This window comes from Rhynchophorus ferrugineus, unplaced genomic scaffold (genome assembly GCF_030347505.1).
Source record: "Rhynchophorus ferrugineus isolate W39M unplaced genomic scaffold, kcgeb_rfMv2 rfM5, whole genome shotgun sequence".
In the NCBI taxonomy this organism is placed as follows: Eukaryota; Metazoa; Arthropoda; class Insecta; order Coleoptera; family Curculionidae; genus Rhynchophorus; species Rhynchophorus ferrugineus.
In genome coordinates, this window is record NW_027472584.1 from 20,907,100 (window position 1) to 21,028,995 (window position 121,896).

General features: G+C 30.5%; 3 protein-coding genes across 5 annotated transcripts in view; 1 reads left to right on the plus strand and 2 right to left on the minus strand.

The window, feature by feature from the left end:
• The window catches only part of LOC143197263 (zwei Ig domain protein zig-8), a 689,161-nt gene extending 688,497 nt beyond the window's left edge, over positions 1-664 (minus strand). For both annotated transcript variants that reach the window (XM_076405572.1, XM_076405568.1), the window contains exon 1: positions 292-664. In XM_076405572.1, coding sequence (XP_076261687.1) covers positions 292-346 — 55 coding nt within the window. In that variant the 5' untranslated portion in view covers positions 347-664. The remainder of the gene's footprint in view (positions 1-291) is intronic.
• A 34,700-nt stretch (positions 665-35,364) lies between these two features.
• Positions 35,365-53,315, plus strand: LOC143197264 (uncharacterized). Of its 2 annotated transcripts, none has more exons than XM_076405574.1 (2): positions 35,365-35,444; positions 52,653-53,315. In XM_076405574.1, the coding sequence occupies exon 2, from the start codon at positions 52,657-52,659 to the stop codon at positions 53,206-53,208; it is 552 nt and encodes a 183-aa protein (XP_076261689.1). In that variant the 5' UTR covers positions 35,365-35,444; positions 52,653-52,656; the 3' UTR covers positions 53,209-53,315. The 2 variants fall into 2 exon arrangements, with proteins under 2 accessions (XP_076261689.1, XP_076261688.1); XM_076405573.1 differs by lacking the exon at positions 35,365-35,444 and adding an exon at positions 51,085-51,220.
• On the minus strand, positions 51,158-120,415 carry LOC143197507 (ras-specific guanine nucleotide-releasing factor 2). Its single transcript, XM_076406043.1, is given in 21 exon segments — positions 51,158-52,281; positions 53,311-53,508; positions 53,592-53,874; positions 53,929-54,025; positions 54,028-54,284; positions 54,337-54,665; positions 54,722-55,407; positions 55,472-55,618; positions 58,769-59,110; positions 61,450-61,717; positions 62,913-63,019; positions 63,079-63,176; positions 63,234-63,472; positions 63,531-63,656; positions 63,711-63,904; positions 65,848-66,328; positions 67,907-68,054; positions 74,028-74,134; positions 84,383-84,553; positions 104,421-104,644; positions 120,385-120,415. Coding segments are annotated over 21 exon segments (4,725 nt in total). The 3' UTR covers positions 51,158-52,089.
• Positions 120,416-121,896: the final 1,481 nt, after the last annotated feature.

Below are 121,896 nucleotides of genomic sequence, written 5' to 3' on the forward strand. Positions count from 1 at the left end.
GAAAAAATAAAATATAATTTTAGTTACAAATTCAAGTTCGGAAGGTTTCGAAGTACTTTACAGGAGAGGAAACTTTGACTTGACTTTTAAGTATCTTTTAGTTTTTGAAACTTTTTTCGGTATTAGTCCCCAGACAGGCCAATAACTTTTTTTTGGTTTACTCATTGTATAAACACCGATAAGTATAGTTTCTATTCTCAAAGAAATCAGTGAAAGTGTAAGGCTAAGTTATTGTTATCTTACACAATGTTAATAAAGCACTTATAAAAAAAGTTCTTTATTATCGCCTACCTGTGTTAAACAACGTAACAGATGCAACCCATGCATACAAAATTTCCCGCCACATTTTTCACCACAACCAATCAAAAAATCACTATGTCACAATTTATTTAATCAATCACAGATTTCGGATTTTTTTTATTTATACGGAGTTCTGGGCACTAAAACTTGCAGGATTTGCGAGAAATTGACGCCGATTAAAATTAGAAACGGTTCCAGATTACGAAATCGGTCATGTTCCCGTGAAAATTCGCGATATTCTGTGCAGAAAAATTAATTTTCCCCGATTTTTAGGTTACGACATGAAATCGCGTGTTCGGAGATTCGCCAGCTAAACTCCAGGATTGTGTGAAAATGTGTACGGCGCGAGATGCCTCGTGTGACTAAAGGCGTCGGCAGCGTATAACAGCGTCTCTATTTCGACGCTTTCCACGATTCAGGCGTCGCTTACTCCCTCTAGCGACCCAACCCTTAAGTCACTGTATTTTCCCCCCTATATCGACTTTCATTCGCCATTCCCTGACCATTCACAATAATTTCATCTCCAATACCTAATCTCTAATCCTTCTAAATGTTTCTTCATTAATATTTCTCCTTCTTACTACCGATACTTAATTAAACACGTATATTGTTTCTTTAGAAAGTAATGAATTAAGTTTTTCTATGTTTCCAAAGAAATTGTTTAGTACCTTTTTACGTCCAATACTTCAATATTCACTATTTCTATACTATTTCAATACAAAATTTTATATTTTCAACCCAAAATCGCGAATAATAATTTCATTGATATAAAATAAATGTTCCTGTTGAATTTCCTAACCAATTTCAAAAATGTTTTAAAATTATGTATCACCCTGAAAGAAAAGCATAATTTTCACTTTTCAACATTAATTAGCTATGTAGACTAAGTATAATTACGGCTGCAAAGTCAAATATTAAATAATAATTAAATGCTAAATAGAAATTAGCTATTTTTCCGATTTTTCCTATCATACTATAGAAACAAAGCGGTTACAGACAGTTCATTTAAAAAAACACACTTATTTTTTAAATTAGAAGTAAATATCTTAATGATTAAACAGTCAGGAATTTATGAATCTAAACAAACCCCTCTTCCTCTATTCCCTTTAGCGAACAAACCCTTAAGTCACTGTATTTTCCACCTATACCAACTTTCATTGGCCACTATCTGACCATTCACATCAATTTCGTCTCCAATACCTAATCTCTAATCCTTCTAAATATTTCTTCAATAATATTTCTATTTCTTACTACCAATATCTAATTATACACGAATATTATTTATTTAGAAAGTAATATTTTAAATTTTTCTATGTTTTCAAAGAAATTGTTTAGTGCCGTTTCGCACCCAATACTTCAATATTCGCTATTTCAATATAAAATTCAATATTTTCAATCCAAATACCAATGTTTTTAACAAATAACAAACAATTAAAAATAGTTGCAATCATATTTGTTTCTTTTCAACATTAATTCACCATGTGGACTAAGTATAATTACAACTACAGAGTCAAACATGAGACAAGAATTAAATGCTACATAAAAAGAGAGCACTTAAGATATTAATACCTTGTTAACCAACTGAAAACATCGAATGAGAAGCTTTACCGCAAGCACCATACAGTCCAGATATTTCTCCATGAGATTTTTGCTCACTTTTATTTTAACACAATTCCTGTCAATTAAGCAATATAATTATTAAATAGAGATAAAACTGTGATTAATATTGGGGAATAGAATTGTTTGGCCTATTTGTTTGTGGACAATATTAATTAGCCTCAGAAAAATTTTCAAGATCTCTTCGTCTTCAGTTCACTGACCGCTCAACTTCTTACCTATATCCAAATAAGTTCTTCCTAATGCTCAAAAAATGTGCTGATATTCAACTTTTCGTTAATACCTCTCATCATTCAACAATGAGATGTATTCTTTGCCAGTGTACTCCAATCTGGCACACCAATATCTCTTACATCTGCAGTTACTTTATATAACCATCTTTTCATAGAGTATCTTGTTTACTGTAACGCTGCTGAAACACAAGAAGCGTTTTGCATCGAGCATTTCGCGTCTTAAAATCGAGAACGCCGAAATCCCATGGACAGAAGAAGCCGCCTATCCCGGTCTTGTCTTCGATCGCAAATTTAGGCGAAATTTCCACATTCAAAAGTTCCTCCATAAAGGTCAAGGTATTGTTAATTTGCTGTTCCCGCTTATCAACCGGGCCAGCAGGCTTCCTCTCTCTATAAAATATCTCCTCTACAAGATGCTGGTTCGATCAGTCGTTCTATACGGCTCCAGTGTCTATCTAAAATACGTCTCATCTAGCCAAGTGGAACGTCTTCAAGTCTTTCAAAACAAAATTCTCAGGAGAATCATCAATGCCCCCTGGTTCGTCAGGAACAATCAAATTCATAGAGAAACAGACATCTCCAAGTTCACGATTTTATATCCGAGGTTTACTCGAGATAATTCTCCACTCTTCGTCTCTCGGACAATAAATGTATTACCGAGCTGGACGATATTTCAGGCCAATAACTCATTCGGCTCTTCGTAGCCTTATTCTGTCACAGCCGACACTACCCCCTCGTGCTCTAACTCCAAATTGTCTCGACCTTCTCCGGCGAGCGATGTACCGCAAGCTGCGTGGTGTGATAACGACGTCACGTCCTTACCTGGCCCTTGTGCCTCTTAACGGTGTTACCGGTTACGGGCACCTTCCTTACTAACAGTATCATTCATATTGGATCAGCTGGTAGGGTGGGGTTTAGTGGGTAGCCCAGAGGCAGTCTCCACATAACCAGTCCAACTCGCTTATTCCTGCGGGTCTTCCCGACCAGGTATTCGTAACAGGATTCCCCTACCCGGTTCCAGGCCAAAAAAAATGCTGAAACCAACGCTGCTATATGCTTCCTTTATTTCTTGATTCGTTTTTCATCATCAAATTCTATACATACTTCGTTGGCCTTTACATTTAATATATTTTAAGATCACTATTGCTCAATCTTTTTTATATTTCTGCAATGTCTTCATTGTTGCTAATAGTTGTTACCACCAGGTAGTCAGTATTTCACTCCCCTAAAGTTATAGTCTACTATTTCAACCTTAATGCTATTGTTTTTTTTTCCATAATTGAAAAGTTAACTTGGTTTTCTTCCTCATCGCTAATATTTTGTTCTATTTTTATTGACAGTCGCTGCTGGAATTGGAAGTTCTGTGGCATCCGGCGTATTTTCCAGATTTAACACCTCCTGATTGCCACTTGTTCATATCGATGCAGAGTATGGCTAAGCTAGAACACAGTTTAGAAATACCTAAGAAGTGCTAAAATGAATCGATGCTTAGGCTAGTCAAACCTACATCGTTCTTTCAACACAATATCAATATTTTACCTGAGAAATAGGAAAAAGTTTTGGTTTTCTTTCTCATCACTAATATTTTGTTCAATTTTTATTGACAGTCGCCGCAGGAATTGGAAGTCCTGTGGCATCCGGCGTATTCTCCAGATTTAACACCTCCTGAGTGCCAATTGTTCACATCGATGCAGAGTGTGGCTAAGCTAGGGCATGGTTTAGAAATACCTAAGAAATGCTAAAATGAATCGATGACTAGGCTAGTCAAACCTACATCGTTCTTTCAACACAATATCAATATTTTACCAGAAAAATAGGAAAAAGTTTTGGTTTTCTTCCTCATCACTAATATTTTGTTCAATTTTTATTGACAGTCGCGGCTGGAATTGGAAGTCCTGTGGCATCCGGCGTATTCTCCAGATTTAACACCTCTTGATTGCCACTTGTTCACATCGATGCAGAGTATGGCTAAGCTAGGGCATGGTTTAGAAATACCTAAGAAATGCTAAAATGAGTGGATGCTTAGGCTAGTCAACCCTACATCGTTCTTTCAACACAATATCAATATTTTACCAGAGAAATAGGAAAAAGTTTTGGTTTTCTTCCTCATCACTAATATTTTGTTCAATTTTTATTGACAGTCGCGGCTGGAATTGGAAGTCCTGCGGCATCCGGCGTATTCTCCAGATTTAACACCTCTTGATTGCCACTTGTTCACATCGATGCAGAGTATGGCTATGCTAGGGCATGGTTTAGAAATACCTAAGAAATGCTAAAATGAATCGATGCTTAGGCTAGTCAACCCTACATCGTTCTTTCAACACAATATCAATATTTTACCAGAGAAATAGGAGAAAGTTTTGGTTTTCTTCCTCATCACTAATATTTTGTTCAATTTTTATTGACAGTCGCGGCTGGAATTGGAAGTCCTGCGGCATCCGGCGTATTCTCCAGATTTAACACCTCTTGATTGCCACTTGTTCACATCGATGCAGAGTATGGCTATGCTAGGGCATGGTTTAGAAATACCTAAGAAATGCTAAAATGAATCGATGCTTAGGCTAGTCAACCCTACATCGTTCTTTCAACACAATATCAATATTTTACCTGAGAAATAGGAAAAAGTTTTGGTTTTCTTCCTCATCACTAATATTTTGTTCAATTTTTATTGACAGTCGCGGCTGGAATTGGAAGTCCTGCGGCATCCGGCGTATTCTCCAGATTTAACACCTCTTGATTGCCACTTGTTCACATCGATGCAGAGTATGGCTATGCTAGGGCATGGTTTAGAAATACCTAAGAAATGCTAAAATGAATCGATGCTTAGGCTAGTCAACCCTACATCGTTCTTTCAACACAATATCAATATTTTACCAGAGAAATAGGAAAAAGTTTTGGTTTTCTTCCTCATCACTAATATTTTGTTCAATTTTTATTGACAGTCGCGGCTGGAATTGGAAGTCCTGCGGCATCCGGCGTATTCTCCAGATTTAACACCTCTTGATTGCCACTTGTTCACATCGATGCAGAGTATGGCTATGCTAGGGCATGGTTTAGAAATACCTAAGAAATACTAAAATGAATCGATGCTTAGGCTAATCAAACCTATATCGTTCTTTCACAATATCACCATTTTACCAAAGAAATAGGAAAAAGTTGTAAAAGAATATGGTAAATGTTTTGATTAATATATATATATATATATATATATATATATATATATATAGTGTCAATTTTTATCAAAATAGAGCTCTTGAAATTGGAAAAATCGATCAGAACACAAGCAAACACCCAATAATCCATTAGTTAAGTCACTGTCACCACAAAGTTTTACAAGTATTCGAAGTTTTCAGTTACAGTTTTTTACTAATTAAACCGGAAAACCTCAAACCTCATTGTGGGTGATCATTGTTCAAGCATTTTGACGAATAAAACTATTTTGAACTATTATTTTATGTGGTATGCTTACTCAATAAGAAGTACCAGTAAAAATGGACGTAAAGAAACAAAAGATTTGAGTAAACAATAGACCTTGGTGGCTTTTACACCGACCGATGATTTTAACGAAACTTAAAAACTAAATTCGAGTGGAATTTTTAAATATATCAATATTTATTTTTGGGTTTTTGAAAAACAGAAAGATGGGGGTGCTATGATATTTTCAAAGGCAATTTAATTGAATTCCCCGAACAATGAGGGACTCGCGAACCAGCGCATTATCTTGCAAAAAAAGGCCTTAGGATGGTTTTATTGTCATGTTCGTACAATTCTACTTCGATTTTTAGGAGGGCGAGACAGAGAATAGCTTAATATTCAAACCAAAATGCACTCCAATTTTGTATTTATGTATCGCTCATGGAATCAATCGGTTTAATTGAGTCGATATTCTTTAATTATTTACGCAATTATAATTATAATATATCTATGGAAATAACATGAAAACCAAAATAAGCTGTTTTTAATAATATCTAATTAGTTTCACAATTTTGCAATAAATTGCACTAAATATATTGCTACAAAATAAACCACTAAATATATTCTATGTCCGTTTAATTATAATGTAGCTTCTGTAATTAATAGTTACATATATAGTGTGTAATTTTATTTGCTCAACGTTGTCAAAGATTTTTATGAAAATTATTGTACTACCATTCGATTCAAGATAAAATTCTTTATAATCACCGCAATGTTCATTAAAATAAAAGAAAAAAACTTGACAATATTCATATGATACATGTATTTTTACAACTCTTACACCTTTTTGACCCTCGTATATATTCAGAATGACCTTCAAACGATAGATATTTAGTATTCGTGTTGATATTGAGGTTGATATCAATATTTAACCGAACATAACATAATATTCTTTCTGCTTGGAGTTATAAAATATACATGTTTTGTCCCATTCACAAAAGAAAAAACGAAGTTTTGTACAAAATTCCAAACCATACTAGCACCAACATCTATAAAACATTCATAAAAGCCAAAGACATCTCTTGAATATGAACCCAAGAAATTTGGACGCCCAATATGTTTATTCCACTAGAATAAAATAATAATTTGCATAAAAACATCCATTTTTAATAAATATATAACACATAAGAATCTGGAGCAATTTACGTTAAAACTATTGATGGATATAACGAATGTTCTGATATTAAATTGAGTTTAACAATATCCGAATGAAAAAAAAGCAGTTTAATCAGCAAAAAAATTGTCAGATAATTAGACATTTATCGCAAAAAAAAACGTTATTTAGGTAGATATATATTGGGTAATTAATATTTACTTATATATCCTATAATTTTATTTCCTCAATATTATTTATATTATTATAGAACAATCATTATTATATTTACCTACATAGAAAAAAACAGAAATAATATCACCAATCAAACAAAAATGTCCCTAAACACAAAATAGAATTGAGATATTTCATAAATTTTTATAAAATAATAGAACCAAGATTGCATAACTTAAAAACTAAGGTATTTATGAAAATTATTGTACTACCATTCAATTCAAGATGAAATTCTTTATAATCACCGCAATATTCATTAAAATAACAGCAAAAAACCTGACAATATTCATATGATACATGTAGTTTTACAACTCTTACACCTTTTTGACCCTCCTATATACTCAATATGACCTTCAAACCACAGATATTTAGTATTCGTGTTGATATTGAGGTTGATATCAATACTTAACCGAACATAACATAATATTCTTTCTTCTTGGAGTTATAAAATATGCATGTTTTGTCCCATTCACAAAAGAAAAAACGAAGTTTTGTACAAAATTCCAAACCATACTAGCACCAACATCTATAAAACATTCATAAAAGCCAAAGACATCTCTTGAATATGAACCCAAGAAATTTGGACGCCCAATATGTTTATTCCACTAGAATAAAATAATAATTTGCATAAAAACATCCATTTTTAATAAATATATAACACATAAGAATCTGGAGCAATTTACGTTAAAACTATTGATGGATATAACGAATGTTCTGATATTAAATTGAGTTTAACAATATCCGAATGAAAAAAAAGCAGTTTAATCAGCAAAAAAATTGTCAGATAATTAGACATTTATCGCAAAAAAAAACGTTATTTAGGTAGATATATATTGGGTAATTAATATTTACTTATATATCCTATAATTTTATTTCCTCAATATTATTTATATTATTATAGAACAATCATTATTATATTTACCTACATAGAAAAAAACAGAAATAATATCACCAATCAAACAAAAATGTCCCTAAACACAAAATAGAATTGAGATATTTCATAAATTTTTATAAAATAATAGAACCAAGATTGCATAACTTAAAAACTAAGGTATTTATGAAAATTATTGTACTACCATTCAATTCAAGATGAAATTCTTTATAATCACCGCAATATTCATTAAAATAACAGCAAAAAACCTGACAATATTCATATGATACATGTAGTTTTACAACTCTTACACCTTTTTGACCCTCCTATATACTCAATATGACCTTCAAACCACAGATATTTAGTATTCGTGTTGATATTGAGGTTGATATCAATACTTAACCGAACATAACATAATATTCTTTCTTCTTGGAGTTATAAAATATGCATGTTTTGTCCCATTCACAAAAGAAAAAACGAAGTTTTGTACAAAATTCCAAACCATACTAGCACCAACATCTATAAAACATTCATAAAAGCCAAAGACATCTCTTGAATATGAACCCAAGAAATTTGGACGCCCAATATGTTTATTCCACTAGAATAAAATAATAATTTGCATAAAAACATCCATTTTTAATAAATATATAACACATAAGAATCTGGAGCAATTTACGTTAAAACTATTGATGGATATAACGAATGTTCTGATATTAAATTGAGTTTAGCAATATCCGAATGAATAAAAGCAGTTTAATCAGCAAAAAAATTGTCAGATAATTAGACATTTATCGCAAAAAAAAACGTTGTTTAGGTAGATATATATTGGGTAATTAATATTTACTTATATATCCTATAATTTTATTTCCTCAATATTATTTATATTATTATAGAACAATCATTATTATATTTACCTACATAAAAAAAAAACAGAAATAATATCACCAATCAAACAAAAATGTCCCTAAACACAAAATAGAATTGAGATATTTCATAAATTTTTATAAAATAATAGAACCAAGATTGCATAACTTAAAAACTAAGGTTTTTATGAAAGTTATTGTACTACCATTCGATTCAAGATAAAATTCTTTATAATCGCCGCATGTTCATTAAAATAATTAGCAAAAAACTTGACAATATTCATATGATACATGTATTTTTACAACTTTTACACCTTTTTGACTCTCGTATATATTCAGAATGACCTTCAAACGATAGATATTTAGTGTTCGTGTTGATATTGAGGTTGACATCAATATTTAGCCGAAAAAACATAATATTGTTTCTTCTTGGAGTTGGAGAAAAAACGAAGTTTTGTACAAAATTCCAAACCATATTAGCACCAACATCTATAAAACATGCATAAAAGCCAAAAACATATCTTAAAAATGAACCCAGGTAATTTAGACGCCCAATATGGTTTTTTTCTACTATAATAAAACAATAATTTTCACAAAACAGCCATTTTTAATAAATATATAACATTAGAATCTGGAGCAATTTACTTTTAAAACCATTGATATATATATATATATATATATATATATATATATATATATATATATATATATATATATATATATATATATATATATATATATATAAATATATATATATAATCGATAATTAATAGTTATGTTACATATACACCCTAGAATTTAATTCGCTTAATATTGTTTATATTATTATAAAACAATCATTATTTTATTAACCTACATAGAAAATAACATATCACCAATCATACAAAAATGTCCCTAAAACACCAAATAGAACGCCAAAATATTTCATATATCTTTATTGAATAATAGAGCGAAATTCTTTTGGAACGAAAAAAACCTGAGGGCCAAAAAATCTAGCTTAAAAAATTAAAGTCTTCTTTAAATCCCAGCGACAGTTATGGTTTTAAAAGGATTTCACCCAAAGGAAGGTTATCTTAATATATTTTTTCCTTCTTTCCTTAAAAAGATCCCGAATAGATAAAGGGTGAGCAAATGTTCCAATAATATAAACAAAATGAGAGGAGAGGGAAATTACTAAAGAAGAAATTTTTGGGGTCTATATATATAGCAAACTGTAACCGTATATATCACATTACCGTAATTATATTAAGTATTATATAATATCAATTAGGATAATTAATTAATTTTGGAGAATGTTTAAAATAATATTTTTCAATATACAGTTTTAATTTATGGACACATATATAAATAGAAATATATTTAAAGATGCTTCGTTAATAATAATAGTTTAATTAGGCTAATTAATTAGGTTTAAATTGCAATTCTTGTTAATACAGAATGTTTAAATTAATATTTTTCAATATATAGTTTTAATCTATCGTTACATTAAAATATACATACGAAAGTTTTGTTTTTTATCAATATTCATCGAATCAAAGAAATTTTATGTATAAAAATAACCACACATTAAATCGTGTTGATAAATATACGAAAATCAAATGTGTACAAGAAACGAGACTTTTTTTAAATATTATCTATAATGTTAAATATGTGGAGTTTTATATCAGACCCTTTTACGAGGAATGTTAATATATTTGTTTCATTTTTAAACAATCAATTTTTACCCAACCTGGTTACTGGCGTGACTGAGATCATTTTCCTAGTTTGATATTACACTTTTGCCTAGGACAATCACAAATATTAAACAATCACAAACATAAATTTACGACCATTCCCCAGCAGGATTCGAACCCGCGACTATCGCAACAGTAGATGGACCGTCCTATCGCCTTTACCACAACGCCAACCAAGCCGGCTGATAATTCCTAATGAAATTCCTAATGTTTTTTATGCGCTTCAAAAATAATTATTTTATTGATAAAGATAAGAAAAACCCTTTTGGCTGACTGTGTCATAGTTGTATAACGATCAGTAGTATTTTATAATGTTAACACTAAATCATGTGTTGCAAAATTTGTGAAAACCTACTTGAAAACTTGAAAATAGTAAAAAAAAACGCTAATATTCACCACTATATCTCAAAAAAATGTCAAAATATTTTACCTCTCGGATAATGATGAAACTTTCAATGCATATGTACTTTGGGGTAAAAGAAATGAAAATCTATGTTAAAATGTTTTAGGGCTTACAGTTTTTAAGATACGTATAATAAAAAAATATAAATAATTATATTGAAAATAGTATCTTTATTGTAAAAGTCAAAAATCAAAGGTTTTATTAAAATCAATATACCACCATTCAATTCGACATAAAATTCTTTAAAATCCGTGATATTTTTGTTAACCTGCGATTATTTGAACAAAAATGACAACAGAAAATTTGAAAATGGTCGAGAATTGAAAATTTTCACGTATGGGAAAAGTGCCAAACATTTTTATCTCTCGGAAAAAGATCAAAATATGGGCATTTTGAGGTGAGATGAACGAAAATCTATAGTATATTACGTTAGAAAGTATAGTTTTCAAGATATGTGACATAAACAGACATTTATTATTTGATGAAAATACACTTTTCATTGTATAACTTATAATCTAAAGACTATAAAAAAACTACTACTATACCACTGGATTCAGCATAAAATGCTTTATAATCTGTGCAATTTTCATTAACCTGCGATTACTTGAACATAAGAACGACAGTAAGAAAACTTGAAAATGACAAAAATATGCAATTTTTTGGAGAAAGTACTAATATTTTAAAAACATGGATCTCAAAATCTAGTATTGTGAAGTGCAAGAAATGAAAATCTATATTAAATAACTGTATAATATATAATTTTTAAGATACCACCTATAAACAGAAATTTACTATTTTTTTTTTAAATTGCATTACATAACTTAAAAACAAAGGGTTGTATCAAAATTATTACAAAACCATTCGCTTCACCGTAAAATTCTTTATAATTGTCACAAATTTAATTACTCCGTGATAACTTGAATAGCAACGACAGCAAAAAAACTTGAAAATATTCATTTAATACATGTATTTTTACAACATTTACACCTTTTTGATCCTCCTATTTCATATTCGTATATATAGTTGTAGAGTATAGCACCAACATCTATAAAACATTCATAATAGCCAGAGACATCTCTTAAAAAGGGACCCAACTAATTTGTCCTCCAAATATTTTTTTTCATTATTAAAACAGCAATATTTAATAAATATCTACAATCACAATCTGGAGGAATTTACTTTAAAACTATTGATGCATACAACAACTGTTCTGACATTAAATTGAGTTTAACAATATCCGTCTGAATAAAAAGCGGTTAAATCAGCAGAAAAAATCATCAGATAAATAGACGGTTATCGCTGAAGAAAAAGAAAATGTTATCTAGGTAGAGCGCAAACAGAATTTTATCAGAAAATTATTTCAAGTACGGAAAAAAGACAAGAAAAAAAAAGCTGGAACGAAGTAAAACGCCGGAAACTAACTTTTATCAAGTAGAGGGTTAACTGTCAAGTTACGAGCTGAAAATAGTTTCCACATGAATGCAAGACAATAAGTGATATGAAGCTTGGAAATAAGTTCTGATTTGTATGGAAAAGTTGATGGGGGAGATATTTTAACATATTTTGGGATGACTGCGCATATACGTAGGGATATGTCTCTGATAACATTTCGGTTAGTAAACCAATTTTTAATATACCACAACTGGGACATTTATTATCACAATTAGTACCTATACTTGTTTCATGAAAATATTTCTTATCATTAAAATAGCAATCATCATACCTAACTAATTAATTTAAAGAATTATTTATAAAGAATTTTTATTGTCTTGGTGCATAATCATCTATTTTTACCTTTTCTCCTGTGTTAAGAACAAATACATATGAACCTTGAGAATAATTCTGAATTATATAGAAAAATTAATTAGACAGATACTTAATATTTATAAATTAGATAAAAATAACAGTTTTTTTTTCATTCATATAATCGCAAGTCCACGAAAATTATAAGGAATTTTGATTGAATGTAGTAGTGCAAGAAAAATGACATTTTCAAAAAATAAGTTAATCTCACATATCTTAAAAATTATAAATTACAAAGCCGTTTAACATGGATTTTCGTTTCTCTTTCATATCAAGATACATATATTTGGAGGGTTTTTATCTTAACTCCAGATAACTTTTTGCACTTTCTCTATATACGTACTTGTTTTTCGCAAGTTTTTTACTGTCAGTTTCGTTTAAATGACGACGAATAAGTTAATCAAAATTACATATGTTATAAAGAATTTTACATTCAATAGAATGTGCTATCATTTAGATGATTATGGACATTAAAATACTGTTTGTTTATAACTTAAATAAAATTCAATCCATATTTCTAAAAATTTAGCTGATTTCTGTTTATGGAACATATCTTTAAAGTTATACATTCTGAGGCAATATAACATGGATTTTCGTTTCTTTCATCTCAAGATACAAATATTTGGAGAGTTTTTATCTTTTCTCCAGATACCTTTTTACACTTTCTCTATATGCATACTTGTTTTTCGCAAGTTTTTTTACTGTCAGTTTCGTTTAAATGACGACGAATAAGTTAATCAAAATTACATATGTTATAAAGAATTTTACATTCAATAGAATGTGCTATCATTTAGATGATTATGGACATTAAAATACTGTTTGTTTATAACTTAAATAAAATGAAATCCATATTTCTAAAAGTTTAGCTGATTTCTGTTTATGCCACATATCTTTACAGTTGTACATTCTAAAGCAATATAACATGGATTTTCGTTTCTTTTATCCCTAAAATACATATATTTTGAAAGTTCCATTTATGTTCATGAGATAAAATATTTACATTTTTTCTATATATATAGTTATGATTATTTCTCATTTTTAAGTTTCTTACTCTCATTTCAGTTTAAATAGTCACAGTTCGGGGAAAATTACAGGAATTATAAAAAAATACGCTGAATTGAATAGCAATATTATAATTGTTATACAAACTTTAGTTTTTCAGTTATGCAATGAAAAGCATATTTCTAAAAATTGAGCAAATTTCTGTTTATGTCACACATATCTAAAGTTCTACATTCTAAAGTAATTTAATATAGACTTTCCTTTCTTTCACCCCAAAATACATACATTGTAAGACTCATAAAAATGTGGGATTTTTTACCATTTTGGAGATTCTTACTTTCATTTCAGTTCAAATAATCACAGATTAACGAAAATTACAAAATCCATAAAGAATTTTATGCCGAATCGGGTGGCCTTTACTTTTTTAAGTTATGCAGTGAAAAGTATTTTGAAACATTGAACATATTACTATTACCTTTAGTAAACAAAAGAATGGCGTTCAAAACTCAGCAAAATTTGTTTTTGAACAGACCTGGTATACAAAGTTCTACAAGCATATATGTATTCATTTTTAACCTACTCTCATGTAAATTTATAAATTTGAAACATAAAACCGAATTAAAAGAATTTTTATTCTCAATATTCAGGAATAACTAACCTTTTAGATCAAAATGTCTTTTTTCCGAGTATATATTAAGCGAGACAAAAAAATCATTATCTTGGTGACACATCTATCAACTTTATCTCTAAATTATTTCAACAGCCAGAAAAAAAGGAGCTAGACGTATCGCTGAAACTAACGAGATAAAAAATTTACATTTTTTCTATATATATAGTTATGATTTCTGTTTATGTCACACATCTCTAAAGTTCTACATTCTAAAGTAATTTAACATAGACTTTCATTTCTTTCACCCCAATATACATATATTGTGAGAGTCATAAAAATGTGGGATTTTTTACCATTTTGGAGATTCTTACTTTCATTTCAGCTCAAATAATCACAGATTAACGAAAATTACAGGAGCTATAAAGAACTTTATGCCAAATCGAGTGGCCTAAGTTATGAAGTGACAAGTATTTTGAAACATTGAACATATTACTATTACCTCTAGTAAACAAAAGAATGGCATTCAAAACTCAGCAAAATTTGTTTTTGAACAGACCTGGTATACAAAGTTCTACAAGCATATATGTATTCATTTTTAACCTACTCTCATGTAAATTTATGAATTTGAAACATAAAACTGAATTAAAAGAATTTTTATTCTCAATATTCAGGAATAACTAACCTTTTAGATCAAAATGTCTTTTTTCCGAGTATATATTAAGTGGGACAAAAAAATCATTATCTTGGTGACACATCTATCAACTTTATCTCTAAATTATTTCAACAGCCAGAAAAAAAGGAGCTAGACGTATCGCTGAAACTAACTTTTCATCAGATAACAGGTAAACCGTCAGGAATAAAAAATAGTTTTTGAGAATCTTTAACAATATCTACTTTTACAATAATAATTAATATAAAAACAAGCTTTACGTAAGTAATATTATGTAAGAAACTGTTCATATATAGTGAAGCAAATAATCAAAAAAGTTTCTGTAATATGAACTAAGGGAAACTAAATTTTATGGAGTGTAGATTTAACTGTCAAGTTAGGAGCAGAGAATAGTTTCCACATGAATGCAATACTATAAGTGTTGTGAAGCTTGAATTTGAATGGATGAGTTGAAGGGTAAGATATTTCTATATATTTTACGATAACTATGTTATATGGAATCTATTTTCAAATTATTCAGAACTGTTTGCTAGTGGCGGATCTATTAGATTCTAAACTTAGTTTGAGATTGTTGGGTGGAGAAAAAACCCAACCAACTTTTACGTTTTTATATACCTGACGTCCTTTTATCTATAACAAAGATCACATTTCTATTTTTCTCCAGCAAAAACGATTTTTATACATGAAAGAAATTTATGAAATAACAAATAAATGGATCTAAACATATTTCAGTTATTGTTCACGGTATAAAAAGATAGCTAGAAGATATTTATATTAAATTGAGTTGTCAAGGAAACGCCTATAGGAAAAAAACAACTATAAAAAATTATAAAACCATTAAATCGTCAGAACAATGGATAATAATTATAATAGTGCGACATTCCATTTTACTGGTGTACTAATCTAATTATTAGTATACAGGGGGGCTCTAAATGCAAATGTAAGATCAATTAATTAGTAGAGTGCACTAGTATTGATTAAAGATTTTTTAAATATATTGAAGTCTCCTTTTTACCAACAAGGATTTATTTGGACTGGGCCTACAGTTTAAAGTGGGCTCCGAACCACGGTCGGCATTAAGCCTACCGCCTGGCGAGTGACCAACTTAGATATCATCCTAGAGGACAGCCGGTCTGGGTACTGGCGTGACTGACATTGTTGGAATTTACACTCTTGCCTAGGACAATCACAAACATTTATTTATATTTACGACCATGCTCCAGCAGGATTCGAACCGGCGACTATCGCAACAGTAGGTGGACCGTCCTGTCGTCTAAAATTATTGTATTATAAAACATTTTTACACAATCATAAATCACAAATAAATAGTAAGGAATAATATACAAAATATTAGATCGAAATAAAAGTCAAACAAATTTACCATGAAAATGTTTTTGCTTTAAAATAAATATCAAACAGAAACGCAGCTGAAAATGCTTCAGTCTCTGCTCTAATATATATCTCTCTCCTTGCCTTGAGAAATGCTATTTAACTTGATGTTTGCGTGCTTCATATATATAAGGGGCTTTATTTTTAATTCACCCATAATTTTCTGAAGATTTCATCTTTCCTTATATCTAACTGAACTACGATGATCTATTATGTATAAGGTTTCTTTTGAGAAACAATGTGTATTATATTTATAGAGGATTTTTACTTTAGTAATATTGAATGACCTCTTATTTATATGATACTTAAACTTTAAGTTTCTGTTTAAAATATAAGCAATTTTAAGAATGTTTTCATCAACTGTATAAATGTAATATATAATGCAACTGTGTGTAATATATGATACAACTAATAATATATAATGCAACTGTGACTTTATGTATTCAAAAAAATTATATAAATTATCTATTAGCCATTATTTATAACTATATATTAGCAAATTATTGACAAAATATTAAAATGTAACATATTTAACATGAACTTTCGTTTATTTCTTCCAAAATTAATATCTCTCTCCGAGAGATAAAAAAAATTTTGTGTATACAATGTGAGATGTTCAGCCATTTTCATAGCTTTTGCTGCCATTTTCATTCAAATATTGACAAATGGATGAAAATTACAGCTATTATAAAGAATTTTATGCTAAATTGAATGATAATCCAATCATTCTTATAGAGCCTTCACTTTATAAGTTATATAAAAAATAATTGAATAACTGTTTCATATATAGCACATATATTTATAAATTCTAAAACAATTTTACAAAGATTTTCATTTCTTTCATACCAAAATACGTATATATATTGAGAATTTTACCTTTTTCCGAAAGATGAAAACATTTGGCATTTTTTCCATTTATATAGGCGTGAAAAGTTGCGAATTTTTGCCATTGAAGGTTTTCAGCTATAATTTTAGTTATAATAATCTCATGTTAATAATAAGCGGTAGGGGTTATAGAGAATTTTACGTACAACCGAATGGTGCTATAATCATTTATTATTATTTTCACTCTTCAAATCATATAGTGAAAAGTATATTTTCAAAAATGAGTGAATATCTATTTATGTCACATATCTTAAAAATTATAAGTTCTACTACAATTTGATATCAATTTTCGTTTCCTTCACCCCAAAATACAAATATATTGAGAGTTTTACCTTTATCTAAGAGATGAAAAAAAACGCAACCTGTAGTTATTAAGTTATACAAATAAAATTGTAATGTATTGTATAGAGACGCCATAACCTGGCCAGCCGACTGTTGCGTTATCCCACTCTTTGGAGCGGGTTCATCATGTGAAATCCACTCGGATGACTGTCGATTTGACTTCGGATGGAGCCATGTTTCATCCATTATCACATATCGAAACAAAAACTCGGGTTAATTATGCTTGATCATTCTTTAAACACTTCTCCGAACTCGTCGTTGTTTTTGGTCAAAAGTGAGCTCGTGCGGCACTCACTTTGCACATAACTTTCTCATAGCCAAATATTCGTGAATGATATGATGTACACGTTCAGTTAATATCTTTAGAGTGTTCATATCAGTGTTCATTCAATTTCAATTTACGGTCATTCAAAATTATTTCGTGGATTTTTTAAATGTTTTGTCGGTAACAACCTCTTTTGGGCGTCCACTGCGTTCACCGTCTTCGGTGCTCATTTCACCACGTCTAAACTTAGCATACCAATCCTTGATGGTTAATTTTCCTGAGGCAGTGTCCGGAAACTGGGCATCAAGCCAAGTTTTTGCTTCAGCTGTATTTTTTCCCTTCAAAAAGCAATATTTTATCGACACGCGAAATTTCTTTTTATCCATTTTTTTCACAATAAAAAGTTGCTTCACTCAAAATGTTATAATTCACAAACTAATGATCCGATAGCTCTCAAATGTATACAGGCATCTTTTAACGGTTAGAGCTAACTAAAAAATATATGGATTTAATTCTAGTAGCGCCATCTATGTGTCAGGTCGGAGAATTTTCAATTGACCTGTTATCTTATACGTTTTATATAAACATCAGTGTATATCATGGAACTTGTTTAAAGTTTTCTTGTTCAGCCCCTATGCGTTTTTCTTTTGTATTTTTACCTATGTAAGTTTTTCTATTATGCGTCCCTGTTATTAACACCTAAAATATTCTTAACATACTCTTTGTCCTTTTGGCATTAATGATTAGCGTTATATTTTCCAGAATTCGAATTATTTATAACTCGAATAAGACGCTAAGATAAGACGTATTGGTTATAGCTGTCACATATTGATGATTCCTCATATTTCATCGAGATGAAAAACTTTCCGCTAATATCAGTTAAGTTAATTAAAGTGAACGTTTTGGCAAATGCGTTCTGTGTATCGGTATGCTTAATCCCTCATAATACAAGTTTGTGACACTTACAATACCCTAAACCGTAAAGTTATTAAAGCTGATGACCCTTTTAAGGCTGAAACGCCTTGTACTTTCTATCAGGAGATATAGTGCGTCATAGAAACGCGAACATCGCACTAAATAACCTCACTTCGTCTTAATCCCATACTTATATATATAAATAATATAATTTAAATAATAAATTATATATATTCAATGATTTATCTGACATTTTATTAGCCTAGATATAACTTTATTGGTATCTTAATGATCATTAATATTCTGTCAACCTAAAAATTAACCATAATCACTTAAGCACAATGAATACATAAATGGAAACGTAAATAGATGAACAGATGAAAAGCAATCAGAAATACGTGACCTGACAAACTGACAAGACTAACCCGTTCTTACATAATTCTTAGAAAAACAATAAAAAAATATATATATAAACCCTGTAGGAATGATTGATTTCGAAACAAACAACGTGTTTTCTGAAAATAAAACAAAACAAAAATTATTTTCGATATATTTTGTATCGAAAACAATTTAAGCTGTATATCTGGTTATATATAATATAGGGGTGGTATATTGATCTTAAAGGTTTTTAGTCAAAATTTTACTTTTAAAAATACAAAATAACTTTTATTTAAAACCAAATAGGAAATAATATTTTCAACAGTACTGTGGATTATTTATTATCGTTATAATTATATTTCGATTGATATTTACAGTTATAACATATTATTAAATATATAGACAAGAAAGACCTGTCGATTTGTTATAGTTTAGTAGTTGAAATCGTTATAATGGACAAATATAGAAAGAAACTATAACAAAATAATCAAAAAACCGACCACAAAAAGAGGCTACTTTTAAATGAAACAAACTTGTTCAAATGAGTATAAGCATATCCTCTATATGAAATCACTGTTGAGGAGACCGCTGAAGACAGTAATGAAGAACATAGAAAGACAATTGCAAGGTATAAAGAAGAGAAGATACTACTCAAATCAAACAATTTTTGAACTATTGTTATAATGCCAGTTATCAGAAAACTGAGATAAACCGTTGAAAAATATGTAAAAAATAGTGTTGGGAACTATCAACTGAAATTGACTATCGACTGTTTAGTAATTGATAACTTTTTACTATCGACTGTTTCAGCCGTGGACTTTTAGTTGCTATTTTTGGGTTCTACTAGTTTCATTCGACTGATTTTTAACTTTCTGGCTCTGTCGTCCTAACCGCGACCTTGACAAAACTGTACCTAATTTATGCTTACATATATTTATATGTAATGTATGTAGTTTCATGATTTTTTTGGTAGTTTGCTAGTCAATAACAATATATTGTATATTAATATTATAGCATTTTGGTGCGATATTTTTCAAGATTGTTAATGTAATAGGGTAAAAAGATTAAAATTGGTAATGATAAATAGTAAAATATTTTGACTGCTTTTAGGGCAGTAATAGGCAATATTTCGATTACTCTCTCGATTTTTGTTAAAAAATATTTCCGTTCAATAATAAATAAAGCATTTATATCATTTCATTCAAATAATTTTTAATTATGTCATGGATTAGTATTTATCTATGACGAGGTATCTGTTTAATTTTTATATAGTATTTATGGTTATTACACATCTTTAGTTTTTAGGTTTTGTTTTAGTTCTATTGTATTGTCTATATTTATTATGGAATATTATTTAAAAATAGCAATTAACACATTAAAATACTATCAAACCATAACCACTTATAAAATCAACTACCCAAGCAATTATATCCATCCTTTCCTCTCTCACAATTTATACAGGAAAGGATTCGTACATCTTCATCTGACATCACGAATTGAAAAGAACAATCGAACCGTGCGTCAAACATAGTAATTACTATTTTCAGTCGCTAGTTTTTTGACTTTCGACTATTCAGTCGATAGTTCTCAACGCTAGTAAAAAGTTACATTATATTTGTGTTAATTGCAAAAGTAAATTTACTCAACATTAAGTCTTTAAAGTACATTGCTGGATATGAGCTGTCTTTAAACTGCGATTTCTTATACTACTCAAGATTGTTCCACAATACCTGAAAAATTATGTGATTTTTATCTATATTTTGTCATACTGGCCAGATATATTAGTCAGAAAAGGTTATTCATTTATGAATTAGAGGATTTGGTGGCATGGTTTGTCCTCAAAAAAAATGTCATCGGAATGATGAATATATCTTTCATCTCGTTAAATTATCAATTGACCCAAAAGAAATTTAATGTATTCTATATCTTGCGAGTCAATTCACAAATCGATATAATTTTCGAAACCAATAGTAACATAACCAGAAGGAACAATGTTTGGTAAATATAGCATGTGGGGTAGAAACTCTCATTAAAACTATAATATTAACATTAAATCATTACAATGAACAAATTCAGTACTAATTAAACCTAACAATTAGTGTTGCCAGCTTGTGAGGAATACCCCAATCTGCAGGGAATTGTCATTTTGATTGAAGATTTACATATATTACATATACGGGGAAAAGACGGTTTTGATATCTTATCGTAAATATAATACTTATAGCCCGGGTTGGACCACTTCTGCAGGAATTACAAATACCTACGTAATTATTTCATATTTCAATACCTCCATATTCTAACCAATATTATTGTTTTTTTTTACAGGACTCTGTCATAACGATACTCAAGATTAATTATATTAACGGATGAGTTCAGTGTTATTAAACATTTCTAGGTTTACAAGAAATATACATTATGAAAATTTTGATAAAAATGAAAATATACCTTTTAATTTTATATTACATTTACATTAAATATTACCAAGGTTTATTATATTTTATATTCACTGTAAATCCATCAGAAGTTCAACAGCTACAAATTAAATCATTGGAGCCAATGCTGAAGCCATTTCCAGTGCTTCAAAATTTGTGACTGCACAAAAATTAGATGACGAATGGCGAGCTCTTGCTATCTATGCTTTTGTAGATGTTTGTAGCAAACCAGTAAATCTTTCTCCCCAATTTAAGGAATTTGACTTGGCAAGACTGCCACCATCGACATAAAATGTATCGTACTTAAAATCTTTAAACCATTCATGAATGTTATGATAGTTATGTAATTGATAGATGTCCAGTTTTTCGTAATAATATGAAGTTTTAGATCAGTTTTAACAAAATGTATTTAAGATCATAACTTATAATAAAATACTATAATTATATTTTTTACTTGTAATCGACCAAGGTTTATTATATTGTATATGCACTGTAAATCCATCAGAAGTTCAAAAGCTACAAATTAAATTATTGGAGCTACTGCTGAAGCCATTTCCAGTGCTTCAAAATTTGTGACTGCACAAAAATTAGATGACTAGTGGCGAGCTCTTGCTATCTATGTTTTTGAAGATGTTTGTAGCAAACCAGCAAATCGTTATCCCCAATTTAGGGAATTTGACTTGGCAACCCTGCCACCATCGACATAAAATTTATCGTACTTAAAATCTTTGAACCATTCATGAATGTTATGATAGTTATGTAATTGATAGATGTTCAGTTTTTCGTAATAATATGAAGTTTTAGATCAGTTTTAACAAAATGTATTAAGGTCATAACTTCTAATAAAAAACTATAATTATATTTTTTACTTGTAATCGATAACGTTGCATAATTATACATTCTGTATTCGCTCATTCAATAATAAAATTTTATACGAAAACATTTTAAAATATCCATTTTCAATTTACGTTGTTTTTTTTCTGTTTTATACTATGTTTTGCGCTCTTTTACTGTTATAGTCTAGCAACTTGATATTCAAACATTACTATTATGGTCAGAGCATATCTAATTCAAGCGAAAAATCACTATTTTGCTATTCTGCCGTTTAGTTTTCAATAGATTTTTATGATTTAGCTATTGAAATTTCTATGGAGGTGAATACTGCTTGTAAAAATATCCGAGATTTTTTAGTATTCACTGCTAATATGTTCCCTTTTTTTAGGGGTAAAGCTATATTTTACATACAAATATACACAATAAAACGTTATTTATCGCTAAAAGGAAGGCGGTAAAATTTGATGTGGCCCAAAGAATACGGCCTTTTTGTCGAATAGATATCTATATTTATATTATTTATAAATCTAAAATTTGACATATTGATAAAACAGTTTTATTTTTGTTTCCTTTTTCATCGCCAATAAATCGTAAAATATGTATAAAATCAGATGCTTCAATCAAATAAATTCTTTATTTATTGATAAGGTTGAATAAACGTTGAATAAACAAAATCACACGAGGCATATGAATATCTCTGCATCGTCATCATCTATTACTGAAAACAATACCATATATGTTATTGTAACTTATCGCAGCCTAACACATCACTCGATAAGTCCTTGGTCTGACATATAAAACTGACAGAGAAAGAACATGGATGTTGTGATCTTTTGGGTGCAACCACTTTTGCTATTTTGCAAGAAAAAGGTAAGCGTTGGGTAAAAGGAACTTCGTGTGCTATTTAAATATTGTTGTAGTGAGGAAATATAGTGCTAAAATGAAAACGTTCGTTATACAAAATACTGATCATGATGCTCCAAAATTGGCAGTTGAAATCGTGACTCCGTATAGATATCAAAAGGTAAAATATTTACAATGTTAGACGAATAAATTTCAGTATGCATAAGTTGGTTTTATAGTGGGTAATACTGAACAAAATACCAGAATGTGTTGACTATTCTGACCACTGTCTGGAGATATTTAATACATCACTGTATGAAAATAGATTCAGGGTAACTTAAAACAAAAATGTGATGAGCCGCAGCTGCTGAAAGTCATTCAAATAGATAGAGAACTGCTGTAATTACATCACTCCTTATGGAGGATATGTAGAGGAGTAAATTTATTGGTCTTAGAGGGTAAATTTGTTCTAAAGTGATGTGTTACGTATTTAAAACATTAATGGTACATCAGTATTTCAATGTTAGTTTAATAGTGATAACAACATTGTTTGTGCTTGTTGGAGTAAATATAACAATTAATATAAATGTTTTACTCATTGGGCTATCGCCACAGAAATATGTGAAAAACATCTGTGGCTCTGAATTTGTTCCACAACTGTTCACTAATTGAATTTGCCATAAGCATCACATTTGAAAGACCTCAAATTTACAGATGTGAGACTATAACTATGTTCAAGTCTTAGAGTCATACAAAATTATAGGCAAGCGTTCAAGAGAACCGGATTTTACTTTTGATTGTAATATATCCGCTCTTCCTCACTCACCATCCTTGAGAAGCAAAAGCTGCTGCAGCTTGACCGATTCGGCTTATTATTTAAGCAGCAGAGGCCATTTCCTTCTCATATTTTAATTGGTGGCCTTTTTTTCACTTATTCTCAATCCATATGACTCTGCAGTTCGAATTACAAATATCATTAACAAAGGTAGTAGCCTCAATATCTGTATCAGTATTTTCCAGACTTTGTTCCGTTCGATTGTCGAAACAGGATATCACTTATTATAAATATCGTAGGAATAAATATACGGATTTTTATAAAATATAAATGATAAATATGGCGACAAAAAAAATTGAATGTTCATTACATTTGGTAATAAACTTATAAAATATATTTTTAATCGTAATACAATTTAAAATCAAATATATCTTTCTCAAAACCTAATAATTATTTGCTTTAATGTCAATATTAATGAGAAAAGATAAGGTGGATAAAATTCGATGCATCTATGTCTACGTCACATGGATGGTACGTATGACGTATCTTATATGCCTTTATATTAGAACCCATCACACTTACATTGGCAGTGTGTAGTGTCTGTGCAAGTAAATCCTGCATTCGGGTAAGTTAAACTTTTTTTTTTAATCTGGTTAAAGTTTTAGTTCCATTTTTTATAATTTCGATATATTCAACGTCTACAATAAATTATTTTTATGAAATAAGAATAAGTTTTAAATTAATAACGGAAATAATAGCTGGACATTTCTCGAATTATTTGTTATTGTTCGTTCATTAAAAATATTCCGTTCAATTTTAGAAACAATACTTTCCTAATTATTTTAAATACGACGACTTTTGGTTTTAATAAAACTGGACTATCAAAAGGCGATATATCTAAGAGCATAATTTGTCTGCATACACGTACAAAGTGCAAGTGTGTCTTTAATTTCGAAACCTATAAAAAGACAGTCCTACACGCAATAAATTAATGAAAATTTCGGGAGGTTTTGTTTATGAAAAACGGATGACTTCTGTTAAGGACTTTTCACTTTCAAATTCGAAATTGTATGGGGATTTTCGTACCATTCGTCACGCAAATGCCCCATTTTCCCGTAGATAACTTATTTAGTTTCTGAAGGTAATTTGGAAAATATTAATACAATTTTATTACGGAAAGTGTTTCGTATTTGATTTTATTCCAATCAGTAATATACATATATAAATTGTTTTAGTCATATAGGTAATATGATTGGAATTTCAATTTACATTATCAGTTTTTGTTGTTTATCTCAATGCTCAATATATATATATATATATATATATATATATATATATATATATATATACATATATATATATATATATATATATATATATATATATATATACATATATATATATATATATATATACATATATATATATATATATATATATATATATATATATATATATATATATATATATATAAAACTGTTACATAAAATCAGTAAATTAATTCTAAAGGATATATGTGTGGGAAGAGAACATTAAAGTTACATATAAAATAAGTTATTTAGTTATATAAATTAATAATTTAGAACCTAACGATGCCAATAAAAACCTTTTTATAAAAATGTATTCATTCTTAACTATTTAATTCATTAATAACATTAATTCATTTCATTATTTGTTATATCATGTTATTTCTAATAACTGTTAAGCTTTCGCTGTTATTTATTTTTATGTTATTTTACGTATCTAAATTTGTGTCTATCTAAATTGTTCACTATCCCAATTTAAACTATTTTTAAACAAACCGTCCTAATTTTAAACCGCTCTAAAATTAATATTTTACTTTTATTTTAGAGTGAATTAGATTATTGTTAGTTGTTCATCTTTGTCTTATCAGAAATAACAACTCAAAACTATTCAATAATTATATTTTATTCCTCTTGACGACTTCTCGACCTATCACAACAATCGGGTTGCACTCAAACGTCAAACCAACTAATAGGTGAATTAAAAAGTCCCGACCTGAAACATATATGGCGCTACTAGAATAAATCCATATATTTCTTAGTTAGCCCTCACCCTCAAAAGATGCGTGTGTAAATTTGACAGTTGTCGGATCATTAATTTGTGAATTTTGAAGCATTTTGAGTGAAGCAATTTAATATGAACAAGATAAAATATTGCTTTTTGAAGGGAAAATATACAGTTGAAGCAAAAACTGGGCTTGATGCCGAGTTTCCGGACACTGCCCCGGACACTGCCAGGAGAATCAACCATCAAGGATTGGTATGCTAAGTTTAGACGTGATGAAATAAGCACCGATTACATTAATTAATAAGAACATTAAAAAAATCCACAAAAAGATTTTGAATTACCGTAAATTCAAATTGAATGAAAAATAAGCACCGATTACATTAATTTATAAGAACATTAAAAAAATCCACAAAAAGATTTTGAATTACCGTAAATTCAAATTGAATGAAAAAGCATACTCTCAAAAGATATCAACTGAACGTGTACATCCATCATTCACGAATATTTGGGTATGAAAAAGCTATCTGTAAAGTGGATGCCACGCGAACTCACTTTTAACCAAAAACAACGACGAGTTGATGGTCAAGCGTAAGAAACCTAAGTTCTCGCATCGATATGTAACAATGGATGAAACATGGCTCCATCATTTCACTCCAAAGTCCAGTCGACAGTCATCCGACTGCACACGATGAACCCGCTCCAAAGGATGGGAAAACGCAACAGTCGGCTGGAAAGATTATGGCGTCTGTTTTTTGCGATGCGCACGGAATAATTTTCATTGATTACCTTGAAAAAGGAAGGACCATCAATAGCGACTAGTACATAGCGTTTTTTGGACCCTTTGAAGGACGAAATCGCCGATAAACGGCCGTATTTGAAGAAAAAGAAAGTGTTGCTTCACCAAGACAATGCACCGTGTCACAAGTCAGTGAAAACGATGACAAAAATCTATGAATTGGGCTCCGAATAATCAGTGTATGACACTTGAAGCGAATTATATTGAATAAAAAAAATTTTGCCAAAAAAATGTGTTTTACTATGGTAGGCCGGGGACTTTTCAATTAACCTGTCAATAATCCAACGCACCCAAAACAAAGCTTTACGATTAATTAGCAATGCTTATCGCTACGTAATCAACGAAGAACTGCACGATGAACTCGGAATCAAATGGATACAAGTATATATATATATATATATATATATATATATATATATATATATATATATATATTAGCGACCCGCCCCGGCTTCGCACGGGTGCAATGCTGATACTAAATTAAATACACTACAGAAAAAATATGAACGTTGTATATAAAAACATAGCGGCCCGCTCCGACTTTGCACGGGCATAAAATATATATGCCTATGTCACTCAATGAAAACATGATTAAAATCGATCCAGTATTTTTGGTTCATTCATTACTGCCCTTGGCCTGCACGCATTAAATTTGGAGTAAAACAATTCCTCTTCCCCTATACTTACTATGAAGATTTCCTGCTATCTTTGGAATATCTAAATTCATACAATTTTTATTACATTACACATTTTTAAACGCAAATTTTAAATCTGTAATATCTCCGAAAATATTTGTTTAATTTGCATGCTGTAAGGAACCATATTGATCTATATTAATTGCACACTGTATTTAAGGTACTTAATTCGATAAGGATTAATGCCGTATTGCTTAAAATAGCTTCGTAAATAAGCCATTTTCTCACGTAAAAAGTAAACAATAAAAATGGTTAATGTGGGTTATCCCTAAAAGATAAACATATACCATCGCGGACTTTTTTGTAGACCTTTTTATGGTGTACAATACTGTAGTACATTAATTTGATCTAACTCGTAGGGTTAGGCAGCGTTTTTGCTAATTGCTCAATAAGCCTAAAAAATAGGTTAATTTACGACATCACGTTAGAAACCTCTAAAATTAGCAATGTTGCCTTAGTATATTATGCATGTATTATACATATAAACCTTCCTCTTGAATCACTCTATCTATTGAAAAAAACCGCATCAAAATCCGTTGCGTAGTTTTAAAGATTTAAGCGCACATAGGGATATAGGGACAGAAAAGGCGACTTTGTTTTATACTATGTAGTGATGTATATATATAGAAGAAACTAATTTTTTGGTGAGACTGTATTTTAATAAAGTCAACATGACATTTGATTTAATTCTAAAGATTTTCAATTAACCTCCCTTTAACACAGTGTACATGTAGAACATTATAACATAAAGGGGCAAAGAAGGCCCTTCTAAAGGGTTTAATAATAACATTGTATTGTAGGTGAATATATTGGGATAGGCTTAAGTCAGGGCATTGTTTCATTAAGATTTGAGGGTGCCCTAATCGTAGCTATGCAAATGATACCCACTACCGAGGTCTTCAATTAATTGGCATAGAAGTCTTACCGAATAGTAAAGCCTTACATTTCTAGAATAACTTGTGTGTAAAACGGACAATAGAAACGTTGTAATTGCCAGTGGTCTGCCTCTAAATTGGCCCTTGTTGTTCTTAACTCTAGATATAAATCATACTGTAAATTGCTCCTGTTTGAATGGTTAGAAACTTGACGCAACCTTCCCCTATTTTCAGTTAAAGATTCTCATTACGCGACCAGCCGAAAATTATATTATTTTCTAGAGGCGATTCCAGAAAATTTCGCTTTAATTACTCATAAAACTTTCTAATGACACGAAATCAGCTAAAGTGTTTACGTAAATAGCCAACTTTTCAATGCCAAACTTATATTTTGCCTTTTATTTGTTCCACTAGAATATTACGAACTTAACTAACATTCCTATTGTTTAATATTCGTTATATTTTGCATCAAACCATTATTTTTCTATGATTCCTTTTTATACGAAGTTAAATCAAAATAATTTTGGGTTTCTCCTAATACACGGTTTTTAAATCCGAAGATTTATTTAAAAAAAAACGATACAATATACTTCATTCAAAGTATTATCCATCGACAGCCCGTACTTTTTCCCATTTTTTGGACAATTTACGGATTTCATCTCGAAAGAACCATGTTTCTTTTGAGGTTATCCACAAATCGACACATTTTTGTTGGTATCTAGGAATCTAGTATGGATTGAGTTGGATCTAATATGAGAAGGAGTGAAGTGCTGCTTAGACAAGTCACGACTGATATGTCGGAAGAAGTATTAATCAGAGAGGAGCAAGGTCTGGAGAATACGGCGGGTGAGGAAACATTTCCCATTTTAATGTTTTCGCCGGTTTCAATTATCGTAATCATTAGCGATCTCCATTGATGGCTTCAATAGATTTTAGCGGCTCATCGTATACGACATCAAGCTGATCATACTAAATAAAGAGCGTTGAATTATATTATTTTCTAGAGGCGATTCCAGAAAATTTCGCTTTAATTACTCATAAAACTTTCTAATGACACGAAATCAGCTAAAGTGTTTACGTAAATAGCCAACTTTTCAATGCCAAACTTATATTTTGCCTTTTATTTGTTCCACTAGAATATTACGAACTTAACTAACATTTCTATTGTTTAATATTCGTTATATTTTGCATCAAACCATTATTCTTCTATGATTCCTTTTTATTCGAGGTTAATGCAAAATAATTTTGGGTTTTTCCTAATACACGGTTCATTCAAAGTATTATCCATCGATAGCCCGTACTTTTTCCCATTTTTTGGACAATTTACGGATTCCATCTCGAAAGAATCATGTTTCTTTTGAGGTTATCCACAAATCGACACATTTTTGTTGGTATATAGGAATCTAGTATGGATTGAGTTGGATCTAGTATGAGAAGGAGTGAAGTGTTGCTTAGACAAGTCACGACTGATATGTCGGAAGAAGTATTAATCAGAGAGGAGCAAGGTCTGGAGAATACGGCGGGTGAAGAAACATTTCCCATTTTAATGTTTTCGCCGGTTTCAATTATAATCATTAGCGATCTCCATTGATGGCTTCAATGGATTTTAGCGGCTCATCGTACACGACATCAAGCTGATCATACCAAATAAAGAGCGTTGAGGCCACGGATATTCGCCTTGGATTCTCACAATCATTTTAAACGTAAGACTCAAAACTATAGACATCTTGAACTACAAACCCGAAATATAATTGAACAAATTCGGTCTGCTGCAAAAGAAGCTATGCCGACATCAAGAGAGAAATCAGAATATGAGGTAAATTACCGCCTTGACTGATGCATATTCCCGAATGCCTTAAGGTTGCTCGAATAATTATTCCCAAAGAAACTGACAAACCTGCAGAACAAGTTGCATCTTACAGGCCTATTTCGCAAATTGCTACCGAGGAATTACTGTCAGCTGCTGAAATCATATATTTTCGAAAGAAAATTTAGAGTGGCGCATGAAGGGTATTCTCAACAGTTAAACCTATTTCGACTAGAGTTCCACAGGGTGAGTGTCTCTTGGGACTACTCCTATATCTGCTATATACTACTGATATCCCAACAACAAAAGAAACAGTATTTTTTGAACATTCACCGACGACACAGTTATAATGGCGAAAGATGTATCTCTGTGCGAGGCTATAGAAAAAATCAAGAATCTGTCAACAAGATCTACAATTGTACTAGAGACTGAAAAATACAGCTAAATAGCTCCAAATATGTCCATGTTAAATTTTGCGTTACGCAGAAATGACAAAACCCTAATTATATCACTTGACGGATGCTCTATGCGCTAAATATCTCGAGATATATTCCGATGGTAGTTGGAAACATCATGTTAGACAAAGCAGAACAGCTAAAAGCTAAAATCAAAGAGGCTGGTTTATCAGTCAATCATAAAGCCATTTTTTACCTATGGGGTGCAAATATGGGGTTGCACTAAAACATCAAACCAATTAGTAATCAAACGTACTCTAAACAAAGTTCTACGATTAACTACTAATACCTATGGCTATGTAACCAGCGAAGAGCTGCACGATGACCTCGGAATCAAATGGATCCAAACGATTAAAGATTTTGCCTTAAAACATGATACAAGGTTGCTATATCACAGCAACGTGGAAGCAATTCGGAAGAATGAAGCAAACCAAACCACACGAATATGTCTAATGTATAAGTGTATTCTTAGCTTTAGCTTAAGTAGATTAGTTTTATATATGAGAGAAAAATGGAAATTTTTAATTAATTTCCCTACTAATGTATTAATCCCGTACTCGCCCTGCTTGTGTATTAGTGCAAGAACAACAGAAGAGTAGCAATAAATTAATTTCACTAAGCATATCTAATGTAAGATATAATTAATAAATAAAAAGTTATATTGATTATCCAAAACCAAATTATTACAAAGCTATTAGATATTAGATGATGTAGTATAATTTTTTTATTATCTATATATTAGATGAATTACAATAATCATATATTAAATTATTAAACCGAAATCATATTGTCGGTTCGTTATTTGATTCACAATCAGTCTGTTCATTTCAATATCCGTTCCTCTAGCGTCTGGATGAATATTAAGGGTGTGTTACAGTACTAATCGTTTAAACAATACAATAAACCAGCAGAACCACATTTGAACGCACAGTGAAATGTTGATTGCACATTTTGCGATGAGTTCTGAATAGCGATATGAAGGATTTAATCGTGACATATGTGTAAGGTTCAATAGGACATTATTCTGTTATCATACACAGCTATTTTATGGAATTATAATGGCTATATTAATCTGTCTATAATAAGAAAAGAATTTATAAAGATAAATAAATAGTTTCGAATATTCAATCATAGATATAACAGTATTAAAAATATTGAATATTAACAACAAGCTAATTATCATATTAATCATTAATATATCATCAATGTTGCGGTATTCAAACATAGTATAAGATATTTTAGCGTAATGCTCTTTATGGATAATTTTAACTGAATCATAGAATGAGTCATGATTTCTGAAAGTGAAAATTTTCTGTCATTTCCGGGTATTATGTACAATGTTTTTTAACAGATTTGAAAAAAGGAGGAGGTTCTGTGTTCGACTGTATATTCTTTTTAGGTATGTTCAGTGATTTCTCCGTCAATTGTGGATCGATTTTCAAAATTCTCTTTTTATTCGAAAGAGTGCACTTCCGAGGTGGTCCCATTGGAACCAAGTCAGGATCCGATGGCGGAATCCGAGGAAATCGAGGGAAATCCTCAAATTTACAATGACACGTACAATGTTTTCTCATATTTTTTATCAAAAATAATCCTGTATTTTTGTATAATGCTATTGCTGAGCTGATGTTATGAAAGACACAATTCCTCATTCAAAGGTTAGGAGTTAGAGGATATTTCTTTAAATATTATGGGGACGTACGGACAACTAATTGTATAATTTAAAGTAATATAGGTAAGCTGATGATGAAAGAAGGGACCGGACCTCTAGACCCTTCAGGAGATTTTAAAAAGTTTTTAGTAAAAGTTTGCTTAAAGTCGTACAGTGCAAAAGCCGTTCAGTTTGCTTTTTAAGCACCAATCATATCATATCGGAAACCGTAGAAATAATGCAGGCAAATGCCTCTATGATGTAGTGATTAAAGTGTTCAACTAACACGCGGACGTCGCGGGTTCGAATCCCAGCAGGACCAACGACTTTTTGTTGTTCTAGTTTGGTTAAAACATTTTTCAAATCTCTTAGGCTATATAGTGGACCCCGAAGGCCTGAAGCGTTCCTTATTTTCAATCATTGTTTCGTTATTCCTATATTTCCTCGTATTTATGCACTTTTACTTGGCCCACTCATTTTAATACTTAATAAAATAATTGCGTAATTTATTGAAAAAAAAGATCGACAATAGCGAGTAACAGTTTTTCATCGCAAATCTCGACCAAACGTTGGATAAGTTTTGAAAGATACTGTAATGGGAACTTCTGTCGTATCGTGTGTGTATTGACCGGATATAGCGCCTTGTGATTGCAACTTCTTCAAATTTATGCAGTATGACTTTACTTGGTAAAGGATTTTTGTATTTTAAAACTGTTTTCTCTATATTAATCGATGCTAAATTTAAAGAAGGCCCATTTTTGTTGACTCACAAATAAGAAAATTTATGTTTGTGATTGTTTCAAATTTGTGATTGTCCTAGGCAAGAGTGTAAAATCCAAGCTGGGTAAGACCGGATGTCTTCTGGGATGATTTCTAAAGTAGGACATGGTTCAGAGCCCACGTTAATATATTATATTACAATATATTATTTATAAAAAAATAAATGAGTTCGACGAAAATCTTGCCGCTAAACAGTTAGCGGCTTGGTTATCTCTAAAGAAAGTAATTCATAGAATTTAAGCAGTTTTAAAACTGATAATGCCGAGTTTTAGTAAATGACTTATTACAAAAGAGCGTTATCAAATAAGATGGAATGCTAGAATGTCAGCAAATTACTGCTAGTTTGATATGAAAGAGGCTTCTACTGTTTACAAGAGGAGAAGTTAATACTTCGTCATTTTCTTTCAGAATATATGGCTCATTTTTATTGATCACTTAAACCTGAGCTGTAATATATATTACAATTTTTTAATAAAATTAATAATATAAATAAGTAAATATGAATTAAAATTGTCATACTGTCTTCATTTATTTACAGTTCTTTTTTCAAATATATTTTAAAGTCCCCTTTTACCAACTATGGGTTTATCTGGACTGGACCTACAGTTTAACGTGGACTCTGAACCATGGTCCTACTTTAGAAATCATCCCAGAAAACATCCGGTCTTCCCAGCCTGGTTACTGGCGTGACTGGAATCATTTTCCTTGTCGGATTTGACACTCTTGCCTAGGACAATCACAAATTTTAAACAACCACAAACATAAATTTACGACCATGCCCCAGCAGGATTCCAACCCGCGGCTATCGCAACAATAGGAGGACCGTCCTATCGCCTTTACCACTGCGCCACTAAACCGTCTTTTATAGTACTTTAATTTATCATAACTTTAAAATGATTTTGAATGAGTTTTTGTGCTCAGCAGGAACAATTATACAAAAAAGCCGTTCTATTTAATGTTACAGAACAAAAAAAATTATCGCACTGTGTTATTAAGTTTATTGAGTTTATTATTGAGTTTTAGGATATAACAATTATTGATCTGAAACCAGAAATTAAAATATAATAATTATCAATATTGTATTGTATCAATATTGTATATCTTGATACAGTTAAAACCGTTTATTGATCAATGGATTCGACATATAAAAGATTAAAACTTATCGAGAACGTACAGATGACGCATGCACGAAATCCCTCTTCAGCTTCTTCCAAATATTTCAAAAGCTTTTTAACGACAGTATCACTTTCATTTATAATTAATTTTAAATTATACAAATTTAATCAATAATAATGCGTTTGTAAATACTCCAACCCCAAAATTATTAATATAAACTGTCGATTTTGTAATAATTTATTAATTAGGTTCAATGTCATTTTCTATTACATTATAACAATATTTTATAAATGCACGTAATATTATAGTTAGAAAGACATTTATTAACTGAATTAGTATTTAATTAATTGATTAATATGATTTTTGATTTATTTCAGGAATAAACATCGAGAATAAAATGTTGAATGCAGATTATACGGGTAATCGATTTAATTAATATCTGAAATACCTAAAGGCATCAATTATAACTTACACAATACAAAATTATTATATTTTTATATAGATTTCCTCCCTAAGGATATACAGGAACATTGGTCCATACGAAAGTAAGTTATTTGAATTCCCCGCTTTGATCATCTAACGATTTTGACTCATTGTCTATTCGGATCTTCCGAGTTTACCCGATCATGACCTGTCATGAGAAACTTCACTATTACAAGTTTATTTTTAATCAGAACTCGAATTATTTACATTTTTTTGTTCGGGCATTTTATTTTTTAATACATTTTTATGAATTTATTAATAATATAAGCCTTAAAATTTAAAGAAATATATCATAAGAAGGAAAACCGAAAAAGCCGAAGTTTACCGAACCTTATTGTCATGTATAAAATAAAATATTAATTTTTATTGTTTAAATATCGATGATTATTATAAAATAAAGTATTACAAATTCTTAATTCTTAATTATATGATAAATAAATCGATTTACTATTAATTAAATTATTTATTGTTTAATTTAGTTGGATTTTATTTTGACGTTATGATATTTGGCAGCACTGTAAAAGAAGTGAAGCCATTTTGTAACAAATCTGAAAGCTTCTAAAGTGTTAAAACGTAAAGTAGTGTAAATTATTAAGGTAATATGTTTATAATATGTTTTTTTAATCAAAAATTGTTTATTATTATGTGATTTATTATATAAACTATGCAATTTATAACTGTTCATGCATTTTTTTGTGATTTTCAGACCAAATATAATAGTACCGGTAGAGCCATTACCAAGACCACAAATAGACACTCGACAGCTCGTATAACTCTATAATAAATATTCAGTAAGTACGTTTTAAATACAATTTTACTTATTAAAAAGCATACGAGAGATAATTTTTTCCGTTCGCAACTTGTTTTTAGTACAAAATGTTTTAGAAAACAGTACTTGAAATTTGTATTTTAAGCAACCCACGCTAATTTATTCCACGCTTAATTAATATGGCGGTTATGGAGGTTTTTTACAATCGGTTTGTTTGCGACGCCTGGATAAGTCACTCAATCTCAACAGTACTTTAACGTTATTGAAATTATTGAACAAAAAGGTTTATTTTAATCTTGCCTTGAAAAAAGAACAACAGTTTATTAGAATATTTCAGAAAACTTATGGTAAAGGGGTTCAAGATTAAAAATATGACACAAAGCATTAAAAATAAAGAAATATTACTCTATTATCATGATATTATTTAATATCAATCAGAAATCCATTCATTCATTTGAATTTATCAATTTTAACGAAAAACTTGCAATACTGCTCTACTAAACTGCAAACTTAAACATCCAGATAGGAATAATAGTAGTAGAAAAAGATAATATAACATATTAATAATAAAAATATTGCTATATTTCGATAAAATACATTCAAAATACGGTCATAATCATTATTTCATAATCAGTTCTCTTTGCTGTGCACAATATCGAAATATATTTCAAATGGATACTTTTTCAATATTATATTCTCGATTAAATTGTACATTTTAAACAGTAAGCTGTTTTAATAAATTCGTATATGAACGAAATGATATTAACGATGTAATAAAACTCAGTTTTCTAGCAGAATAATAAGGAAACATCTATGTTGACACCGTATAAACTTTTATGAAAATCTGACCGCGAAATTTTAAGGATGGAAGAAAGTTGTGGCTTGTAAAAAAATCGTACTCGTATATTCTTCATTCTTCAAAAGTGTTGGCTTAGACAAGTTGAATTTTTTATTAGAACTTTTTTACAGCCTTGACAAATAACCAGTATATCTTGGCTTTGCGAAAGAATCATATCTTATCTGGATAAAACCTAAGCAGCATTTGTTCTACGTTGTTCCCCCGTTTTTTTTTCCGTTGTTTTGATGTATTGTTTTCTTTTGTTTAATACTATATCCGTTTCGAATTTTATGATTTTTATTGAATCTGCTTTTGATCGAACCGTTCACGACTTGTTTTTCATACAAGATATTTTAGAAAACAGTACTTGGAATTTGTATTTCAAGCAACCCACGCTAATTTATTCCACGTTTAATAAATATGCCACTGATGAAGGTTTTTTTTTACAATCGGTTTGTTTGCGACGCCTGGATAAGTCACTCAATCTCAACAGTACTTTAAAGTTATTGAAATTATTAAACAAAAAGGTTTATTTTAATCTTGCCTTGAAAAAAGAACAACAGTCTATTAGAATATTTCAGAAAACTTATGGTAAAGGGGTTCAAGATTAAAAATATGACACAAAGCATCAAAAACAAAGAAATATTACTAGATTATCATGATATTATTTAATATCAATCAGAAATCCATTCATTCATTTGAATTTATCAATTTTAACGGAAAACATGCAATACTGCTCTACTAAACTGCAGACTTAAACATCCAGATAGGAATAATAGTAGTAGAAAAGGATAATATAACATATTAATAATAAAAATATTTCTATATTTCGATAAAATACATTCAAAGTACGGTCATTATTTATTTAAAAATCATCTTTAATAACAGTGTTGTTTAATATTTTCATAACCAATTCTATTTGCTGTGCACAATATCGAAATATATTTCAAATGGATACTTTTTTAATATTATATTCTTGATTAAATTGTACATTTTAAATAGTAAGCTGTTTTAATAAATTCGTATATGAACTAAATGATATTAACGTTGTAATAAAACTCAGTTATCTAGCAGAATCTTTTGATCGGACCGTTCACGACTTGTTTTTCATACAAAATATTTTAGAAAACAGTACTTGGAATTTGTATTTTAAGCAATCCACGCTAATTTATTCCACGCTTAATTAATATGCCACTGATGAAGGTTTTTTTTTACAATCGTTTTGTTTGCGACGCCTGGATAAGTCACTCAATCTCAACAGTACTTTAAAGTCATTGAAATTATTGAACAAAAAGGTTTATTTTAAAGAAGCCTTGAAAGAAGAACAACAGTCCATTAGAATATTTCAGAAAGTATATGGTGCAGGAGCTCAAGATTCAAAATATGACACAAAGCATCAAAAACAAAGAAATATTACTAGATTATCATGATATTATTTAATATCAATGTATCAATCAAACAGTGTAGTTTAATATTTTGATAATCAATTCTCTTTGCTGTGCACAATATCGAAATATATTTCAAATGGATACTTTTTCAATATTATATTCTCGATTAAATTGTACATTTTAAACAGTAAGCTGTTTTAATAAATTCGTATATGAACGAAATGATATTAACTTTGTAATAAAACTCAGTTATCTAGCAGAATAATAAGGAAACAGCTATGTTGACACCGTATAAACTTTTATGAAAATCTGACCGCGAAATTTTAAGGATGGAAGAAAGTTGTGGCTTGTAAAAAAATCGTACTCGTATATTCTTCATTCTTCAAAAGTGTTGGCTTAGACAAGTTGAATTTTTTATTAGAACTTTTTTACAGCCTTGACAAATAACCAGTATATCTTGGCTTTGCGAAAGAATCATATCTTATCTGGATAAAACCTAAGCAGCATTTGTTCTACGTTGTTCCCCCGTTTTTTCCGTTGTTTTGATGTATTGTTTTCTTTTGTTTAATACTATATCCGTTTCGAATTTTATGATTTTTATTGAATATGCTTTTGATCGAACCGTTCACGACTTGTTTTTCATACAAGATATTTTAGAAAACAGTACTTGGAATTTGTATTTCAAGCAACCCACGCTAATTTATTCCACGCTTAATTAATATGCCACTGATGAAGGTTTTTTTTTACAATCGGTTTGTTTGCGACGCCTGGATAAGTCACTCAATCTCAACAGTACTTTAAAGTTATTGAAATTATTAAACAAAAAGGTTTATTTTAATCTTGCCTTGAAAAAAGAACAACAGTCTATTAGAATATTTCAGAAAACTTATGGTAAAGGGGTTCAAGATTAAAAATATGACACAAAGCATCAAAAACAAAGAAATATTACTAGATTATCATGATATTATTTAATATCAATCAGAAATCCATTCATTCATTTGAATTTATCAATTTTAACGGAAAACATGCAATACTGCTCTACTAAACTGCAGACTTAAACATCCAGATAGGAATAATAGTAGTAGAAAAGGATAATATAACATATTAATAATAAAAATATTTCTATATTTCGATAAAATACATTCAAAGTACGGTCATTATTTATTTAAAAATCATCTTTAATAACAGTGTTGTTTAATATTTTCATAACCAATTCTATTTGCTGTGCACAATATCGAAATATATTTCAAATGGATACTTTTTTAATATTATATTCTTGATTAAATTGTACATTTTAAATAGTAAGCTGTTTTAATAAATTCGTATATGAACTAAATGATATTAACGTTGTAATAAAACTCAGTTATCTAGCAGAATCTTTTGATCGGACCGTTCACGACTTGTTTTTCATACAAAATATTTTAGAAAACAGTACTTGGAATTTGTATTTTAAGCAATCCACGCTAATTTATTCCACGCTTAATTAATATGCCACTGATGAAGGTTTTTTTTTACAATCGTTTTGTTTGCGACGCCTGGATAAGTCACTCAATCTCAACAGTACTTTAAAGTCATTGAAATTATTGAACAAAAAGGTTTATTTTAAAGAAGCCTTGAAAGAAGAACAACAGTCCATTAGAATATTTCAGAAAGTATATGGTGCAGGAGCTCAAGATTCAAAATATGACACAAAGCATCAAAAACAAAGAAATATTACTAGATTATCATGATATTATTTAATATCAATGTATCAATCAAACAGTGTAGTTTAATATTTTGATAATCAATTCTCTTTGCTGTGCACAATATCGAAATATATTTCAAATGGATACTTTTTCAATATTATATTCTCGATTAAATTGTACATTTTAAACAGTAAGCTGTTTTAATAAATTCGTATATGAACGAAATGATATTAACTTTGTAATAAAACTCAGTTATCTAGCAGAATAATAAGGAAACAGCTATGTTGACACCGTATAAACTTTTATGAAAATCTGACCGCGAAATTTTAAGGATGGAAGAAAGTTGTGGCTTGTAAAAAAATCGTACTCGTATATTCTTCATTCTTCAAAAGTGTTGGCTTAGACAAGTTGAATTTTTTATTAGAACTTTTTTACAGCCTTGACAAATAACCAGTATATCTTGGCTTTGCGAAAGAATCATATCTTATCTGGATAAAACCTAAGCAGCATTTGTTCTACGTTGTTCCCCCGTTTTTTCCGTTGTTTTGATGTATTGTTTTCTTTTGTTTAATACTATATCCGTTTCGAATTTTATGATTTTTATTGAATATGCTTTTGATCGAACCGTTCACGACTTGTTTTTCATACAAGATATTTTAGAAAACAGTACTTGGAATTTGTATTTCAAGCAACCCACGCTAATTTATTCCACGCTTAATTAATATGCCACTGATGAAGGTTTTTTTTACAATCGGTTTGTTTGCGACGCCTGTATAAGTCACTCAATCTCAACAGTACTTTAAAGTTATTGAAATTATTGAACAAAAAGGTTTATTTTAATCTTGCCTTGAAAAAAGAACAACAGTCTATTAGAATATTTCAGAAAACCTATGGTAAAGGGGTTCAAGATTAAAAATATGACACAAAGCATCAAAAACAAAGAAATATTACTAGATTATCATGATATTATTTAATATCAATCAGAAACCCATTCATTCATTTGAATTTATCAATTTTAACGGAAAACATGCAATACTGCTCTACTAAACTGCAGACTTAAACATCCAGATAGGAATAATAGTAGCAGAAAAAGATAATATAACACATTAATAATTAAAATATCTCTATATTTCGATAAAATACATTCAAAGAACGGTCATTATTTATTTAAAAATCATTTTTAATAACAGTGTTGTTTAATATTTTCATAACTAATTCTCTTTGCTGTGCACAATATCGAAATATATTTCAAATGGATACTTTTTCAATATTTATATTCTCGATTAAATTATACATTTTAAACAGTAAGCTGTTTTAATAAATTCGTATATGAACGAAATGATATTAACGTTGTAATAAAACTCACTTATCTAGCAGAATAATAAGGAAACATCTATGTTGACCCCGTATAAACTTTAAAATAATGAAACTATTGAATAAAAACTTTTCTAAAAAGAAGAATATTTCAGAGAATGTGTGGTAAAAAAGGAGTTCAAAGTTCAAAATCTGACAAAGCGTAAGTTCTCCAGCTCACTTATGGCACGGTTAAAAAAAAGTAAACACATGTTGGAATGAAATACGAGGGTGGTGCAATATGATGGAGATAAACGCTGTGGATGATGCGCATGTATGTTTTGAAGGTCGTGGCTTGAGTATGTGATAGCTGGATCCCTTACGAACAGTGTGGCATAGTTTTCGCTGGGAGCGCATGTTTCACGCGCATACTACGACCATGAGTGAACGTCAAGTGCCGACCGCCGTAGCTCAACGTATTGTCATTCGTTTTTTAGTATGGGAAGGCGTTAAAAAGACGGAAATTTTTCTGCGTTTGCAAAATCAGTTCGGTAGTGAATGCATGAATAGGGCTGTTGTGTTTAAATGAGCCAAAACATTCAAGGATGGTCGCGAAACCGTCGAGAATGAACCGCATGATCGTCAACCGCGAACCAGAACACCAGACAACATTCACCGCATAGAACAACTCATTTTGGAGGACTGTAGGATGAATATTCGACATTTCGGCTGAACTTGGCATCAGTATTGGTAGTGTAGAGTCTATCATCCACGAACACCTTCGATATCGCAAAATAACGGCGCGATGGGATGTTCCTAAACTGTTGAACTTCGAGCAAAAATTTACGCGGTTGAAAGTTTGTCGCCGCTTGCTCACGCGTTACCAGGCAGAGTAGGACGGTTTTTTAATGCGAATCTTCACTACAGATGAGATAAGTACACTATTACACTCCTGAAAGATGTCGTCTAAAGAGTGAAGGAAGGAGGAAAGAGTGCCAGTCAAAGCAAAGACAATCAGGTCCGCGGGTAAGGTTCAGTGTACTCTAACCTTCTGAAAACACACGTGAAAGCCGCTTATCGCTCTAAACAGAGTAGTATTCCAGCACGAAGTGCGATTCTTCTCCAGGATAACGCACGCCCTCATACCGCGCCTCTCACGCTCGATGGAATAACGGAATTAGGGTGGGAGGTACAGGAACACCCCCCCCCCCTACAGTCCGGATTTATCATCTCGCGACTACCACATGTTTGGACCACTGAAAGAAGCCCTCGGAGGTTAAAGATTCAACACAGACGACAGGGTTGAGGAGTTCGTGCGCACATAGTTGTCCGAGTTGCCCAAGGAATTTTTCGATACCGGCATCAAAAAACTTCCGGAAAGATGGACAAAATGCGTAACTAGTGAGAGGAAATATCTAGAAAAACTGTACATTTTTGTAAAGTTTTTCAATAATAAATAAACGTGTCACAGTACTTGTCTCGATCATATTTGAACCACCCCCGTAGAAATAAACCACATTTATTATATTATGTCATTTGTTAAATATATTTGGGATCATTATCATATTTTTTCACACTGGCACTTGCCAATTCAAAATTATTTAAAAAGAACTTATATATACAGCACTTATAATACGGGAAGGAATTCGTACATCTCCGTCTGTTATCGCTAAATAGACAAAACAGTTAAAGTATGCATTTGACTGAATCGACTCGTTCGACTATTTTGCGACTCTCGATTGTTTCTACTATTTTCATACGATAGTTCCCAACGCTACTTATTTCTATTCAAACATCAAACATCATCGAGTTGTAAAACAGAATTCGTAAAATGATCCTATAAAATATTAGTTCAAAGTCTAACAATTCCCGGAACTTTTCGTATAATTTAAATTAATTCGACATATAACCCGTTCAACAAAAATACGAAGCTCTGTACCGAATTTGTAAATAATTAAAATAAATCCTCTTATTAACTAAATAAACAAAGTTGAAACAGAAATATGATTTTTGGGATAATGCGTTCTAACCCTTTACTCTGAATAATATATATCAATGTTTCAGTTATTCTAATGAGGGAATCGGTCTGTATTATAAAGGAAAAAAATATATTGTATGATACATAGGGTGAGCCATTTGTTGATTTAATTTTGAAAAATAAATTATGGTCATAAAACCATTTACGTCTAAAGATAACTCACCCTATATATAAGTGATGACTTGCCAGTTCGTTTAATTTATATTGCATAATTATTATGGCACATATTAACTTGTTTGCGAAATCTGTCTAAATCTAAACACATATGTCTCACGTATAAACAAATACGCTCTAAAAGCAAATATTATGCGGGGTAGGAGGCTCTTAAAATAAACTAACTCAAAGGTGGTAATTAGATACATATGTTCAATTTCACTCTGATTCAACAGAATGTTGTTACATGTAAATTTTAGATGAATATTTACTATCGGTTGTCGATAAAGCTGATATGGATTCAAACCAAGCAAATTGTAATCTTAAGGGGATTAATGTTTTACTACTGATCGTTCATTGGTCGAAATTCATGGAAGTTAATTAGGTTTTCTTTTAAATAAATTGAAAAAATGGTATTAAAATAACACCTCATTAAAAATTATTTAATTCTCAACATCGTTGACATCAAAATTAAATTACAAATATGTCAATTGATATTCATTAACATCAAAAATTAAAAGTCCTTAATGAAAATTGAACCCCTTAAATAAAAAAGAATTTTGAAAATCGGTCCACAATTGACGGAGAAATGATTGAACATACATAAAAAATATGTATAACAATGCAACATAGAACCTCCTACTTTTTTGAAGTCAGTTACTAAACTCAATGCATATTATTTGTTGACTAAAATGTCATGCCATTTTTTAAAACACTATTTTAATAATAAACAATATATCTGACATTCATATTTTCAACTATCAATATAACATCTCTAGCGTCGTCAAATTTTGCCAAGGTATTAATGAAATAAATAGTAACACTAAAAATACTTTATTAAAACAAATTTTCATTTTCACTAACGCTAACATTTTTTATTTCGTTGGTCTTATTTTATAGAAACATCCTTTTCGGTATTAATTTTACAGAAACATAAATAATATTCTTTAAAATTAAAGAAATGTAATTAATAATAGTTTCACTGACTTAGTGGAACTATCCTAGTAGGCGTGGAGTCCAATATACAGATATGTTTAGTTGTCTGTATATGGGTGCTTTTTAATTTATTTGACTTTATGAATTTTCATTGGATATTATATATAAATTTTAGCTTCATATAAACTTTTACTACCTATTTTTGTTATCACATCTTATTAAGGAGGATTTTTTTGGTTGCTTAAAATAGGACAGAAATAATCTCAACCTAATAATAACATTACATTGAAATTATAACTTACAAACAATCCTAGTTTACCAATTAGAAAATAGTTTTGATATACCAGAGGCAAATTATTGGGAAATGTCATAGGCGTATAATAAAATATCGGTAATTTCATAGTTTTGATTTATTATTTTGTCCTCTCTAGTATACAGCACGATTACAATCAAGGTAAGTTATATAACAAATCAATAACGTATATAATATCATAATCCAGATACGTAATCTAAGGGGGTAGTAATATAGTTTGGATTTTTTAAGGAACAACAAAGGAACGGTGCAAATGTTGGCGTTCTAATTACAATTTATCCTACGTAGACATGTGGGCGTGTAGATATAATTGTTGCCAGTATTTCCAGAAGTTCCCCAATATACATAGAAACTATTATATAACTTGGAAATCCGATCATTCTCACTAATTTAATTATCCAACACCATCAATATTCCTTATTATACGTACGTGTGTGACCATATGAATACGAAAATCTATCGAATTTAATAGAATTGTTGGCTTTCAGTAATTATTAGGTGTTAGAAAAGCAAAAGCTTATTATATACTGACAGGGCTGAATATCTACCCTATAACCAGTACATTTGTTTGTAGTTCAGCTTGAATTCTTCACATTTTTTGTTAACATATGGCGTTCACCTGAGTTTCAAGAGGAGTTTGAGTTTTACCTGAATCAAGGGTCATGCCAAGATATTTGGATGTAGTTCTCTAAGCGACTACTTGCTGATTTATATATACTGGCTTCAGTTGATTTTTTTGTTGGCGAAATCAATATGCATTAATTTATTTTATTTATATAGTTTTCTTCATATTGACGCGTAGCAAATTAGTATAAAAACACATAGCTTATTAATGTTAATCTAAAAGACTTTCTGAGCATCTCAGCTATATATGTTTGATTTATACATTCTCCGGAAAACTAGTACGAAGTAAAATAAGTTTATTTAAAATGGATCAAATACCAGATGGGACATTTTGGAATTAAGTAGTTTCTTTTTTGTTCATTGGTATGGGATTTTTGGGCTTCAATTGACGGAAATAGCAAAAGTGTGGCTCATTTTTTCTTCATCAGTCACTACGATAACATAAAAGTTTTAAAATTTGATATTTGATTTAAAGGTTTTCTTTCATTTAAAATCACTTAGTTCACAGGACTAGAATCACGTCTAAGAATTAAAGTACTTGTTATAAATAAGAGCTAAATTTTTCCACATATAATAAAGAAATATATTATTTGAACTTGAAACGTATAACGTCTCCTCATCTTGTGTAATCGTAAAACCTAATAATTTCGCTTCCTTGTCATCACTTCTATTCGAAATGTTACGCGAAAGGTTTAAAAGAATAAAGCAGTTAGTCGACCCCCAAGAAAATTAAAGCTACAATGACAATGTATTAAAGTTTAACAAGAGAATTAATAAGTATTTGGATATTATCTTGAGCCTGCTTCGTCCCTTCTATGTTTCTCTTGCATAACTGAGAATAAACTGATTTCCCTCGAGAGTATATATATATTATGGTTAAAGCAGACTCTCTATCATTATGTAGTGTCTGTTAATAACAAATAATGTGATTCGGTTCATTTGTCAGGTTACTAGATTTTAACTAGTTCTTCAATATTATATGCTTTTTTTAAAGATTTATCATTAAATTTTATTAGTATCATACATTATAATGATAACAGATGAGTTCTGTAATGAAAGACTTTTGGACTATTATATATAATCCAATTTTTTTGTTATATACGTTTTTATTTGCCCCAATATTCGATTTTATACCATTATTTGTTATTTATAACAAATGCCAATAATTATTAAAACCTCAAAGAACAGTATAGTAATAAAATAACTTTAACTACTGACAAAAATTTAATAAAAAAATTTCTCTTTTTAATCTGTTTCTAGCAAGACTTCCAAAATATCCAAACATTTTTACTGCTTCTTTTCTTACATTATATGTTATATATTTTCTTTGAGGGTTCACTATGAATTTACAACGAACAACAAACAACCATTCACAAAGACATGATCAAACATTAATAGCAGACATCTATTAAAATTATTTAGGAATAAAAACAACACCTACAACAAAAAATATTGTTATTACATTATATCTAATTAAAGTAGATATTTAAATACTTCTATATGACTTATTTAATTTAATTTCAAAAAATATTAGTTTTCTGAAATAACAAGAAAAAATGTATCTTCTTGGAAAGGTCAAAGACCACATTTTATAAAAACCAATCTATATTTTATTATATCTGTAAAACATTTATCCAGATAGATGGAAGAATTTCTATTGATGTAAAATTTATCTTAAGTTTTTAGACTACAAACTAAAAATATCTGAAGCTTTTTTATATAAATTTATTCATTTTTCAAGCAGGTTGTATGGAAAAATATTTTACGATTAAATGTTACACTATGTTATAAACATATTTTAAATAATTTAATTCTCTTTTAAATGTGGATTTCGAATATTGATTTACCAATTAAAATAAAGCTGTCAAATTGTTCTAAACATATTCAGCGAAAAGCATGTATTCGTAAGCAGAAATAACCTCTCTAGAGAACAGGAGATAGATACCATCGCTAAAATATGCAATCTCGGAGGAGAAATCTTAATCAACATAAAACATTCTTTCCGAAATATAATGCTCCAAAAAATGATCAGTACAAATAATTCTATCATCGATTCTACGAGTTAAAAAGCAGATTGAATCTAACCTATGCACATGAAAAATGATAATGAAAAAAATGTCTTGACGCTCTGAATCCCATCCAAGGCCGTTGTTTAATAACGAGAGTTTTTCCAGAATTAAAACAAATCAAATCGAATTAAATATGAAATTTCATTAGATAACTGCTGTATAAATAGTAAAGTTATATAAAAGTAATAAAGTTTTAGTGGTTTACTAGGTGTACCAGCTCTAACTACACATAAATCTTTATAATTAAGTACCATATCTAATATATAAATAACGTTGATTATTTTTATTCCTGAATAATAGACATGTTGTTGAAATAAATAAATAAATGATATTAATTTTAATAATGATATTTTGTAATATTCGAACTATATACACATAGACTAATTTGGTCAAATAACTAGATGAATATCAGTAATTGAATGGATAAAAAAATAATGATGGGAATATAAATAACTAAAAGCTTAGTTTGCATCTGCTCACGTATTTAAATCTATCCCAGTTATTTAAAGGATATCTCATTCTGCTACACCTAGGGCATAACAATTTAAAAATCACCAACATCTTTCTCGTTTTAGTTAATTGCACATTTCATTTTGAACGGTCACACACCGAAAAAAAAAATCGTCACGATTCTTTGCCGATGATTGTTCTCGTGCCTTTTTCATTATTTATTTGTTTCCGATATATCATCGTCTTTAAATAAATGTGCCATGTTTACACGATATTTTTTTGTTATGGGAATAAAATGGCAGAAGGCTGAGCTTCATGAAATATACATATATTGGTGTCGTATGTCTATCTCGACAGGATCCATTGGGAAATTCATTCGTTACTGATACGTTTGTCTTGTGACACTAGAACGGCATCATGATATCGTTGACGCTTACCTAAATATTATACACTAAATAATAAATTCCAAACACTTGAATTTCGATTCTAATCATAATATGCTTAATAAACATGATGACAGTAAGCAAAAATCACTAAAAGTTTATTACTTTTATATAACTTTATTATTTATACAGCCGTTATCTAGTGAAATTTTGTATTTCATTAGGTTTGTTTTGTGTCGATTCTGGAAGAACCCTTGTTATTAAACATTACAAGACATTTTTCATAATCATTTTTTATGTGCATAGGTTAGATTCAATCTGCTTTTTAACTCCTAGAATCGATGGTAGAATTATTTTTTGGAGCATTATATTTCGGAAAGAATGTTTTATTTTGATTCAGATTTCTCCTCTGAGATTGCATATTTTAGCAATGATATCTATCTTCTGTTCTCTAGAGAAGCTATTTCTGCTTCCGAATAGATGCTTTCCACTGGACTTGTTTCGAATGCACCCAGGGCCAATTTGACAGCGGATGGTATTTAGTTTCCGTAATTTTTATCATCAAATATCAACCAAAATATTTTTTTAAAAACTAAATAAATTGAGTTAAATTACGGAGGAAATCGAACAGATATGTTCTTGGTATTAAGACAATTACTGGACAAAATAAATGATCAAACAGGGATCGCCAATTTAGGGAAAAGACCGCAATGGAGAAAAACGGAGAGAATACAAATAAACGGGAGAAATCACCAAAAACACTTAGTGGGTCCGATCTAAACTAAATTAAATAAAGTATAAAGAAATCCTCGGGGTTGACGAATATATTTAGCATTAACGATTTTGTAAAATATTTTCTATCCTAGCTATTAGTTTTTCTTTTGACAGTGTGTATAGAGATTTTGAAAGAAAACCCTTTTTAAATGAAGTAGAACATCTAACGGTTTTTACTTAGATTTTCATTGAGATTGCAACATTAACTTGGTTATTTTATGTATCCGTTAAACATTAACTGAACTGTTTCAAAATAAACTGACTTACAATTATTTTAAAATGAAAAAAACTCGCAAATTTAAAATCGCTCTCATATAAAAATAAGATTCTCAATAAATATGTATTTTGCCGTAAAAGAAATTAAAATTCATGCTAAACTGGTATCGAATATAAAGTTTTTAAGATATGTCACATAAACCGATATCCATTATTTTTTTGTTGGTTTTAGTTGAAATAGTTCTTGGGACAAACTTGTTACACTTTGTTGGAAACTATCTGTAAAATATATCTTTATTTTGTAAAGACGTAGATCTATGAAATATTTTCAGAACTATAGAAGCAAAATCGATAATATCATAGTTGAGTAACGGGAAACTGTCGTGATATTAGTAGAAATCTAGTATAAATAACAATAATCAATATAAATGGTGGCTCCTTTTCACCCTTTAAAAATTAAGACTATAGTTCGGGTAATCGCCGAGAGATGTCGCTTTACAGAAATTAGATTGGATACGTGGGAGAGATCGATACCCAACGTTAGGATTTTGTTGTTGTTCGAGTATGAGAAGACATTGAAAGACTGGGCACAATGATAAATCGAACTATATTTTAAAAAATGTTTGGACAAAACACTATAAAAAGATATGTTTACATATTGTCATAGACCGTAAATATTTCTGCATAACACGATTTTTGGAAGATTTTGAATAATGCCTGAGTAATGCTCTACAAGGAGACATATATAAGAATATGGATCAGTTTTCTATTATTTTATTTGGTTGACACAGAATATTTAAAATTGGACAAAAATTCACTTACGACTATAAAGTGGATAAAGATTGCACAATAGAAAAAACGTGATAAAATTTTTCAAGAGATCATAAATGTTTAACAAGTATGCCAAATTTGTCCATGACATAAACTTTTTAACTAGACATTGTTAACAATTTGACAAATATAGTTTTTCTTTTCTAAAAATATACATTTATATAAACAGAGGGAATATAGGTAACACTTAGGTGATAAAGATTAGGCAATCAATGTATATTTTAAAGGTCTGTTTTGAGCAGGCTAACATCTTAAACATGATTATATTTATTCAATGAATAACACCTACGGATATATATATATATATATATATATATATATATATATATATATATATATATATTAATATCAAGAAGAAGTTGTATCAAATATTCCCATTTATTGCTGTTTTGATGCAAAATAAATGTCGATTCTAAGTTGCTTTTACAAACTGTTTTACAATTTATTGTCAGTAGTTTTCACAACCTACTATTTCATATTAAATACAACTCTTCTTTTTTTGGTTTTATATTTGAATGAGGTAAATAGAAATTTGAACTATTATGACAATATTCAGACAGCACATATCACTCAACAATTTTAACAGGGTCTCTTACAATACGATCAACTTTAGGTCTACCATTAATTCTGAAAATCAGAAATATTTATATTTATTTTGGAATGTAGACAAGTTTAAATTTTAAGTAACCCACACACAAAGAGGTTCTTGTACCATGTGAGAATGTGTTGGAACTTGATCTCAATGTATGTACAAATAGTATTGTGAGGCTCAAACTTGGAAAGGCAAACACCAATCTGTGAATCTGATAGAGCTAGGTTTGTTCGAAATAATCATGAAGGAACGTACATGTCATAATCCTTAGGGAAAAACTGCAGACGAAAAGTTATATTATTAGATAAGCGCTCTTCAAGCTAAATGCATATCTAGCAATGGTATCTTAGTGAACTGCTCCTTATATCGATTATTAAATCAATAATATATTATTTCGCCAGCTCTTTAACCATTTTCTTCATAAACTATGAAAGCAACTACAAAAATTCTGTGATTTTATACAATGCTAAGACCTCAACAACAAAAACTTGGGAATATCACTTGGTCTGGAGTGCCTAAAATAACATACTTCTACTACCAGAGATCCATGGTTACATTGTTCACATGATGAACAAATCACTTGGTATGAAGTGCTTACCAAACCTCCACTTCTATAGATCCATAATTGTAATTTTCTTACGACAAACTATTTGACCCATCATTTCTGATCCTTCATGTCAGTCTCTAAATTCATTACAGTCATGACCACAACTATATCAGAATTTCTCACATGATGGCAGATCGATACTGTCAAACGTAATCTAAATGATGTATCCGAAATATCTGCATTTAATGAAACGGCCTGTTCGATTTCCATTAAATGATATCATAAAATGCTGTGACATTGATAAACATCAAATATGTACTTAGAATATTGCACTAACTGTAACAATAATCATGAAATGGAACAGCAGTGAAAAACTCATGTCGCACTGACACATATCATAGATTTTTTATTATAAATTTATATATAATAAGTTTTGTAGTGTGTGGGTCGCTTTATGTGTTATATGTAATATATGAACTAATTAATATATTATTTACCATGTTATAATAATGCTCTAATAATTTGCATAGTGTAACAATGACTTTAATCATCAAACAACGGAGAGTCAATCAACAAGTTCAGTCTTAGAGATAAAACGGCTTCCATCAGCGTTAACACGATTTTATTTCAAATAACATTCAAGTTGTGTGCTGTCTACTCAAAGACGTGTATGTATGAATATATTATTTTAAGTTCTAACGTTATTATTTCTTTGACAATTAAAATCGAGATATGTTGTAAAAGTTTCAATACGTTAGCGTAAATATTCAAAAACTTTTTCAGTAATTTGTTGTGAAGTGTATCTAAAATATTAGGTACTACTAGTAAGAATATGTACAATAAAGTTTCACATTCTGACATTTCTTAACCTTATTATATTCTTACATACGTGTGCAATAACAACATAGTATTCGATTTCTCTCTACATATCACAATCTTTACAATTAAATTGCATGTAACAAATATAAAAATATATAAGTTATACGTATTTTTTTCTGTGTCGTGTCATACTGGAGAAATCAATCGAAAATAGTCAGAGATTACTTAAGAATACAAATGATTTAGGTTTAGGCCGATTTGTTAATTTTATATACAACACTACATCGAACTCAATTAATAATAACGCCTACTAGATGATTTAAAGTGTAATTGACTGTGACAGTTAGCTTGTATTGTAACAACCAACACATTCTAGGGGAAAGGGGGTTATATCTAATTGGAACAATTGGATAAATGGAAGCCTGGATAAGTTGAATAAATAAATGGATTAGTTTTATTTTTGGCACATAAATTTTGATGACGTGCCTTTAATTCACCTACATTACGTACATATATTTTCGGTATTAATTTATGATTTCTTGCTTTTAGGATTTTTGATGCTCTATACCCTGTATATTAGGTCATTTTAGTTTTTACGCGAATAACATTGAACATACCCGCGTATCATTGCAATGCAATTGTACCAACTATCATAAATATTATTTTTTATACTACTACTGATTGTCTAGTATTCTTTTTGCTTTTTTTAAAATATGATTTAATTCTTTCCTATGCTTGACTGAGATGTAAGACGACCTTGTCTGGGTTCCAGTTGTAGCGATGTTGCGTATAACAAGTCGTCATCCATCATCAACGAAGTATCCAGTAGATAATTTGATACTCGAGTCACAAGTCCGATTCGATAAGCTGTTTGTTGATAATGACGTATTTCTCTTATAATATGAGCAATCTACGGCAAAAAGGATTCACGATTATTTTGGTGATATAATCACCATTTGTGTTCTAATATAATGGTGAGTACGGGTCTGAATATTCGGTTCAAGCGGATTTGGCACATTGATTAAAAAAAGGCAGAACGTAGTCGAATTCTTTGCGCGCGCATGTGTTTTCTGTTATTGCGCCGAATCAGCTCGACCCGAATGCTCAGGTCTGTACCCACCATAATGGGCTTTTGAATAAGTTATTGCTGTTTGGCCAATCTGTTCTGTTACATATTTTTTATTATAGTTACATTATAATACGATGTATGATAAAAATATTACAAAAAATTGCAAAATTATATGATTACAAAACAATATTCATTCATTATTTTTATTACAGTATAATGGAACGTCAAGAACCTTCTCCTAATAGAACCCCAAATGTCTCCCCTAATAGAAGTCCAAATGTTTCCCCCAATAGAACTCCCAATGTTTCTCCTAACATAACCCCAAATGTTTCCCCCAATCGAACTCCCAATGTTTCACCCAACAGAACCCCAAATGTTTCCCCCAATCGAACTCCCAATGTTTCACCTAACAGATCCCCAAATGTTTCTCCCAATCGAACTCCCAATGTTTCACCTAACAGAAGCCCACATGTTTCTCCCAACCGAGCACAACGCGACTTTGGAGCAGGAGATACTGCCTCCCATGTGCCCAGAGCTAGCGGAGATAGTTCTACGGCTACATCCAGTTTTAATGATACTTTTCAAGGCGATCCGTCTATCAGATCGCCCCGCCTTAGAGAAGAGTCAGATGCCAATTCCAACACCCTTACGCCACCTAGGCCTAGATCTGCTGAAAACGCTGAACCTACTAATCCTCGAGGCCACACTTCCAGAAGTACCCGTCCAGGAAGATCCAGAGATAACAGCGACAGGCCTGGTAATAATTAGTGTGCTTGCCAAACTATGTGATGTTCGATTTTAAATTAATCTGTTCCGTTAAATAATTCCTATATAATTAGTATTAAGTTACATATTTATGACTATACATACCATTCGCATTTTGGAAAAATTCAAAAGATTGTCGTCTATAAAGTTTGGTGTTCCTTCTTCGATAAACGACAGGTCAGTTAAGTAAACCCCCAGGTACGGGATACAAGGAGGGTCACATTTATGTAGAGCATCTCTAAGAGCCCTAAACCTTCCATCAGATGATACAATCTTTTGTAATTTTTCTATTGTTTGTTTAGACTGAAAAAAAAAATGTATTCCTGTATAAGTGCCATTTTATTATAATAAAGTTATTTAAAATGTATCCAGTTTTGTTTACTTACTCCCTTGGATACTTTCTCCCATGTCCGTTTCAATCTAAATATTGATGCATTGGTGAATGCGGAACAAATCTGAAGAACGCCATTGAAATTGTGAAGACATCTAGTTATATCAGCGACGGTAGCCCATTTCTCAATAGCGGAAACTCTTGAGGCCATATTGGGTCTGCGAAGTATCTCTGAAGCAACAAGACGAGATACTTCATTGAATCGTTTAGTCATCATTACGATATGTGGAGCACGTTTATCTTTATCCTCCTTCATCCAAGCTTGTCCCATTAATTCTCTGTAAAATTAATTAAACCTATATTTCTTATATTGTTTTCGTTGGTTAACATACTCCGGAGATATTTGCATGAAGATTTGGTGATCTATATATGTTAATTGTTCAGCAATTTCTAAAGCTGATAATGTTTCAATACGTTCACGACTTGGTATCTAAAAACATTTGGAGTAAAAACATTGGATTGTTTTGAATTGTGTTTTACCATAGGGGGGCATAGAAGTTTCTCGAGATCAACAGGTTGCTTGTCTCCTTCGCCTTGTTTTTCTAAGAGCATGAGTAGTTGTGCTGCTGCTTTATGTTCAGTGGCTGTTAAATTGGGATGGTGACGAATTTCGTCCAGAAAATCCTTCGTTTGTTTTTTTAGTTCCTTATCTGTTTCAAAGTCTTTGCCTTGTTTGGAAATCCAGTGTCTAAAACATAGGGACTATATACAGATCATGGGTTTAAAATTATGGGTGTTACCTTAAAACATTGAGAACTCTCATGGTTGCTGCTGTTGAAATGATGTGTTCCAAACATTTAGTTTTATCTTCTGGTGGAGGATGCTTTTGTTGAAATTGCAGCACAGGATTATCAGCAGCACAGGTCGCTATGGCGAAAGCTGTACTTGCTTGAGACGAACTGCTCCTTCTTTTAGCTGGTCTATAGGAGGTGATCACGATCCCGGCTTTGCTAGAAGGTTTTTTCACTCCATCATGTTGGAAACTGGATCGAGCTGTTGTGGAACGACTGGATTGGGGCTCCCTTTGTTCACCTTCGCGCTGAGAACGTTTGTAGAACCCTTGGAAGAACTAAAAACCATGATCATGATAACATTTGAATAATTCTAGGTATCAGGAGGTTGTACCTCAATAACTGCTTGAGTGGAAGCATGAACTGATGCAATAGAGCTCCTAGCTTTGTCATCAACATAACTAGCAATGGCGTCATCCTCTGGATGAGTATCGCTGTCCAAAGAAATACTTCTCTGCTGCATCTTCTGTTTCATTTTTCTCTCCAATTTGGGAGAGGTGATTGTCCGGTAAACATTCTTCTTCTTCTCATCATCTCCGGATTTCCTACGTTCTTCAATGATTTTTACGACGGTGGTACTATCAACCGATGAGCGTTTTCTTTCATCCGCGGCCTTGGCTCTCCTCACCAGCATCTCCAGACGTCGCCTGTCTTCCGGTTTTATTCTTTCTTGAGCTTCAGATCTTCGACGCTCCCCTAATATTCTCCTTGCTTCCTCTGACAAAACTATTTTCTTCCTCTCAGCGGTGGCGTCCGATTTTCTTCTTATTTCCGATACATCTAGGGTGGATTGTTCCAAAGATCGTTTCGCTTTCAAATCGGTGATGTCAGACTTACGGCGCTCCTCCCGCTTTTGTTTCCGCTTCTCCTCAAACAAATCCATACGTCGTCTCTGCTCGATGGTCAGTTTGTCTCTAGAAATATCCTTACAACAAGGTTCCGGACTGGCATCAGAATTAGAACCGTTGACGGCTTGCGAAGGTTCTCTAATTAAGGTTCTTAAATGTGTTAAAGGAGCATCTAGAACACAAACTTGTTAAGTTTCGAAATCGGTGTATACCAAAGTTGGGGCTACCCGACGCACTGTTATTGCTGCCCGAGGGTCTTGGATTTGATAGGATATGTGACTCAACTTGTTCTTCATAGGAATCAACTCTGATAGCGATTGTTTTGGGGATGCTCCGTTTTCTTTCGGGAGTTTGAGATGCGGATAACCTTCCTTCTTCTTCATCTATACAACCGAACAAATATTAATCAATAACATCGTTTAGAAAATCATAAAGAAGATTCTCTATTGAAAACTAGTTTAATGAAAACTTTTGTAAAAATCAATATTCGCCAAAGTATAAAACATGAGCGCCCCATACTTTTAATGATAGATTCAGAAGAGAAGGAATCCTTAACAATGAGTATTCATTATTGGCTAGTACATTTCATTTGAGGTTATGGGAACCAGGTAAGTCATCAGGAGGGGAAATGTCTGGTGAATACAGTCAGTGGGTTAACGTTTTCACGGACTTGGTCTCCTTTGTTGTATTTTTCCTCGTATAATGGCAGTTTTTCTTTTAGTTTGAGCTTCTAGTTTATCAGCTTTGAACTTATTCGGTTGGTAGCAACTTGCTTGATAAGTTTTATCAAGATTTATAAAAATTCAGCAATATGACATATAATACAAGTAGTTGAATGATCCGTAAAGATCAGACTTATGCCCTTTTATAAAACATATCTATAGAAGCAGGGTACTTGACCTGTACTGACTTTCAAAGTACGATCACCCTCCTCAACTGCCAGAAACTTTGCAAGGTAGTAACCCTCCACTAAACCTCTTTAAATATATTAAACAGTCATTTTCAATCATTTTATAAAATCTGAATAACATATATGTTATGTTATGTTTGAAGCTTTTCCCTTTATAAGCTTCAATACTGAGTTAGATAAAGTTACTATGATTTGTGACAGATGTGATGTGTTATTAGATGTGAGGCTAGTTTTTATCAAGGTACACATTAAAAAGACACAGAAATTTTTTAAATGGATGAGGTCTTTGATCCCCCTAGTTCTTTATCTGCACCATTGATCGTAAATTATGTCAAGAAACATCGAAAAAAATGTGGAAATTTTAAAATAAGAGAAATAAACATAACGTTATATATAAAGACACTGCTTTGAGATTTTAAATTACGGAAAATATACACAGAAAATAAATCAGAATCAATATAGACAGTTATTGAAACCGAAAATATTTTACTTTTGAATACTGAAAAATAATCCTCAGCCACATCGTTTATATATGAATAGGTTCATAGAGCAATCCCATTTAGGGTCTCCATGTGTAAAACATTTACCAATACCTGATCCAATTTTAATACATTAGAAAATAGAAAAAAACATATAACTCCTTAAGAAGTTAAGGACATCTTACAAATTAACAAAACAAAGTAACAATAAGAACTCAGTTTCAGAAGTGAATACTCTTCAATACTCCATCAAACATTCACCGCCAGAGCGCAGATAAAACATGATGATACTGGAGTAATGTGTTGAATAGAATTAAAAAATACAATATTAGGTGAACAAATAACGTTCATACAAGGTGTCTCTAAAGAAAATGTATATTCAATGGATTTCGTGGCAGATATTTTCTGGCAAATTCGACAAAAAAGGTCATCGCGAAGACTCTGATTGGAATCCTGGGACTTTTTAATTCTTGCACCTATTGAATCTTGTTAAACAAAAACAAAAAGATTAATATGAAAGTGTTGTACTATTCTTGATGATTTTGGTTTCTAATTACCTGGTGTTTTCTTTCGATTGGGAGTATGGTTTAAATGGCAACAACTTAGAATACTACAGAATCTTCTAGGCTTTACAATCTCGGACATTTTTGTAGAATTATAGTACACAATTTGTCCCTCATGAATGAATAGACTGCATAGAGACTGTATTCATCAAGAGTCAGGATACCAATTGACATACGATTTTTTTAAAAATTTTAGTTTATTAGGCCTATAAATTAGTTTTAAAGGTTGACTTTTAATTTGAAGCTTTATTGTGAACGGCACCACGTATTTTATTCATTGTTATTGTATATTGTACTGATGTTTCAGACAATTTACGGATTATATCCCGAAATATATCCTGATGGTATCCACGAGTCGATTCATTTTTGGCATCTTCTTAAAATGTGAAGTTCTGCTTAGATAGGTCATATGCCGGAACAAATAGTAATCAGAAGGTATCAGGCCTGCAGCATAGGGCGGGTGGGATAGCACTTCCCATTTTAATGGTAGTCGATAGCGATGCCCACTGATGGTTTCACTGAATAATGGCTTCAAATCCTCGTTTTACCATTTTCTTGGTTGTCCAGAGCCCTTTTTTTGCAACCTTCAGATATTGCTTTTAAAAGAATACAATATTTAAAAGTATGTAATAAGATTACTTGATTTTTCTTTCTTGGGGGACTTGCTATTTCAATTTGTATACATACATAGGTTTCAAAGTGATACATTAGGCCACCCTTGGCAAGACACTAATAAAAAGAGTGTAAAGAAAACAAAAGTTGATAGAAAAACACACAAACAAGTGGTGGGCAAAGGCTGTAATTAAGGATTGGCTTGCAAAACACATTAAGTTTTGAAGATACCATTTTAAAGAGTATGTATATTAAGTATTTCAAATTGTCACTTGGTGAATATAAATAAAATATTTAATTCTGTTTTATGTAATTAATTTTTTTAGAAACAGGCCTGAAAAAAATATACACAATAGATCAGATGGCTGGATAGAGTGTTCGATCAAATCGAATTGTTATGGGATGTGACAAAGAATTAATATAATTAAATATGCAAGTTGAGAAATATATACAGGCAAGAACTGTTTAGATATGTGGATAGGATTGTCTACAATAACACCCTTCGGTTTGGATGAACTTCATCAGACACACAGATGAAGAAATTGACAAATGGTAGAATCGTGAACAAGTGTTAGATGGATTGGAAATTAACAGTTTAGTTACTGGCTCAGATGTGAATCTTTCTGGATGTGGGATTATGATTCAATGTGGTCAATACCAAAACAGGGTCATGAGAATGGAAACAACTAAAGGTATATAAGTATAAGAATAGTATTAAGAGTATATAATTAATATAGGATAACTCTAGAAAACTGTATTGTAACATGGAGTATGAAAGATTTATGTGCATAGATGTGTGTTGTTTAGAAGAGATTTCAATGTAAATATAATAAAATAGCTTTACAAACTATTGTGGCTGTTTAATTAATTGTAGTTTAAGTCCCTCGATAACTATAATGTTAAAATCAATTTCGAAAGGATGTGAGTTCAGTGCTACTCTGGATAGACTATATATGATGATATACTTACATCTAGGTGGTAAGAAGGTTCTCCAAACTCTGTGGCCCTGTGAGTCGTAGCTGTGTGATCGATCACGGTCGCTCGTCTCTGAGTAATAACCTGAAACAGAGCTAGCACCACTAGTTCTTCTAGGAGTAAATAAACTACTTCTTCTTCGATAGTCCTCGTAGGTCATCAGAGTGTTTTCGTCCCTGTACGACATATCGGATAGCACCATCGTCTTCTCCCGTTCCTTTTCGACGCTGGCGTAATAAACTCGTTTGAGAGCGGTTAGTATCTTGATACCATCAGTGAAAACTTTGTACGTGAGAAGGAACGTGTTCAGGAAATCGATGGAAAGAAATCGCAGATCTAAAATATAACATTTTAGACATGAAGGTCACTATACGCTCGTCATGTTCTAATACCTGCAACGTAACCAGAAAGGAAGGTGAATTACATGCAAATACATATAAAGGAAAATACAAAAATATCCGGATATAAATGGACTTTTGAAAATGTGCTGCGAAAAAAGAAACAATATTAGTCAGCCATAAATATCATTTGGAATGAAATTGGAACAGAATGATTGCCAGACATCGAACGGAGGAAGCAAAATCCTTAGAGAGATTTCTTTTGAAAAAGTTCATACATGCAAAAAGTGAATAACATATAAGGTCAATCAAAACTTCACAAAAAGTCTCTGATAAAAGCTCAACTCTTGAAATCAGGTAATTAAATCGTTTTACAATTCTACTTATTTTAATTTAAATAAGTTCTTACTCTAAATATATATTCCGAAGTAAAATGTATATATTAGTTAAAAATGTCTAATTACTGTAGTGGCAAAAATGAGCATACTGGACCACTCTGTTCAAAAATAAAAGCACAAAACCTAAAGTGCATGTAATTAAGAAAAGTAGAAAGCATTTTCTAAAATATTTATGTTGTTCTGACAACGAAACATCGATTTTATTACGTAATTAACACTCTTATCATGTATCAACATCGTTAGCAAAGCCAAATGTTCATAGTTCGAAGCCTCTAGTGTATTTTGTGATGTCACCTGGGTATGGTTATGGATGATCAGGTACTGCTTAAACAGACCAAAATCACAATGAGAGATTTTTAAAATAGTATTAAAAGTGATAGCAATATAATAATGTCATATGTTGCAATGCACATGAAAACCTATTTGGAAGGACTTAAATAAGAAATCTAGTCTAATAAATCTATCCCATAAAGTGAGAAGGTGAAGATTTGAAGGAAATGGTCATTATATATATATATATATATTATATATATATATATATATATATATATATATATATATATATATATATATATATATATATATATATACATATATATATATATATATATATATAAAAGTATAAGACTTATTATTTCGATATGTGTAATTAGGTGAGACACGAATATTTCAGATTTGGACCAATGTGCCTAATGGTCATTTATGTTTAAAATAGTGTTAAGATAACAAAAGTTGCTGGAGAAAAGTTATAACAATTGATTATGTTTAATTAGTCATAATATTTATTAATAATTCAAGGAATATATATTGTTTTTCATACTGGCAATAGGAAGGGTTAATAACTCTTGCAGTTTGGATAAACTCAATCAGACACATTGAAAAAGAAATTGACAAATGATGGAATCGTGACCAAATGTTAGATAGATTGGAAATTAGCTTAGTTATTCACTTGAATGAAACTTTCTGAATATAAGATTACGATTAAATGCTGACAATTTCTATATTTTCAATTTTACAGAAGATAGGGTGATGAGAGTGGTAAGAACTAAAGGTGAATATATAATTAATATATGATCAGTGTAGGAAATCTTATTCTAGGGTGTGAAAGATCCATGTGGACAGATATGTGTCTAATCGTTTAAAATATACATGAGCATTTGGTTAAAATGTGCCAGGAGAAAAATAATACTATTTTGCAGATATGGCAAATGCATTAGAGCGAATGCAGTGATAAAATCTAGTTTTATCAAGAAAGATGCAGGTAGTAACAGAACAAACTAAGGAGAAATATAGTGATACCAGAATGACTTTATAAGGAAACACAATATACCGAAGGAAACAAGAACTAAGCGTTGAAGGTAAATATTCTCTCTAATGAAAGTAAAATATACTACTTGAATATACAATTGTAATTAGGTGGATTAGCCCTCCATAGGATACCTAAAAACGCGCCTAGAACTCTAACTCATAGGTGGTATGGAAAAAAGTTCAATGTAAATACAATAAAACATATCCCTAACCGACAAACTATTATAACTGTATAATTCTTCGGTAATGTATACATGTACTAATGTTGAAATAAATTATATTTGATAACAGTATTTTTGTCATGTCATGAACTAGAATTCAGAGGTGATACGGCAACATTGCGACATTTTGATGTCATCAAACCAGATTACGTAATTCACTATTTTATTGAACGGATAACATAAAAGATAGTCACTTTTAAAAGATCTTAATTGTTCGACAGTGTTTTTAGTGTATAGGCGAAGACAGTAAGAACTTATTCGTTATTCTTATAATAATTACCTGATAACAACAAAGTTTTCATATAATAGGGATTAAATAAATGTATGAACACATATCAACATAAAGTACCGTTACTAAAATACCAAACATCTAAAAAAATGTTAGACCGACAGCACAAACAGAGCTTTACCAGTAAGCCTTTCTAGCAATCTGTCAGGCGTTGCATAACGTATTTGAGGTATCTTGCACGAATTCAATGTACGGGAGAATCTAATGTCTGGTTCGTCGTGAAATAACCGTGGATCATTCTTGATATATTGCGGCAAATTTATTGAACTAGTGTCAGCCATTTGTGGCTTGAGCAAATCGCTAAACTGAGCGTTATCAATGCATTGAGCGATATCAGAGATCCATGCCGCTTTGTCACTCACGGTTGGTGCAATTAAATGTATTACGATCTGAAAAATTACTTATATCATCCAAAACATCATTCAAACGTCTATATCTATTAGAGTTTTTTGTCGGACAAAGCTTAGCATATAATAATAGAAAAATATATAAGTGTATTAACTGAACAAACGCCCTTTCATTCCGAAATGTTCCTGGCTAAAATGAGGCTCCGCAACCATTACAATACTAAAATTTTGCAACAAAAGATGATCTATGGTCTCTGTTTTGCGCTTTCCTTCAGAGAGGAAGCTTTTTTCTGCCTTTTAATGGCTAAAATTCCTGTTGGCAATTGTGTTTACTCTGATTAATACATTTTGCCTTAAAACGGGAGTTATTTATACCTAATCTTCCGACGAGGGTTGTCTTTTATATTTCGGGATTGTGATAAACTAGTGTTTCGGTCTATTTTTTTTAAATTTTAAAGTCAGGTGGTACATATATTATAATTAGTTTCCACGCAATCTTTAATTTCCTACCTAAACATAGGTACCCTTAACTTTTTATGGATGTCTTAACTTATTATAGAGCACAATTAAGGCTTACGATCTGTTTTAGGAGCCTCAATACTGTGAGGATGATCTCTCATTCGAGCATATCACAAAAATAAATCCCCGTTAATTTAACATGTACATGACCCAATGCTTAAACTATGTTAAAATATGGAGGTTCTGTAAGTAGGTTCTATGAAATGCAAATGTTTTCAGCTAACTCATCATCTTATATCTTTCTCTCTACCAAGTATTATCACCCTACCATCACTGACATATCTATCTGATAGTTTTCTAAGAGCAAGTTCAATAAAGTATCCAGAAGCTACAATTATACTGAAGGAAAATGAATATCCTCTCATGTGGGAATTAGTTATATCTACCTAGCAATACCACATATAATAGATATTTATGTATAATAAAATTTATTGTATTTTCTTAATGATTCTAAAAATATTATATTATTATATATAAATAAAATAAATCACAAATATAAAAGATAATCCTCGTCTACAAGAATGATAATATATTTGTAAATTTGTGATAGATTCATGAACTTAAAATATTTTGATAAGTTATTGTAATGGTAGAAAAACACAGCTTGGTTAATGTCCTTTTTTGAGTTAATTAATATTGCTAATCAAAAACAATTAAATGAGTTTAAGCTAACGAAGATATGTCAAAAAAAGCAACAGTTTAATTGAAATAAACTCACCGGTGTATCGATGCCTTTACTGTCAATTATAATTTTAAAATCTCTGCCTTGATATGATGTATGGGACACATCGGTACCTGCTGATGAATTAGAATCAAACTGAGTTTCTGTAGAAAAAGCGAGAAAATGAAACAAAGAAAGAAATAGAAAATATGGTGAAATTTACCGTAGGGTACGTCTTCAGTTGGTTCTTCTATCAGAATGGCTTCGCTCATTGCTATTTTACCAACATTCGGAACTAAATTAAGACTACCATCATTTGCCCTACAAATTATCAATCACCAATATATCTCATCATAACTATCACTGTCCTGGACCCACCTGGTTGTTATAATCATATAATAACTGAAAAGAAAACACTGCCTGATAGTATCTTTTATGTTCCTCCTCAAATATCTAAAACCCTTAAAGGTTTTCTTCTCCTTGGTTTTCTCGGTTGGTACTTGTATCAGTGTACCTTGTCTAACGAAAACCTGATTAACATCCAGTAATATATCACACCCTTCAACAATATTCCTCTCTATGGCCAAATTCTTTCGGATATTCTCGGTCTCAGATACCTGAAGACATAATACACATTTTATCATGACCAAAACGATATGATATACATTGAGATACCTCATCATGCATCTGCTTAGACAAAGTTTCTAATTGGACTTGAGCTGCTTCTAAATTCTTTCTTTCGACATGTTCAAATGGTGTATGCGCCAGGAGCTCATGTAATGTTATAATATATCTTGGAATCTAAAATAATTGTAATTTTCATGTTGTCTTTGTTAAACCCAAGCAAAATTATACCTGATGCATGGGGTAAGTTAAAAATGTTTCCAGAGACCGTCCATTACAAAGAGGTTTTGATTCTAAACGTTTCAAAGTAGCAGCAAATTGCTGATTTTGTTTGCATTCAGTTAAGACTTGTAAAGAGTAATGATGGTTTCTGACGTACTCTTGATAGATACTCAGCATTGGTAGTAGCATGGAAAATAAGTCTCCTATAAAGGAAATTTAATTTAAGAAATTATTGTGACTTCATTTTTTCTACTATTATACGAGGGTTCAAAAAATAATTTACTTTAATAAAATTATGTAATATTTTTTTCATTAAATGACTTCAGTCATTTTCGAAGTTATTCCCATTAGATGCAACGCATTTGTCGAGTCTTCTTTCCCAATCTTAGGAGCTACTCAAATATATTACTCAAACCAACACATTTCTTAAAAATACATTTTTCACTGTATAACTTCGAATTAAAAGTTTGTTTAACATTATTATACTACCATTCTATTCAGTGTAAAATTCTTCATGAAATCTGTAATTTTCATGAAGCCTGTGATGATATGAACAGAAATGATTGACAAAAATCGAAAAAGGAAAAGTGTCAAAAATTGTTATCTCTCACACAAAGATCAAACGTTTAAAATATAAGTAACTTGGGATGAAAGAAACGAAAATCCATATTAAATTGCTTTAAAATGTTTCATTTTGACGATGTGTGATAGAAACACACTAGTTATTAAATAACTTCAAAATTAAACTTTATATGAAAATTATTGTACCACCATTCAATTCAGATTAAAATTCCATATAACACATATGATTTTCATTAATTTGTGGTTACTTGAACGGAAATGATAGCAAAAAACTTGAAAATTGCAAAAAATTCTAAATTTTCACGACTATATACATGGAAAAAGTGGACAAAATTTATCTATGAAATATAGGCCAAACCCTCAAAATATATATATTTTGGGGTGAAGGAAACGAAAATCCATATTAAATTGCTTTAAAATGTTTACTTTTGACGATATGTGATATAAACCGAAATCGACACATTTTTTGAAAATACACTATTCATTAAATAACTTCAAAACTAAACTTTATATGAAAATTATCATCTACCCTTCGATTCAGATTAAAATTCCTTATAACATATATGATTTTCATTAATTTGTGGTTACTTGAACGGAAATGATAGCAAGAAGCTTGAAAATTGCAAAAAATCACAATTGCAATCAAATAAATTTTCACGACTATATACATGAAAAAAGTGATAAAAAAATTATCTCTGAAATAAAGGCCAAACTCTCAAAATATACGTAATTTGGGGCGAAGGAAACGAATATTTATATTAAATAGCTTTAAAATATATAATTTTTACGATATGTGACATAAACACAAATCAACTAATTTTTTTTTGCAATTACACTTTTCATCGAATAATTTTAAAATTAAAATTATATAAATAGTATTGTATCACCATTCGATTCATCGTAAAATTTCTTCTAACATATGTAATTATCATTAACCTGTCATTATTTGAACGGAAATGATACCAGAAAAACTGAAAATTGATAAAATCTTTCGGATTTCCCCTCGTAATACTTTCGTGATAATTGATTTTATTAAACTTAGTAGTGTGATTTATGGTTCAATATACGCGCTAAATAGAAAGAACTGAATTGAGAATAAGAATAAGAGTTCTTTTATTCCCATGCTTATTTCCTGTTCATTCAGGGACACTTCTCTATTGTTCGTTTTGAATGTAATTTATTGGGAAAATGTTTGCCATTGAAAGGTGCCATCTTATTACCAGAGACAAGATAATAATAGTATGTACGAAGCTATTTAAGTATTTTAAATAATAAGTTCCCTTTTTATAAGAACTAATAGCGCCGACATCAATAATAGCACAATAAATATGTTCATGTAATTAAGTTTTAGTTTACCGTGTATTATTTTATATGTTTTTTTGATAAATAAAATAGAATTGCTCTTTCCGAGTATTACTTATATGCCACATAGATAGGAAATAGTAATAAATATGTATAGAATATACTTTAAAAATAATACTGTACCCATCATTTGGCAATAAATCGAATTTAATTCACAGTTTTTGTATTTACTTCATATTTTATAATATATAAAAGTACTTACCCAAGACTAACGTAGGCCAACTTTCTAACCTGGCCGTTAGACCTTTAAGAAAAATTTGATGAAGAAAAAATACTGTCTCGCTGTTTAAAAAAATGGAGTTGACATCCTCGTGTGTGCAGGGTGGTTTTTTCGATGATGCGGCCATTTTAAACGGCCTCAGGAAACACGTGATTAATATCTCCATCTGTTGGATGTATTCTTCTTCGGCTTCAACTAGTTGGAACACCAGGCTGTTTCTTCTACGCAATCTTTCCGCGTGGGGACTTTTAATGTACTGATCGACAATCTGTTTCCACTTTCTTCGACACAACCATCCTCTAAAGAAGCTCTGAACTTTTTTTAGTTTCGATATCTTTTCCTCGTCGCCTTGTAGATGTTCGTAGAGGCAGCAAAGACAGCTGGAATCCTGAACACTAGTACAGGTATGAACTAACGTAGAGGTGAATCGATCAGAAGTACGTTGTCTTCTTAATGCGATTAGCTGGAAAGGTATTTTAGTATGTTATGATCAAAAAGCACAAATAACAAATATTTTCTTTGAAAAAAATATAGTAAGTTGTTCAAAGAACTTGTAGAGATGTAGAAATTAAACAGCCAACAGCGAAATTGTAATGGTTTCCAAGAACCTATTCCCTACGTTTCTTTTTTAAAACTCGTTTTACATAAAAGACATTTTTTGAGGCATGAAAAGAGTCCCATGTCAAAGTGATCTAAATCTGTGGAATATGCTGTATGTTAAAACAATTCCTGCTTTAAATCACTGATTGCAATGCTCTCTGTCAATACTCATACTAACACTTTCGTAGATTATTTTGCTGTTTAGAAATCACACCACTCAAAATAATCGCAGAGGAGGGAAATATTATTCCAGATCATCAATTTGGTTTCCGTAATAAACACGGAACAATAGAACAAATATATAAATTAGTCAACCAAATTAACAAAAACTTAAACGATAAAAAATATTGCTCCGCTGCATTTCTTGATATTTCTCAGGACTTCGACAAGGTGTGGCACACTGGACATGTTTGAAAAGACTTTTGCCCCATATGCACTTTCAACTGCTGAAATCGTACCTCACAGACATACATTTTATTGTCAAACAGGGTGACGAATACACTGACCTACACCTAATATATTTGGATGTTTCGCAGGGCAGTGTTCTTGGCCTATTGTTATATCTATTGTATACAGTTGACCTACAGACCTCAAGAAACACTACTGTTGCAACATATGCTAACGATACAGCGGTTTTATCATCACACGAGGATGAAATATCAGTGATGATAACGAGTGTCAGTCGAAGTGTTAGTGTAAAGTTCTCCGAAAGACTATTAGTACATCCCAATACACTCGCCAAACAGTTACAAGTGCGTAATGACAGTGAAGTGCGTAGACTCAAACGCAAACTACCATACGAACTGATTAATAGACACATAGAGTGAGATATAATAATCTCGAGTATTCTTTAGAATAACTTAAAATATTCTCTAGAATTTTAAGAATTTAGATTATAAGGTAAATCAGATCAACACTGAAGGGATCTAAAAAAAAACTTATTTCCCACGGGCAGATTGTTGAAGTTCTAAGAGATTAATAAAGAAAAAAATATAAATAAATTTAGCATTCGATGAACACAGCTTAGGTTTTCTTTTTCAATTCTCATTAAAGATGTCGAAATAAAATGGCATCGAATTTTCTGAAATACTAAACTTATTGAACATCTTAGTATAATTAGCAGGAAGCTTAGTAATTAAAAAATGCGAATCGTGAAAAGCGATCTGACGATTCTCCTGTAAAACTTTCGGATCTGTTTTAAATAAATATTTTTATTTGCCGTTTTACTTTATATCAACTAGTTCTTAGTTTCTGAAACGGCCGTTAAAAGAACTAACGTAACGTTGAATAATTAATTAACTAATTATATTACTAGTTCCTTAGCGTTTTGTTTAATTAATAAATATCCTCTAAAAGATTAAAATTAAATAATATGATTAATGGAGTAGTTGCCGACAGTAAAAGGAACAATATTAAACTGACAGTACGTAAGTTTACTTACCTCCTCTCTTAGAAATCTCATTTCTGCGTGGAGTTCCTCGCAGTGCAATGAAAACTCCCATTTTGCAGTTTGTTCGGCTTCAACGACTTGCAGAATGTGCATGTGTTTGGCCGTAACTTTCTGCATCTCTAGATGTTGCTTGCTGAAGCTAATTTTACAGAGAACTTAGTGTACGTGGAAACAACGGTCTATTAAATATTAAATTGTTTTTGTTATGAACGCTAATATCACTCAATAAATACAGCATCCCTTCATATTAGAGCATGTAATATTTAAAAGCTCCAAGTTATCCCTAAAATTTTACACTACCTTCAGGAGTACATCAATTTTATATTTAAAGGAAGAACTTTTGATTGATTGAAAAAGTTTTAGCGGTTTAATATGGCCGGATGTAAACCACATAACAGGTCACTTGAAACGTCCCCGGCCTACCATAGTAAAACACATTTTTTTTGGCAAAAATAGTTTTTTTTTATTCAACATAATTCCCTTCAAGGGTGATATACTGATTATAACGACCCTTCAACTTTTGATGAGGAAGCAATTCGAAGCCCAATTCATGGATTTTTGCCATCGTTTTCACTGACTTGTGACACGATGCATTGTCTTGGAGAAGCAGAGCTTTTTTCCTTGAAATGCGGCCGTTTTTCGGCGATTTTGTCCTCAAACGGTCCAATAACACTATGTAATAGTCGCTGTTGATAGTATTTCCTTTTTCAAGGTAGTCAAGGAAAATTATTCGATGCGCATCTCAAAATACAGACGTCATAACCTTGCCAGCCGACTGTTGCGTTTTCCCACGCTTTGGAGCGGGTTCATCATGTGCTCTACTCGGATGACTGTCGATTGGACTTCGGAGTGAAATAATGGAGCCATTGTCACATATCGATGCAAAAACTCGAGTTTATTTTGCTTGATCATCTTCAAACACTGCTCCCAATCATCAATTCGTCGTTGCTTTTAGTCAAAAGTGAGCTCGAGCGGCGCACACTTTGCACGGAGCTTTCTCATACCCAAATATTCGGGAATGATATGATGTACACGTTCAGATGACATCTTTAGAGAGCCTGATATTTCATTTAATTTCAATTTACGGTCATTCAAAATTATTTTGTGGATATTTTTAATGTTTTCGTTGGTAACAACCTCTTTTGGACATCCACTGCATTTAGCGTCTTCGGTGATCATTTCACTACGTCTAAGCTTAGCATACCAATCCTTGATGGTTGATTTTCCTGGGGCAGCGTCCGGAAACTCGGCATCAAGCACAATTGGGCTTCAACTGTATTTTTCCTTCCAAAAAGCAATATTTTATCAACACGCGAAATTTTTTTTTATCCATTTTTTTCACAATAACAAAAGTTGCTTCATTCAGAATGCTATAATTTACAAACTAATGATTCAACAACTGTCAAATTTATAGACGCATCTTTTGAGGGTTAGGGCTTACTAAAACACGTATCAAGCCGGGGACTTTTCAATTTACCTGTTATATTGTAAGGTGATACGGCATGCGTATAATTGCTTATCAAACTTGGCTTGGAGTTGCAGACGAACATTCGAAACAATAGTCAGTTAGAATGTTAGAGAAAAAGGAATGGTAAAATAGAAATAATTAAACGCAAAGCAGCGTTCCATTTAATATATATGGCAATATATGAAATGCTTTATTAAATTTAATTTTATATGAAAGTTTCCACCTTCTAGTCTAATTAATGAATAGTTCTGACTGAAGCAGAATTATTAGATTTGGTGCATGCGGAATATATGACAATAAGAACAGAGAAGACAGTCCATAATGTCACAAATCGTTAGTTTCCATGACAACATTTCCATGCACACTTCCATTTATACCAGGTAATTAATTCTGAAGGAAATAAATATATGATGCAAGTAACACAGTGTTAAAAGATAAAGTGATGAAGAAATAGAGGGATTTTTTTAAAGAAGTTCATCAATATGTAAGCTTTTAGATGTCCTATGCCCGGGGTACACAAATAAGGAAGAAAACTTACGAGTTATGCATTGCAATGCAGAGACATTAAGAAAAGTTTTCGAAAAACAATCATTAGACAAGAAACTAAACCCCTTTTGATTTCAAGGCAAACCACCGTGTCACAAATTACTCGTTATAACGTGAAAATAGCTGAAACTCTCTCTTATCCACCATACTCGCTGGATTTATCTCTGGTTAATTAAAGATTTCAAAAAAATTAATCATTCTAATATATCCCTTGAACAAAAACTTTTTTATTACTTACGTCAATCATCATTCAACATTTAAAAAAAAAACTAATTTTTATTCATTCAGTTGTTTTGATGAATATGAAAATAACTGTGCGATTATCGCGAAAGTGTTAATTAAACATGTTGGTAAACATAGTACAATAATAATTAATTTCAAATACAAAATATAATCTAAATTAATTAGTCTGCAAAATAACCAACCCTTAGTTAGTCGAATCTAATAGCCAAATGGATGGTGCTTAAAGCTATCTTCTAAAGTAATTAATCCGGAATTGCCACTAGGAGTATTTCTATTTTAAATAACCTGGTTGAGATAATTTAATGCTATAAAGAAACAAAAATAATTTCTTGTGGATTATAACAAAGCCCTCTAACTAAAATAACAGTACTTTTTAATTATGTTGGTATACGATAATGTAAAATTATAAATACGTATTTATTTTGGCCTAAATTTATTAGATACTTTAAATATTACCATAATATTTTTAAATCCAATAAATATAATTAAATATGATCGGAAACTAAACTATTTACTAAGTAATAAAAGAAGAAGATAGAATTGAAATTTCCACCAACCTTATTTTTAATTTCCGGCTTTAAAATTGTTTTCAAGATTAAAGAAACGCTTGCATTTGTAATTGCACCTGCCAACAGCTGCCAGGCATATAAACAGATTACAGATTGCCTTTAAATTTTATAATTAGAGTAGCTAACATTTTAAATTATTTTATTTTAAAATATATCTAAAATTGTTTCTTCAAAGATTTATTTTAAGGAATTTTAAAGAAATCGATTTCTATTTATATACTTTCAAAGTTCAAACTCTAAAGATTGTATCATTAAAAAGATTTTTCGAAATATGAATTATTTTTGGAGATTAAGATTGTACTAAGCATATTTAATGTAAGATGTAATTAATAAAAAAAAATCAACATTGACTATCTGAAAGTTGGTTTGATTCTTTTCTATATATCCTTATATTTTCTTGACCTGATAAATAATATAATAAAAACATTTATTTTCTTAAAAAAATCTAAAATATAGAAAGAACTTTGAGTCCATCCAGAGTCTTCCATTGAATGGCAGTCCTGATTTAATAGCCTAGAAATATTTTTTATTATGGTACTAGTCAACGCTTTTTTATCAGGTGAAAACTGCAATAAAATCTTTATTCTTTTCAGTTGCGTAATACTAAGTTACTTGTGATAATTTATTACGTAGACCGAGGAAAAAAATTGGGAGATATAGAGTGAAAGGTATAGGGAGAGAAAGAACATAAATAGAGATGGAGATAAATAGAGATAGAGAGAGATAATGGAGATAAAGAGAGATAGAGGAAAGGAGATAAATAGAGAGTAAGGGATATAAATAGAGATAGAGGAAGATAAACAGAGATAGAAGGAGATTAATACAGATAGAAGGAGGTAAACAGATATAGAGAGAGATTGACAGGATAGAGGAAGATAAATAGAGATGTATTGAAATATATAGAGATAGATGAAACGGGATCTGTAGGGATAGAGGGGGATAAATAGAGATAGAGGGATAAAGAAAGATAATAGAGATAAAGGAAGATAAATAGAGATAAAGGGATATAAATGGAGATAGAGGAAGCTAAACAGAGATAGAGGGGGATGAATAGAGATAAAGGGAGGTAAACAGATATAGAGAGAGATTGACAGGATAGAGGAAGATAAATAGAGATAGAGAGAGAAATAGATATAGAGGGAGATAAATACAGACATACAGAAATACATAGAGATAGATGAAAGAGGAAAGTAAAGAGATATAGAGAGTATAATAGAGAAAGATAGAGGGAGAGATACAGAGACTCTACTATAAGACGAACAATTCTATAGAGCAGGCGTGTTTTTTACGTGTGTCTATTTAAATAAAACCATGCAGTGCAGACAAAACGGAATCACGGAAAATATTTTCGAAAATACAATAAGACATTTAGTTGACAAATAATTAATTTTCGATGTCAAATCTTGAAATATAAAGTACAACCCTCGTAAAATAAAGCGGTGGATCAAAACAAAATGCGAAACGATGAAACGTCGACAGTTTTATTAAATATCACGAAAGCCGTAGATGTACGTGTTGTCACAAATTTCTTTATCACTTCAAGATTTTAATATTATATCAGGATTATTTCAGGGAAGTGGATCCTTGTTAAATGGAAATATAGATTGCAATTTTGTTACAGTATTTTAAGTATCCATTGTAAATAGCTTGTTTTCTTTGGTGAAAAAAAAAACGGAAATGAATTACCGACACATCTGGTACGTCATATATAATCGATGTATTATTGTGAGAGAATTTTGGACGATAAAAACTGTGTAGCGACCTTGAGGTATGTCGAATTTTACGTCGTGGAATAACTGTCTACAAAATACCCAGAAATATAATCCCAGATGTTGAACACGGGCGAGGTGCTGCAGCGCCAACTAAGAAATGATAACGATTATCTGGCAACCCCGAGTTATCTGGGATGTTATTAAAGGGTACTTTCGATCATTCAGTCACTGACCAATGTTGAGTTCAGACGTGCCATCATCGACTACCCAAGCCTCGTCTACAGGTAAACCCAGCGTACTACAGGTACCTTTCGTTTATTTGTATTTCCCTAATATTTTATATCGTCAATAAATAACGATCATATAACAGGTCAATTGAAAAATCTCCGGCCTCAGTTTCGGCTATCACCTCTTCATTCGACGAAAATTTGTTCCCAGCCAGCATTGTTTTGAAATCTGAGAACAGGAAATAGTCGCTGGGGGCCAGATCTGGAGAATATGGTGAATGAGGAAGCAATTCCAAGGCCAATTCGTGGATGTTTGCCATCGTTTTCACTGACTTGTGACACGGTGCATTGTCTTGATGAAGCAGCACTTTCTTCTTCTTCAAATGCGGCCATTTTTCGGCGATTTCGTCCTTCAAACGGTCCAAAAAAACGCTATGTAATAGTCGCTGTTGATTAGACTATGACTGTCGATTAGACTTCAGGAGTGAAATGATGTAGCCATGTTTTATCCATTGTCACATATCGACGCAAAAACTCGGGTTTATTACGCTTGATCATCTTCAAACACTTCTCCGAATCATCAACTCCTCGTTGTTTTTGGCCAAAAGTGAGCTCGCATGGCACCCACTTTGCATAGAGCTTTCTCATACCCAAATATTCCTGAATGATATGATGTACACGTTCAGTTAATATCTTTAGAGTGTTCATATCAGTGTTCATTCAATTTCAATTTACGGTCATTCAAAATCCTTTTGTGGATTTTTTAAATGTTTTCGTCGGTAAGAACCTCTTTTGGGCGTCCACTGCGTTCACAGTCTTCGCTGCTCATTTCACCACTTCTAAATTTAGCCTACCAACCTTTGACGGTCAATTTTCCTGGGGTAGTGTCCAAAAACTTGGCATCAAGCAAAATTTGGCTTCAACTGTATTTTTTCCTTTCAAAAAGCAATATTTTATCAACACGCGAAATTCCTTTTTATCCATTTTTTTTCACAATAACGAAAGTTGCTTCATTCAAAAAGCTATAATTGACCAATTAATGATTCGACAGCTGTCAAATTTATACACGCATCTTTTGAAGGTTAGGGATAACTAAAAAACATATAGATTTCATTGCAGTAGCGCCATCTATGTGCCAGACCGGGGACTTTTCAATAGACCTGTTAATGTAAACACCATAGTTTCATTTCGTTTCACCTCCATTCACCCAGCCATATAAAATATCCTAAAACTGATATCAAATACAGTTACGGATTTACAGTTCAGAGTTCATCGGAAGTAATATATTCGCGTACCTATGAAATTGCGTATGCATGACATTTTAGTGAATACAAATTCAATGATTACCTGGCCTTTTCAATGCAATCAAGCCAACGTAGCGTATCAGCTTCATTTGTACCACAGAGCTCGTACTTCCGGACAAATTCCTTTCCAAAAGTAATCAGGAAGCAAAACTGAAAAATAATTAAAAAAAAAGGAATTATCAAAGCAAGTAATAAATCAGCTTACCGATCGAAAGTTTAATGAGATATCCTATCATTCAATTATATTTAATTAATTGACAAGATTTTTCTTCAGAGTAACATTATTACTGTGCAACATAATCCAAAATCAATATGGGTCTGCCTCTTTACAAAACGAATAATAGAGTTTTAAGTATATGTTACGATGTTATATATACGTACAATATTGCATTAATTTAAACCAAAATTCGATTTATGTCTTAATTTTATCGTAATAATATAACGGTCTTGGAACACCGTTAAATAACTAAACTATTGTATCTACGGTAGACCAGTAAAATATGCCCTAGGTAAACATTACCTACCTTCCTCGAGTCGAAATGCTTATTACGTAACTAATAACTTAACTGGTTATGTTGTTAGTTTCATTCCAATTCCCGCAATTAAGGAACAATTGCTGCTATATAGTTCTAATTATAAATCTCATCAATCACTCATATTTTTATTTATATAAGATTTATTTTATACAGGGTGGGATATCTATTGATTTCTTTCGCGTGTCAATTTTTTCATCACTAACATTGACTGATAGAAATTTCTATTTGGATAGAAATATACAAGAATAAGTGACATGTTAGAGCTTGAATATATTTTAATCCGCGATATCTATTGGTAAAAATGCTTAACAATTGCTAAACAACCTAACCTATAGTATATCCAAAGAAGTTTTGTATATACCTCATCAACATCATGTTAGACAAAAAGCAAAACACATTAGAACCAAAATAAATACAAATATACTGGTTAGTCGGAAGATACTCTCAATTTGATCTAAAATCAAAGAGATTGATTTATTAAACAATCATAAAACCAATTTGGAAATATGGGGTTGCAATAAAAATTCAAATCAACTACTCATATAACGCTGTCAAAACAAGGTTCTTCGATTGATTACCAACGAAGAACTGCACGACGACCTGGAAATCAAATGGATTTGCGAAGTTATCCACAATAAGAGTATTGTGTAATATACGTCATTGTCTACTTAGCTACATTTATATATTATGTGCTACGTATAACGTTAAATTAAAGAATTTAAATATATTATTTTCTAAATATAAGTATATATAAGTATGCGTCCTTTCTCGATTCCATTTTTCTATTAAATATATTTTCAAATTAGTTTTACTACGTTCGGTTCCCATGAAACCTTTAGTACTATTTCACTTTAGTTAATAAATGTTATTTTGGTTTCAAGAACTTAAACTGATTTTGGTGACAATGCCAAAAAATAGAAAAATTAGAAGTTCATGAACTGGAAACAGATCATTCCAGCCGTTTACATGCGATTGAAAATATCTAGAAAGCGGGAAAAAGTAAATCCATAACGTGTACATAGAGTAGCAGATTGGGATTTTCAAAAGATAGCTCACGATTCTTCATCAATTGCTTTAACATTTTATATAGTATACACAGAATTGTTCTTCTTGCTAACAATATATCTCCTGTAGAATATGTACAAAGAATTGTTTTATACAATTAGCCTTAGATAAGGTGTTAAATGGCCTCATTGAAGGTACGATGAAATGGTAACATTTGCAGGAACTCATCAGTGCTTTGATATCTTGCGACACGCACTGTTTTTAGCATGGTTTTATAAGTTTCGTTTTGTAAAATACTTTAATTTACAGGCCGTAGTGGACACTCAAATTGTGTGTTATTTAAATAATTGGCATAATTAAAGGAAAACAATAATTCTAAAAAAAAGTATACACTCAACTCTGTAAAGTAATAAGTTTTGTCAAAAAAACGTACCAGAAATCGGTTAATACAATCATAATTTTTTAAATTAATTTGTCACATTTATTGTCTTCCTTCTGAAATAACTCCAACAACTCTTTCAACTGTCAAAATATTTCAAATGCATTTGTTGAAACCAACAACCAAAAGTGGCAGTTCGGAAACATTGTAAAAATGACAAAACACACTTGAGATAAACTGTTAAAATCAAACACTATAAATAAACTAAATGAGAGAGGACATTCAAACTCTGCATCGATCTAGAGAACAATTGTGCCAATTTAGTAACAAAAATATATTGATGAAAAATATTTTGATTTGAAGCCCTTTTCAACAGCCTTTCCAAATAAATTAAACCGTTGGAAATAGAAATAGGAATGGTATAATGTCGAAATAAATATTAAAAAAGCTCGGTAATAGAGTTTAACGTGAACATTTAGGGGAGTTTGGCCCGTTTTAAATCAAAACTAAATTATTAACAGTCCAAAACAGCTTGAAATAGTAGAACAAAGAACCTTATTCAAGTTGTAAAACAATAAGAGTATTGTGTAATATACGTCATTGTCTACGTAGCTACATTAAGATATTATGTGCTTCGTATAACGTTAAATTAAAGAATTTAAATATATTATTTTCTAAAAATAAGTATGTATCCTTTCTAGATTATATTTTTCTATTAAATATATTTTCGAATTGGTTTTACTATGTTTGGTTCCCATGAAACTTTATTTATTAAAATTGCTTTAATGTCGGAAAACTCTAGTAATACTTATTCAATGAAGCCATACTATAGAATATTTGAAAGGTAAAATTTATATAGACCAGAATTATAAATCAGAATATTCCTCACAAAAGTCTAGCATCATTTGTTTATTTAACATCATGTTAGACAAAAAGCAAAACACATTACAACCAAAATAAAACAACTACACTGGTTAGTCGGAAGATACTCTCAACTTGATCTAAAATCAAAGAGGTTGATTTATAAGACAATAATAAAGCTAATTTTGACCTATGGGGTGCAAATATGGGGTTGCACTAAAATTCAAATCAACTAGTCATCCAACGCTGTCAAAACAAGGTTCTTCGATTGATTACCAATGCCCATCGCTACGTAACCAACGAAGAATTGCACGATGACCTGGAAATCAAATGGATTTGCGAGGTTATCCAAGATTTCGCCTTGAAACCTGAAAGAAGATTGCTAAATCATACTAACATGGAAGCAATACAACTGCTGGACAGCGCGCAGGGATGTATCAGGAGATTGAAGGGAACCAAATCATACGAACTTATATAAAGTGTATACCTTTAGTGTAAACTAAACCTATAAGTTATTATAATTTTATAATTGAGGAATAAATAATGATGTATTCTCTAGCACTCGTTCTGCTTGTAAATTAATCCAAGTACAAATGAAAAGTAGTAATAAATTAATTTATAATTAAGATTGTACTAAGCGCATCCAATAAAGCTCTTTAAAAGAAATTGTTTATTTAGTAAAAATGTGGGGGGGTGTTGATGGGTATTTAAGTAAATGCTAATGTCTAGAATTGGTTTCTTGTATGTCAAAATTTTATACTTCCAGGGTAAAGACAAAACTCTCAAATTATATGTATTTGGGACGATATGACCGAAATTTCATATTAAATTACTTTGGAATGTATATATTTCAAATTTAAAATATTTCAAATAAACCTAAACTCACTTATTTTTTTGAAAATGTAGTTTCCATTGCAAAATATAAAGGCCAAATAAATACAAAATTGTACAAACACTTTTGTACAACCATTCCATTATGATCACAATTTTTTATAATTCCAGTATTTGTCTTTTACCTGCGATTATTTGTACGGTAATTGCAATATATATATATATATATATATATATATATATATATATATATATATACATATTAAAAAAATGAGTATATCATATTATAAGATATATAGTTATATATCTTAAAAGTTTTAAATTCTACACTAATGTAACATGGATATTCGTTTCTTTCATATCAAAGTACATATATTTTGAAACTTTTACCTTTATCCAATTGATAAAAAAATTGCCAATTTTTCAATATATATATAGTCGTGAAATTTTGCAAATTTTGGTAATTTTCAAACTTTCTGCTGCCATTTCAGTTTAAACAATCGTAAGCTATTAATAATTACAGAGTTTATAAAGCATTTTGCGTTGAATAGAATGGTGGTATACTAATTTTTATATAGCTTTTAGTGTCTACGTTATAAAATGAAAAGTGTGTTTTCGACAAATGTATGGATTTTTCTTTATGTCGCATATCTTTAAAACTATAAATCCTGAAGCAATTTAACATTTTGATTCTTTTCATCCCAAAATGTGTATATTTTGAGACTTTTATCCTACCGTATTAAATTTGTCCTCAAAGATTCGTAGATTAATGAAAATGATAAAGAATTTTTTTGCTAAATTGAATGGTAATATAATAATATTTATGCAAACTTTAGTTTCTAAGTTACACCATCAAAAGTGTATTTTTAATAAATGAATTAAAATTAAATTTGTTACATCTGATCTAGATCAAAATCATTGTCACAATCATCCTGAAACATCTGTACTCGAAGAATTCAAACTAAATGCTTTCAATAAAGAATAAAGCTTTTTGGAGAGATCTTACCGATCGAAAGTTTAATGAGATATCCTATCATTCAATTATATTTAATTAATTGACAAGATTTTTCTTCAGAGTAACATTATTACTGTGCAACATAATCCAAAATCAATATGGGTCTGCCTCTTTACAAAACGAATAATAGAGTTTTAAGTATATGTTACGATGTTATATATACGTACAATATTGCATTAATTTAAACCAAAATTCGATTTATGTCTTAATTTTATCGTAATAATATAACGGTCTTGGAACACCGTTAAATAACTAAACTATTGTATCTACGGTAGACCAGTAAAATATGCCCTAGGTAAACATTACCTACCTTCCTCGAGTCGAAATGCTTATTACGTAACTAATAACTTAACTGGTTATGTTGTTAGTTTCATTCCAATTCCCGCAATTAAGGAACAATTGCTGCTATATAGTTCTAATTATAAATCTCATCAATCACTCATATTTTTATTTATATAAGATTTATTTTATACAGGGTGGGATATCTATTGATTTCTTTCGCGTGTCAATTTTTTCATCACTAACATTGACTGATAGAAATTTCTATTTGGATAGAAATATACAAGAATAAGTGACATGTTAGAGCTTGAATATATTTTAATCCGCGATATCTATTGGTAAAAATGCTTAACAATTGCTAAACAACCTAACCTATAGTATATCCAAAGAAGTTTTGTATATACCTCATCAACATCATGTTAGACAAAAAGCAAAACACATTAGAACCAAAATAAATACAAATATACTGGTTAGTCGGAAGATACTCTCAATTTGATCTAAAATCAAAGAGATTGATTTATTAAACAATCATAAAACCAATTTGGAAATATGGGGTTGCAATAAAAATTCAAATCAACTACTCATATAACGCTGTCAAAACAAGGTTCTTCGATTGATTACCAACGAAGAACTGCACGACGACCTGGAAATCAAATGGATTTGCGAAGTTATCCACAATAAGAGTATTGTGTAATATACGTCATTGTCTACTTAGCTACATTTATATATTATGTGCTACGTATAACGTTAAATTAAAGAATTTAAATATATTATTTTCTAAATATAAGTATATATAAGTATGCGTCCTTTCTCGATTCCATTTTTCTATTAAATATATTTTCAAATTAGTTTTACTACGTTCGGTTCCCATGAAACCTTTAGTACTATTTCACTTTAGTTAATAAATGTTATTTTGGTTTCAAGAACTTAAACTGATTTTGGTGACAATGCCAAAAAATAGAAAAATTAGAAGTTCATGAACTGGAAACAGATCATTCCAGCCGTTTACATGCGATTGAAAATATCTAGAAAGCGGGAAAAAGTAAATCCATAACGTGTACATAGAGTAGCAGATTGGGATTTTCAAAAGATAGCTCACGATTCTTCATCAATTGCTTTAACATTTTATATAGTATACACAGAATTGTTCTTCTTGCTAACAATATATCTCCTTAAAAGAATAAAGCTTTTTGGAGAGTAGTTAGCAAAATGTCAATGAATCCAGAACAGAAAATTAACAACGGATTTTCTGAAAAAATCACGAACGTTGAATAAAAAACTAATAGAAAATTGATAATGTAATTGAGATAAATAGAATATAAAAGACAGGAAAACACACGTTAAATTGCTTCAGAATATGTAGTTTTTTAGATATGTACCATAAACCGAAATATACTCATTTTTTGAAAATATACTTTTCGTTATATAACTTAAAAACTAAAAGTTGTATCAAATTGTTTATACTATCATTCGATTCGGCGTAAAATTCGTTATAATCCCTGATTAATATTTGAAAGTTATATGTACAAATTTGTTTTCAACCACATAAAAAAACAAATTACCTTCTTATTAAAGCACATCTTAAAATACATAAAATCATTTAAAATTAAATACCAATTTTAATACTATTTAAATGCCCTTTTTCGTAATTTAACTAATATTTCACTGTTACTTAACAGTTTTAATAATAATAACTTGACAAGAGAAAAGCTCGAAAGGTAATTTTAGAGGATCGAAAAAAATGATGATGAGATTCCTGGCTGCAGTGCATAGATAAGCTAAAAACATACAGGGTATTAACATGACGGTAGTGTAGCTTGTCGTACATACCCCCATCCCTTTATAAATTAATTAATGGCAACATGGTAATTACAAATCCATATAAATTAGATATATTTAATATAGGGCCTATTTCGTTTGATTTAATTTGTGATTCGTAGTTCACTAAATGATAAAGCATCAAACCAGTATGGAAGCGCGTATCATTTCGTTTCGCTTTGTGATGTTTCATTTAATGCCATTCGACTCAAATGCGAATGCACCCCATGTTGGATTTTCGATATTTTTACATGCATCTTTTGTTGACGATACGTAGTGATTGAATTCGAAACGCATTTTATTCGAACCCTTGCACACATATCGATTCAACAAAGCTAAATTGTTAGGTTTAAATTACAAGTGAACAAAAAAATGACAATTAGCTGAAGGCAATATGGAATAAAATCGATGTATTTTTGCGCGATGGATATTGGGCCTCAGTAAATATTTTGTTTCCGTCCTTTTATCTCGAACGCGGCAATAGTTAGTATGCAATACAAATTGTTTCAACTATTTTTTTTATACCAATATAGTCAAATTGTGGTATCATCAATTTTCTACCGATTCTCTCGAGTGATATATACAAATTGGTACGTGTTTTTCACGAAATCAGAATCAAGAACAAAAGAAAAAATATATATATTTAATTTTAACTACAGAAAATTCATTGTTAATTTTCTGTTCTGGATTCATTGACATTTTGCTATCTACTCTTCAAAAAGCTTTATTCTTTATTGAAAGCATTTAGTTTGAATTCTATCTTAAAGAATCCAGGAAATACTAGAGATTTGAAAACTTTTCAGGGTACAGATGTTTCAGGATGATTTTGACAATGATTTTGATTTAGATTAGATGTAAGAAATTTAATTTTAATTCATTTATTAAAAATACACTTTTGATGGTGTAACTTAGAAACTAAAGTTTGCATAAAAATTATTATATTACCATTCAATTTAGCAAAAAATGCTTTATCATTTTCATTATTCTACGAATCTTTGAGCACAAACTTAATACGGTAAGATAAAAGTCTCAAAATATACACATTTTGGGATGAAAAGAATCAAAAGGTTAAATTGCTTCAGGATTTATAGTTTTAAGGATATGCGACATAAAGAAATATCCATACATTTGTTGAAAACACACTTTTCGTTGTATAACGTAGAAACTAAAAGCTATATAAAAATTAGTATACCACCATTCGATTCAACGGAAAATGCTTTATAAAACTCTGTAATTATTAATAGCTTACGATTGTTTAAACTGAAATTGCAACAAAAAGTTTGAAAATTACAAAAATTTGCAAAATTTCACGACTATATAAGGAAAAATTGGCTATCTATCAGATAAAGGTAAAAGTTTCAAAATATATGTATTTTGGGGTAACAGAAATGAAGATCTATGTTAAATTAGCGTAGAATTTATAACTTTTAAGATATGCGACATAACTTCGAAACTGAAGATTGTATAAAAATTATGATTCGATGCAGTGCAAAATTCTTTATAATTTCTGTAAATTTCATTAACATACGACTACTTGAACAAAAATGGTAGTAAAAATCACGAAAATAGCTAAAAATTACAAAGTTTGATGGCTATGGAAAAAGTGGCACATTTTTTATCTTTCGGATAAAGGTAAAATTCTCAAAATCTAAAATTGAGAAACCATAAATTTCTTTAAGGATTATAGTTTTAAATACATGAGAGTGAAATACACTCATTTGTTGGAAAAACAATTTTCACTGTAACATATAACTTAAAAACTAATGATGACGTAAAAATTATTATATCATTCGATACAGGGTAATTTTATTTATAATCTCTGCGATTATTTAGTATGGAAATAACAGGTAAAATATGAAAATTGTTAATTTTCACGATATGAACAAAATACCAAAACTTGTTACTCATAAGGATAACACTCCAAATACATAAATTTTGGTGATGAAAAAAGAAATTAATATCAATGTTAAATGTTTTTTTTTATTTTGATTTTGATTATACAACAAAGTTAAGTGACAGTGATTAACATTTTTAAAATACATTACACTGAAACAGTGAAACCACAATAAAATGGAAATATGGGTTAAACGCTTGACTTACATGTTTAAATATATATATATATATATATATATATATATATATATATATATATATATATATATATATATATATATATATATATATATATTTTCTCTTATATCAGGAATCTAATTATGTTGGGTTGTGTACATGTAAAAATTGGTAAAAGTAAAACTTAATATAAGTATAAAGCATGTAGCTAAGCTTTTGAGTATATAGATGATTTTAATCTTCAAGATCAAAATTGCAAAATGAAGAAATAAAGGAATAAGTGGCAGCAAATCCTTTAACAATTGAACATAAAATGGACAGCTTCAAACAGACGATATGACGATGCTTTTTTCATCGCAGCTATTAAGCTGGTAGCGATCTTGAGGCATGTCGAATTTTACATAGTGGAATAACGGTCTACAAAATACCCAGAAATATAATCCCAGATGTTGAACACGGGCGGGGTGCCAGCAGCGCCAACTAGAACCCGATAACGAATAGCTGACAACTCCGAGACGTTTATCTGGGATGTTATTGAAGGGTATTTCCATTCATTCAGTACTCGACCATCGTTCAGACATGCCACCATCGACTGCCCCAGCCTCGTCTCCAGGTAACACCGCTGCCATCCGTTTTATCTATTTTGTATTTTTCACATTTTTTATATAGCCAATAAATAACGGTCACATAATGTAAACACCACTGTTTCATTTCGTTTTACCTCCATTCATCGATCCATATCTATTTACCCTAAAAACTTATTGTTTTATTATCATAAACTATATGATGATTACGTTATTAAAATGGCCATTTTTAATATAGCGGGCATTTTATTTCAATTAACCTCTTTTGTAACATTAATTTTTGTCAAAGAAAATATATCTGAAAACCGGGTTTCGACCTGTCATCATTGTTATCAGCGCGTATTTTAAATTTACCACGTTAACGACCTATTCACGATTTTTTTGCAAGCTCATTATATACAATTTGAGTTTATAATGGTCCGTTTCATAGTACAGATAATCCAAACAAAAATCCAAATAATTTATATAATAACAGTTGTTACACATGCTAGATAGATAATAAACAAAAACAAAAAGTTTTAAAAGATAGATAAAAGATATTAAAACTAACTTATTTACTGATTTTATTATAATGAATTATTAGCTTGGGTTTTCTTAACATATATTAAATGTATTTTTAATGATAATGCCTATGTAATACATAAGACATTTTAAATAAAAGGCCTGCTAAAAACACTTAGGAAACTTGAAGCTGTTTTTATTCAATATTGTACAAGTTTGCAAGCTGTCTTGAAAAGAAAAGAAAAGTTTCTGCAAATTTATAAACAAGGGCTATCATAAAGTAAACATTTTGCTCGTAACAGAAAAAATAATTTTGTTTCAAGCACTTTTACCTCAGAAAAAATAATTTTTTTCTTTATACGCGATAATACTGTGACGACGTTTATTTGACTCTGACATATAATTATATGAATAAATTAATCGAATTGCTTCTCTAGTCCAGACTATTTTCATTTCTATCGAAGACAATTCGTAAATATAAAACATATATTATTCTTAGGATATCAAAAGTCTACTTACATTTTTGTCGATGGTTTCTTTGTCACCTTTATCTTTCGATTTCTCGGGTGTTCCACTATGATGATAGGTGGCAACATCGGAATACAAAACTCTCTCGACGTAAGATCCCTCTAAGAAAATGATCCCTAATGGCCTTTGAAGTTTATCTTGTTCGTAGAAAAATAGTTGGTTCTGTTGGATATAGACACAAAGTTAATATTAACTATTCTTTTGTGTTATAGAAATTGGTATTTATTAAGGTAATTCAACTTTCTAATAAACCTATAAAACATATATGAGATCTTTTTACTCAAATATTTCATGAAATAACATTTTTTAACAGTAATTCGATTAATTGGATAATATTATCATCTATACTTTCATAGTATTTGAACCAAAAGTCAGTAGATTTGTGAAAAATTATTAGTCAAATTATTATTCATTAGTATGAAATCATCTAGATGGAAATGACAGCAAAAATCGTAAACTTTCAAGATTATATATATGGAAAAAGTGTCAAAATTTTTTACCTTCAGCATAAAGATAAAACTACCAAATTATATGTATTCTGAGGCGATATGAATGAAATTTCATATTAAATTGCTTCAGAGTTTATAGTTTTCAAGATATTTGAAATAAATACAAATTCAATGACTTTTTTGTTAACGTACTTTTCATTACATAACTTAAAACCCAAAGATTATATAGAGATTTTTATACCACCATTAGATTATGCGCAAAATTTCTTATAATTTCAGTAATTTTTATTAACCTGCGATTACTTGTATGGAAATGACAGTAAAAAATCTAAAATGACAAGAAATCGAAAATTTTCTCGACTATGGACAACATATGGAAAAAGTGCTAAAACTCTTTTACAACATTTTACCTCTCGGATTGGGGTAAAACTCTCCAAATATATGTATTTTGAGGTGAAATAAACGAACATCCATGTCAAATTGCTTCAGAATGAATAGTTTTTAAGATATGTACCATAAAACAAAATAAACTTTTTTGAAAATATAGTCTCTGTTATATAATTTAAAAACTAAAGGTCGTATAGAATATATTATACCACTATGTGATACATCGTAAAATTCTTTATAATCCTTGTAATTTTAATTAACTTGTGATTATTTTAGCGGAAATGACAGCAAAAAATTGAAAATGACAAAAAATTGAAAATTTTCACGACTATGTGTATGGAAAATGTTAAAAATTTGTACCTCTCGGATAAAGATAAAAATCTCAAAATACATATAATTGATGCGAAATAAACGAAAATCCATATTAAATTACTTTAGAACTTATAGATTTTAAGATATGTACCATAAAAAGAAATAAAAAAGTATATTTTTTTAATATACTCCCCGTTATATTAGTTAAAAACTATAGGTTGTATAAAATGTATTACACCACCATACCATTCAGCGTAAAATTCTTTATAATCCCTGTAAGTTTCATTAACGTGCAATTATTTGAAAGGAAATGGCAGCAAAAAAATTGAAAATGGTCAAAAATCGAAAATTTTCATGACTATATATAAGGAAAAAAGTGCACATTTTTTCACCTCTCGGATATAGATAAAACTATGAAAATATATGTATTTTGGTGCGAGAAAAACGACAATCGATGTTAAATTGCTTCAAAAAGTATAGTTTTAAATATATGCAATATAAACCGAAATCCAGTTAATTTTTGAAAATACAATTTTGGTTGTATAACTTAAAAATCAAAAGTTATATAAAATCTATTGTACCATCATTCGATTCAGCGTAAAATTCTTTATAATCCCTGTAAATTTCATTAACGTGCGATTATTTGAAAGGAAATGGCAGCAAAAAAATTGAAAATGGTCAAAAATCGCAAATTTTCATGACTATATATATGGAAAAAAGTGCACATTTTTGCACCTCTCGGATATAGATAAAACTCTGAAAATATATGTATTTTGGTGCGAGAGAAACGACAATCCATGTTAAATTGCTTCAAAAAGTATAGTTTTAAATATATGTAACATAAACCGAAATCCAGTCAATTTTTGAAAATACAATTTTGGTTGTATAACTTAAAAATCAAAAGTTATATAAAATCTGTTGTACCACCATTCGATTCAGCATAAAATTCTTTATAATCCCTGTAAGTTTCATTAACGTGCGATTATTTGAAAGGAAATGGTAGCAAAAAAATTGAAAATTGAAAACGGATATAGATAAAACTCTGAAAATATATGTATTTTAGTGCAAGAGAAACGGCAATCCATGTTAAATTGCTTCAAAACGTATAGTTTTAATCATATGCAATATAAACCGAAATCCACTAAATTTTTGAAAATACAATTTTCGTAGTATAACTTAAAAATCAAAAGCTATATATAATCTATTGTACCACCATTCGATTCAGCATAAAATTCTTTATAATCCCTGTAAGTTTCATTAACGTGCGATTATTTGAAAGGAAATGGTAGCAAAAAAATTGAAAATGGTCAAACATCGCAAATTTTCATGACTATATATATGGAAAAAGTGCACATATTTTTCACCTCTCGGATATAGATAAAACTTCTTAGATAGATAAATTGCTTCAAAAAGTATAGTTTTAAACATATGCAATATAAACCGAAATCCACTCAATTTTTGAAAATACACTTTTCGTAGTATAACTTAAAAATCAAAAGCTATATATAATCTATTGTACCACCATTCGATTCAGCATAAAATTCTTTATAATCCCTGTAAGTTTCATTAACGTGCGATTATTTGAAAGGAAATGGTAACAAAAAATTGAAAATGGTCAAAAATCGCAAACTTTCATGACTATATAGAAAAATAGCAACTTTAATAAACAAAAACAATCTAATTTTCTCCAAACATTTCAATATTAATAATAAAACAATTTTCGCAACTAATAAAAATCGAACGCGGAATAAATAGAAGCGAATGAATATGTAATGAAAACTGAAGGCCGGGAAAAGGGTACAAATGCAATATTTTTTGCGAGCTGCCGAAATCCAAAATTAAGTTAATTGCAATATGGTTCGGAAAATTGCAATTTAACCGTTACATTGTATTGGCAGGTGAATATTGAAGCAATTCCGACCGGAATGATATAAATTAAAAATGTATTTTTGTTTACGGGAATCAAATATAAATGTAAAATAGCTACGAGTATTTCCACACGAATCAATATTTTATTATTTTATTAGCAAAAAAATTGCTAATTTTTATATGGCGTTAATATTTCTATAATAACACCATCATCTATCGGCTTATCAAATAGGTATATTGAAACTAGAGGGCTTTCACCACTTGCCAGATAACTTTACCGAGTCTGTTAGTTCCGTCACTATAAAAGAACACCTATGACCTAAAATATACTTTGAATTATAACGTTTATGATAGTAAGAACTGGTCAATTTTATTCAAGTTTGGTTTGACCAACTTGCAGAAAGATCTTTCTCACTTTTGACTAAAAACAACAACGAGTTGATGATTCGGAGCAGTGTTTGAACATGATCAAGCGTAATAAATCCCAGTTTTTACGTCGATATGTGACAACGGATGGAAACATGGCTCCATAATTTCACTCCGAAGTCCAATCGCCAGTCATCCGAGTGGACTGCATACGATGAACCCGCTCCAAAGCGTGGGAAAACGCAACAGTCGGCTGGCAAGGTTATGGCGTCTGTATTTTGGGATGCGCATGGAATAATTTTCGTTGAAACTGAGGCCTATTTTGAAGCAAAGGACAAATCGTACTACAAAAATGGTATCGAAAAGTTGAGGGTCGCTATAATCAATTGTATCACCCTTGAAGGGAATTATATTGAATAAACAAAAAACTAGTTTTTCCAAAAAATGTGTTTTACTTTATGCGACTATTTTCAGTTGATAGTTCCCAACGCTCGTTATGATGTAAGAAAGAGTGTCAATGTTTTAAAGCAAGAGTGCCAAATGAATCAATATTTTATTATTTTATTAGCAAAATTATTATTCGTATTAAAAATAAATAATTCCTTTAACAGACCGTAGAGAGAATGAAATTTAGTAGGTGTTTTTTTAACTTTAAAAACGCATTTGCTGAGAAAAATTGGTACAAAACATTGTTTCTCAATTTCTACCACTCTTCCATCTTTCTGGCAAGATCGCGATATGGTGTACCAGTTAAGCCACGCTGCACTGATCTTAATAAGTAATCCAAACAATCAGAAGACGCTATATCTGGTCAATATAATGTTTATTTTCTGCTTTTTTTCCATAAATTTGCAATAATTTGTTACATTTGGTTTTACCAGTTCATAATGCAATACACCTTACGAATTCCAACATATATACATCAAGACTTTCAGAGCATCATGCATATTCCACTTTGTTTAGACCGTTTGGGCGGACGCGGTGAAGGGGAGTCTCACGCGGGTGTTTGAAGGAGTTCGCGGAGCACGATAATGTAACTCCTAGATAAATAACAGCGAATGCGTGAGTCGGGAGCCTGCCGACGGTGGGTTATTCCGCTGGTCCACGTTACTTCCGTAGCTCGCACTCGCATTGCAGTTTTTTATCATTTGTTGCAATTACAGTTGCTTTCTTTTGGTAAGTAATAGAAAATATTTTAGTATTTTAGTGAGATTACATAATTGTTTTTTGGTAGCAATGCAGCGCTTATGAACCAGCCGCCACTAAAACTAACCTACAGCTTTTGGCTCTATTTTTCTCTTATTTTTCATCACCAGTCATAATACCCTTAAAACGGTTCGTTTTGGGTCTATCCCATTGCTTCTAAACATCTGGAAACTTTTTTTATCTTTTATTGGAGGTGATCAATCATCTGCTAAAGTTGCTCCAAAATTCTTTGAAAATTAAAAAAATCTAGGTTGTTTTTTGTCATTTTCACATCAAAATCATCACTGTTAAATCGCTGAAACCAAAAGCAAATAAGTTTATTGGTCCATGATTAGCATCTGTATATAGTGAATAATTCAATATTACTTAAGAATAATTGTTATTTTATACAGAAAAATGTGAAAATCACCGAATTTAATAGTTAGGTTACATTGACACTTAGCAATTTTACCAATATAATAGGTCAATTGAAAAGTCCTAGGCTTACCACAGTAAAACACATTTTTTTGGCAAAATTAGTTTATTTTTATTCAACATAATTTCCTTCAAGGGTGATAAACTAATTATAGCGACCCTCCAACTTTTCGAAACCATTTTTGTAGTACGATTTGTCTTTTGCATCAAAATAGGCCTCAGTTTCGGCGATCACCTTTTCATTCGACGATAATTTCTTCCCAGCGAGCATTCTTTTGAGACCTGAGAACAGGAAATAGTCGCTGGCGGCCAGATCTGGAGAATACGGTGGATAAGAGCGCAATTCGAAGCCCAATTTATGGATGTTTGCCATCGTTTTCACTGACTTGTGACACAGTGCATAGTCTTGAGGAAGCAGCACTCTTTCTTTTTCTTCAAATGTGGCCGTTTATCGGCGATTTCGTCCTTGAAACGGTCCAATAACGTTATGTAATAGTCGCTGTTAATAGTGCTTCCTTTTTCAAGGTAGTCAATGAAAATTGTTTCATGCGCATCCCAAAATACAGACGCCATAACCTCGCGGGTCGACTGTTGCGTTTTTTCACGCATTGGAGCGGGTTCATTGTGTGCAGTCCACTCTGATAACTGTGGATTGGACTTCGGAGTGAAATGATTGAGGCATGTTTCATCCATTGTCACATACCGACGCAAAACCTCGGGTTTATTACGCGTTATTTATTTCTTACATTTATTTATTTATTTTTATATTCGTGATTGATATGAGGTACACGTTCAGTTGATATCTTTAGAATGTCTGCTATTTCATTCAATATCAATTGACGGTCATTCAAAATCATGTTGTGGATTTTTTTAATGTTTTCGTCGGTAACAACCTCTTTTACGCGTCCACTGCCTTCACCGTCTTCCGTGGTCATTTCACCACATCTAAACTTAGCACACCAGTCCTTGATGGTTAATTTTCCTAGCGCAGTGTCCGGAAACTCGGCGTCAAGCCAAGTTTTTGTTTTTCCTTTGTTCTGTATTTTTTCCCATCAAAAAGCAATATTATATCAACACGCGAAATTCCTTTTTATCAATTTTTTTCACAATAACAAAAGTTACTTCACTCAAAATGCTATAATTCACACAGCTGTCGGATCATTATACAGCTGTCAAATGTATGCACCCATCTTTTGAGGGTTAGGGCTAACTAAAAAACATATGGATTTAATTCTAGTAGCGCCATATATTATAATTGAACTATTATATCACCGATCAAAATACATGCAAGCACATAATAAATTATAAAATAAATAATTATTCTACTAAAGGGTTTTAAAATAATTATATTTGAAGTTGAATTTCTAACGAGAAAAACTACTTCCAACGTCTCTACACGACAAATTCATTTTAGTAATTTAAAAATAATAGGATAAACATATTTCTGCTTCATCCTCCAACTCCATTATGACAGTAAAAGTCAAATAAACGGCAAACAACTACGTCTCCGGATTAAGCTTTTGCGTTGCTCTTCTAACAATCTAATAGAAATGTTTTATACGGAAAAAGACTCTCCATCTGATATTATATTTGATTTTCAACGATCAAATATAACTGAAACTGCTTTATACGAGATGGCAAAGAGATATTCATTTCAGAAAATGTTCTTTGAAAGTTCAGCCTTTATGATTACATGAAATATTTATAATTACGTGCATAGATGGCATAACGTATGCTCTAACTCATTTGCGATATGTTTTATTATTCTTCTCTTGTTTAGTTCAAAGAATATTGCAGTTGAAATTACACGAGATCTGTCGGATATTTATGCCAAACTGAAATAAATAATACAATGGACAGAACGTTTTTGAAGATGAAAAAAATTAATTACAAAAATTAATAATTTAATTAATAATTAAACGATAATCCGAATTAACATTTCACAAGAAACTTCCCTAGGTCTAAAATTTGAATTAACAATTACAAGGGGGTTGTAGTTATTAACTAGTCATATGTGTGCCATGAGATTTTAAATAAATAAATAAACAAAAAAAATTAACAAATAACGTTCCAAGACAATTATAAAGACTTATTAGACGAAAACCCAGCTCAAGCTCTCAAACAAATTTCAGATAGCTTAGAAGTAGATTATTCACCTAGTTTCAAACATTTGTAATGCTACCAAGGCTGAAATATCATTTATCTCCAATAGACTTCAGAATTAAACAAGAACAATATTCTGAACTAAAAGAAATACAAGCAGAAGTGCCTCAAGGCAGCGTCCTAGGGCCTATATTCTATCTGCTCTATACTAGTGACATACCAAAACTTGATGGAATTACGAAAGCTATTTACGATGGATGATACAGCACTGTTAGCAGTGGGTAAAAACCAAGAAGCATCTGGTTTGCAGACTGGACCAAAAAATGAAGCATAAAATTAAATGAGCGAAAGTCTGCGAAATTCCTATTAAATTTATTAACAAGAAACTAGACAACCCACCAGTCTTGAAATTGAATGGTGTTATAGTTGTTAAAATGGAGTATTTAAAAAAAATCGCCGAATTCAACTACATAATAATAATAATAAGTGTTTCACCTATCATATTTCACTTCAATATTTCTTCAATTGCTCAAAAAAAAAAGAGTTTTGTAAATAAGAGCTCATTACGATTTTTGTTACCAACAGAAGCATATTGAAGCTATGACATAGTTTCGGTTTACACAAAATAAATTCAAAATTACTTTTTAATATAAAATACACACAAAGAAAAGTAAGACAGCACATTTAAATCCAATTAATGTCATCGTAATTTTAATTGGTTCACTTCAAATCGCACGGAAGAAAAATAAGAAGCGGCTTTTAATACAATCAAACGGGAAATACATAAAACGATTCGGGTATTTTCTTTTAAAAATATTTGGGAAAATATCGGGGGAAGCCAATGAAACCATTCAATTTTTCTGTTTATCATTTTTCACCACACAAAGACTTTTATTATATATTTTCCCATTTTTTCCGGTCTGGAACAATTAACCAGGGAAGAGGGAAAGAAAATCATATAAAAACTCATTTATATACTCGGTCATGAAGGTAATTTTATGATATATCAATATATTCATTCATACTTAAAATAAAATAATTCATACATCAAATAATCTCGTAAAATTCGTAAAAAAAACATCAAAATTAATTCACCCTCTTATGTTCTATTGTTAAATCGTTAAAAGGTATTACAAATAAAAGGCGTATATTGTGAGTTAAAAATGATAAAACGCTCTAAAAGTGGACTCGTTCGAATAAAATGGTAACATCCATTTACTAATTTTTAGTTTTTCCCAATTTTGGATCCATTTTCTCGTTAAATCTGCTACGCTGGAATGATTCTAATGCGCTCTATTGGCTACGGGTAAATTTAATGATGCGAAACACTTTCTAACTTGCATTAATTTTGGTTTTAGTAGGGCTAACACGTACAGCTATTGCCATCCCCCTCTATCCTTCACTCTCTGTTTGGCTTTCGGATGGATCCTTTATCAAAATAGGCACAAGTTTGAGCACTATTACGTTAGCATTTATAATAGCATCATAAGGTAAAGATCATTTTACTATATATATATATATATATATATATATATATATATATATATATATATATATATATATATATATATACCATATCGTTTTAACATTATTTATTTTATTTAGAGTTTGGAAAGGTTGACGCCGAAGTTCATCAAAGGCTTTTCAACAAAGTCAATTAAATAAATCAAAACTGTTCTCTGGGAGTTGTTCTCTTGGTTGTTGTTAATGTTGGAGAATTGAGAAAATATCATTGGACAGGTTATTCCCACAGTCCATAAAATAACTCCAGAAAATCGTCCTGAGAAATATTGTGCACAGAGATACTACAGAACTGATTACTTACATCAAGACCTTCAGATATATACATTCTCAGGTTTATATCGAAGTATTACAACTCTTAGATAATACCAGAACAGGACATATACTCAAAAGGATCAAACCATTTGATATTGTGTAGTGTAGTGTAGTGTAGTGAGCTGCATTTAATAGAAAAAATGGCAATGTTAATACATACACATTATTACACCACAGTCTAAGATAAAGCCTGTGGGATCTCTTAGATGCATATATATATATATATATATATATATATATATATATATATATACTATATCGTTTTAACATTATTTATTTTATTTAGAGTTTGGAAAGGTTGACGCCGAAGTTCATCAAAGGCTTTTCAACAAAGTCAATTAAATAAATCAAAACTGTTCTCTGGGAGTTGTTCTCTTGGTTGTTGTTAATGTTGGAGAATTGAGAAAATATCATTGGACAGGTTATTCCCACAGTCCATAAAATAACTCCAGAAAATCGTCCTGAGAAATATTGTGCACAGAGATACTACAGAACTGATTACTTACATCAAGACCTTCAGATATATACATTCTCAGGTTTATATCGAAGTATTACAACTCTTAGATAATACCAGAACAGGACATATACTCAAAAGGATCAAACCATTTGATATTGTGTAGTGTAGTGTAGTGTAGTGAGCTGCATTTAATAGAAAAAATGGCAACGTTAATACATACACATTATTACACCACAGTCTAAGATAAAGCCTGTGGGACCTCTTAGATGCATATATATATATATATATATATATATATATATATATATATATATATATATATATATATATATATATATATATACTATATCGTTTTAACATTATTTATTTTATTTAGAGTTTGGAAAGGTTGACGCCGAAGTTCATCAAAGGCTTTTCAACAAAGTCAATTAAATAAATCAAAACTGTTCTCTGGGAGTTGTTCTCTTGGTTGTTGTTAATGTTGGAGAATTGAGAAAATATCATTGGACAGGTTATTCCCACAGTCCATAAAATAACTCCAGAAAATCGTTCTGAGAAATATTGTGCACAGAGATACTACAGAACTGATTACTTACATCAAGACCTTCAGATATATACATTCTCAGGTTTATATCGAAGTATTACAACTCTTAGATAATACCAGAACAGGACATATACTCAAAAGGATCAAACCATTTGATATTGTGTAGTGTAGTGTAGTGTAGTGAGCTGCATTTAATAGAAAAAATGGCAACGTTAATACATACACATTATTACACCACAGTCTAAGATAAAGCCTGTGGGACCTCTTAGATGCATATATATATATATATATATATATATATATATATATATATATATATATACTATATCGTTTTAACATTATTTATTTTATTTAGAGTTTGGAAAGGTTGACGCCGAAGTTCATCAAAGGCTTTTCAACAAAGTCAATTAAATAAATCAAAACTGTTCTCTGGGAGTTGTTCTCTTGGTTGTTGTTAATGTTGGAGAATTGAGAAAATATCATTGGACAGGTTATTCCCACAGTCCATAAAATAACTCCAGAAAATCGTCCTGAGAAATATTGTAAGTGCACCGAGATACTACAGAACTGATTACTTACATCAAGACCTTGAGATATATACATTCTCAGGTTTATATCGAAGTATTACAACTCTTAGATAATACCAGAACAGGACATATACTCAAAAGGATCAAACCATTTGATATTGTGTAGTGTAGTGTAGTGTAGTGAGCTGCATTTAATAGAAAAAATGGCAACGTTAATACATACACATTATTACACCACAGTCTAAGATAAAGCCTGTGGGACCTCTTAGATGCATATATATATATATATATATATATATATATATATATATATATATATATATACTATATCGTTTTAACATTATTTATTTTATTTAGAGTTTGGAAAGGTTGACGCCGAAGTTCATCAAAGGCTTTTCAACAAAGTCAATTAAATAAATCAAAACTGTTCTCTGGGAGTTGTTCTCTTGGTTGTTGCTAATGTTGGAGAATTGAGAAAATATCATTGGACAGGTTATTCCCACAGTCCATAAAATAACTCCAGAAAATCGTCCTGAGAAATATTGTAAGTGCACCGAGATACTACAGAACTGATTACTTACATCAAGACCTTGAGATATATACATTCTCAGGTTTATATCGAAGTATTACAACTCTTAGATAATACCAGAACAGGACACATACTCAAAAGGATCAAACCATTTGATATTGTGTAGTGTAGAGTAGTAAGCTGTATTTAATAGAAAAAATGGCAACGTTAATACATACACATTATTACACCACAGTCTAAGATAAGGCCTGTGGGACCTCTTAGATGCATACCTATAGCTTATTCAAAATAACGCATCAAGAGATTTAATGTGTTGTCTGCCGCAATTGGTAAATTCGTTTTAAAATAAGACAATATTTTTCTACTCATTTTATTTTAGTTAAAGAGTTGTTCTAATGCTTTGCTTCTCTGGATAAATTTAAAATCGCTGCTTCTTATTACTCTGGTTGAAAAAACCGAAACCGAATTTGCGTCTATAATCAGATATTTTGAACAAGAACGAGATAATGGAGGCCCACTCTTGCTAGTAAACTACGTTACAGGTACATATTTCTATTGAAAATATTTTTAGCATGTTGCAGCTACACTGAATAATAGTATGGGCATAGTCACTAAAATATCTTAAGAAATTGAAATTATAATATTGTATTCACCGAAAAGAAATCGTCCTTATACGCGGCGGGTGATGAATCAAGATCAGCTTGATGCTACTCTGTCAGCCTATCTACTATGATAACTGTATAATTAATTGTAAATTAATAAAACATTCTTCGATAATATATGCACGCATGAAAGGATTATATATTTAAGTTATTATAAAGAAATATTGTAGTTTATACCGCAACGACTAGTAACAATGAAAAAAAAAATGAAAACAAAAATATAAAATTTCTTTTAATATTAATTTTTTAATAAAATAAATGTTTCTCTCGCAGCTTATATATAAATATCGAATTTATTATTTGCAGTACTGCCTCTACACACAAAATTTCATCGATATCGATTAGAATATCGAGAAACAAAAATGTTTCAGGATGAAAAATAATAACTCGCTCCCGAATTTAGGTCTTTTCCGCAGGGAACTCACGTACGTTGCAGTTACTCTTTTTTTTTATTAAGCCGCCAGTAATTTTATTTTTTATTCGGGCCAAAAAAATGGCTATATAAAACTTCCCAATAAATATAGATCTTCGTCGTCAATACACAGAAAATTAATTCGGGCTAAACCCTTTTTGTTTGCGTTTATCTTCCTGTTGTAGTAATGTTCCCGGAGTGTTTAAGGGACTCCAAACTCAACAAGATATAAGGTATTCTAATTATTTAGAGACAGACGCAGTCTGCCGTTATAACATTTATTTAAGAAACAACTGTTTTCGGAATAATTGTATAATCCAAGCAATTAATTTCGAAAAGTAAGACAAATGCAAAGATCTATATCTATCTATTGGTTGATATGACATTTAATATTTATTAAAATTTTGTTTTCATGAAAATAATGAGTCATGAGTCATCAAAATGTTTAACGTACTGCTAATAGCAGTTTGTAAATTCGTTTTAATAACAGACAATATTTTCTTTGTCATTTTATTCTAGTTAAAAACAGATGCATTGCTGTCTGATACGTTAGAGCGTGTAACCGAATCAACCTGTAAAAGTCGTTCACTTGTCAAATGCCTGCAAAATTCTTTAAAACAGTAGTGATTAGAGGTAAGGAAGAGGTTACAAACCGGCAAACGTTTTAGCCATTTGCTTGTTTTGACAAATTTTAAACTGCTTCTTAATATTTGTGATTACTCTGAAATAAACAGTGAGAAAGAAACCACGTCTCTGTTCAATAACTTCGAACAGTAACAAGGTAATGGAGACCCGTTCTTACCAGTAAAATGCGTTAAAGAGATTAGTATTGATACTATTAAATATTAACCTGTTGGGGTTTTTATTGGAAATATTTTGTTGTGTTGTAGCTGCACTGAAAATTAATATGGACAATATGACTAAAATCTCTAAAAAAAAAACAATAAAATTTTGAAATCACCGAAAAGAAAGTACCTATATACCTTGGTGTTAGTTCAACTCAAGATTAAATTTAGAAAATGTATAAAAACGTACAGTAGTTTTTTAAATATAAACATAATTTGATAGGCTTATTTCAGAGATGACTGTTATACTGTTGTATACGAAAACTGAAGGAATCATACTGTAGAATATGAAAGATATATGTGCAGTTGTTCAGAATATACATGAGTATTTGGTTAAAATGTACGACGAGAGAATGAATACTAATTGTTTTGCCGATATAGCAAGTGCATTAGGGAGAATGCAGTGAGTAACACAAGAAACTAAGAAGAAATACAGTGATATTAGAATGATCTGACAAGAAAACGCAGCAACAAAGAAAACAAGAACTAAACATAAAATGTTAAATATGTTCTCCAATAAAAATAAAATACATTGCTTAGATTTGCAATTATTAAATTAGGTAGATTAAGACTCCAAGGGATACTTAATCCTAATATAATAAAATAACTCTAACCTACCTGGTTACTCTACTCTAATAACCTGGTTCATTATTTAATTTATATTAGAATGTTATTATGTATCAAACTTGAAATAAACTAAATGTCAACGTTAGATGCGTCAACGTTGCGACGTTTTGACGTCATAAATTGAGATGACGTGAGTTTATTGCTACTTTACATAGACTGTATCTAAACGGGATAGACAAAATAATATAAACACTATGCAATATGATGCATCTTGTTATATGTAGCCAACACTGCTTCACTGAGAGTAAAACGACACCTATATTCCAAGTCTTGCAGTTTATATTTCCGTCTATTATACGCTTTGTTGCGCAATTCTTAGGCTGTTCTAGACATTTCACAAACTATACTAAAACATCATTTAAAAAACAAGTGTAAAATTTCGATAGCATATATCTCGGAAACTACAAGACATAATACAACTTGGCGAACGGCAACGTAATTAGCACGCCGAATATTACTTGGAATGTGAATTGGAATGAAATCCGTAATTCATAAGACCATTTTACAATTTTGGCTTAAGTTAAAAACAGAGCCTAAAGTGTAAAATTTCGATAGCCTATATTTCGGAAACTACAAGACATAATGCAACTTGACGAACGGCAACGTAATTAGCACGCCGAATATTACTTGGAATGTGAATTGGAACGAAATCCATAATTCATAAGACCATTTTACAATTTTGGCTTAAGTTAAAAATAGAGCCTAAAGTGTAAAATTTCGATAGCCTATATCTCGGAAACTACAAGACATAATGCAACTTGGCGAACGGCAACGTAATTAGCACGCCGAATATTACTTGGAATGTGAATTGGAACGAAATCCGTAATTCATAAGACCATTTTACAATTTTGGCTTAAATTAAAAACAGAGCCTAAAGTGTAAAATTTCGATAGCCTATATCTCGGAAACTACAAGACATAATGCAACTTGGCGAACGGCAACGTAATTAGCACGCCGAATATTACTTGGAATGTGAATTGGAACGAAATCCGTAATTCATAAGACCATTTTACAATTTTGGCTTAAGTTAAAAACAGAGCCTAAAGTGTAAAATTTCGATAGCCTATATCTCGGAAACTACAAGACATAATGCAACTTGGCGAACGGCAACGTAATTAGCACGCCGAATATTACTTGGAATGTGAATTGGAATGAAATCCGTAATTCATAAGACCATTTTACAATTTTGGCTTAAGTTAAAAACAGAGCCTAAAGTGTAAAATTTCGATAGCCTATATCTCGGAAACTACAAGATATAATGCAACTTGGCGAACGGTAACGTAATTAGCACGCCGAATATTACTTGGAATGTGAATTGGAACGAAATCCGTAATTCATAAGACCATTTAACAATTTTGGCTAAGTTAAAAACAGAGCCTAAAGTGTAAAATTTCGATAGCCTATATCTCGTAAACTACAAGACATAATGCAACTTGGCGAACGGCAACGTAATTAGCACGCCGAATATTACTTGGAATGTGAATTGGAATGAAATCCGTAATTCATAAGACCATTTTACAATTTTGGCTTAAGTTAAAAACAGAGCCTAAAGTGTAAAATTTCGATAGCCTATATTTCGGAAACTACAAGACATAATGCAACTTGGCGAACGGCAACGTAATTAGCACGCCGAATATTACTTGGAATGTGAATTGGAACGAAATCCATAATTCATAAGACCATTTTACAATTTTGGCTTAAGTTAAAAACAGAGCCTAAAGTGTAAAATTTCGATAGCCTATATTTCGGAAACTACAAGACATAATGCAACTTGGCGAACGGCAACGTAATTAGCACGTCGAATATTACTTGGAATGTGAATTGGAATGAAATCCGTAATTCATAAGACCATTTTACAATTTTGGCTTAAGTTAAAAACAGAGCCTAAAGTGTAAAATTTCGATAGCCTATATTTCGGAAACTACAAGACATAATGCAACTTGGCGAACGGCAACGTAATTAGCACGCCGAATATTACTTGGAATGTGAATTGGAACGAAATCCATAATTCATAAGACCATTTTACAATTTTGGCTTAAGTTAAAAACAGAGCCTAAAGTGTAAAATTTCGATAGCCTATATTTCGGAAACTACAAGACATAATGCAATTTGGCGAACGGCAACGTAATTAGCACGCCGAATATTACTTGGAATGTGAATTGGAACGAAATCCGTAATTCATAAGACCATTTTACAATTTTGGCTTAAGTTAAAAACAGAGCCTAAAGTGTAAAATTTCGATAGCCTATATCTCGGAAACTACAAGACATAATGCAACTTGGCGAACGGCAACGTAATTAGCACGCCGAATATTACTTGGAATGTGAATTGGAACGAAATCCGTAATTCATAAGACCATTTTACAATTTTGGTTTAAGTTAAAAACAGAGCCTAAAGTGTACAATTTCGATAGCCTATATCTCGGAAACTACAAGACATAATGCAACTTGGCGAACGGCAACGTAATTAGCACGCCGAATATTACTTGGAATGTAAATTGGAATGAAATCCGTAATTCATAAGACTATTTTACAAATTTGGCTTAAGTTAAAAACAGAGCCTAAAGTGTAAAATTTCGATAGCCTATATCTCGGAAACTTGAAGAGATAATGCAATTTGGCAAACGGCAACGTAATTAGCACGCCGAATATTACTTGGAATGTGAATTGGAACGAAATCCATAATTCATAAGACCATTTTACAATTTTGGCTTAAGTTAAAAACAGAGCCTAAAGTGTAAAATTTCGATAGCCTATATTTCGGAAACTACAAGACATAATGCAACTTGGCGAACGGCAACGTAATTAGCACGTCGAATATTACTTGGAATGTGAATTGGAATGAAATCCGTAATTCATAAGACCATTTTACAATTTTGGCTTAAGTTAAAAACAGAGCCTAAAGTGTAAAATTTCGATAGCCTATATTTCGGAAACTACAAGACATAATGCAACTTGGCGAACGGCAACGTAATTAGCACGCCGAATATTACTTGGAATGTGAATTGGAACGAAATCCATAATTCATAAGACCATTTTACAATTTTGGCTTATGTTAAAAACAGAGCCTAAAGTGTAAAATTTCGATAGCCTATATTTCGGAAACTACAAGACATAATGCAATTTGGCGAACGGCAACGTAATTAGCACGCCGAATATTACTTGGAATGTGAATTGGAACGAAATCCGTAATTCATAAGACCATTTTACAATTTTGGCTTAAGTTAAAAACAGAGCCTAAAGTGTAAAATTTCGATAGCCTATATTTCGGAAACTACAAGACATAATGCAACTTGGCGAACGGCAACGTAATTAGCACGCCGAATATTACTTGGAATGTGAATTGGAACGAAATCCATAATTCATAAGACCATTTTACAATTTTGGCTTAAGTTAAAAACAGAGCCTAAAGTGTAAAATTTCGATAGCCTATATTTCGGAAACTACAAGACATAATGCAACTTGGCGAACGGCAACGTAATTAGCACGCCGAATATTACTTGGAATGTGAATTGGAACGAAATCCATAATTCATAAGACCATTTTACAATTTTGGCTTAAGTTAAAAACAGAGCCTAAAGTGTAAAATTTCGATAGCCTATATTTCGGAAACTACAAGACATAATGCAACTTGGCGAACGGCAACGTAATTAGCACGCCGAATATTACTTGGAATGTGAATTGGAACGAAATCCATAATTCATAAGACCATTTTACAATTTTGGCTTAAGTTAAAAACAGAGCCTAAAGTGTAAAATTTCGATAGCCTATATTTCGGAAACTACAAGACATAATGCAATTTGGCGAACGGCAACGTAATTAGCACGCCGAATATTACTTGGAATGTGAATTGGAACGAAATCCGTAATTCATAAGACCATTTTACAATTTTGGCTTAAGTTAAAAACAGAGCCTAAAGTGTAAAATTTCGATAGCCTATATTTCGGAAACTACAAGACATAATGCAACTTGGCGAACGGCAACGTAATTAGCACGCCGAATATTACTTGGAATGTGAATTGGAACGAAATCCATAATTCATAAGACCATTTTACAATTTTGGCTTAAGTTAAAAACAGAGCCTAAAGTGTAAAATTTCGATAGCCTATATTTCGGAAACTACAAGACATAATGCAACTTGGCGAACGGCAACGTAATTAGCACGCCGAATATTACTTGGAATGTGAATTGGAACGAAATCCATAATTCATAAGACCATTTTACAATTTTGGCTTAAGTTAAAAACAGAGCCTAAAGTGTAAAATTTCGATAGCCTATATTTCGGAAACTACAAGACATAATGCAATTTGGCGAACGGCAACGTAATTAGCACGCCGAATATTGCTTGGAATGTGAATTGGAACGAAATCCGTAATTCATAAGACCATTTTACAATTTTGGCTTAAGTTAAAAACAGAGCCTAAAGTGTAAAATTTCGATAGCCTATATCTCGGAAACTACAAGACATAATGCAACTTGGCGAACGGCAACGTAATTAGCACGCCGAATATTACTTGGAATGTGAATTGGAACGAAATCCGTAATTCATAAGACCATTTTACAATTTTGGCTTAAGTTAAAAACAGAGCCTAAAGTGTACAATTTCGATAGCCTATATCTTGGAAACTACAAGACATAATGCAACTTGGCGAACGGCAACGTAATTAGCACGCCGAATATTACTTGGAATGTAAATTGGAATGAAATCCGTAATTCATAACACTATTTTACAAATTTGGCTTAAGTTAAAAACAGAGCCTAAAGTGTAAAATTTCGATAGCCTATATTTCGGAAACTACAAGACATAATGCAACTTGGCGAACGGCAACGTAATTAGCACGCCGAATATTACTTGGAATGTGAATTGGAACGAAATCCATAATTCATAAGACCATTTTACAATTTTGGCTTAAGTTAAAAACAGAGCCTAAAGTGTAAAATTTCGATAGCCTATATTTCGGAAACTACAAGACATAATGCAACTTGGCGAACGGCAACGTAATTAGCACGCCGAATATTACTTGGAATGTGAATTGGAACGAAATCCATAATTCATAAGACCATTTTACAATTTTGGCTTAAGTTAAAAACAGAGCCTAAAGTGTAAAATTTCGATAGCCTATATTTCGGAAACTACAAGACATAATGCAATTTGGCGAACGGCAACGTAATTAGCACGCCGAATATTACTTGGAATGTGAATTGGAACGAAATCCGTAATTCATAAGACCATTTTACAATTTTGGCTTAAGTTAAAAACAGAGCCTAAAGTGTAAAATTTCGATAGCCTATATCTCGGAAACTACAAGACATAATGCAACTTGGCGAACGGCAACGTAATTAGCACGCCGAATATTACTTGGAATGTGAATTGGAACGAAATCCGTAATTCATAAGACCATTTTACAATTTTGGCTTAAGTTAAAAACAGAGCCTAAAGTGTACAATTTCGATAGCCTATATCTTGGAAACTACAAGACATAATGCAACTTGGCGAACGGCAACGTAATTAGCACGCCGAATATTACTTGGAATGTAAATTGGAATGAAATCCGTAATTCATAACACTATTTTACAAATTTGGCTTAAGTTAAAAACAGAGCCTAAAGTGTAAAATTTCGATAGCCTATATCTCGGAAACTGTAAGAGATAATGCAATTTGGTAAACGGCAACGTAATTAGCATGCCAAATATTACTCGGAATGTGAATTGGACTTGGGACAAAGAACAATAGTGGGCAAAATCTAAAGTAAACTGATAGAGGCTGACGAATATTATATAAGATTGTAGCCAGGGTTGTCACGGCAGAACTCAACACTCACTTGAATAACACCTTTTAAAAAATCGATCATAAAATCTAGATGTTAATTAGAAGAATGATTATATTGTTTTCTATAAACAAAAAGTTTTCTGTTATGATTTGGGAAGTAATATCGTAGTATTCAGCGTAAATCTTATAAACATCCAAATCTGATATCTTGATATCAGATATCATTCTCTAATATAAATATCTTCTCTGGTCAACATAATTATCAACCCCCAGCATAAATGAAACAATTGATGGATTGACGGGCAGTTATAAAAGCAAATGGTGACCTAACACCTTACTGATAAATAAAGATTGTTTATATGCCAGGTGTTCATATTATTTTGTGTATTCCCTGTATACTAACAATATAATAATATCATATTACTTAGTAGTGAATGACATCAGTCACGAAAAAGTTCAAAATATGTAACGATATTTTTTTCTAAATACGCATCCTCGAAAAAAACGTATTTAAATTGACACTTTAACCAAAATATGACGAACATCTTCTTCTGACGCCTGTCTATTATCATATATAAGATATTCATATCGTACAAGACGAATTGAATAAAAATCAAACCACCGCATCCAAACAATTTAAATAAATAACAAAATAATTAAATTTCTCTCGTCATTATATCGAATATTATCATACATACCTTCACCGAAACCTTACCTGATACAAAATAAAATGACGGAGTTGCCATTTTTCGGATGTTTTAGACTTCTTCCACAGTAGACCCTCAAAATCTGGATCGCCCTTTCCTCTCTCTGATAAAAATAGAAGCTGGCTCTCATTAACCTTAATTGATTTCTGAATTTTCGGACTCAAAATGGCGCCGGACGATGTGTTCCGTTTTGGTTCCCTGGAGTCTCTCGGCTCCCTGGGTTCCTTGTGATCTGGAAATAGTAAAACACGTAAAAATTTTGAAATATATTTGTTAGATAACATCATTGTTGAGGCGTAATTTTTATTTAAGAAAATTGTTTTATTTTCTATGGTTTAGTCGTTTAATTTATTAGACCATTTTACTGGTTATGTGATATCTGTGATATGGTAAAATAATTGTGACTTGAGACAATATAAAATATCGCATTGTATAGAATGACTGGTGAACTTAGGCCAAGATAATAAAGGCTACCAACAAACAGAAAACACGTGTATAACAAAAAGGATGTCCCATCGAATCGTCGTCGAGTGTTCCCGATAATGAGGGTTCAGGTACCGAGACTAGACAAAGCGTGTTAGAAGTTAGACCTGGTAGAGGATCCCTTTTCTAGATGTTCTATCGGCGTGACAAGTTCCTAACAGGAAGTCTTTCTCGAAATTCCTCGAAATTCTGAACGAATTGGAATTCAGAAAAGGATTTCTTGAACCAATTTTCTCAACCACCACCAAGAACCCGAGGGAGGAACTTCAGCAATAAAACGCGATGCCTCGACAAACGAGAATTAGATTTTGCAAAATGTCCAGGAAGAATTACTAAAGAATTGGCAAAAGAATTTGCGAGAAATTTGAGGTATATAGCATTGAATAACATCAGAATTTGCCATCACAACATAAATGAAGAACAACAAAATTAACTAACAAGATTTTGCAACTAGGAAGTGATTAAAGAACTGACAAGAGAATTGGAAAAAGTAACATGAATGAGTCACAGTACCAAGACCAGAAACAGTAAAATAATTACCGAATTTATCAAAGAATATGAATTAAAAAAGAGTCAAGAGAGTCAAGATTTAATCAGAATTAAGAAATAAAAAGTATCAAGAATGGAAGCCAATAATCAAGACCAGCAGAATTCTTACATGTCGTGTGTATGTATAAATCAACAGTTGAGTCCCATAACGGAATTAGTATTATCCTAAACCAGACAGGCGATTTAGTAAGTCAATTCCATCCAATTCATAATTCTTTCATTACGTATCGATTTAACATATTTAAATGTCTATAATCTTATATTATTCATATAAATAAACAAACTTGTCGTTGTGCATTAACTTACGAAAAGTAGAGATAGAATAAAGTGTATTTCATTTGCAACATTGTTTTATCTCCTTAAGAACTCCACAATTAAATGATTGTTATTTTTAGTTATTTTTAAAATCAATGTGTCAGATAAATTTACACATAATATATTTAAATTTATTAAACCAATTAAACGAAAATACTTCATTTATATAATTTATGAGGTTTTATTAAACTTTTCTAGGAATTATTTTTAGTCGTCTGGCTTTTTTTATATGCTATTTATATATAATAGAAGCAAACGAGTTTATGATTATAAAAATGACCTTTATTTTCAATATAATTTCCCTTAGTCATTGTGGTTATTTCTTTTTGGTTGTTAGAAATTGTTCTCCATAAAATATTTTTTTGGATACAAGAAGACACAGAGATCAGATTGAGCTAAATCTGGTGGATAAGTTGGTTATTTTATCGACGCGTCTTTTAATACTTGTAACATTTTAATAGAAACTGATTTTTTAATGAAATTCCAGTGTTTTTTCAAGAATTTTTTCCATACAGTTGTTCCATAAGTGTACAGTAATAATATGCATTTGTTACAAGTACGTAATCTACGAACAAAATTCCTTATATATTAGAGGAAATTTTCTTGAACCTGAACTTATTTTGATATAATATATTGTTGTTAATAGTTACTTACTATCTTGAACTAGAATGGTTACTTGCAATTACTAATAACGAACCAAAAAGTAATAAATATATTATATTAATTAATCGAATGACAATGAAACGACAATAAAATAGAACTGTAATGATAGCAGGCTTAAATAACTGAAATAAAATACACAATTTTCCACAAAACACCCTCGATTATATATCTAAAAAAAAAATACCAAAATTAATTCACAATTATATATATGCTTTGCATTTTACCCAACAAAATAAGCATGAACATTTTATTTATTTTATAATTTATTTTCCTAACTTATTATTCAAAGTATCGCTTCTATAAACGCAATTGCCGCAGGTTATTTTATTATTCGTGTTTCAGTTAAAGAACGAAAGGCGAAAGGAAAACGAAAATGGTGCTGAAATAACCCGAAAATTCCCGTTTGAGCTCTTAGCTTGAAAGAGCTAATAATTGTCTAGTTAAATATTAGAGACTTACTATTACGAAGGCAAATAAAAAAATGATTGGAATTGTTATTTCATTGATTTATTTTTATATTTTATACAATTATGATGTCGTAATATGGGTTTGAATAAAAAGTAATGTCGTCTTTCCATGATATTGTTATATTATTAATATACAGGGGATGAACAAAAATGATATGGCCGGCTTGGTGGCGCAATGGTAAAGGCGATAGGGTGGTCCTCTTGGACATGGTCGTAAATTTATGTTTGTGATAGCCCAGCCACGCCAGTAACCAGGCTGCGTAAGACCGGATATCTTCTGGGATGGTTTCTAAGTTAGTCATTTGCCAGTCGGTAGGTATAATGTCGAAGACCGTATATACACATTTATTGTAGAACATTTTACCATCTCATTGATTTATTTTTATATTTTATACAATTATGATGTCGTAATATGGGTTTGAATAAAAAGCAATGCCGTCTTTCCATGATATTGTTATATTATTAATATACACTGGATGAATAAAAATGATATGGCCGGCTCGGTGGCGCAATGGTAAAGGTGATAGGATGGTCCTCTTGGATATGGTCGTAAATTTATGTTTGTGATTGCCCAGCCACGCCAGTAACCAGGCTGCGTAAGACCGGATATCTTCTGGGATGGTTTCTACGTTAGTCATTTGCCAGTCGGTAGGTATAATGTCGAAGACCGTATATATACATTTATTGTAGAACATTTTACCATTTCATTGATTTATTTTTATATTTTATACAATTATGATATCGTAATATGGGGTTGAATAAAAAGTAATGTCGACTCTCCATGATATTGTTATATTATTAATATACAGGGGATGAACAAAAATGATATGGCCGGCTTGGTTGGCGCAGAGGTATGGTTGTAAATTTATGTTTGTAATTGATTAATATTTTTAGTTGTCCTTAGGCAAGAGTGCAAAATCCGACAAGGAAAATGATCCCAGTATTGCCAATAACCAGGCTGGGTAAGACCGGATGTCTTCTGAGGTGATTTTTACGTTGGTCACTCGCCAGTCGGTAGGCTTAATGCCGAGGACCGTGGTTCGGAGCCCACGTTAAACTGTAGGTCCAGTCCAGATTAAAAGAAGAAGACAATAATATACAATAATGAAGTAACAAAAAAAAACAATATAGCAATATAGGTTGAATATTTTCAAAATAATAAGCAATGTTATAAATTAATGAATAAACCAAACAAAAAAATATTACATTATTAGACATGTTAACTAAGAAATAAAACTAAAAACCCCATTAGACGTGGTTGACGCAGTGGTAAAGGCGCAAGGACGGTCCACCTACTGTTGCGATAGTCGCGGGTTCGAATCCTGCTGGGGCATGGTCGTAAATTTGTGTGTGTGACTGTTTAATATTTGTGATTGTTCTAGGCAAGGGTGCAAAATCTGATAAGGAAAATGATCCCAGTCACGCCAGTAACCAGGCTGTGTAAGACCGGATATCTTCTGGGATGGTTTCTAAGTTAGTCATTTGCCAGTCGGTAGGTATAATGCCGAAGACCGTATATATACATTTATTGTAGAACATTTTACCATGTCATTGATTTATTTTTATATTTTATACAATTATGATATCGTAATATGGGGTTGAATAAAAAGTAATGTCGTATTTTAATAATGTTATATTTTTAATATACAGGGGATGCACAAAACTAATATGGATAGCTTGGTTGGCGCAGAGGCATGGTTGCAAATGTATGTCTGTAATTGTTTAACATTTTTAGTTGTCCTTAGGCAAGAGTGCAAAATCCGACAAGGAAAATGATCCCAGTAATGCCAATAACCAGGCTAGGTAAGACCGGATGTCATCTGAGGTGATTTTTAAGTTGGTCACTCGCCAGTCGATAGGCTTAATGCCGAGGACCGTGGTTCGGAGCCCACGTTAAACTGTAGGTCCAGTCCAGATAAATCTTCGTTGGTAAAAGGAAACTTAGTTTATAATTTCCAAAAGAATGTTTTAACGGATGAAATGCTACCGAAATATTCGTAAATTCTTCAATTATGTTGAGATATTGTTATTGTGTTAACCACGAAAGCCTTCTATGACGTTCATATTATTTTGTTTATTCCCTCTTCTCAACACAATACAGTATGGCTTCATTGAATAAGTACTATTAAAGATACAAAATTATTTTTCTTCAACATTATATATTTCCTACATTATTTCATAGTAGTCCGCCTCGCATACATCAATCATTGTTCCGGACTATATTAATCTTGAGACGGTTGAGACAAATATCCAGTTTGTCACGTTTTTTCTGGAATGTAAGCACGTGTTCCCGAAGGTTGCTGTATTGTCCAACGTACGGATTATATTCGAGCAACCCAGATATCATTAACTAACTCGGTTTTAATTAATTTCTTCACTATTCGTTTCAGATAATATATCGCGTGTTAGTTCGTTTGTTTGTACACTTGTTGCTTGGTGATAACGTAAATTAATTTATTAAAACTCCTGTGTGTTGATTTTTTTAAAATTATATATCGTCAATCTTTGCTGTGTAATTTTAAAATTCAAGCTTGGAAGCTAATACAAAAAACATTTTAAATATGCGAAATTATTAAAATGGGAGAAATTAATTCACGTCAATTTTACCGACAAGAAATATAACTACATGCATGATAGTTAGCCTACAAATAACTCCCTTTACTAACGAGGTACAGTATCTAGAAATGAATAAATTATTTTGGCTTGACGTCTGAAATAGAATACATAAGGAAGTAGTAAATGAATCTGAAATTCTGACTTATCAATTTATCACATTTTGAAACCACTCTATGGATGTACAAGGGTCAGGCATGAATTATTGAGAATATACATATTAAAGCTTAACCATACAGTCCCCCAATTTTTGAAAATTATTCAACGTTTCCTCTTGGAGACAAAGAGATCAAAGTAACATTTAACAATGATATCGATATCTTCAAAAAATGTAGTTAAAATCACATAATGCCAAGTCTGGAGAATAAGAAGCATGTTTTCAATAAAATACTGCTGCTGGTAACATTATACTTTCTTGCTTACTAAATATATAGCTGGACGTGTCTCCATCATTATTATACATATACAGCTTTTTGGTTCTCCAGGCTATTCGTGTCCACTGATCACAAAATGAGCATTTTTAAAATATTGGAACCAAAATAAACAATGGAAATATTATGAAACAGGATGGACGTAAGTTTGTAAAATCGTTTGTAAATTCAATAATATTACAGGAAGACTAGTTTTATACAGGGAAATATCAAAATCGTTGAAATGGTCGAAATAGAAAGACGTATCTAATATATGGGCAAGGCAAGTTGCAGAAAATGTTACGTAAAGCGTAATAACTTATTTAAAAGAGTTTAAAAAGCTATAAAAATATTAAAAAACTTGTTTGACTGTAAAAGACTGACTTACGTAATACAAAGTATTGCTCATTTAAAATGAAAAAAGAGAATTCAGCGCTAATTTAAATGCTTAATGAGCGGCGTTTCTGTATAAAAAAATCGAAATTACATTAAAATTTTATGTCAGCATATTTAAACAATTAATAATAAACAGGAAAATATATTTGAGTTCAAGCACGTTTTGAAATACGAGTTTTTTTCCGATAAGGAAACTTTTCCCTTATACATTTAAATGTAAATTTCATTTGCAAAAATTGTAATAATCAAGTGGGCCAGCTAAAAACCTGAATATTAAGATCAGTAAAGTATCACTTAGAAACTTTAAATTACGAAAATAAAATAAAGTGGCAGATTTCGGCCAAAGTTCATCATTTGAATATACGTTCACCTTGCAGCTGTTCCTTTCTTTTTAAATTCGCTGTAAAAAAAGTATAGCTTCCTGAAATGTTTAATTATAATTTTAATTTATTTACAACTTTATACCTTAATATATTTTGTATTGTGTTTACGTATTAAAACTTTTTGCAAGTTAAAATTGAGTTCAAATTAATATCATGAGCTGAATATAAAAAATATTTTTCTCATTTCATGAAGTCAAAATATTTTTGCCAGAAAAAATGTAGCAAAATCTACAGATTATCAAAAAATATCCACTAAAAATATAAAGAAAGATGTATCAGTATATATAGAATTATGTAAGTAAAATAACGAATTTCTAATCTAACGAATGATTTTAAATTCTATACAAAATGATCGAGTATCCAAATAATATTAATAATACGAATAATTAAATATTTAGTCAAATCTCAAGTAAATATTGACATCGACAATAAATGCTAAAATTCACAAAAAGGGCTCTTTACATTTCTCCAAGCTACGTCTCCTTGAAAGGATTAATTTTCTACATTTGTAAGATTTTCTTTTTGGTTTTTGAGAACTCCTTAAACCCGTTTATACAAAATTAAATGAATGTTGCATAGTTAATGAGACTTTGATTAGTATTTTCGAGAATATTGCGATTAGAAACAAGCCAGAAAGTTGAAAGTTTTTCAATTAATAAACTTCCTAACGAAAGCAAGATAACACTACCTATTCTTTTCATCTTACAAATTGGAGCTTTAACGCTCAAGAGCTGGAAAAGTTTTTATTAATGTGGAGTTTTCAATGGCTAATGGTGAATTAGTATTGATATAACGAAAATTTACGTGTAAAAATAAATATACAGGGAGAATATGGCAAGAACTTTTTTACAGTATTGTTATTTTTAATAGGATTAACTGACATTGTATTCTGGAAGATTATGGTAATGCTAAGAAACAAAATTCAAATTTTAGTCTTAGAATAATTCTCCATCTTCTCAAATTCTACAGAGATATATATCTCAGATCTATAATTTAACACTGTATATTAAATATTTATATACTTGCTTCGAATTTTTAGTTTTGTTTTAGAAAGAATAAATAACAAGTCATACGAGAGTACTGATAGTATGAATTAAGTGAGTGAGTGTGAGCTGTAGAGTATGTCAAAAAGAACCCAAAACTATATTATACAAATCCAAAACAAAATTGAACAAAGAATTATTGTACACACTAAATCAGAAGCATACAATAATATACAATAATAAAGTAACAAAAAAATATATAGCAATAAAGGTTGAATATTTTCAAAATAATAAGCAATGTTATAAATTAATGAATAAACCAACCAAAAAAATGTTACATTATTAGACATTTTAACTAAGAAATAAACCTCATTAGTCGTGGTTGATGCAGTGGTAAAGGCGGAAGGACGGTCCAGCTACTGTTGCGATAGTCGCGGGTTCGAATCCTGCTGGGGCATGGTCGTAACTTTGTGTGTGTGGCTGTTTAATATTTGTGATTGTTCTAGGCAAGAGTGTAAAATCTGACAAGGAAAATGATTCCAGTCACGACAGTAAGCAGGCTGGGTGAGACCGGATATTTTCTGGGATGATTTCTAAGCTAGTCATTTGCCAGTCGGTAGGTATAATGCCGAGGACCGTATATATACATTTATTGTAGAACATTTTACCATTTATTCAAAACCCTATTTTAAAATAATCAACAATATAAACGAAATTATAATAAACGAGAATCGGCGAGAAATGTTACCGGAAATAGAAAACCAAAAATTCAAACAAAACGTGTTAAATTATCACATACAAATATAATATTTCAAGTATACCCACGAACTAAATAATATGGAGATTTATTTACCATAACGTAATTACAGAGGTAGGCTTATTTTCTATATTTAGTTTTGAACTAAATGGCACCTAGTGAGCCAATTATTTGATTAAAATAATTAGTTTTAATCAGCTTTGCAATATGCATGGTATTTAATTTTAAAAAAGTTTTATTAAAGATAATTATTGTTTACATGAAGTAAGTATGATAAGAATTATTTCTTAGTACAGGGAACATACATGTGCAGAGAGTATTTACGTTTTTTAAAAAGGATGTGTAGTAAAAGGCATTACAGCGTCAAAGCATAGGGCACAATGAGAAATATGTTTACAAAAACCATCAAAAGGCAGCAAATGGCAACAAACCCAAAGCAACATATTGATGTTGCTTTGACGAAACAAAATGACCATGTCAGTGTAGAATGTAAGAATACAGTTACAATAAAAGAACAGTTATTTTTGTCACAGGTTTTGGCTACTTAACAAACTTGATACCGGATTAGAACAGCCTAAAAATATCCTGAATTTCGTTGAGTTATTCAGAAAGTGCTTGAGCCTCTTATTGTAAAAACTTGGTTCTATTTTAATATAATATGGGGTCGTGGTTGATGCAGTGGTAAAGGCGGAAGGACGGTCCAGCTACTGTTGCGATAGTCGCGGGTTCGAATCCTACTGGGGCATGGTCGTAACTTTGTGTGTGTGGCTGTTTAATATTTGTGATTGTTCTAGGCAAGAGTGTAAAATCTGACAAGGAAAATGATTCCAGTCACGACAGTAAGCAGGCTGGGTGAGACCGGATATTTTCTGGGATGATTTCTAAGCTAGTCATTTGCCAGTCGGTAGGTATAATGCCGAGGATATATACATTTATTGTAGAACATTTTACCATTTATTCAAAACCCTATTTTAAAATAATCAACAATATAAACGAAATTATAATAAACGAGAATCGGCGAGAAATGTTACCGGAAATAGAAAACCAAAAATTCAAACAAAACGTGTTAAATTATCACATACAAATATAATATTTCAAGTATACCCACGAACTAAATAATATGGAGATTTATTTACCATAACGTAATTACAGAGGTAGGCTTATTTTCTATATATAGTTTTGAACTAAATGGCACCTAGTGAGCCAATTATTTGATTAAAATAATTAGTTTTAATCAGCTTTGCAATATGCATGGTATTTAATTTTAAAAAAGTTTTTATTAAAGATAATTATTGTTTACATGAAGTAAGTATGATAAGAATTATTTCTTAGTACAAGGAACATACATGTGCAGAGAGTATTTACGTTTTTTAAAAAGGATGTGTAGTAAAAGGCATTTCAGCGTCAAAGCATAGGGCACAATGAGAAATATGTTTACAAAAACCATCAAAAGGCAGCAAATGGCAACAAACCCAAAGCAACATATTGATGTTGCTTTGACGAAACAAAATGACCATGTCAGTGTAGAATGTAAGAATACAGTTACAATAAAAGAACAGTTATTTTTGTCACAGGTTTTGGCTACTTAACAAACTTGATACCGGATTAGAACAGCCTAAAAATATCCTGTATTTCGTTGAGTTATTCAGAAAGTGCTTGAGCCTCTTATTGTAAAAACTTGGTTCTATTTTAATATAATATGGGGTCTAATAATGTAATATAAGAGTTACCATATATAGGGTGATTTATTTAATTATTTTTGAAATTCTTTCTCTGATGATTTAAGCATGCAAATTTTGTCTGTTGTTATAGAAGCTTGTTATAGATATTATCCACAGATATATATATGATACACCCACAAATGCCTTACAAATTAAAATTATTGATCATTTATTCATGATTATCTTGTTTATATTTTCGAGTACACGATCTTGTATCTAAATGCAAAAAAATCTAATTACTGTGGATGCTCATAAACTGCATTAATAATTTACTATAAATTGGAGCTCTTAGTTTAGAGCCGATTAAAATGTCTTCTAGAGGAAACTATTAACCAGAATGATGCGTTATTCAGGCACGTGTTATTGACGTTCTACTTAATTCTGATGCACTTTAGATTCTTCGTGATCTTATGTGCCTTTGATAAAACCAACCAGATGAGAACATCTAAAATTAATGAAGGAGGAAGTTGGAACAGTTTATTTTATCTCATTCCTACAACCTTAATTACCTTTTGGTTTTTGTTATTGTCAGAAAATCTTATTAGATATGCCACTTAATTAGAAAGAATATCTAATAGAAGGCGATTATAATGTTTAGCAATGTGTTAACGAATGCGGAGGATATTATCCGTTATTATAGTTTAATATCCATTTTAATTAAAATATATATGCTGCTGTTTGTTGTAAAAAGTAGCTTAGGAAATTAGAAGATATGATGAAGCTAAACTGTCAATATGTGAAAAAATTATAACATGTTAATTTATTTTAGTTCAACTTTACCATTGTATACTCAATCTTATTATTTACTTTAGAATAATTTTAAAAAATGTTCCATTAAATGGTATCAAATGATATATTCCTGATAATCTAAGATGAGAGCATTAAAATTAAATTAATGTTTCGTTTATAACACTGTTTCATATAACAAATTACCGAAAACAAAAAGTATTAAATCACACTCTAGTTATATTTATCTATATATTCGGTTATATCGTCTTATGTATTCGAATCGAATATATTCCCTGCTTAAAGAATATATCTATTGAATCTATTATTTCGTTTCTTGTATAAAGGTTATTAATTCGTATTGGGATCTATTTTATATAATAAAACTAAAATAAAATATTTTTATGAATGATAAAAAAAATCAAAAGATTTTCTGTTTATAACGTGTTTTCTTTTTTGGTACGAATCTATTATTAATTTCGTACCTTCCGTATTGCTCATGCTAATTATAACGCGAAATAAATTATTTAAAAATCTATTGCTCCAAGTTTTTCAAATCATTTTCATATTTTTTGACAAGCAAAATCCCAATTAAAACTTTACTACACTCAACTTAAACTTATGGCTCATATTATATATTTTAGAATAATTCTATAAAAATGGTCTATCGAATGGTATATATCTGGTAATATCAATATATTGTAACATCAATCATTATCAATGTATATGTATACCCAACAAATAATCCTGTTCTTTTTCGAAATCGACGTAAATTTCTGATTAGTTATGTTTTCAGAAAAATAGAATCTTATTAAATAAAACATTTCTCTTTGTTAAAAATAATAATTATTGTCAAATGACATGTATATAAAATACGCTATATAAAATAGTGTAGAAGAATTTCATATTAAACTAAATTATGTTGTTTTCTCTTCATCAGAGTAATTTAACACTAAAGTCGTATATATATGCTAATACATATTCAATGAAGTTATACTACAGGGCATTTGAAAGCTAACAGTATATACTGCTGTTTTAAAAAGTAGTTTAGGCAATTAGAAGATATGATGAAACTAAATTATCAATATGTGAACAAATATGACAAGTTATTTTTTCACTTAAGCTCAACTTCACTATATTTTACTACACTCAACTTTATTGTGTACTTTAGAATAATATTATAAAAATATATTGCTGGTAATCCAAGATCAGAGTATTAACATTTAATTAATATTTCGTTTATAACAATGTTTTATATAACAAATGACCAAAAACAAAAAGTATTAAATCACACTATGGTTATATTTATCTATATATTCGGTTATATCGTGTCCAATCAACGATCTTTTTGAAACAGGATAGCCACAATTTTCTTTCTAATTCCGGAATAAAAAAAACACAATTCCCCATTTAACGAATGTATTTATTGAATCTATTATTTCGATTCAATATATTTAGTTTTTATTTTTATTTAACGTCATAGTATAATGCTATTAATTCTTATTGTAATCTATTTTACGTAATAAAATTCGAAAGATTTTCTGTCTATAAACTGTTTTCCTTTTTTTTGGGAAATAATATAATTAATTATACGTTTTCTTGCATTATTAATTTCATACTTTCCGTACTGCTTATGCTAATTATAAAGCGAAATAAATTATTTAAAGATTACATTCTTATTTTCACAAATATAAACATTTATTCTCTCTATTGCTCCAAGTTATTTTTTAATCATTTTCATATTTTTTAACAAGCAAAAGCCCGATTAAATATTTATTCGATTAAAGACGCCTGAAAAAACTTTTTTTCTCCTTTTATTCCTCCCATATCTGTATTTTTTAACACATTTTTTTCCTTTTTGATTGGTTCGAATTTTACGCCCAATGATTTAAATTGAATATTCGCTATATATTTCGTTATAGCACCAGAAAATATCCAAAATATACATATTTCTCCTGATTTTCCTTTTATAATTCCCTATTAAAAAAAAGTTGTACGTACGTAAACCATGTAGCAAATATCTTAACCCGAATAACATACATCGTTGGTGGTTATATAATCATCGGACTTATTTCTGAGCAACCAAAACTTTCATTAAATATTTACCGAACTTGTCCCTTTATTTCCTTCATGTTTGTTTTTTTATTCCTTCGGGAATGCCTGTTTTCTTTTTTTACTACCCTATATTTTATGTCGAATGATTTAAATTGAATATTTACCGAAAATTTTTCAGAAGTTTATTTTTTTTTCAGACCTGACGTATAAAAACATATTAAAATTAATAAGGATCCCTGTGGTTTTTTTTCTTGTATGTCCTCAACGAAATATTAATGTTAAATTATTTAAATATATGTTTCATGTGGATGTATATGTATACCCAACAAATAATCCTGTTTTTTTAGAAATCGAAGAAAATTTCTCATTAGTTATGTTTTCATAAAATAGAATCTTATTAAATAAAACATTTTTATTTGTTAAAAATAATAATTATTGTCAAATGAGATGTATATAATATACGCTATATAAAATAGTGTTGAAGAATTTAACACTAAAGTCGTATATATTTGGTAATACTTATTCAATGAAGCTATACTACAGGGCATTTGAAAGGTAACAGTATATACTGCTGATTTAAAAATAATTTAGGAAATTAGAAGATATGATGAAGCTAAAGTATCAATATGTGAACAAATATGACAAGTTATTTTTATTAAAGCTCAACTTTACTGTACTTTACTACACTCAACTTTATTGTGTACTTTAGAATAATATAAAAATATATTGCTGGTAATCCAAGATGAGAGTATTAACATATAAATAATATTTCGTTTATAACAATGTTTTATATAACAAATGACCAAAAACAAAAAGTATTAAATCACACTATGGTTATATTTATCTATATATTCGGTTATATCGTGTCCAATCAACGATCTTTTTGAAACAGGATAGCCACAATTTTCTTTCGAATGCCGGAATAAAAAAAAACACAATTCCCCATTTAACGAATATATTTATTGAATCTATTATTTCGTTTCAATATATTTAGTTTTTATTTTTATTTAATGTCATAGTATATAGGTTATTAATTCGTATCGGGATCTATTTTATATAATAAAACTAAAATAAAATATTTTTATGAATGATAAAAAAAATCGAAATATTTTCTGTTTGTAACGTGTTTTCTTTTTTGGTACTAATCTATTATTAATTTCGTACCTTCCGTATTGCTTATGCTAATTATAACGCGAAATAAATTATTTAAAGGTTTATAGCTCCAAGTTTTTCAAATCATTTTCATATTTTTAACAAGCAAAAGCCCGATTAAAACTTTACTACACTCAACTTAACTTATGACTCATATTATGTACTTTAGAAAAATTCTATAAAAATGGTCCATTGTTCAATGAAGCTATACTAGAACGCGTTTAAAATGAAACAGTCTACTGAATATTCTAAATATAAAGATAATATCATTCATTCAAACAATGAAATGTTGTTGAGGTTTGGAAATGTAGATTCCAGAAGGTAATTTTCGGTATAACTTCATTTTTACCGGCGAAAAGGGAAACATAGAGCGACTATAAACTATCAACAATTAATGAGAATTAAATAGGTGATTTAAAGAACATTTCTAATTAATAAAAATATTATTTTAGTAAAAAATTGATAATTAAAGTTAAATAAGATGTATTTTTATAAAATAAACAACATACTATTAAATGTATTAATTAGTCTTTGAATATATAAAAAATGTTTAGGTTTTCTTCAAGAATTTCATATTAAACTAAATTGTGTTGTTTTCTCTTCATCAGAGTAATTTAACACTAAAGTCGTATATATTTGGTAATACTTATTCAATAAAGCTATACTACAGGGCATTTGAAAGGTAACAATATATGCTGCTGTTAAAAAGTAATTTAGGCAATTAGAAGATATGATGAAGCTAAAAGTATCAATATGTGAACAAATACGACAAGTTATTTTTATTAAAGCTCAACTTTACTGTACTTTACTACACTCAACTTTAGTGTGTACTTTAGAATAATATAAAAATATATTGCTGGTAATCCAAGATGAGAGTATTAACATTTAAATAATATTTCGTTTATAACAATGTTTTATATAACAAATGACCAAAAACAAAAAGTATTAAATCACACTATGGTTGTATTTATCTATATATTCGGTTATATCGTGTCCAATCAACGATCTTTTTGAAACAGGATAGCCACAATTTTTTTTCGAATGCCGGAATAAAAAAAACACAATTCCCCATTTAACGAATATATTTATTGAATCTATTATTTCGTTTCAATATATTTAGTTTTTATTTTTATTTAACGTCATTAAGGTTATTAATTCCTATTGGGATCTATTTTATATAATAAAACTAAAATAAAATATTTTTATCAATGATCAAAAAAAAAATCGAAAGATTTTCTGTTTGTAACGTGTTTTCTTTTTTGGTACTAATCTATTATTAATTTCGTACCTTCCGTATTGCTTATGCTAATTATCACGCGAAATAAATTATTTAAAAATCTATTGCTTCAAGTTTTTCAAATCATTTTCATATTTTTTAACAAGCAAAAACCCGATTAATACTTTACTATACTCAACTTAACTTATGACTCATATTATGTACTTTAGAATAATTCTATAAAAATGGTCCATTGTTCATTGAAGCTATACTAGAACGCGTTTAAAATGAAACAGTCTACAGAATATTCTAAATATAAAGATAATATCATTCATTCAAACCGTGAAATGTTGTTGAGGTTTGGAAATGTAGATTCCAGAAGGTAATTTTCGGTATAACTTCATTTTTACCGGCGGAAAGGGAAACATAGAGCGACTATAAACTATCAACAATTAATGAGAATTAAATAGGTGATTTAAAGAACATTTCTAATTAATAAAAATATTATTTTAGTAAAAAATTGATAATTAAAGTTAAATAAGATGTATTTTTATAAAATAAACAACATACTATTCAATGTATTAATTAGTCTTTGAGTATATAAAAAAAGTGTTTAGGTTTTCTTCAAGAATTTCAGATTAAACTAAATTGTGTTGTTTTTTATTCATCAGAATAATCTAAAGCTGACATAGAAAAACATAGAAAAATATGCAGACGGTATTTTTAGGAATGAAAATACACCTACCCTAAAATATATTTGGTGCGCTATAAATTTGGAATCTAATTAATTGAAATATTACGAAACAGTCCAAGTTAATGATACATATCTGTATTTCATATTATCATTTGTTATGAATAACATTCGCTAACGGATTTAACGTAACATCCAGTCAGGATATAGCCGAAAGGTATATATGTGTTCTAACCGTAACAACAAATTTTAAAATCAACTAATCAACAGTATAATATACATTTTACTTAAACAACAAATATAGTATTACGTTAAAAAAATAATCAATAAATTTTATTAAAATATTTGTTGTAAATAAATTTGATAAAATTAAATAAAATAATGTTTCTTACCTGACATGCTAGTTGACGGTTGAGAATTCATTTTTAATTAAATATAATTTACTGTCTTCCTGAAAATTGAAAAAGAAAAAAGTTTAAATAAATAATTTGTTTTTTTATTATATTAAATTAAGTTTAAGTAAAATAAAGTATAATAAATAACATAATATTCAATATATCTGGATAAAATAAAATAAATCAACTAATTTTCGAAAAGTTTTATTTTCAAACTCGCCGATATACTCACAGATAAATTATTACACACGTGTTTATGAGGTTACATATCATCAAGTACTGAAAGACTGGCTATAGGGCTTCTTTCAATAGAAAAGCATGCCGAAGACTAAAACACAGCCTTACAAGAGTGAGAGAGAGTGGAACGACGAAGGGACAGTATAGTGCGCAGCCGTACTTGTTGCTCCTTCGCGTTATATGTAAAAGTGATCGATAAACACGGACCAATTAATAATCTCTTTTGAATGCAACAAGTTTCTCCAAAATTTATAGAATACAATCATTTTCGATTCAAGAAAGTTTCCCAAACTCCCATTAAAAACAAACATAGCAAGATTGTCTCGAAGAATAAAGTTTGCCTCCTTGTATTCAAAATTCTCTCCTTCGATAACGTACTAAATATTTTTCTCGCTGTTATCTTTATATAATAATTAGGAACGGAAGTTTCGGTTACTTTGTTTATTCCTTTCGACGATGTGGTATATGAGTGAGGAATATTGACAGAAAATTGTAATCAATATAAGAATTTATTTTGATAACTCCTTTCCAACTTTTTAACATCATTTGAATTTTTGCACGAGAACAAATTTTATTATGATGAAGCAAAGTCTGGTGAATATGATGGACCATTTCTATGTAAGTTTTCCTACTTTTCACTTAATCGCATGCATAACAAATATTGTTGTTTTGTTGTTTTAAATAAGAGAACCAAATCCATTTTTTAACAAGCTTCATTTTCGTTTTTCTCCTTCAATTTTTCATCTTCAAACCTTTTCAATTCAACATTAGTGATGTTAATTATACAGAAACCAATTTATCGAAAAAGAAAGAGTAAGTATTCAGAAACAACCAACATTACAATTAGAATTACACGACAAAAAAATTAATTTTCATGGAGTAATGCTTGGAGAATATGATTGACCATTTCCATGTAAGTTTTCCTACTTTTCATTTTATCGCATGTATAAGAAATGTTGTTGTTTTGTTGTTTTAGATGAGAGAACCAAATCTATTTTTTTAACAACCTTCATTTTCGTTTTTCTCCTTCAATTTCTTATGTTCAACCCTTTTCAATTTAACATTAGTGTTGTTAATTATACAGAAACCATTTTTGGAAAAAGAATGAGTAAGTCTTCAGAAACAACCAACATTACAATTAGAATTACACGACAGAAAAAATTTAATTATCATGGAGTAATGTTTCGAGAATATGATTGACCATTTCCATGTAAGTTTTCCTTCATTTCACTTTATCGCATGCATAACAAATATTGTTGTTTTGTTTGTTTC

Coding starts and splice junctions, on each gene's coding strand:
- LOC143197264 (XM_076405574.1), top strand. CDS start 52,657: ATGGAACGTCAAGAACCTTCTCCTAATAGAACCCCAAATGTCTCCCCT.